The sequence below is a fragment of the Aphis gossypii genome, chromosome 2 (assembly GCF_020184175.1).
Source record: "Aphis gossypii isolate Hap1 chromosome 2, ASM2018417v2, whole genome shotgun sequence".
Classification (NCBI taxonomy): Eukaryota; Metazoa; Arthropoda; class Insecta; order Hemiptera; family Aphididae; genus Aphis; species Aphis gossypii.
The window spans coordinates 28,202,254-28,346,432 of NC_065531.1; the positions used below are offsets into that span (position 1 = coordinate 28,202,254).

Genomic DNA, 144,179 nt, shown 5'->3' on the forward strand with positions numbered 1-144,179 from the left:
AACAAAATACATTCCAAAATTATTTAAAGTTTCTTAAAAATTATAAAACTGATTACAAGTTGCAAGTTACAAATATAACTGATTACCGACCAACTCTGTCTATACACAATGATATTGTACACGACTCATATTCTGGACATAAATAATTAATAATATAATATAGCCATATACCTAGAGGTTTAGTGTTTTATTAACGCGCAGTAAAAATACTCGAGAAAAACACTCATCTCTCATCCGCATTGTCGGCGCTCGCCCTTTCGCTTTCTCCGTTTTCGCCCTTATCACATTATTGCGGAAGACTTTGTGGAGCAATAGTCTCTCTTCCTCTTTCGTTCTGATTGCGGTGAGTTTCCTTGGACTGTGCTGCTGCCGCTGCGGTGTCGGCGGATACTAAGAAATACCGCTGAGATATTTTATTAAAACTTTTTTTCCGTCCACTGCATCGTCATCCTCCAGCCCGCAGTTTTTAATTGCCCTTAAAATTAATTTCAAAACATTCCCCCGGTGTTTTTAAAACTATTTGTAATAATTCATGGTTGTTTGCAAAAAGGCGATCGCGGCGGCAGTTCGTGCCGGGAGGGTGTGCGCGTCACGACGCAAGAAGGGGCTCCCCGAAGTATTAACTCCCGAGTCCGAACGGCTGTCAGTCGGACGCGCGTCTTGGTCCGTGTTTGGCGTTCCCTTTTCTCGTCCGCTACGCGTGGTTCCGTACGATATACTTTTTATTTTTTACTATTACGATCGTAACGGGGAAAATAACGTTTTATTTTTTTTTTTTTATTATTACTTTTGCAATTTTTTTCGACTACTTGTTGCACAAAAGTACGAACAACTGAAACTAAAAGTAAGTAATTTATTTATATAGACGTAGTATTGTTATTGATACATTTTTATTTATTCACATTTACAATAAACAAAACACTTTATTATAATTGTATTTATATTCACTCTTATATTTAAGAGAAAATATTGTATTAAATTGTTAATACTAAAAAATCGTTAAATACAAATTCAAACAATATAATATTATATTCACGCACAGTACACACTTTGACTAGGTTATGCAGTTATTATGTACCTAAGAACTATTATTTAATTTATATAAAAAATTTATAACATTTTACAACACTCGATATAAATTGTAAAATAACTTTAAAAAAATATTTTTTTACGTCAATAAATTCCATATATATAACTCTGTGTATATTGATAATATATTTTAGTGTTTTATTATTATTTAATTATTAAGAGATAATATTAAAAATACATTGAACAATTTTAAAATTATTAATTAGGCTACATTTTTTTCTTTTAAATATAAGTTGTTTACTTTGGAGTCGTATTAATTATAAAATGTATAACGGGGAAAAATTATTATAGGTAGTTAAATCTTTAAACTTATAAATTATAATAAAGATAATACAATTTTGTATTTATAACTTTATTGTTAATTTTAATATGTTGGTAAAAAAATAATAATTAAACAATTAAATAGGTTTAATTTTAAATGGTTTGTGCTGTAACATTTGCTAATAAATACTTGATGCATTTCATTTATAAAAAATATTTATAATTATTAAGCCATTTAAATTTATTATTTTTCTAAGTATTAATTTGAATCATAGACTTCATAATGTTGTTGATTATTAAAATTGAGAAGTATTTTAAAATTATTATGTAGTAAATGTTTAAGTTTTTTTATGTATTTATAACATAACGATTACAAAGCCAAAATCAATAATAAAATGTCAAGAAATTAAAATATGATTAAAACTTTTATTAAAATAAATCGAATCCACTCATCTACTTTGTAGTGTAAAACAACCAAATTTTTTATTAACTCGATTTTAATTTGGTCTGAAAAATTAGATGTATAATATTTATAGATATTATCGTGCATATAATTAACGGGTTTATTATCCAAGGTGGTACCACATTTTTTTTATTATTTTATTATTAGCTACTTGTAACTGGTACCACATTATTAAGTTGGATATTTTTTCTATGTATAAAATATTGCAATTTTTTTAGTACCTACATAGTTTTATCAATTACATAATATTTTTATCTTAATTACTAAACGATCTTTTTGATATCATGTTGAACAATCAAGCATGCAGTTTCCATGTTACAGATGATTAGTCAAGTGAAATAGTACAAATATTTTTACGAAATCTTAGACCTAGACCTAATGAAATTAAAGTCCTTAGCTATTATTTTGACACGCTCCAAAAATTTTACATTAAAAAAAAAAAAAAAAATGTGATTAGTTATATCACAACCGTGTATTGTTCAAATTTATATATTTTCCAATTATTATTGTTTGTAAATGGTCATTTTTCTAAAACAAAAATATGCGAATCATATGTAATCACACATTGATTGTGTTAGCTTAATATTTTACTATATGAATTCGTTCTATTGAAAGTTAATTTATTTATGTCCCTTTCAAAAAGTTCTGACCTCGTAAATTGAATACTTACACGTCGTTTATTTGAAGAGAAATGAAATGAAACCGGATCTATTATCAACATCCAAGAACAACATAATGCTTTTGTTTTTGTAGGTAATCCTTTTTTGTTTAGTAACAAACCGAACTGTCGCGAACTTAAATAGGCCGATAGCGGTATATTGGTAGGAGCGGCTCCCCAACATTCCGGCGTATGTTATACATAGAAGTGAAAAAAACCTTAATACACAGGATGAATCCATTTAAAGTGTCACACAGTCGGTGGTGTTATCACGTTCTAATGCCGCTTCGCAGCGATATAGGTACCACAGACGCGGCCTCTTCAAGTCGAGGACAAGGCCTCAACCTTCAGCCCGAGAAACGTGACCAGAAGCTCCATGTTTTATACATAATAACAATAATAACGATTATTATAATACATTATCATTTATTATAAATAATGCGAACGTTACAAAATATTCGTTGTGATTTGTACGGTATGCATATGCATGCATAAAAAATAAAATAAAAATAAATAGCACGCATAAAAAAGTCTCGTAAAAATTGTACCTACTTGCGTTGTGGATTTTGGACAATAGTGTAATAATTAAGGTGGCTGCGGTACATTTGCATGAGAACGGAATACTGCCGAGGTCAATGTTTTGGATGGATTGCTGAACAACCGGAAAAAAAATGAAAAAGATTACGGAGAGCTGTATACTGTGTAGGTACATGTATGACGACCTACGGACACCTTGCGCATTCCGGTTTTTCGCGCTTCAGGTTATGCACGAATTAATCATAATACGGGACCATTAAACGTTGGATCAATAGCCTTTTCTGTATGTTGGATAAGATCATGATTTTTGTTGAGAATTGGCGAACGCAACTAGTATTTGACTCGTTGTGAGTAGACAAAAAACAGCTTATTTAAAACTTATCAAATATCATTGGAGTTAATAAAACACCAAATTATCTACTCATAAATATTATTATATTTATATAATAAAGTTAGTACCTATATAAACGATTTTTATTTCAATCATAAGAATAGTATGTTAATTAAGTTACGAATACACTTTTTGAAAATTATTTTCTATAACACATCATAATATGAATACAATATGAAAATTACTTATGAACCATGTTTATTAGCATATAATTTGAAATAATGAAATGAAAAAATATATAGGTAATCATTTTTTTTTAAACTTGCATTGCAGAATGATTTTTATTTTTCTTACATTTTTTCAAAAACATTGAATTTTTTCACAAAACTTACAATAAATTTTACATGAAAAAAACTAACAGTTTCAAATTCAATGTTAATATTTTACAATCGTATTTATATTATTAATCTATTTAAAAAAACATCAAATTAGTGATTTTGTTTATTTAAGAGTTTTTTTTTAAATTATGCCCATAACGAAATTTTTAAATTTTACTTAACATCTATATTTTAATATTGAAGAGTTAATTTTTAATATTAGTGAAGAAAAATGCATGATCAGTCGACCAGATGATAATACTTATTTTGATAATATTTTTATATGAGATATCTAAAATATTTATTATTTTCTTTACTAATAATTCTGAATTGATAATTATCGTTTTTAATTATGATAAAAGGAAGTACTGTTAAAAGTGACTATAAGAAAAAGCAGGTTTTATAAATTATACAAACTACACTTAAACACTTGTTAAAGTTATACTTAACCGTTACAATATATTATATAAAATCATTATAAGTTTCTCGTTATAAATGTAATAAATGTAAATTTAATCGTCATATTAGATGTAGTAAATATTATAAATAAAATAACTATAGAACATTTAATTAATATAGGTAATAAATAACCTTTGAACTCCTTGCGATTAAAAAAAAATATTTACTATTACTTAGATTTTTTAATAGTAGCTACTAATTATTGATAAATTCATAGTATTAAAAGATAATAAATATAAAATGTAGTTCAAATATTTTTGTAAGTATTTTTAATGTTTTCATATTATATTTGATTGTTTAGACAGAAACTTAATAAGTATACAACAAATTAACTTAATATACGAAAGGTTAAAGCAATTCAATGTTATTAAAAATTGTAATGTTATATTTTTACAAAGATTGTATGATAATACATAATATATTATTTGAAAATGTATTTATTGAAATAATAAAAAAAGTTTTTCATTAGTATAGTATAACATTAGGATGAAATTTATTTCACATATAAATAAGCAATAATAGATAGTTGATTTATTGATTTATTTTTGATCTCATCAAACTCTAACAATTAATATCAATTTGATTTGAATCGTTAAATTATAGAATATTGAATAAGGAAAAATAGTATTTGTATTGCTATTACAGTTTCTTCACCACTTTCAAGTATTTGTCCTTTTATTCATTACTACGTAGTAGGTATAGATACAATTAATAATCGTCTATTTGTCTATATACTAATAATTAAGAAATAGGTGAACTTCATTCAAGGTTGATGATGTAGTGTACCTAGGTTATTTTGCAATCCATATTTTGTGTAGGTGCCACGGAAATTTGAAAAGTGCATAAACACGATCGTAATTTATTGCCGGTTTATAGAACCAACGCCAATTATGCAAAACAATGTTTTGTGGTTATAAGGGTCATTACACGCTAAATTAACCCTTGGGAACCTTTTCGTGTAACTTTCAAAATGTATCTACAATATTTAGTTGGTGAGCTTCCGACAACACCCTAATGAGAAACATTATTCGAGTATATGCTATTCATTAGACTAAAACTTTCGTTTTAATATTTTTATACACGTTGCACAGAGTTAAGAAATAAAATTGAGATTTATTCGTATTATAAACCACTAAAGTTCGTACGTTATTTATTCTTATCAAAGAAATGTATGCGAAGGTTTGTATAATTCGATTGAGAAGGCATTTGATAATATTTGCAAATAAATATGAATTGTGTTTTTTAGTGTATAGCGATTTAATTTGGTAGTGTGTTCAATTTAAAACATAATCAAAAAATAAAATGTTAACTAATAACTTAATTTTAATTATCAGCTCATATTATTTGACGTTAGATATTGTGTGTTATAAAGTGCCATGATAAAACGTATTAATAGAAGTGAGTTTTATAATAGTAAAAATATCATGAAATTTTATTTAAACTTCCTTTTTATAAAAGTTATAATAGTTATTGACTTATTGACATCTGATGCAGAATATTGAGTTATAATTTAAAATATAAATACTTAAATCCTCTCTAAATATGGATCCAATAATACGAGTATAATGATAAAATTAAATAATATGCATAGGTAAACACAACACATATAAGTTATGAGTGTGCGATACAATGTCTGTTAACATTTATTTTAATCCTTAGAACATTTATGATATTTTTCCCATAGGATTAAGTATATAATATAAACGATATTATTATATTTTTATAACCATTTTAAGTTAAATAGATTTACTAACAATAAAAAAAAATATTACACGTAAAATTTAAAAAGTGGCCAAAACCTGCAAATTTGTTCATTTTAAAATTTAAACTAATAAAATTTACTAAGAGGATATTTAAATATTTAATTTTTCTACCACCATAATAAAATGGAAAAATACAGTAAAAAATAAGTGTTGTCAACTTTATATTAAATCTTGTTGTTTATCGTTATTTTTATGTTTGATTTTATTTTTTTGGCAATACCATAAACTGTTAACTAAAAAATATTATAAAATATTATTTATATTTATTATTATTTATTTAATTTATTTTTACACCTAAATATTTTATAATTTTATCGATAATGTACAGAATTTTAATATTTTTGTATACATCTACAAGAAACTATGCAAATAGAATTATTTCATTTTTCAAAAAAGGGTTCATAAAACCATTAGATATTTCTTACTTACATTTGCTCAGAATTTGAAGTTTGATAGGTACCTAAGTATTAGTGATTAGATTTAGTAAGACAAATTATAATTGACGGTGTGCTCTTTTTATTATTTGTTATTGTTTAATTATTCTTACAATGTGTATTTAAAATCACACCATCAATTATAGGTCAAACTAGAGTGACCAATTTTTCATTACATTTCGAACCCTCCATAATACTAATTGAAAAATTAATCTTTACGAGTGTACTCTTTCCTCTAATTTATGTTGTTCCTATGTAATCACGTTTGCAATCTTTTTTATGTTGTTCAAAATGTATTAAGTAATCGACTGAATCCAATTTATTTTTTAAGTCACCAACAAACATGATAATCTATTAAATTGAGTTTAAAATGAAAGTTATGTAATGTATATATATATATATATTATATCTTTGCATCCGAAATTGATCAATGCTGGGCTTTTAATAAAGATGTGCATTCAATAAAGTTGCAGGGCAGGTTTACTGGTATAATTGTTTTGTCAGAAACGTCTAAGTAAATATTGAACCTTATGCGTTTCCCATCTACTGGTTGTGGGATCTCACACTACGGTATCGAACTTTGCACAAAGTTCTTTTCAATCCGTAAAGTTATATAATTCACGCGTGGCAAACGTTAAAGCTTTTAGTATTTTAACCACATCCGAGTCGACGATAAAAAAATAAAACACAAAGTTTTTGAATTTAATTTTTTTTTTTTTTTACTGCACTTTCCGGACGTATAAAATAACTTGGTCCGGTTTCTTATTTTTTCGTTGAAAACCACACAATTGAACTTTTATTTAAATGTATTGCTCCTCGTGGAGATGAAATAGTGAAAACAAACGAAAAAGTGGTATACTAAATTTATTTATTTAAAAACTTAGTAGAGACAACTTTTCAAAAAACAAAATATGCATTTAAAATATAACTACGTTCACACAATTAATATTTTTACTCTTCTTATAAGATTAATACACCTATTACCTACTTCAAATAATGCATGCTAACTGAACAACGATCTTACATTATTTAACATTTATATAAAATAATAACAACCAACATTACAATTATTTTATTTGAATATCAGTATATAATACAACTAACTAGTTTATTTAGTAATTTCAAATCCGCAAGTAATATTATACACCTTTGGATTTGTATTTCAGTAAATTATGTAAATTATGTAATATTCTAAAATAGTTATCCAATGGGCAATGATTATGTATATAGTTAATAAGTTCTAAAGCCAATGTGTGTGGTATGAAATATACTCGAAAACTTTTATTGTAGGTATATAGATTATATAACACAAAACAAATATAGATACTATAATATATACCGTATATGACGAGCTTATATTATTATTATTATTTTAATATTAAAATATAAAAATGTATTTTATTATTTTGAAATGTTGTTTTGTTGTATAAATATGAAAATTTAAATCAAATAAGTGAAACTTCCGACCCTAGCGCAGCTTGTTATAAAATTTTTACAAAAAATAAATAATGAAACCCGCCTTTAGTTGTACTCGCTAATGAATAACACGCTATTACTTGCATCTCTCGTGGTCCATTAAAATTCGATGGAAACACATTGCATTAATAAGTAGGTAATATTTCGCAATGTACCCAAAGAAAATATTTTTTGAACAATTGTTGAAATATTAGCTTAGAGGATTTGCGGAGAGATTTTATTAAATCATAAATAATGACTAAATAAAAATGAATGTAAATAATATTATGACTTATACGATTATTAATTACTAGTTATGCGATTTCTGTCACTACTATAAAATATGAAATACAAAGTATTTAAAAAGTTGTAATAGCTTAACAATAATTCATTTCCGAACGATAATTTAGTTAAGTGACACTTAATACCTGCACAATAATATATTTATTAGGGGTTTTGAATTTTGATCTACACATGTGTATATGTGTAGATGAACAATAATGTTTTAAATTATCGGTTCACACATTATACAGTATGATTTATAATAGCATATACAATATACATGCACAGGGATGAAACATTTCCTTTTGCATAATATAAGTTCTTCCGACGTATGCTTGTGAAAGACAGGTATCACAAATCGCTATTACGCTGTATAAAAGAAACGCATTGAAACTCCCAACGGTGAATAAGTACGCGCTTTGAAATAATTGACTACCAAGCGGAATGATGTTAAGATATTATATTTGCATTTATACAGTAATATATGTGTATATGATTATGCGTGCGTGTGTGGTGGAGACACAGAGAAGACTGTAATATGTCATCGTCAATTCGTCATGTTACAATATTAGGTATCATATATAGTTGTTAGTTATAAAATATAAATATTATTTATTGTTTTATGACAGCACGGAAAAAACGAAAACAATAATTGTATATTTATGGATACCTTACAAACCTATTATTGTAGCAAGTTGTATTGTATTTCGGAGGAAGTCGTAATTAAAACTTGCATTGGCATTAGGCCATGTGGTTTTATTGATTTCTTCCATGTTTTCACGCATCACCGGTTTCCAGAGAAATAGAACAGTATTAAACCCGTTTTATTGCCAAAAAATAAAATACAAAAGCTCGTGTTCGTGTGGTAGAACACGCGCCAATAAAAGAAATATAGAAGACATTTTTTTGATTGTTCAAGTATATGTGTCCACAGACATAACAAAAACATAATAACGTGTGTAAATCGTATTTTTTCCACTCAGTCACGGTACAGCGAAATATTCGGCTACATATGATATGAAAAAAAAAAACACCGCCAAGGTTGAATAAAATAATAATATGCTATTTTTTCACAATTAAAACATAATCATAATTGGTAATTAGAACCATAATTGGTTTTTTTTTTATATGTATAATTATTATTTAACTATAACGCGCGTTGCAGCTTAAATACAATAATAAACTTAATGGACAGCTCTTCTGCCAGTGCTTAAGGTCAACACAGTGTATGTATCCATCATTTACGGAATTTTATTAAGGCTTCAAATCATAACATTATTCGACTTTTTTTTTTTTTTTTGAACAACAGGTAAATTTAGTTTATATAATTCAATAAAATATAATATCAGGCTATAAAGTATGCTAGCTAAATATATTTTGGCTGGACTATTATGTCAATATTTGAAATTCGTTTAGTTATTATTGGATTATTAGCCCTTTAAACATGAATAAATTTATTTTTATATAAATACTCTATAGTTACTCTAGATACTTATAATTTAAATTAATGGTATACGTTATATTATTATTCATACTAATTTTTAATTAAGGATACATTTTATTCATTGACAAACCTATCACCATTTTCATTTTTTTTTTTATCGATCTTAGTTCGTGACTATTTTATAAAAATTAATATTAATCACTCATGTATCTATTTGTAAATCGTAATCTTAGAAGTTAATTCAACGAGCACGCGCATATAATTACACGTTACACTAACGCGTCAGCGGTTTTGATAATATTGAATAGAGATATACCTATACATATTATATCTATGCAGTATGCATATAAGATTTGAAAAATAGCATATTTTTAATATTATCCTACTTAACAACCTTGAGATAATATCTCCGGGGTCTTGTGTATAACAACGCTCGTTAAAAACCTGAAAAAGTTCATGCATGTTTTGCGCTTTAAAAAAAAAAAAAAAAATTATAATAATAATACAATACAAATATTCATGATAAGTTTTACTCCCCTATTCATATGCCTATATGACGTGAACAGTTTTAAAAATAAGATACTAGCTAAGATAGTTATGCAAATAATAAATATTTTTCTTCATAGTTTTTAAAAAAAAGGTCCAACAAACACAGTTTTATTTATACAATATAGTAATATTATTACATAACCACATTATTGTATTTAAATGCTATAAATTTCTTGTAATATTTAAAATATTTTTAGAAGTAAAATATCAAAAAGTACTACACGGTGCCCTTATAATATCTTGACTTTAAAATTTGATGATAGGTGAATTTACTTTAATGTTAAGTTAATAGAGTAAAATGGACAATTCTAAATGTAAAGTAAAATGTGTCATGTTATGCGTTAGTAAGACAGAAACAACAGGTATAACTTTTCTTCTAGGAAGCAGCCGATAATTAATAAAGTATCTACTAATGTCAAACTCACTGACGTAGGTAGTGATCACATTATATCAAAATCATAGATGCCAATTAATAAAATGATCAGCAATATTATTATATATTAATGCTGTCAAGTTTGATTGTTTTGATATAAAACAAAGAATGATAAAATAAAAAAATTGTCTGTATGATTTGTATAATATATAGTTTAACAACATTGTTTGATTCATATAATGGTATTATTAAAATAAAAAGATTTCTATGGACCTACTGGGAAGAAAAAAAAATGACATTCTTAAATTGAAATATAATCGGTAACATTACGACATTTTAAAACAAAATAGAAATTCTTCATCCGTCTGACAAAATTAGATATAGGTAACCTGGATTATTATAATAATAATAAAATAATAAATAATAAGATTTTATACTACAGTAGGTATTAATGATACAGTGAATATTACTAAAAATGCGATACATCCGTTTTTACGCTTTCATTCAGTTCGTTAAAAAACAGTAATTATTTTATTATATTCTTACCTATACTTGGAGATTATCAACTTCTATAAGAGGATGTCTAAAATATAAACATTATAAACATTAGTCCTTAATCAATATCATGTAGCGTGTCCTCCGGATATCCATATAGTCGTGGCGTCCTTGAATGAATAATTTGTGGGTCAATGGTTGAACTTTTGTTCTTAAGATCGTCAGAATGGCCTTTTGAATATTTCAAGGTGGGCATAGTATAATACGATCACAAATCTCGAGTATACAACACATACGTTTGTGTTTCAACGAACGAAATCTGCTTAGCTAAATGAACCTATTTTTAATTTAGTTGGTAACTATCATTGAACATTGGCTATTATACTCGCATACGCGTAAATATTCGGTTTTAAAAACATTTTCCATTACAAAGAAGAATCAACGTAATGAAAAATAATGGCGTATAAATCAAACAACGTTGTAATGCTCACTACAATGGCTATACTAGCTAATATCTCGACGAAAATTCATGTCACGTTTGTTACAGCTTCGGTAAAACACGCATTGCCGATAAAAAGCTTTCACTGTTATTTCCTTTGCTTCAACTTAAGTCAACGTACGATATATATTTATAGACGGTTTTACATCTCAATTGTTAACGTGATAATATTCGCTCTTATTGTGTTCTATATATTTATTTTTATTCTCTTCAACTCATCACTACATTAATTTCGTGTCATATCTACCGATGTAAATTATGTAGGGAGTACTTTGTAAATGGTAAATATATACATGTATATAAGTATAAGTATATAATATATATATATATATATTAATTATATTAAAACTCAAGTTTTCTGAACGGAGTACCAAAACTTGTATTATAACGATGATTAAACAAGTAGGTATCGATTTTCTTGTACAAACACTGCTAATTTGACTTTAAGTACTATTATACCAGATTGTAATCGTTAAAAATTAAGATTATGGATGATGTTTAACGTTACCATGCAACATCACATTACTATAATGTAGTTAGTACATACATAGTAGTTGTATAGAACCTATATACATGTTTAATAATCAACTAATTAAAATGGAGATGTACATAACATCATAATAATTGGATTTTACTAAAATCTGAAAAGGTGAAGCGTCGCGGCATTGATATGTATATTATTGTAATGCTGTATAAAACAAAAGACAACGGGTTAATTATTTTTTTTTTTTAAAAAAAATGAACTCTCCAATAAACGTAGAAACATAAAACTGCTTTTGATTTTCATTATATGGTATAATATGTGTAATATTTATATACTATATAAAGTATAAACCTTGGATTTGGATTAATGCGTGTTTCCCATGTCTACCGTTTGCACAATGACGTTTTATTGCGCATCTTATTAAAGATATTATATACTTATAATAATACTATAGTGGTTTAAGTTGTTTTTCACTTATGTTGTTGCACACTTAAGTGAATATTTTCTTTACTAATCAAATGAGTAATTTAACTTGAATAATTATAACCTGTCGATTGTTTAACAAATGTCTACCGCCTCTACGTCTACTGAAATTTAAATGGAAATTTACTTTTTTAATTTTTAAGCTATATTATCACTTAAATATTTATATTTAAAACATTTATAACCATGTTTTATTTTTTTTTTATCGTATTGATTGTTGTTAGAAAAGGAATTAATTATATTGTTTAAAAAATGTTTTAAAGAATTATTGAGTTATTTATTATATGATAATTAGTGTCTTAAACGTTTAACAAAATGGAAAGTGGTTGATTATTATATTATACATAATTAGTAAATTTTCCTGGAAATATAGAAAGGAAATAAATAAAACTATTTTGAACGCCAACATCGGTGGATAGGTATTAACTGTTTTTATTGTATTCTATGCTATTGTAAAGCAAGTTTTTTTTAAAATATCATTATTAAACAAATGAGATGGTTTTTATTTTTTATAATTCATCATGAAGATATTGTAATTACGTTATTTCGTAACAAAGAAAAATTACAGTACAACCCATTTCTTTTTTTTTTTTTTTACAATAATATTTGTCGAATCACGACGATCATAAAGTCTTTAGCGGGAACTAGGTACATTATGATAAAATTAGAATCTATTAATTTCCATACTGCAATTTGAACGTTTAATTACTATAATTGAAATATCACGGTAGAAAATAAAACTAAACGCGAATCCTCGCTAGGTCTTCTATAGTTAGACCCAGAGTTGTTTATGTTTATGACAAGTGTTGTACGTGTCGGTGTAACAACATTACGACACTTCGATATTCTACGTAGATGAACCGTTACGAACCGGTTATTAAATGGTGGACAAGGCCACAATTATACAACACTGCATCTACAGGACTAGGGTCATCATAACATACCGCTAAACCGGTTCGGATTAACTTCCTGTGCCAATGAAGCTCTGTTCCAACGAAGTGCCATCAGCATCATTTGCAAAAAAAAAACTTAGCTTTAGACTTCTCAATTCCTCCGCAGCAATATTATTGAGTTGATAAATATTCATAATATTATAATATAATACCTATTGTATTTTATACATAATCACAAATAGTCAAATAGATTTATTAATTTTCTTGTGTACGTTAATTTTATTTATACGCATATCATAATATACAAATACGTATTTTTATTTTAATAAATATTATAAACTCGCTCAACTCGCCTATAAGATCTTGTGCCGTATTTATTTTTCAAATAATTTTCCAAGAAAATGTATTAAAAAAATAATAAAATAAAAAGTTTTAATCTAAAATTAATCTTTTTTTTTTTTTAATCAGAAATTTCAGAAATGTGTAATATTATGATACTATAAATATAATTTTTCATTGAATTTATTATCGTCTAAGGTCATATTTGTACCATTGTTTAATTTAGTGTATTTTATGCCTGCTTACAAAGTTAGGTGTTCATGAAGTCATGATTCAATGATGACAAGTAGGTACAAGTTTGGTTATTATTTTTTTATGCCGAAAACTTTTTAATGAATTCGAAATGTATGTTTAATGTAAATCACGGAATACCTACAAGGTATAAAAAATAATTTTGATTTTCATTAAAAACATATTATCATTTTTAGAATACAAAATACATATTATTTAAATTTTATTATTTTCAATTGTATTGCAAACTATAGTAGTTATAATTATTAACGGTAAATCTAAAATTAGCAAAGAACTGGTTATTTAGGATACTATTTATGGCAACGAGTTATGCAACTAACGAGTCCAAAAAAATTATTTGGAAGTCGTCATACTGTTTGTACGGATACGGATACGTTAATGCCATTCGGGTCAAGGTTAATTAATTGTTTGTAGTGTTTGTACTCTTTTGAGTGACGATCGCCTACAACACGAGCTTATAATAGGTATAATAGATTATTAAAATGTTCAAACACTGTTGAATTTACTTTGAATAATGACATAGGCGTTTGAAAACGTATTTAAATCCTCGAGGTCTTTCTATATTAAATGAAAAATAAAATAATTATTTTGATTATTTAAAAATTTAAATAATAATAATATTATCAAACGTGTGACCTCAGAAAAAGATCGAATTGTTTAGGTTTTGGATTTGGTTTGTAGACCCGTTTACGGTATCTTAGTAATATATTAATATTCATGGCTGAAATGCACAGAAATGACCAGAAGGTTGGATTGTATCCAGAACTGTTGTCATCATAAACATATAACCATAGATAGAAGAAAAGGTTGTCTGTACTGGCTTTGTAATAGCTTAAGCTCGTTTGCTTTATTGTATAAATATTTTAAATTTAATACGTTTTGATTACACACAAATGCGCATTTCATAAAACATTCATTTCATCATTGTCCATACTTACCGTATTATTTATTTTATTTATCATGAGTAGATAATCTATATGTGTAGTGTATAGATAATTGTTTTTGTACTATGACAAAATAAAAAAATACTCGTATAGGTACCTGCATACTATTTTATTTTATTGTTTTCTTTGTTGACATAATATTTATTAATTTTAATTTGATTATTTTAGTGATGTATATGCTAGATACATTTGGAATGAGTATCTAACAATTTTATAATATTACCAAACTAATTGAAGTTTATTTTTCTTATACGTATACCAATCAAAAACAAAGTTTAATTCACTATTTAGTATTCTTATATGATTAGTTTGTTGTATATAGTAAAATACTATGTTACAGTTAGTTTATTAATCAGAAAGAAAATTAAAATATTTTATGCATATTATTTGAAATTTGATAATAAGTATATACTTGACTGATTTTACCTACCAATAATTTATAGGTAATAATTGTTTTCGTATTTTGATGTTTACAAATAATTCATAGTAGGTATATACTGATACATTTCATATTTTTTTACTACAAAATTTGAAAATCAAATAATTTTACCGGAATATACATAATTAAACTAGTTTAAGTTTTAATCGATTTTTTCTTTAAAAAATAAATTGTGTTTTTTTTTAAATAAGACTTTAATACAAATTAAAAATACATTTTAACTTTTAACTTATACAGAAATATATTAAGCAACATAAAACGATCTAAATAGAAATGTTGTTGACATTACAAATTAGAAAAAAAAGTTTGAGCACATATACAATGTTAAAGAAATGTTGTATTCGTTCCAAGATAAAATAAAGGAACAATTTTTGTATGAGGTTGAATCTAACTATACTTTGATTTCCTGTTAAACGTTTTGCTTTATTCATACATGAACTTTTAAAATCGAGCACCGAAGGGGAAGATATGATAATAAAACGTAAAAAGCACAAATTGCTCATGGGTAATTTTAGGTATGTTTGTAGTGAAATGAGAGCTACACAAAACTATCGTGAAATTTGCTTGCGAAATATATATATATATAAATATTACGAACCCTCGTTTTGATTAATCGGTTGAAAACGATAACGTCAGCACGAAGTTTAAACCACTCAAACCGTGTAATGATAAAGAGGGGTGGTTGGATAAAGAGTATTGGACTGGGTAGACAATGTCGGTGGGAGGAGGGGAGGGTCGCTATGTAGGTAGGTATAGGCTTTTACTCCTTTCTCCCTTTATTCATCTTTTAGTATAAATGCCATTTAAGAAATATTCGCCCACCCCGCAAATTATACGTAGATGTTGACCATTAATTATGGTCGCGTATTAATTAATAATAACGCTTTCTGTAATAAATCTGACACTGTCAGTGTCTAGCAGTTTCCTTCCGTCAACAGAGAATATTTAATATTATTCTCTGCTCTACATCTAATTGTTACTATATTACAATACTAACGTTCGGAAAATAGCTATAACAGCTCTTCATTTCGATAAATAATATTATTAATTATGTCTGATTGTATTTCATATCCACCAGTTTCTTTGTTAACATTTGATTCCATCATAGGGTCTAAGTAGTAAGTTGATACAATAATTAAGGAATTAGTACGTCATATATTTATAAAACAGTTCATAGATCATATTATTATTATTATTATTTTTTTTTTTTATATAAAGAAAACTTTATTTTATCATTATAACAATACGCACAATAAAATACTTATGTTTCTATAATATAATAATGTAATAATAATAATAATTATATTATACTAACAAAATAAACTGAAAAAAAACGACTACTTATTATCATATTCAATTAAATAGTACCTGTAATATAGTATTGCATTGATTTTTTTTTTATTATTCATAATTATTTCAATTAAATAAATATTTTTAAAAAAATTGTTGATGATTTGGATACGATAAATGAATACAAAAAAAGAGAATTCATGTAAAAGGTTCAAATTTTAATTTTTCGGATTAAGGGCGAGTGAGTTTATTATTAAATAATAATAATTAATCTATTTTAGTATACCTACTAAAATTATGATATTATGATTTTAACAGCGAGCAATCATTATTTTTGTAAATGTTTGTGTAATAAAAAAACAAATTTCCAATATATATATAATAAACATAATATCCTTATTACTTACTTAAACCCTTAATGTTTGAGAAAATATAATTTTGTGTAACATTTTATGATGTTGTTTTTTCAAAGTTTTTTTTAATGTTTTCAATGACAAATTTAATTTTAATTTCAAATATCTTCAAACAGAAAACATGTTTTTACAGTCATACAGTGAGTACTTTATTTGGGATAGAATGATTAAATACATTTTGATGATAAACTTCTTTTTAAAATATTACATGTAGATTATAGGTATAGTATAGGGATATGTGAGTTACCGATTGAATACGTTTTAGACTTTATTGCAAACTGATATTGACCATATGACGTGACGCATAATGCATATTTTAGAATATAATATCCGCAATGTGTTAGGCACGTTACTGTATAGTGTATACTGTATACTAACTTTTTTCTATCAATTTTGTTTTCCTTTGTTGGATTAGTCATAATGGAAATTTATCTCCTACGAGTACATTTATTAAGTGCTTATTCACAACTTTTTACTACGTTCAAAATATTGTGGAAAGAAAGTAAGTGTAAATAGTAATGCTCAGAGTTTTTGTCAACGTGTTTTGTAATAATCTAAATAGCTTTTTATGGTTAGTTCATCGGTGTGCTTCATTGTTCTGAGAAAATCTAAAATGTTCTTAAAATAAGCTCGATCAATGAAGATAATTTACGAGCCATGAAGTTTGTCAATCAATAATATTTGTAACCGTTTCACTTGTTTAAAATATTTTATTCAGTATACATTTTTAAAAAGTTAAAAAAAAATAAAGGACAGTACCTATAACTAACCTGTGGTGCTCCTCGCTATAGATTTCATGGGTTTCGTCCCATAGGTTATTACTATTTGATATTCAGATTTTACAACCAAAAGTTACAATATTTTATACTTGGGTTTTTACACTAAATACACTACATTCATAATATATTACGGAAATACAACCTTATGGTTTTTATTGCCATTGTATCTATCTGTGCGTAGCGATTTCTGTAACCATGGTTTCCAATATGACTGTTGATTTTATAAAAGTATTATTCAATTATAATGTTTGGCCCACAAGTATAATATTATTATCTTTTTATTTATTTATTTATTTTTTGTACTGATATTAAACTAAATAAATCGTTTATTACATTTGATAGTTAGTATTAATTGTAGTTAGGTAGTAATCATCAATTATTTTTTATAGGCGTGTTTACCATATTTTCCTAGTGTTAGTGTAATTAATTTGATTAGTCAATTTAAAAGATAATATTATAATACCACTTTACTTGAGTCATATTTCATTTTCGACAAATAATTTACATAGTTACATATTTTTATGTTGTAAAACATAAATAGGTATGTAATGTTTATAACATGTGATTTTAATTGTTTGTCTATATTTATTAATCAATATAGAGAAGCTACTAGACAAATTTTAATATTTATTTGAATTTAATGAATTAATTTAAATAGAAACATAAAGTAAATATTGATAGATTTATGCAATCATTTTGAGTTATCGTAGGACTTAGAACTTATCTGAACATCCAATATTATGTTATACAAGTGTAGTATATATATTTTATTATATAACTCATACTGAGTAATAATTATTGACATGTTTAGTATTATTGGGTTACTTTGTACAAATGAATATCCAATAAATTTTGTCATTCATTAGAAATATTCTAGGTTTTCAAAACTACTATTGGGAATTATAATTTCCAACAAATTTTATAAAAACAACGTATCATTAAAAAATTCTAAACTGAACTAACTAATTAAACTAATTCTATACAATATTGAAATAAATAATCGATGAGAATGTCAAGTGTTTAGAATTTTTATTTTCCAAAATAAAATAATCAAATAGATTTATTTTATACCAACGTATTGTATATTTCTGAATTTAATTTTAATTTTTTAGTAGTATTTTTACTTTATGGTTATGTAAAATTGAAAAATATGATTTTTGAAAGATGAAACTTTTTCATTCAAGTTTCTACTTTACAAATTACAAACAATTTATGACCCTTGAATTTGATTGCGAATTGCGTATTTCTCAGAATGTAAAAAAAGACAGATCATATATTACAAGAAAAATAATATATTGCTGAAAAAACCTTTATGATACCTAATTGTTATTAAAATATTCTTCAAAATGATGAAAACTTTACAAAAAGTAAATAATATAAGGTTTTGTAGACTTTTCATTCTATTCGATTTATTTACTATACCAGATTCTATCTATCATCAAATTGACCTGAAAATAAATTATTGCTACGGTAGTATTCATACCCTGAAATATTTGAAAGGTTTAACCAACCTTTAACCTATAATGCAAGGAATGTAATATGATGAGTAGTTTTGTTATTCATTTATTTTCTAGATCGTTGGGTATTCAATTCGTTTTTTGCGTTAGGAATGAATTGAAAATAAATGACGAAAAATATATTTATGTTATTACTACTAGAAACGGCCGGGGTTTCGTCAGTGCGTTTGTTTGATATTGAATAGAGGCGGCGCAAAGCTTCCGTCTTTTATGAGCATTTATCAAAATGGAGAATTAAATTTTATATTATATGTGTGGATTTTCGATTTAATGTAGTTTTGTAAGCATTTAATATCACATTTGAAAATGCACAGAAATAAAAAAAAAATCTAAAAAGAATATGAATTTTTACATAACGTCTATTATAGGCAACTAATTTAATTGAATAACAAAGTATACATTTCATGTGTGAATGAATATTATAATCAGCTGCATATTTCTTTTGGGGCCTAATTTTTTTATCATCATATTTTTGATTCAACTTTATGTAAGTACTACATGAAGATACTCTTGAATAACTAGTCTATTTAGTTTAGTCTTTTATCTTAGGTCAATAGAAAATATTTTTTATTTTTGTGGTAAAATCAATAATTTTACCTTAAGCACAGTGTTAGACTTAAGAAGCTGTCTAAGGGAGCAGTATTTCTCCCCCCCCCCCTTTGGGACTAAGCTTGCTATTTTTCTAAGGAAAATATTATCATCTATCAATAATTATTTTAAAACATCGCCATTGAAGAATATGGTTATTTATGAATATATGAAAATTTAGGCTTCAAGCTATTTTTAAATTGTTTTTTCGTTCGACGACTGACGAGTGTTAACGTTGTGGTTGATAGTAATAAATTATAAAATTATTACAAATTAATATATTATGTTTAAATATAATATAATATTTTAATTTATAATACATTTCGACACCAACTATTATGGACACTATGGACACTGATATAATATATTATCTTCAGTATTATAATTAAATTGAATTGTACACAACAGTAGAATATACTTTATTTCCATGTACCGTGTATGAGTGGTTGGTTTAGCGGTTAAGTGGTTTGTTCGTTTAGTGTTTTACCGATTTCCGATTGTAAACGATGTATGTTCCAACAATAATCATAATGAGCAATGTTAGTGAATATTGTGAAAAACAACTTAAATTTACTCTATAATTTATTATTTTACATGCCATTATTTCACATTTATTTCAGAATACTCACTTTTCAAGTTTTCACTCAAATAATCAAAATTTAATTATTTATGAAAAAAAATAATTGAAATATTTTACGCAAAAACAAAACGACAGTAATTATTTTTGCGAATGTTTGATTAGACGTACCGTTTACCGTATCATGTATCTACAGTTCAAAAGTGATCACATCACAAATGTATAATAAAAATATTTCAACGAATGAAGCCAAATAGCATTAAGTTACCAGATTCGTTGATTTTTAGTCGTTATGAAGTTGTGCCAAGTTGAAAATAGTATGTATTGATTACGATAAAATATAGAGTGAAAACCGTTTTAAGAAAATTATCAACTTTATTTGAAAAACATTTTAAATTTCGAACTGAATTATAAAGCATAATATTTATACTACGAATTTTATAATTTCCAGAAAGGTCTTTACGAAATAATTTAAAACTTAATAAATAGAAAATCGGTAATTCTAATAATAACAGTAATAAATAATAGTTGAAACTCGTAAAATTAAACATTTCTAGTTCCTAAACAGTGAATTCGACGAAAAAGCATGTTTACAAAAAAAAAACCCCGATAACGAACGTGTTTATATAATACATAATATTTTTAGGAATCGGCAAAATAAAAACAACACTAGAAAATATGGGAGTCATTATAGTATATTATTGTAGTGCTATGGTATGGCATATATATCGTTTTAGTTTCTATTCGAACGACGTTTTTCCAACTCGACGAACACGACAACATATTATATAATGTAACGAACGAGTAGGTTATACAGCGAATAAATATATACTGTATAGCAGAATAATATACTATGCCAATACACGGGGGACGTGTTCGATTAGCTTTCATACAACGATTTTAGTACCTATTTTACCGCAAATACCCTCTTTCCCGACGTTCCGTACATTCAGATTTATAGTTTGTGCGGAAACTACCGCCACGTAGGTAACACGGTGATGAGTGATAATCGTCATCATTTGATTAATAATTACTGTGATTGAATACCATGTGCTCATCATCAATACAATATCACCGTGCGTATTATATACCGTTAATGATATTAATGATAAAACAATAGGAAATATAATGCATTTTGTTTGTTCAAATTCGAATGAAAACATTATGCAGATATATCTAAATTTCAATTTAAGTGTGCATTTATCAGTTAGACGGGATTATATTATATTTCAACGAACATAATAATATGGTCATTGGTCAGCCTAAAAGTATCAAAGGGAGTGTGCGACCAGCCTAGTGGCCATTGTACTATTCTTGAAAACAGTTAGAAATTTGTTTTGCGGCTCGTCGCCAATATACGGTACCTATTTCCTGGCAACGTGAATAATAATAATCAACAAGTATTATATTATAACATAACGATATTATTATCGTACGCCGATATTCTGGATTTATGAGCTAAAAGTAATTGACGGTGGATTAAATCAATAATAATCATATTAAATATGAATATGGAGACACACACACTATACAACAACATACCATTATATCAATAAATTAAATTGTTTACTATTTTATTCGATTCCTCGAATAAGCTCTCACGGCGCATACGAATCGACATAGGTTCGGTATCTATCGATTTCGATACTTAACAAGCCCTATATTATCATAATATTACTTTGAATCATGATCTATACGTATTTTCTCACTTTACAATAGTTTCATTAATAATTCAATTTTAAACTGTACGCATAGTTAGGTAGTATGATCTCACGTTTTTCCATAATATTATTATGATACGTGAAATATTAATCGATTATTATTTAATAAAATGAAATCGAAATTGTAGGCATCATCCCAGTCTAATAATGAGCTTATATAATATAAAGATATGTTATTGCAGACGGTGCATACGGTATTAAAACGGAATAACGTGTAGTTTTGTTTTCATCTTGATTTTTATTTTTGGTTCAACACGTTCTGAGGGCTGGTGATAATAAAACGACCCTGTAATACCCTCCGAGTCTCGTACGTTCGCGGGATTATCAACATCGGCCGGGCGTATAGAATACCTATAGGCGTACTAAAATGCGTATTATATTATAATTTATATATAGATATATATTATATATATTACGTATATGTAGGGTCGTCTGACAAGCGAATTCCGACCGTCCTTCTTGGTGGGGTTGAGCTTTATATAAATACATATGTATGTATATACCTATAATATAATAACGAGTCCAAACAACGAAATGCGCTAAATTATTCAAATGGCACGTGCAATTACCGAGGTCACGGGCTTCAGGCAGCCGGTGGTATATACATATATATTTGTATAATAATAATAATAATAATAATATAAATGTAGGTGCGGTTGGAGTGGTATACTAGCTGTACATATAGTATATTATTGTGAATCGCGAATCTCATTCGGACAGAATTCAATACATATTTTTTTTTTTTTTTTGACAGGTTCGAACCCGCGCGGGTGAGAGACGGCTATAAAATAATAAATAATAATATTATATTATATTATATACGCGAATGCCGGTACGGGCTGCCTCCGCACCACTGCTGTTTGAACATATTTCCTTTTGATGCGATAGCGTATTCTCTCCGCGGCCTCTTCTTCACAACAGCTCTGCGGTCTCCTATACCCACTCGTTCAAATGTCTTCTGATTGCGGTGAGCTCCCAAAACCTTTTGCTTTGTGATGCACCTAAATACTTTTATTTTTCCTTCATATATTTTCCACCTTTCCGCATTTCTTTACTCGTATAATATATCTATATGTCGGTATACATATATCAATCACCACGATAGACCAGTCATATCGGTCCTTTTGTGTTTGTGCACGGTGTACAAACAGTCGTTTTACAAAAGTTTCACCGCGAGACTCTTTTTTTTTTATTTATTTTTTACATTTTTTTTTTTAGTCTATATAATAAATATTTTTAATTCAATATTTTGTATTCTGTTTTTGGAATATTTTGTTATTTACTCGAGTGTACGTGTCAGCTATTTTTTTATTCAAAGTTATATTATTTTATCAGGTACACGCGGTGGTGCGCTCATAACAATCCGCGGTTGTCTGTGTCACGACTTTTTCTGCACGTACTTACCTTTCAACCTACTATCTAAATCATATTGTTACTATCAAGTACCAACCGCAGATTCCTGCCGTTTATCAACCGTAATAAACACTCAAATAAAACAATTACATTATTTAAAAATAATATACTTTGTTGTGCTTTAAAAAAGGTTCTGTATTCTCCGGGGCAAAAAATATGAATACTACAACCGTGGGAGTGAGCGAATAGTTCCTGGTGCTCGTCATAAGTACATTTTTATCCATTCGAGTCAGGCTAGGCTCTAAAGTTGGCACTTCATTTTCTCCGCTGACGTACCAAATTATTTTCACTATTACGCTTAGTAACTCATCTCTGTATGGGAAATTATTTTAATCTGACTTTACCAGATGTTATATATTAAACAATAAAATCCTGATTGTTTTGTTAATAGTTATTATTCACCTTTATAATTATATTTTTAATATAAATTATTAATATCTTTAATTGCAATCGTTTAATGAAGTATTTATTAACTGCAGTATTAGCTAACTTTAAAAAATATAATTTTTAACAATATTTTCAACAATGTTATAATTTATATGTCTATATAAAACCTTTATATATTATTAAATTTATGTTACATTACAACAATACCATGATTTCAAATTTTCAAAAATAAAATGTGAAAGTGCTAATTTTGGTTTATGTCTGTAAATTTAATTTTTATCGATTTTTCTGATTTTTCTTTTGCTTGAGACAACTATATGAGGTACACACTCACAAAAACTTATTGGTTTTTGAAGTAATATATACTCAGTATAAGCAAAAATACTTAGTATTTTATAACACAACAAAGAAAAACAATATGGAAGTTTTTTTTAGCGAAAATACAATGCTATTGTTTTTCAGTTTAGTTTATGGTTATATTGGTTACTATTTTTGAAATTAATTGTTTAGGTTGTTTTAATATTTTCCAAGTACATATTTTAATAATTTATTGAATACCTAAATTCCGAACATTGGACTTATCATGTTAACTTAAGGTGAATATATATCTATTTTATATTTTTTACTTTATTTTTATAACACTTTAAAAAAATTACATTATTAAAATGTAAAGCATATATTAATCTGAAACATATATACTTTTATGATATTGTATTTCCTTATTAAAATTAAATATTATGTTAGTACAACACACATCAATATGTATGTGATAATAAAATATTAGCTCGTTAAAACGAACAGTAAAGATTATAATAAATTTGGTTTTGGGTGTATTTGTGTAACTTATGTATACTTGGCAACCGCTTTTTTTAAACACCCAAGGGGTTCATATAGGATTGGATTATTTTCTTGCGACCATGTTTATAAAACTTGAAATCCGATCTACATTTCGCTTTATTTATTCAAATTTGTTACGATTATATAAACTATTTCATTTGTTTTTCAATTCCATTTGCAATATAAATAAAATCTCCACTGTGTTTATAGCCCGAATAAAAATTAAATAGTAAAAAAAAAAAAAATAAAAATAATTGATTTTTAATCTTGAGAAAGCTTGATTAGAAACAAACTTTAATTTGTTTAAAATTAAAAATAATATATTTTAACATATTTTTTTTTTGTCAGATGAAGTTCTTAAAACTTATTTCACTTATATTGACTATAAAAGTAATAGGTACTTAGCATAATATTATATTAATATTAATTTTATAATTAGCCAATTGAGCTATGTACCTATATAATATATACGTATTATATTATATAAATTGTATAAATTGATTAATCTAATAGTAATTAAAAATCCCAAGTATCCAATAATTAATTATAAGTATTATAGTGATTATTTCTACTTAACAGTCTGTATCAATTTTATGATGCTATATAAATATAATATATATCATATGTAATTATTATAATGTACTTGTAGTTTGCACAGTACATATTATTATATTATACTAGGAATTATTTTTTATGGAACATATTTTTCTTGTAAAATAATGTGGATACAATAATTGGAAATGTTGAAATTTATTAGATTTATTTCTATGCAATTTTCACTATACTGTATTATTATCAATGATCCGATATAATGAATAATGCCATAATATTGTGTATAACAAATTCAATTTAAAACTGCAGATTATGTATTTATCATTTTTTGTTTAATTGTGTACATTTTATTATTTAAAACAATATTTAGTGTACAGTATTCAGAATATTTTTAAAATATTGTTTCTTGAAAGTATTTAATGCAGTATTCTGGGTTACTTTTGAAAGTATTTCGAATACTTTTATGATAGATATTAAAAATTAAAATTTTTTATTTTAATATTTAATATAGTTAATTATTTATTATTATACTGTAAATAATAAATGATCACAGTTATAATATACTTATAGGTAGGTACCTACTAAAAAATATATTTTAATATCAACTAAAATCTTAAACTTTCTTAAAGATAATTATTAATATCGTTTTTTTTTAAAAAATATCTAAAATATAAGACATTTTAAAAGTACTTAGAATATTTTTATAGTATTATATTAGTATTACCATTTTACTATTTTATTTTATTACTATATATTCAAAATATTATTTTTATAAATATTTCAGTATTTTTTTCTAACACTTTTTAAAATTATTTTACAAGTCTGTGTAAGTGTTACTGTTTAATAATGATGAATAAGTTAAAACATATAAGTAGGTACCTATTTTTAAATTATTATTTATCAATTTTCTAACTAAAATTTTTTAAAAAGCTGGATAAACCCAAAAAATCTTTATATTTTCAAGCTTATTAGATTTTATTGGGTGGAATTTTTTGAACAATTCTGTACTGAATAGAAAATATTTGAAAAATATAATACAAGAAATAGAGTACTAAGATAAAACTTTGTACTACATATTTTCTTCGCGTACTACTTTTCACAGCCCTAGGGACTGAGAATGCTCGCTTACTTGTTTACTATAAAATATCGGAAATATCTGTTGTCGATTTTTTTTTATAAAATCCTAGGTCGGTTAGTCGGTATTTGATTCTTATAAATACAAGCTCTCAACATTTCGACCGTTTCTACTAATAATAATTTTAATAAGTTATAGCTTATAGAGTATCAACGTTTATTCGAAAATTATTTTACTTCTTTAGAGCTTAGTATTTCATAAAATGTCGATTTTTCAATAGAGAAATCAGCTCATAAAACAAATTATGATTGCCATCGTGACTGTAAAAAATATTGTACGATGCTATTTCCATCGTATTTCTAATATTTTTTTACCCGTGTAAAATTTTAAGAAATAAAATTCAATGTCAACTACAATTTTATCTGTAAAAAAAAAAAAAAAATAATAGTATTTAATGTTACCTGTAATAGTTGTATTGTTATATTTATTATTTATGACGTCCCTTTACGTCACACTACATCAGACTCGCAGCACTACATCTTCCTGCACTTGTTCTACGCAGTACACACTACACGCTGTCTGTTCCTGGCGTCCGATGATGTTTCTATAGGAACGCGTATTTTGAGTTAACGCTATAACACGATACTGTCACGTGCAAGATTGTTATTTAGTATCGACACTGACTGTCCACACAAATCCTGACCACGGTACGTCGGTACTACAATTGATATATTTTCAGTATACACCGTACAATAACTGCATTATATTCCTATTCCTTTAATATAATCTGTACGGCTATACATGTTAATGAAATAATTCAATTGGTCTGAGGAAAAATCCAATCGTTCGTTATAAAGTAACTAAAGATAGGTAGATGTTATAATTTTAACGTTTCAAGTGATAATTTTCTGAGTGACGTACTGACGTCAGTTTGTTTTTAGATTTAGAGCGCAGCAATGAATGTAATATGTATTGTTTTTACAATGACGAATGATGTATTTTTTTTTTTTATACCTGTAGACACTTTTGAATATGAATTATTATAAGAACACAAAAAAAATGTAATTAGCAATTTTGGTTTTACAAAATTTAGCCCAATGATTTCTGATAAATTTAGACCGGAATAACTGAAATGGGAAAGCACTATATTATCACCCGACGAATAAAGTGATAAAAAGTTATGTTAATTTTCAATGATCGTTTCTAGCTATTTTTATAGTTGAATTATGACTGTTAATTTTCGGTTATAATGTGTATAACTTAATGTTAAGTACCTATTTATAATTATTATAGTTCAAATGAATAGTAATTTTTTCTAGTTGTATTTATTTTTTCTTAATTGTAAGTTTACTGTTTTGTACAAAATGCTCGTTGTACACCATCGCATCGTATGAATTATAAAACTAAAAGTTTCTTTTTAAAATTAATTTTTATATTTTACGAGCAGAACGATATTTATAAAGCTTGTTCATATAGTTGATGTTCTTTCAAAATTACTCCAAACGATGTGTTTTTTATTACTTAAATAAACTCTTTTAATTTTCCGTTTTTGTCATAATCAAATTAAACTGTTATTTCGCCTCGTTAAAATTCAGTATACAGGAAAATGTGGTAAACTAGAATTTGATGTCAAGGAATTGAAAACATTACAGCTAGTGTGTTAAATGAATAATATACAGTGTGTTCACGCTAAGAGGTACCTACTATTAAATATTTAAGTTTGATGATCTTGTATTGAAATGAGGTTTTTGCTGAATAGTACTTAAATACACATTTTTAGATAAATTTTAAATTTTTAACACTTTCGAAACGCATATGCGTTATACAACTTTTACTATTTTTTAAATGATAACACCAATTTTTTTACAAATTCGGATAGAAGATTTTTTTCTCAACAAATTTTGCACAAAATGTTTTTTTCTAATTAAAAAATTGGTACATGTAATTTAACGACGAGTGTTAAGCTTAGTATTGACTTGCTTCACATACAAAAAAGTATTAGAGGCACTTTTACTAAAATTAATAGTTAAAAAATATAACAACTAGTATTTAATACTGCAGTATGAAATAATTAAAAATATCAACTATGCTCTGAAGTCCTAACTTATAATATAAGTTTTAGAAAATGTATTTAATATATTATTGAATTATGTGATTTTAAATTTTTTAATGATTCTAATAATGTGAGATTTAAAATATAATGGGAAATGTCGAGGATAATACATTTAAATATGATATGCATAAGTAAAAAAGGAAAATCTTTTTAAAAAGTCGAACCTTCCTATTTATTTTCATCCCTTTTTATTTTTAATGATATATATTCTGTGAGTTTATACTGATAATTAAGTTTACTGAAGTATTACAAAATAAAAACAAAATGTAAAAAAAATATTTTTTAGTTTAAGCCCAAGGTAGGTAGTAGTTTACAAAAAAACATAAAATGTATAATATGTGTTATATTATGACACCTAAATATCCAAAATTCAACTCACGTAACATATTTAAATTTGCTGTCATTATCGACCGAAATGTAAATATATGATGATTTATTTTATATTTAAGTTTAGGTAGAGACGACATTTTTTTTTAAAACTTTATCATACCTATCAGTATGTTTTTCACAATATCGTAAAATGTTATCATTAAGTAAATAATATAGGAAATTATTATATAATGTATTCTTAATCCCTAGTTTAATATAGTAATTATAGTATTATAATATTTGTTATATTTTATTATTTTACATTACATAATGTACCTAATAGATGATATTAAAAGTACTTGTGATGTATTTAACTTTATTTATTTTAATTAATCATAGCTTTTATAAATATGCCAATTATCTATTATACAATGATATAAATAAAATTATAAATGTAGTTACCCAATTATTTTAACAAAACATTTAGATATTAAAATACAAGTATAATACTGACTATAGTATACAATTTTTACTATTTTCAATGCTTAATAAAGTATTCATGAAAAATCTGATAAAATATTTGATTATATAAATTTAGCTTTTTAGATTTCTATACCATCATAGTGTATAATAGTGTATATTATTATGTTATTATCTTCGTTACCGGGGTTACTAAAACCATTGTTGATTTTATAAAAAATATTAGATGATAATATTGGATTTAACCCTCTTGGAAACTATAGATCTTAAAACTTAGCGGTACCATTGTGTTTTTTATTTTCATTATCTTTGAATAATTAGTTCATTTACTGTTTCATAGATTTATTTAATATGTATTTTGATATAGAAACATATTCTAAAACATTTTAATAATTGAGATGTATTTATTTAGTCAATTTAACCATAAAATTGGTTAATAGTATGTTATTGTTATTATTTTATAATTTATTTTAATTACATGACCTAGGTACTTCCTTCAATTGTAAAAAAAAAACTCAACATTTTGTTAATACGTATCTATTTTTCAATAATATTTATTTTGCATTTTATTATTGCATTGTTTGTTCTTAATATTTGTTTCTATTCTGTATGTTTAATTGTTGATAAGTCTTGAGCTTTCACAAATAGCATGTGCATTGTGCAATGTTAAATGCCATGTTATATAACGTTTATGTCCTTAGATATTTTTAACTTTTATTCGTGTGTAACTACTATATTCACAGTTTTATATACGTATAATATGTTATTATTATAATATACTGCAACATTATGTGCGTGTAACGGTACTAAGTCCTAGCAGTTTGATTTTGATTTGTTTGCTATAAACTAAATCATTTGAAACTATATTATATACGTATTTACATGTATTATTGCGGTGTAATAGGTAATATGACATATTGTGATATGCAATAAAATACACAAGGTGATAGTAATAACAATAATAATATTAATTTGGTTGTAGGTATAATATATAATAATATTATTATAAAGGAGATGTTGTACATAATAATATCTATAAAATAAAATATACACATTACACATACATAATATTATACATTAATGCTTACGACAGTTTTATATAGCCGACATGCGTGTAAAATAAAAATCTAGTGCTATGATTTCGGATGTGTAATAAAACACGATATTATAACAATATACTACCAGTTCCTTCCACACATAATAACAACAATGATAATATACTAGGTACCTATACATTATTAACAGTGCCTGTACCGCAACTAAACATGTTTGGGGGCCAGTGTGCAAGAGTACCTATAACAGGAGATATTATTTAACTAACAACCAACAAGTCATTATAATTTATAAACTAACTTCTTATAGTTACTATATAATATATACATCGTGTATAATATTGATGTAAATTAATTTTTTTTTAGTAAAAAGTGATTTTTATTTTTTTTATTTGGGAATAAAGTAATTACACATTTTTAAAGTCATCTTAAATTCATTAAGTGGATTTTTTTTTAAAAATTTTTCTAAAAACTATTAAAAATCAAGAGGTAAATAAAAATAAAATAAAATTTCTTTTTAAAAACGATATTTTAACTTAAAATTGTTTGGCCTAACATAATTCATTACAAATGAAATCTGTTAGATTTCAATTTTATTTTTTTCAGCGATCATATTATAATAATAATATATATATATATTTAATAACAAGGAGTGCTAATAATCGTGGATTGTGGTTAAAAAATGTATAATAATTACGATAATACAGTACTATGATTTGTATACTTTTGCTATTTAGAAAGACTCGGCTGTCGTCTACGACACCTACTGTCGTCTGTCAACGACTATTAACAATATGATGGACGAGGATAATAATATTCCTTTATCCGATTAATAAAATCATAATTAATTGACAATAGGAACCTTAAAGTGAGCTATAATAGTATACGATTTAAAAGACAGTGGCGGACCCCTTTTAGAACTCGGGTGCCCGTTTGCGGTGCACATCTCGCACGGTCGGGTAGTTGAATATTTTATTATTGTTAAACGCGCAGCGGTTTAAACGGTGTATTGCGTGTAATGTACATATTGTACGTATAATTTCTCACGAATCACGGCATCCGATGGTAACTACAACACATATAGTGGCTTCTATTTCCGATATTTGCGAATGACACGAGCACATAATAATTTTGGTTTTTTACTCGACGATAATATTATTATTATGGAGGTACCTACTACGACCGTCGTGTAGTAGGTAATAGGTATATTTTGTTTTTATTCTAACGTAACATTGGGCGCGTGCGCCCGCACCACTCGCCGCCGACGCGGTAGCTGTCGTTGTCGCCGCCGCCGACGTTCTCGCGGTTTACCTTTCGAAAACTCGTTCAAGGTCAATATCGTAGTAGTTCGCACTGTTCGCAGTCGTCGTTGTCGTCGTCGTCGTCGTCGTCCGGCGTGACCGCGCCTAGCCCTAGCGCCCGCACAGGTTGCGACACGCGAAACCGGCAGCGGCTCGGACGGCGGCGGCGGCGACTGCAGTCAGCTGTGCGTTAAATTAGCATAAACGCGCCGTGACGGTTAACCGCATTGTGTTCGCAGCCGCCGTTATTATAGGATTGACCCAAAGACAATATTACGCCGTTCATAATAATAACAATAATATAACATATTCTTTGTGCGTGCAAACACACACATTTTTCCTCCTCGTGATAATATTTCCCTCGTCACTTCACTTCGTCGCGGTCGTCTCGCTTCCACGACGACGCACTAATATTTACACGTTTATGCGAGCGACGTCACCACTGCCGACCATAATAATAATACATAATAAACCCATTACCGCTATATTATAAGTATCTATATGACCGTATACGCCATATACGCGCGTATTATGTAGGTACCTCCTATCTATATAATGCCTATAACGTCGTCGTCGTTGTTTTCCACACGACGTTGTCGTCCTTAAATTGTTCGTATACCTATTATATTATTAACTATTAAGTGCCAATACTTAATATTAAGACGTTATGGTTATGACTTTTTTAATATCGTTTTGTTTTTTATTTTTATTATATTGTTTTTCAAACAATTCCTTGAATGTAAACCCGTACGGCGATTTTTGATAAAAAGATAACGGGTTTGCAGCAAAACACACCACCACCACGCCGCGGCCGCCGGTGTAGGACTAAAATTTTGGTCGAAAATAAAAATGTCTCAAAGTAAATAATATAATAGGTATCTGCAGCTGAAATTTCATAAAATATATAAGAGGTCTACCTATATATTATACACGGCTTAATTAACTTGGCGTACAAAAAAGTTGCTTACAAACGAGATGGTATACTAAGAAATAAAAGGACTCTGATAAAATAATCTTCCTATCCAATTTCTCCTGGATCTCAGTAAAATATTTTTCTCTTAAAAAATTTTAAAACTGCATAGTGAATAGTTTTAAATTTAAGACTTTAATTATATTAAAATGAACGATTAGTTAAAGAGGTATACTAGCAGTATTAAAATATGTCTAAAATGTATTTAACTATGGATTCAAAATTAACTTAATCCGGACCTGAATAGTGAATATTAAATAATAATGCAGTATTGAATATAGATTATAGATATCATATTTTTAATACCTAATGTAAATTAATAAAATATTGTTCATAAATAAAACCTACCGGCTGCTATAATATTATTTATATTACCTATAATAAATGTTTAAATATTATTTATTTATGTTTCTATTATTATAAAAAATAACGTTAAATGAAGATTGTGTTTTTTAATATTCCATTTTTCTCAAAAAAAGTATGGTATTAAACATATTACAATAGGTACGTCATGTAAAATTATACAATACCATTATTATACCTACCAGTTATACCAAAATTCTGCGTTAAAGAGTTCTTTCAAGAAACCTTTAAAGAATAAGAGTGTAATGGAATTTTAGTGCTTTTATAAAAATGTCCCTTCAAAGTAATTTTTGATACAACTAACACTTATTAAAGAAATTATTAATTGCGTTAAAAAGTTATACATTTTGTTAGTCAAGTGCTTGTTTTTGTTTCAGGTATAATATTATTGTGTTTGTAGTAAATATTTATGAAAACATTTTTATTGCTTACTAACCTTTGAAAATGATATACATAATTGAAAATTAAACTTCTTTAATTGTTATACTGAGGTCAAGACTTACCTGCAACAAAAAAAAAGTCAAAACCATATTAGAGTTATTCAATTAGATTGTTTTGTTGTAAACAATATACTTGTATTGAAGAAATAAAGATAAATACATTGAGTCAAACATTCAGCATTATTGAACTTAAACATGGAACATTTTAAGGCTTTTTTTTAACATTGTTAAGTTATAGTGTTCATTAGTTATAAATTCATAATTAATAAATTACATAATGTTTGTTTGATATGAATTAAAACAATTGCAAAATAATCATTGAATTTTACTATCTATATTATAATATATATATTACCTATATTACATTATGTAGGTATTTAATATATTTTTAGTTTAGACATAATAAAGTATATAATATCTTCTAATAAACTAAAATTATAATTATTTTAATATTAGCTGAAAATGTATTAGACTCAACGTTAAATTCATATTATATTGCGCATAAAAGCGTTTTATAAGCCATAATAATTTTGAAAATAAACTATTTTCATTTTAGTTACAAAAAAATAAAAATAAATAAAGACGATAACGTATTTTATTGTGAGTCTATGTTAAATACGTTTTAGAATTTTTTAAAGTATAATGTAGTTATGCATTATTCATTAAGATAAATAAAATAATATTATATTTTAGTTAAAAAAAAACTGATGATTAAAGAAAAGTATTAACGAATATTGAATATTTAGGTAATACGGTAATCGTCTTACTGTATGTATAACTATCGAAAAATTTGATTCGTTATTAATTTATTATAATATAATATGTTACTTACCAATTAATTATTGTAAGGTAATTAAAGTTAAAACATAATTTTTTATTCTTAACTGTATTATATTTATCATTTAAAACTAACATCTAAAATTTAAATTAAATTTAACATAATATTTGTTGCGTCTTTTGTTTTTATTCCATGAATAACGGATATAATATCTTTAAGACTAAACATATTGTGGCGATACGGCCTGTGTGTCCCGCGCTCCCGCCAAAATACTATCAACATTCAACCGCTTGATTAGTCGATTTCGTAGATTTTATTCAGTTATTTATCAGCCATAGCCAGTCTGAGTTATAATATTTTAAGTAAACACAATAAAATACTATACCTAATATAATATTGGTGTAATTAGTAGTTATATTTAGTGTCCTTAAGTGCATGTATGGTTACTTTCTGATGATATTTATGTTACTAGTTGATAATTTATTCTTAAAGTTGAGAAAACAAAAATAGATTTTTGCCTTGTTAGAATTATAATTTATTGGTAGGTGGCATACAAGACGACTACGGTAAGTTTCAAACAATTAATAAATTTGAAATAATGTTAGCTATGATAAAATAAAATAGATTTTTTGAAAATTTTCAATGAAATGTCACGTATGTGGTAGTAGTAAATAAAACAATATTATAATATTTGGTAACTGGGGTGCTGACACTTGGCGACTTCCCCATTCACGTCTTCTGATTATTTCCCTCCATCAATTTACTTACCTATTGTACAAATTGTGACTTGTCGTATTTTAAATAAATAAAAAAAGAAGGTAAAACAAAAAATATTTGTTGCAAATTGATTTTAATAAAACATACATTTTTTACTAATATTAAACTGTATTTAATATTTTAGTATACTTAAAAAAAAAATAAAAGTTAGATGTGTTATTAATCATTTTCAATTATAATATACATTTGATTAATTTAATATCATAATAGAGTTACAAAAATTATAAACTTTTATAACAATAATGAATTATTTTCTTTATATCTACAGATTATAATTATTGTGTTTAAAAATAGTGAATAATATAATGTCTATATGTTTTAATTCATGTGCATTTTTTGCCCATACATCATATTATTTGATCTAACGATTACACTAATGTGGGCAGTTCTTTGTCTTAATAGTATACACGAATGTAGATACTCGTGTAGATAGCTATACAGTATATCATAATAGTATGTTCAATGTTTATGATCATTTATATTATATTATTAAAATTAAAATTTCACATTAACATGTAGGCCATGGATATTGTACATGGGCATTTATTTATTTTTTAAATTAATTTAATTGTTATTTATTTTTACTAGAGACCATAGGTACTTATTTGCAATGTATATCAATTTATTTTATGGTAATTTTTATGTTTCATTGTTGAATACCAGTTTGAAATAAATACAACTAATGATGGTTTAGTTATATAATATAGTGAATAGTTTCAATTGTTTCAATTACCTATTACTAGCTACAACTCAAATACCTATATGTTATTTATTGCCAAAATAATATTTAAGTTTAATATAATACTAACAAATGTTAAAAATAAGTAGGTATTGATTTATATTTAAAAATCAACAATATATGCTAAAAAAAAAACTAAATATAAAGAAAACAATTATTTATTTTTGTGTTAATTTTTTTATAATATATAATATGTTTTACTACAAACATAAGAACTCAATTAAACATTTTTGGCTTATGAAAAATATTTATTATCTGAAACTGCATTAAATATTATGTATATATATATGAACAATACACTATTTAATAATTTTTTATAATTTGAGACTTTTTTTGTGTATTTATAATATTTTTCTTTATAGTAATGATTAGTTATTATCAGTTTTAGTATTGTCAAAAAATAAAAATATAGCTGAAAGAAAAAAATAGTATTATTCTGAATTCTTGTTTCCAATGTTTTTATTTATTACTTACAAAGGATAACAATTATACTTTTGGTCTAATATAGTAATCGTACATTTCTCCCCTTTGCTACGCTTCAATTAACAGCAACAAAGATTAAATTAAGATCCCCAGAGTGATTACTTTTATGCGATTTAGATGTTGGCTATATGTCATATTCTCTGTTCCTTCTGATGGAATTTATTGGCTACATCCGCTATTCTTGTACACAACAGTAGTATATTTACAATAACAAGAAACTAACATTATTTTTACTGACAATATAATATGAACATTATTCGAGTACGTTATGCAATGGGCTTACGTTTGCAAACACATTTAGTTGATCATATTTTTCTAACATAACATTATTATGCTTTTACGTTAGACTACATTTTAAGTTATTCATCCATTTATTCTTACCTATAAAAAAATTATTGTATTTTTAATATTTGCTAATAATCTCTTTACATCATAGTTTTATTAAATTGTATTATGATTATATTATTATACGGAACTAAATAAATTATTATAATAAGCACACAAATCGATCATAAAATATAGCTTTATTTTTCAATAAATTTTTAATTAGGTAGGTACGTTTAATAAATAATATTATACTTACGTAATAATACATATATATATATATATATTATGCAATAGATTTTAACTATATATTATAACGAAAAATTATTGAGAAATTTTAAGTTTACAGATAAACTACATTATTCTGTAACAGGATTGGCTCAAGTGTTTAAACACACCTAGGCAAACTTGAGTTTTGCCGCCCCTTACATACTACATCTAACATTTTTTTTTCTCTATAATGCAAAAAATATTAAATGCCACCCTAGGCGTGGGCCTATGTCGTCTACCCCTTGAGCCCGGCCTGTTCTGTAAAGAATTATGTTATAAGTGAAAATATTATTTACGTTTGAAAAATATATTTTAAAATAGCTTTAGAGATATTTAAAATACTAAAAGTGACTGTTATAAAATAAAATAGTAATTATTTTGATACTTCTACTATATATATAAAGTTATTTTTTTTGCACAGTTTGAATTTTAAAAAAGTAGAGTTTTATGGTTTAGGTATGTGAGTCGCACAATTCTCTGCAGCTTTGGGTAAATGAAACATTATTAAGCACTATATTAGTTATCGTTTAACTGTGTTCGGTATCCACAATAACAATTACACTCTCGTGGTAGTCATTTAGAATAATGTGCGTTTTCAGACAAGGATAATATTAGATATCCCCAAAAATATTAATAATTGACATGCGCGTTTCGTTGTTCCTACCACCGCGGTATAGAAGCATTAGTGAAAAATGATCGGTTGATAAATGACTTTGATTTTTAACCCGTCGACGTCATTACCATTGGCGTGGCGCTGCTGCCGAATACATTTTACTATTGTATTCAAGGTCGTATCCATATCAACTTGTCGAGACAACATATCATACCAGTATACATTATGCAGTTCGTTAACCCGAATGCGAAACTCTTCGAACCACCTCTTCGCTAATTGCATATTATAACATTTTTCCAGTCAAATTGGAGTTATTATCCTCGTGTAACCCACCATCATAATACTATATACGTTATTCGTATTTGCGTTCCCGCCGTACCGCTGTTATATTCGTACTTGCATGCCCACTATATCGCGTTACTCGTATTTGCATGCCCATTATTTTTCATTTTTTTTTTTTTTCTACGGATACATTATTATAGGAATCGAGTTTCATCATAACCGAATCATGTCCGCGGTACCAATTATTGCAGTCTACGAGTATTATAAACACGTGTAGGATTTGCACAATAGTCGACGTACGTAAAAATAATACATAATATATGTGACATGCAGATTTGTATTGTTGTACAATGTCCTACGGCGAATAGTTATATGCTTTTGATTTTCCCGTCAAACCGTATATACGACTAAATGAGTAAAATTATGTCAACAACAATTCCGTTGTGCGCACGTCTCGCATGACATCTTCGCGAAATTGTAACGAATCAAAAATATAAATAATAGCTATAGGTACGATATATTATTATTGAACATATTGTACTTATACCTATTTTGAAATAGACACAATTAAAATGTTATATTATGATGGCCGTGTTAAACTTATAGTCCAGTTGAAATATTATTTAATTATATTCAAGAGGTTTTGATAGGTCGGTGTTTATACTTCCATATTATAATATCTCGTCTTTAAATTGTTTAAGCTCTTTATAAGCCTAGTGATGAATGGTATGCAAGACAAATATCCTTGTATTATATATCCACGTACAGTGAATAATAAAAAACTTGTGAATAAAAAACAGACTACACAATTTATGAAATGAAATGAAATATTTTATTCTATTATTGTATTTTTCAGGAATTTCGTTGTAAGCTGCTGGACCAAGGATCTATGCCATAAATAAATGTAAGTTATGTATATTTTACAAATAATTTAGAATGATTATAAATTAAATCAAAAAATTATCGTTAAGTGAGGCTAAAATGTATTTACACAGTTATGATGGAACAGTTTAAATTGACTAATAGCTAGAATTTTGAGATTTTACAAAGAACTGAAAAAAAAGTTATCATTAAAACTTCTTTAGTGAAAAAATCTCCAGATGAGTTTTTCAAAAGTTTGGTTCATAAATCACAATTTTTTGTGGGGCGAAAAATCTCATAGATTATGTGAACAGTTATAGTATAAACTATAAACTGTAGAGAGGTCTTCTTATCTTCGGAAGTTAATCATGTCTGTATCGAGTTTGACTGTTAGCAGCGTCTGGTCAATAAAACTAATTTTACTATTTTTTTTTTATATATATAAACAAATAATTTATAAAATCAATAAGTAACTATACAAAAATATATAATGATAACGTTTTTATAATTTGAGTATAATTATTAATTTATAGGAAAAACGTTTTTATAGAAAAAATGTAAGGTTATTTTTATTGTAACCTTATTGATTTTCCAAGTTATGAAGTGTACATGATGTCACGGAAATGGTTCATCGAATTCTATTATTTAAGCTCACGGTAGTATTCTGTGGTATATTACTGGTGTCATACTTCGACCTGATCATAAAGTCCAGCAATACTTCTTACTAAGATTAATAATATAATATAACTATAGTCTGTAATACTACTACTTTCGATGATTTTAAAACTAACACCAGGATAATAGATTAATAGAAATCGGTTATAATTTTTATAAAAATATTGGTGTGTGGAAACCAAAAGTACAAGTAAAATCTATTGAGTAGTTATCAGTTTATTAATGTTTAGTATATTAATGTATGATAAATAAAGTTTGATAAAGTTAAAAGTTATTCCTATGTTAGGTATAAATGAATAGGTATAGCGAAATTTATTTTATTTAAAGTGTAGTTCATAGAGATTTAAAGATAGAATAACTTTGATAGTAGTATAAATTAAATTGAATTTTTATTAGAGTACTTAATAAAGTTTTCAAAAAAAAAAAAAAAATCAACCGATTAAAAATTTACTGTAGCTTTTATTTTAAAAAAGAAGTTTGTATCACCACAGGTTACTTCTGAAAATAAAAGTATGATCTTCAAGTATATTCGAAAATAATATAGTGATTAAGAATAATCTGAAGGATAAAAGTGGGATGAGCACGCATGCTTAGTGAATCACTCTGTATATATTATTTCATAATTTTATAATATCTCCATTAATCCTATATTTAAAACTAAACAAATATTAAACTAAATAAAAAACATTCTATTTTAATTTAAAATTTTAATTAAATTTATTTTGGCATCAATCTGACTTATATTTAAGTGTTATTTTACGCGTATAGCTTTAATATTTACAAAATGTATAGTGCTTTTTTAATTATATCATTAAAAATATGAAAAATGTTTACAAAATAGCATATAAGTAATATTTTATATGCATAGAATAATAGTGTTGCTAAAAACTATATATACTTCTTCCACTAGCTTTAAGTTCTTAGTATTATTCACATACAAATAACTAAAGTAGTATATTTATTAATTTTAAAATTTAAAATTTGTGAATTGTTTAACCGATATTGGTTGAAAATTATATTGGCATATAGTTGTATGTGAATATGAATATGTATACATCATCACATCTACATTAAAAGCTAAAAAATACATAATATTGAACATTTAAACAAAATACAATGATAGAAAAAATAGAAATATAGAATAATACTATCCTTTTTTCTTTTAACTTTTATGGTTAATAGAAAAGTATTGAACATTTTTGTATACAATGAGGATCAAAAAGTGATTGTTTAAGTAGATAAATTAGATTCGTTTTATTAGAAAGGAGTAACTTAAAAATTGATAGAAAAAAAAATCAACACAAATCTTAAAAGTATATCTATAGGTATATGAAAATAGTTATCAACAATTAATTTTTTTCAAAGAAAAAATATTATCATTTAGGTTTTTAACACCGAGTAAAAATTTTTGATTTTAATAATTTCATGAATAACTTTTGAACATAGTTTTTCTGAAAAACTTATAATTTATTTATTTATTAATTTTTTTTTTTTAGTATATTTATCACCGTTGGAGTGATAAATATCTTCAACTTTGAGAGTGGTTTTCCGTAGAAAATTAATCTAGTCGGTACACATAAAATTAAAAATTCACCATAATTATCTTAATTTATAGGAAATGATAAAATTTATTTTTAAATTTTTGAAATATTTGAAGATTTTGACCATTTTTAGGTTATTATTTATACATAATATTGTTAATAGATTTTATGTTCTCTTAAAAAGCTCGAAATTAATACAAGACTTCTCATAGAATGTTCTTTTTGAAATTAAAAAAAAAGTAAGCATTAATCCATATCAATTAAAATTTTTGTAAAATTGGTTATTATTTTAATTCAGAAAATTTTATAGAACATAAATTTAATAGATACTCTTCACCATTATGCATATTATTATTTATTATACACATTAACAATGGTATTTTAAAAATATTAGTACAATCCTATCCCGTATAACTAATTTAAATATGTTACAATATAAAAAAGCGGGCAAGTTGGTACCGTTCTGTTGTACATTATGAGGTGCCGTGTGGATCACTATTATATATTATAGTGTTAAATTTGAATTCAATGGTAGGTATCATTGTGTATGAAAAACAATTCTGAACGAAGAGGATTTGTCAGCCTAGGATATAATTTCCAGTGGTTGGTGAAAAAGGTGGTTTATGTTTTAATGGCCTGAATACACCAAAATTTAACTTCTTTTATAATTATTGTCAGCTAAACTTATGGAAAATTTTATGAATGATACCTACAAAATAATTTGCAATTATTTCTGATTTTTATGAATTTTTGTCAATATCTGAATTTAAAATGCTAATGAAATTGTGTCTATGTATTCTTATAACTTTTTAATTACTATAAGAATAACTTATGAGGAACTTTGTGTTAAATTTTTAAGTATTTTGAGTCTGCCAAAAAAACTTTATCGAAACTCAAAAAACAATTCTCAGAAAAATTGAAAATTTCAGTCTGTAAATAGAATCAAAATATTTTGAAAATTAAATCTTGTAAAGAAAATGCCAATCTAAATAATTGGTGAAATTTCAAGTATCTACGACTTCCACTTTTTGAATTGTAACAAATATTTAAGTTCGTTTGAAAATAAATCGTTATCGTTATCATATAGATTGTGTATAGCTGAAATTAATCTGAATTGTGCATTAATATTTGTGTAATAGTTATTTGTATATATTTTTATTTGATGTACTATACAATGAGTAAAGCTAGTACATAATATTTAATAATAATTTCATTTTTAAGGCATAAAATCATTACTATGATTTATTACTATTATATTCCATTAAAAGTAATTAATGCAGATTTTATAATTAATTATTTTTTAATAAAGCAAAATTAAATGATTTAATTATGTAAAGTTGTAGATGTTATACTGTTATATAGTATAATTTCTAAGTCAACAGATTAAAAGAAAAAAAATAAGTATATACAAACACTATGGACAGAATACAGGGAGTGAGTTTTGTGTACTCATCTCGCCTCACTTAGTTTTGTGTTTTGCTATAACAATTATGCATCTTAAAAAAAATAAATTATGATGTTCGTGAAACTAAGAAAGGATTTATACCATTTTTAAATTGAAATTGCTCATAAGAACTCCTGATTTAAGATTTTCGAAACCGATGAAAAATTTATTTAGTTTAATATATTAAAATGTCAAATATATCAAAAATTATAAAATTTACTAAATTAAATTTGTAAATAAATAAGAAGTTATTAATTATTATTATTTGTGAAATAAAAACTATTTTCCATCTTGTTCAAATATTAAAAAATTATTAAAAATAGGCTTTCAAAGTTCAAAGTATGGAAACTAACTTAAGTTAAGAAAACGTTTCAATTAAGTCTATAATTAAATTTCTATAAACAGTTTCAACTTTAACTATGTATAAAATGAATGCAAATACTATATACGATGTGAATTGTATAGGTAATATTATTTTTCGAATAAGAAAGTCAATTCCAATAATAAACTTTCTACTCGGATTACTTGGTCATAACACTCATACTTAACTAATTTAAGTAAAAATTGTATTCAAATGGTTGTACACTTATAAATAATCATCTTCTTTACAATAAAATCTATTCAAATATTCCAAATAAAAACAAATTCTTTAGTCTTATCTTGTCCACAATTTGATATTTGAACTAATTGAAAACTGCAGTTATGAGTTTATGAGATTATTTGAATCTTTTGGGGAGTTTTAAATTTAAAACGGGTTCAGTATGTTCACAAATAAATATAAAAACAAAACACATCTTTATAAAATAAGTTATTATTTCACTTAGTTCTGAATTTAAAACAGGTCCAGTTAGATTTAAAGATTGTTTAATATTATTTTATGTCGTATAATAAAATGTATAAGGTAACTTTTTCATTGTTATATTTATTTAAAGATTTGAATTCGTTAGGAATTATCTAATGGTTACATTAAATCTCAAATGATTAAATAATATATTATTTAAAAAAAATTAAGAGTTGTCTTACTTAAATTTTAAGTAAGACTACTCCTAATTTTTTTTAACTCACGTATTGTAACTTAATATCATTAAAAATTACTTTTATAAATAACTTTTGGTTTCTATAGTTATATCACTGTTGTATGTCTTGTTGGAGTTCGCATGTTGTTTTGTGTGATTAACATTAAAAGTCACGCGTATTCGCTTTTATCCTTTAGTCGGAAGTTTAAAAGCAGAAATGCATCCGGTTAAAATACGTCATATAGGCGTCTTTTGGTTCAACTTTAAATCGTAACACAAGATTCTCTGCCTTTGCTCATTATACTCTAAAAAACTTTCTCGTTTGAGCAACTTTCCAATATTATGAATTTATCCACAAATAATTTTGGGGTTTTAAGAAATTATCGTGATTGCGTACTTATGTTAATTATAAATTTATTTATTTATTTATAATATAATCATTAACTAATCTACATTTTACCTATAGAAAATTGCAAAATAGATTTTGATCAAAACTTTTTACTATTTTTTATCTTATATATTCTTAGATATATACATTTTTTTAAGCAGATGAAGTTAAAATCACCTTATTTGAGCACTTATATGTTGTGTAACTTTTATTTTAACTTATAGGTAGTTAGTACTACAATAATATTTATTAAACATTATTAGTTAAGGATTAAAACATTTTATATACTCACAATTTTTATTTATTCATACAAATTATTTGGTCTTAACTGGATGTTAATAAATAATTAGATCAATCCCATATTATGAGTTTTAGAATAAACATTTTTGACTTAAAGATGGTGTCATTACATTCAAATTAATTAAAAGAGGTTCAATTGAGACATTTTAAAAACAATTAAAAAAAAAAAAAAAAAAATGATTGTTAATTAGTATTTAAAATATACTTAAAGATAGGTATTTACAAAGTTTACTATTAATACAGGTTTGTTTAATAACTACAAAATTATAAATGAAAAAGTTTTAAATGAACCGGAATTTTTTTGAAATTTTATAAAATTTGACAAATACCAACGCATTTTTAAAGCTGTTTAAAATTTATTTGTGATAAAAATTAGGTAATTTTTTCTAAATAATTTTAGTAGTTGGATTCTCATATTAGATTTATATATTTTAAAGGAACTTATAATAGTGATACATTATATGAGATTATTAATAGTATTGTTAGTTAAAACAGTTTCTAAATTTCAAAAAATTAAAAATATAAATAATTTTTTAATAAAATAGATCATCTAGAAGAACAAAATAGACTCAATTGAGAATAATAAATATTTATTATGAAAAAAATGTATCACTATATAAAATAATAATATTATAATATAACTTTTATATTATTAACTATTACTATTATAATACTTCTAAATATTATAAAGAATTTATGGTCATTTAAATAATGACATTTAATAATATTATTTACAGAAATATTTTAAAAGATAAAAATTGATTGTTAAATATTTTTTAATGGACTTAACAATGAGTGATTGAAGGTAATATTATATGATATGTCTTTAAATGAAGGAAAAGATTGCTAGTATTAAATTTATGATATGCTTTTCTTCTTTATATAGAATATAGGTATACGTAAAAATAAGTAATTATTAATTAATAATAATTATTATACACATAAACATTTTTATTTTTAAATACTACTATAATAAGTAATTTAATTTAAAGTTTTTTTATATAACTAAATTAATTATTTTATTTTTGACAATTATGCTACCATTTTTTTTTAAACAATAGTTATTAATATTAATTATGTATTTATACGTTTATAATTTATTTGTAAAATTAAAGTTTTCTAGTCTTCTATGCTAAAAAATAAATATTATATCCACGGTATACTAAATACTTTTGACAGTTATTTTAATAAATACATATTAATTATTTTATTGATGTTGTTATCTTAAATGAAAATTAGAACAATTTATCTAAATAATTATTCGACTAATAAAAGATTTAATTTTTTTAGATAAAATTATAGGTTTTACATTTAATTTTTATTACTTTTTATTAATACTTATGATCTGTTAATGATATTTTAATTAGATAAATTTTTGTTACCGTTACTATAATGTAAATAACCTTAAATATCGAATATTGTATAAAAACTAAGTTCACTGGTCAACAATTGATCAATATTTCTATTATCAAGTACATTATTACTATCAACTATATCTTAATTATATAGAATTCTAGAGATACGTATTTACTGTTTAAATTTTAAATTTAGTTTTCTATTTTTTCTTTTTTAAAAGGTTCATATGACATTTTGTAATTAAAGTTTATGCTGAGATTAAGATAACAAGAGTTGATATATAGCATGTTTATTGTGTTTATAACTCACGGATGATGGTTCGTGTAATATCATATTATTTTTCAATTTAAACTTATTTTAAAAGTATTACAACTTATATATGAAAATGGGTTTATATTTTTATATATAAAGATGTTTTGTTGCATGAGGAAATTATTAATTATAAGATTTAGAATAAATATTATGTTTCGAACAACTCGGATGAATAAACTAATCAAGTTAACTATTATAATTTGATTATTATAGATACTGAATTTGATTTTAATGTTTAGATTTGAACTTTCTTTATTTTAAGTTGCCCATTATTTATTAATTTAATTGTGAGTACTGAACTCAGCTGAATTCGTACTTATCTAAAACGATTGGAAGTACCTATCTTTATATTTAATATACAAATTGTATCGTTGATTTCTTTAAAAATAATTCTTAAGATTAAAGTATTATTGTTCAAGCATGGTATTAAAGTTTATAATTAGCAGGTTAAGATTTAATCAATAACAAACAATTACCTTAAATATGAAGTTATTTGTGAAATGATTATAATTTCATTTGTATTTCAATTTTAGCTTAAACAATGCGCTTTTGATATAATTACACAATTTCTTTTATTTATATGAATTATGCCGAGCAGAGAGTTGGTGTTTATAAAATATGAAATTTCAAGGTACATATAATACGTTAAGGTTTTATATTAAATTATAAATATATGGTGTCTTATGATTATACACGTTGTCAGTAGATTTTAGTTCTGTATGATTTAGTTTAAAATTTAAAAATATTCAAGTTGGTATATCGATGAAATTGAATTATTTGACTTATTTTATATTTATTATATTTATTTAAAAAAAAAAAAAACTATGATCTTTAAATTTGTTAACTTATTTAAATTTTTAGTTTCATGCAGCAATACATTTTCAAAATAATGAAAAAAATAGTTATCGGTTAAGACAATCATTGATACTAACGATGAAACCAAGAGGAACATGAGGAATCCATCTATAGTTGCATTTTTAAGATTTATTATAGCAAGTCATTTTATTTTTTATTTTTATTTAAATTACTATTAAATATAAAATACTCATATTCATGAGTTATAAGTTTTTTGACTTTGCCGTGTGGAGGAGGAAGTAAGTGGGCTAAAGCTATTTATGAAATTACAGGAAAATTAAAAATGCTTTCAGTGTCAAAGTGTGTATAACACGTATCAAATTACACGTATTTATGTATTAAAATTGTAATTTCTATAAAAAATACAGCAAAAATCTAAAATGTTATATATTTATAATTAACGTTCCTGGCCACTATTACTAAAAGAATTGTTTTGTCTATGTCATTGATGTGAAATAAATAATATGCATATTATAGTCAATTAATAAAAGTATCTAAAAGGAAACCGTTATCAAGTCGAGTAACATAGACTATAATACACTAAATGTACACATCAAAATACAATTTCAATCTTATACTCGTTGACTCTTTACAAAATATCTGTTATAAATACGCTTTAATATTAGCTTGGGCTCAAAATTCGCGTCCCTTTGCTATATAAATACGTTTCCTATTAAATCTTTTTTCATATATGTGATTTATTATTATAAGGTTTATTACTATAAGGTGAGTGAAGTGTGGAAAGTGTCAAACACTCGGTATCTTTATAATTTCTAGCTTATTTTATTTATCGGTGGCTAATCGTTTTTAAATAATGAAATAATCTTGACATACAACTCTAGCCAATACAAAAAACAAAGCTATTAATAACACTGAAATTAGTAATCAGTTTAATTTAATACCTACCCGTTTACTAGTAATTTCAAACAATTTTTGTATTTTTGAGTAAAATATTATTGTATTTGTTTTAATAAAAACTTTAGTTTTTTTTTACCTGATAAATATATTAGGTAGAGTAATCTTCCATATTATACTACCCTCTGTGTATCTACTGAATGAACTCAAATACATATAGAAAACATTTTTTTAATGAAAATCCAAAAGTTTGTTTCAAGTATGACAACTGTATATTGAAGTAGTTTTAAACTTGTTTTTATTTATATTTTTAATCATTATCTTTTACACCACTATACCCATTATAGCATATAACATAAATCCACTTAAATGTTTGAGTATCATAACTATATTTAATTTTTGGCCGAATTCTTTACGATTATTTTGTTATTACTCTATAGAGAATTAGTTATTTTGTAAAATAATTTTATATTTTGTTTTCAATATCATTATAACTTGAAAAATAAAATAAAAACTGAATTAGTTAATAGTATTTATAAATTATAATAATATTTAAATATAAAATGAGTATTGCTGTTTTATTTCGTTAATTTAGCTGAAATGTCTATTGAAATATATGCTTAATAGTAAAGTTAATATAACTTAGTTAAACAAAATGCATCATACATGTATTGTACACAAAATATTCTACTAAATTATTTTAATATTTTTACTTAATGTATGTATCATACGTATGTGTATATTGACATTTTACAATGTATTCAAAATTGGACTATTTTAAAGATTTAAAAGTAAGTTTAGAAAGATTTATTTGTTTTTAATCCAATCAATAATACATTTTTTATAGACAGTATTATTTTTAATGTATAGTATAGTATTTTAATTTTTTTAATTTTGGATTACAGTAAACAAATAGTTAAACAAAATCCTGAACAATTTTCGGTCGAAAAAAATATTTAAAATTAATTTTCAAATTATGTAACTATCTTATTTAATATAATTGAAATAATAATATTCATATTAATTTACTGTATCCATATAAAACAAAGTGAGTAAAATACCTACTCTGCAATGTCCCAATATATAAATTGCGCTGACCATTTTTTTTTTAAAAATTTACTTCGTAAGAAAATTAAAGACAAACAAATAATCTTGACATCTTAAGCAAACTTGATATATCTATCATAAACCATAATAATATATCATGTTTGGTTTAAGGTTCAAATAATATTGACAATTGTTGTTGTTATTTACCAATTTGTGTATATATTTTGTTAATAAATGTCTAAACGAATGTCGCAAAAATATTGTTCTGTATAACTCACTCAGTGGTCCTAGGTTATACTGTTTTTCACACTAAATTCCATTATAGTATTTGGTTCATTACACCTGGATGAAAAAAAATATATTGACCAGTAAATATAACAGCTATTCGTGATTGATTAGCATAATTGTATTAAAACCCAAACGCGGCTGAATTGGCAAATTATGACGAATCGATTTGATCTAGCTAACTTAATATTACAATTTCGTAATACTTCTGTATCTAACAATTACGATATATTTTCATTTCTGAGTGCGCGTGTAACGACGAACTAAATATGTATACATTGATTCTTTTTAATGTTTTTTAGATTATAACCCCAAGGACTTACTGCCTGTCGAATCGATTGTTCGGCCCATAAATAATTTACTGCACCCCTCAAAATAAACCACAAGAAATTATTTTATCAAGGATTTCTTTTCCTTATTTTTATTATTCGACATTTTTTCTTGGGCCGTTGGGTTAAAGGAATTTATCGATAAATTTTTTATAACACATCCCCTTTTATTTGTTATTAGTTAGCTGTACGCCCGTCCATGGTCGGGAATGACGAAAACTAATTTTCCCATTAATTTAGTCTTTGAGAGCAGCAAAATATTGGCTATAAATACATATTTGTTTTCCATTTCTAGACACCTGTCAGTGGCGGTGAATAGTGATAATTTATAAATATTTGAGTACTTAATAAATTCATAGCTACTAGCATTATATACTATAGATCCGTCAATGTTTCACAGCCTGTCATCGCTATTCACTTATGACTATTAATTATAATGCGAGAAGAGTCAAGTATACCTATTACAAACAAATTATTGGACATACACAACATTGCACGTTTCAATAATATTCATGAGATCTGCCAACGACCGTTATCACCACTGCGATAGGGTACTAAAATAATAGGTACATGCATAGATTTGACCATAACTCAATCATTTTGGAAGGGAATATCAAAAACCCTTCAACGCTCGACCTCCACCCTGATTGTTCAACAAATTATTACGATTCGTTTAGCCCATTAAGGTGTTACTCAAATAAATTATATCGCCAATAATGACTATACTGGATATATAGCTATAATATTGTTTAATTGTTTTCTCATTTATAAGGTATAAATTGGTAGGATACGTACTACAAACCAATCAAAATTGAAACCATTTTCATACTAATATGCACTTTTATTAAACTACCTTTTAGTTTTGACTATTGCAATTTGTGTCTAGTATATATTACTATTCATTGTATTCAATATTTTATGTGATGCATAAAGATTTTATGTCTTGTGTATTTTAAAAATAGTGTTGTATAAAAATATAAATAATTTTTAACTACTAACAATATATAATATCTCACATATTATTTTGTAAGTAGTTATTATTTTTATCGATAATATATATTATTATTGTTGCTTACATAAAACAGCTATAATAGCAAAATTTATCTTTTTAACATTAATTAAATGATTTGTTTTTTTATTGAAGATATAATATCATTCAATATAATATAATTTACACACATATATATATATAATAAAATTAACAATTCACATACGATTTTGATATTCTATTTTATTATATTATATAATATGGCGTATTCGGATATATTATAATATATAGTAATTATTTGGTATTTACTAGATACCTTTTCAGTTTATTTATGAGTAAATATTATAATTTATAAACTATTTTATTTTTATGAATGCAAAATTATTAATTAATATTAACCTATTAAAAATGAATGTAATTATCATAATATTCAATAGATAAATTCATAATTTTATTTTTATTTAAATTTAAAATACATATTTTTAAGTAGTACCTATCTAACTAGGTCATTTAATATGTATAGTGTATACAATATTTTGTATATTATTTTCTTATTTACGAGTAGAACAAAGAATTGTCAGAATAGAGTTAAAAAGTTATGAACATTAAAATATATAAGGTAAAAGAATATTATTTTATAGCTACAGGCTAAAAAATAATAGAATATTATTGAGTGATTATTCAAAAATATGGAATATATCTATTATTTATTTTTTTTTAAATAAATAAACATTAGCTAGATAATATTTATTGTTTACTATAAAAATATGAAGCTAAAAAAGTCAAGTTTGACTAAGTCGAATTAATATGTAGATATATCTTTGTAATGACATAATTCATCATAGTATACTTATCATATTAGTCAAGTAATTATCCGACCTTCGAAAAACATCAACATAACAGTGTCTGTGTGAAATTTGGTTTTATTATTTTTTTTATCTAATAGTCCATTATTATAGTCTGATTTCTAAACGATTCTAACAAGATATCTATAAAAAAAAAATTTTAAAACCATACATCTTGTTAGTCGTCTCTTAGGTTCTGGTTTCGTCACGTCTCTCACTTACTATTTCCCCACCATTAGTTCCAGTCCAAACTTCCAGTCACGTATCGAACATTAGGTGAGTATATCACAACAAAATCATAAACGCATTCATTGCGACCACTGTAGTAACACACTGATCCATAAACATACATATACGCAAATATATAATCATGTTGTAGTATAATAATACGTTGTTATTTGATGACATTGTTCGTAATGTTTTGTTCTTTTGATTTTTGTTTTTAGCGTTAAACCTAAGTACATAGTCCGGATCAGCTGATTGGGGCCATCATGATTGTCAACATTCACATTGGTCCGGTTGTACTTCTTTTAATTAACGTCATCCATAATGGTAAGTTTATTTTTAATTGTTATTTCTTGTGAAGTTGTTTATTTATTATGTATTATTTATTGGCTATTTTAATTTGGTTTCACAGTCTATAGAGAGTATTATATAAGTTTAATTTAGTATTGTACTCAGGTATTTAAAGTATTTTTGAAACTGTTGAGGTTATTGGAATCAACTGTTTTATTACTTGGGTATGAAACATTATTTTTCCTTAGTATACAAACCATACAGTGTATGTCATTATTATAGATATGCTTTAATATTCATGGCATTAATAAATACTGTATAAAAAGTATTTGTGTTAGGTTTTTTCATTTTTAAATTATTAAATTGTTGACATATTTCTGAAATTTAACATCACTTAGTTATGATGAAAAAAAAATCGAAGACATATACATTTAAATATACGTAGCTACGTAAGTAAATACTAATTATTGTTTTTTAAATATTAATAATTTTAAGTCTGTTTATTTTATTTCATAGTATTATAAATTTATAAACTATGCTCAATTTTTAATCATCATCACTAAAATGGATACAGGATAGTTTTAATAAGTTTGATTTTGTTATCGTTTAGGTTCAGTAAACCAAAATTCTAATTAAATATTTTGTAAAATGTTTTATAAGTTTTTATAATTTTCTATAATTGATTGTAGAACATAATTTTCTTATCCAAAATTTTTTTTTAGTATAACTATTAAATGATTTATTAACTAATTATAAAAATTCAGTTTCTTACTGACACTATTAATAAAGAAATAATGGTTTTTATTTTTATACTTTTTTGTAAATTTTTGTATTAACCGTTAAATAATTGATTTACTTACATACTTGTATATATTATATAAATACATCAAATAATTTATTCTTAAATACAATTCATACTAACCTAACCTAACCTAGCACCCCATTATAGATATTCAAAGAAATGTATAAACAATATATTAAATATTTTCAATTGAAAAATAATTTCTACTTCATTAATATTATTAAAATAGAAGAAATTATTTAATAATCAGTTTGTACAAAATTATTATTATTTTATTTTTAAATTTAAACACACATTTATATTGGTGGTAAAACTATTAATTTATATATTTTAAAATAATACATAAGACAATTATTTTATTGATTGGTTAATAATTAATCGAAAATTGATTTTAGACATCTATTTCAATTACGTTACTCATTTAAGAAATATATGAATAGACATGAACAAATTGAAGAGACACTTTTAAGAAAATTATTTGTGTTTGAATTTGATTCTATTGTTTTATAATAGCTTTCAGCTACGTATATTAATGTGTCAAAATATAAATTTTTAGTGCACATTACACCTTTAATTGTTAAATACTTATAAGTTTTTGTCTTAAAAATTTAACTTATATTATAAATTACATTTTTTTTTTTTTTACATTTTCAGCACTGATTGAAATAATTAACTTGCTAATATTTTCTTCGTTAAGATTAGATTCTGTTGGGATATCTGTTCACAGCAACCTAAAGTCGTAATTCAATTTATTTGATTTATTGCGAGATACGCAAAATATGTTAAGTAATTTTATGAATAATAAACTATATTATCGCTTAACTATTAAAGTATTAATTTATGTATTTATACTATTGTCAGTGTCAGATGAAAATATTTCATTTTAAATGCACATACCAAATTCAATTTGAATTTCAATCATTATTTGTTAGCCTTCAAACATTGTCGACTTGTGAGTGCTCTTGTTTATGTCATTATTTTTGTTTTTATGGTACCATTAAGGAATTTAATACCATGTTTTTCCATTAAATTGTTTTATTATAGTATTTTTATCTCTGAAAAAACATTACTTTTATTTTACTAATTATTATTATTATATGTAAAGGTAATATTCAATAACCACTATGCTAAATCATTGTTGATTTACACATGCCTACTTTAAAACGTATAATTTAAAATGACTCTAATGACATAGGTATTATAATATTTTGCACTTGGGAATATTACTGAATAATTTAAACGAATAATTATTAATTATTCTCGAAACCAACGAAACTTCGATAGAAAACTATATTAATATTGACGCACAATATTAATCCGACAAGTTGAACGATTAAAATACGTATATTAAGGGAATCAATATTTCTTATAGGGAGTCACGTAGTTTAATTAAGCGCCACCAGTTGAATTATTCGAAATGCATTAAAGACATTTATCGTATCTTATTATAAAGTCATATAGTCAAAATCAATAAGTTAATGTATATTGCGTTTATTCTATTCTGCCGAAGATAAGACGTGCGATATTCTATCCGTTTAGTTCTCATTTGATATTTTGTATACTTTACCGTACTTGTCGGCTTTGTCATTTTGACCCGATCGTTGTCTGCATTTGTCGTCTTCGCGTTTCAAATCTGAATCAATAACAAGTAGGAAGTCTAAGTCCGGCGGAACAATAGTCGTCAAAACGGTGATCCGCTTAGTGCGCTGTGTCGCGCTTGTAGGTGGTAAAATGGTTTTTAATTTTAATGTTTAACGGCCGTTAAGGGAGATAGGGTTTAAATTTATGGAGTTTTAACGCGGTCAATGGTGCCTCTTTCGCAGGATCTGGGAGTGGGTCCAAAAACGGTGAACAATTAATACTTGCCATTCCTTTTAAAAGGGCGGGCGCCGCCACTAGATTTTTGCTTTTTTCCTTTGAATTTGGCGTAAAATGTCTGAGCGGGATTCAGTGCGCCTTACCACTGTCCCGCGGGGGTATAACGTTGGAGCCAGATTAATGCGAACTTAATGTCTTGTATAGTAATTAGATGGGACGCACTAATGGCAAATCAAACGTCCGCTGAGTATATATACATATATATAACACGTATAATTCACTGTCCGACTATAGTAGTCCGCACGTCACTATATAGCGTCTAGCATAATTTTTTTCTTTTTAAACATACGTTTTTCGACTTTCCTTGTCATTCACTATACGTTGTTTATAATGTGCAGCCTCAGCGATTGTTAATGTAGTTCACGATTATCGCTGCGATTTACATTTTTTTTTGCTCCAACGTCGTCTATAGACCGAAAATGAACTCTTAATGAGCACGTGTTTTTGTCACAAATTAGCGCAAACATTAATAACAACCGAAAATGTTAATTTCCATAAGCCCATTCTTTTGTATTATATTCTATAGGCAGATACTGAAAATCGAATGATATCATTTTTGCAACCATGTATGATTGTGATATCTGCACACTTTACATAACTTTATTAATTAAAAAAAGTAAAATAAACCATTGTACTTTTGTATTGTTTAATTTAATATAAAGCTGTAATAATAATGAAAATAAATGTAATAATATTTGCTTATCAGCAAACATTGACAGATTAACTATATATACATTTATTGTAAGTATTGATTTCACGTGTACGAATTGTAAGTAATTAAATTTAAAAAACATAACATGAAATTTATTTTATAATGAAGAACGAATTAACTTATGAAAAAAATATAATGATCTATCATCAAAATGTAAATGAGATTTCATTTTATGATTTGATATGCATCTTTAATAATTATTAGGTATTTATACTTATTGCAAATTTTCTTCCAAAACATTAAGTTGTAACACATAAACATTTAAGTTTGAATCTATTTTATGTACCTACGTATAATGTGATGCACGTTGTATAATTTGTATATGATTTTCGTGTAGCTTCGTTGCATATTGAATTATATTGTTAGTATAGGTGGGCATTTTATCTTTAAATAATTTTTCCAAATAAAATTTAATTATGTTCTCAATTTACCTATAAACTTCCCTTTTTAGTTAATTTTTTATAAGATACATATAATATGTATATATTATTCTTAAATACAGTATATCTAATTCCTTAGCTCAAATTTTAAAACAAATGTGCATTGTTCTTGACTTCTTGTATAGTGCATATAATAACAGGAAGAGTACCTATAGTTAAGGAATATCTACGGAGGATATCAACATTAATATTTTGTTTTAATTGTTTTGTAAATGCAATATATTGTCATAAAAAAACATTGAGTTTTTCGTGTGTTATTTTTAAACACATTTTAGAGTAATTATCTAGACTATTTTAAAATACTAATTTATTGTTTATAATGAGTTGTCTAGAACATTTTATTACAAGGTATACAAGTGTTAGGTATCAAAAAAAGTTTTAATCATGTAACAAATTAAAATAGCTTTAATAATTAAAAAAATATATATTTATGAAAAAGTTACAATGCATTTATGCCTCAGTTTTTATTATTATTTTTATATTCTAATCTCTCAAGCGTATCAATTATACTTGGAATATTAGTTAATTAAAACAAAAACATGTTATACCTAAAAAGATGTTTGCTTTGTTTGTTTTAAATTCATTACTAGTATACCCTATGTAATTTATAACGATGTAATATTGACATATACAACTAAATTTATGTTTATAATGTAGTATTTTATGTACCTATGAATTGTTCTTTTTTGATTGATTTGGTAGAAATATTTTTTATTTTTAAATATTATTATTATTTATCATTGATACGAAAATATATTGTTTGAACACAATATCATATATTATGGCAAAAAAATTGAATAAGTGCACTACTTAGGTAAACAAGGCACACATCACAAAATAATAGCTTGTTCACTTCACTCAGAATCTAAAATGTATGCGTTTTACTATTTCAAAGAGTCTAGTAGCACGCGTGCCTCTTCATTCGGTCAATTTACGTCAAAGTGTGTTTCTCTTCAGAGCAACCGCTGTCGGGTTATTTATACGAATAGTTATTTTCATTTTTTTTTATGTTCTTTTACTATTTTTCCAATGACACTAAAATAATATGTACTAGTCCGTTAATTCTGAAGGCCGTTCGTTTTATTACTGTGCCGCAGTGCCGTTCCGGCTGTTGAAGTCCGTAGCCGCTAAATGGAACAACGTCCCATTGATTTTATAGTTGACACGGTTACGGGCAATGAGTTATGCCTATATATATATTTAGCATATTAGAGATAAGTGATAATCAAAGAACAAATCATTCTGATGGCCAATACTTGTGGTTGCACATTTTTTATGCGCACCTGATACCTACTAAGATATAGCCATAATAGGTGTAGCGTAGGTGGATATTTTCACTATTACCACCAACGGTGGTTTTCATTTTAATTTTAATTTTTGTTTTTTTTTTTTTATCTGTGAGGTCACAATATTATTACATTATATTAACATTGTACACCTTTTGACTATTATCTGTATGTAGCCGTGTAATGACAACTAGCGATTAGATAAACTTTATTTCCCATTATTGTTGTTTCGTTTAGTAATCCACATCAATTAAACAAAATGGTGGCTTTAAGCGATGTTGTTAACCTTAATAAATTATAATTTAGAAAAATTAAATATTCCTTTATTCCATAAAATTTTGATGTGGATAATGATTCAGGTAAAGTTTGTAAATTAATTATAGGTAAATAATGATGTTGGAAAATATATCAATTGATTTTTTTTAAGTTCAAAAAGATTGTCCATTATATGTTTTTTTATTTTTTGTGTTTAATCTGTCATTTTTTATTTTCTTCTGTATTCTTTTTATCATCCAGTAATGAGTGATTCTCATCCACCTTGCCGTTCAGTTCTATTATTTCAATGGGATTCTTAGTTTTACTACTTTTAGGTAGAAATTAAGTAAAAACATAAACAGTATTATTTACACAATAAAAAATGTAAAACTTAAAATTTAAAATAGTTCAATAAAAATCTATAGTGCATACAATTTTATTGTATAGTATCGTATGTATTGTAATAACATTTTACTTATAGACTATAAATCATAATATCATACAGGTAATTACCGACTTATACACTACTTTAATCTAAAATTATATATGAAATAAAAACCAACTTGTATTTAAAAACAGTAATAAAAAAATGTACATTTTTCTGATTAGAATTATTATTATATATCAATAGGTAATTAAACAGTAATTTTAACATTAAACTTAGATCATACCTATAATAATGTTTATATTTCTTATATTCAAGTATATTATTATGTAATTTAAACTCGACACTTGTCGTAAGTTATATATTTTTTTCATTATTATTTATAAATATATAAATACGTATCAATAGCCAGATTTTTTTCAGGTTCATAGGTTAATTTATATATAGGAAATACTTATTTAAAATAAATGGTATAAGTATAATTGTGATGGCTTAAACTAAATAGTATAATTTTGATAGATGTACAAATTTTGTAAGCAAAATGGTGGTTTCTAAAATAAATACAAGAAATTCACAGAGGTTGTACGGGATATTGAGCTCATTTCGAAATTATTGGTATATCCAACAATCGCGATTCAGTGAAAATATGCTTCATTGTATCTGGTGTGATGCATAAGTTAGGTTGATCTTGTCCAGCCATCAGGTGCTTGTGTGTTGGTTGGTTTGCCCCGTTGTAAGTCTGTTTATTATTATTTGTAATGTGCGTAGGAGAGATCCGTTGTGTTTCCATGGGAGGTTAGGTTAGGTTATTAATTATAGTTTGTTTATTTAGAATTAGGATCATTTTCAATGTTTTAAAATAAATATTGAATTAAATAATGAATTACTTAAATAGTGAAATATTAATCAATCACGGAAATGTGATTTTTACTTATAAAATATAAATTAAAGAGTATAGTTTGTAAAACTGAAAAACCTTTCAAAAAAAGTAAATAAATAGGTATATTATAATACAAAATCCTACTTATATCTAAGTCTAGAATGTATTATAATAATATTATATGCTTAAAACTTTATGTCTATTCATAATGCATTCTTCAATAAAACATCAGTTTATATTGTTTTATACCTTAATAATAAGGGATAAAATCAATATTTCTTTACTGTATCATGTGGTACAATAATAATATATTATATTAATATTTCTACTTTTTTTTTTATAATATAAACATAAATGGAAAAATTGTTAACGTCAATAAATTATTACCAGCTGTACTTATTTAGTAAATATCGTAGTAAAAGTTAAAAGATTAAAACTTTTTTTGGTAAAGATAAACTATTTTTTGCTTTTACGTTTTATTTTACAATTTGTGCGTAGGTATTTTGAATAATTCATTATTTGTTTATTTGTTAGTAACGATTTCTCTAGAATCTCTCTCCTATTTTTCTTTACGGTGATAAGATTTATATTAATCAAACATATTTACACTCATCAAGAACGCATTGTTCTATTTTCAATAACATAATGTTATGCCTTTAAAACTCAAAACAGACTTTAGGCTCGGAATATCACAATGAGCTACAAACAATTAATGTTCGACTTAATTAATTCTACTCCACTATAATAAGTAATAGCATTTAAATTTAAATATATAAAATAAAGCATTATTTAAATTTAAATTAAATATACACACATAATTTTTCTTTCAAATTTGTTCTCTAATGTTTTATGTTAATTGCACAAATAAATAAATAAACTTCTTATTTTGATTTAAAGAACTATAAAAAATGTATTCATTGGAAACTATTTATCTAGGTATTCAATTAGTATTTTGTTTATAACTCGATGAATAAACATATGATTATTATTTATTGTAATACGCGCATATTAAATGTTTTTTATGGTAATATGATAAAAATCCATACTCACCTTAATTAAGATTAGGGTCTTTCATAGTAACTATAATAACTATATAAGAGGATACATTATATTATATATATATTGGATATATTATTATACAACTATATTTCAATTTTTTCCATCTGACTTATTCAAGCACGTTGTTTGAAAGTGTTTCAGTCATGAAGTGACAGTCACTTAATAAGGAGTATTTGGTTTTTATAATAACGTACAAATTATTTTGTACCCAGTATAATAATTTCACCAACCCAACACTTTTGAACAACGATTTCTGAAGTATACCTCTAGTGGATTACAAGTGGAAGGGATTTCTTCTCCTTTAATAGTGAAAATAATTTTTGAAAGAACCATGTTTCAACTTTCAAGTACTGTTCCGTGAGTTTTTTTAGATTCAAGTAGTTTTTTTTTGATAAAATAATAATATATTCTATCTCATAGTATCTTACAGTTAAAAATAAAGGTCATTGTAATAATTAAAAATGAAACGAAGTTTAGAGTCAGTAAAAAGTGCTTTACTACCATAAAAATGAGTGATTTGATTTTTTAATATAAATATTTTAAATATTTCTTGGTATATCTGTGATAAATAGAATAACAATTTTAGTTATTATAAATTATAGTTATTTCAGTAAGGTTTATGAGTATTGTAACACAATAAACATGCACCTATTACCTTTGTGTACAAATAATATATCACATTTACACGTTTTAATTAAATAGGTAGGTATATTTAGAGTATTAAGCCTCATTTTTACATTTAATTAATTGTGAATTTATCGTTAATTATAAAATATAGTATTTCAAAGAGTGTAAAAGTATAATCATGGTTTGTTTACTATACTAGTTTATCTGTGTACATCGACACCTGCGAATGATGCTATACATTTCGAATATACCTATTCGCTTTATTCCTCCAATGCTTAGTTGTACAATGTTATTTATTGATATAAAAGATACAGCATAGTGTGGCCAAAACATGAAGATTTACGAGTGGTGTGACCCAGGTGCCTTATGGATAGTTCTGTTCACAGTTTCTGTCAGTAGTATTTTATAGAGTAAACACTTGTGTTTTGCTTTAAATATCTAGCAAAATTGTTTATACTTAGTTTAAACATTTTTCCATGCTTATTGTTTAGGTAAATAGATGGAAAAGTTTTACACAATTCGCCGTGTTTTCGGGAATATAAATCTAATTCTATCTAATATATTGTTTTTATTTTTTTTTCTGCAGCGAATGCTTGTAACACCATATTGTTATCCTTTTAAAATTAAAGCAGATTTGTTTGGAAGCAATACAAATCATTAATCTTTCGTAAAATTGTTTTATTTGAACATTTAAGTTTATCAATATTTTCATTATCGTATAGAATTTATGAAAATCGTATTTTTCGAAACCAAAAAGTCACGTCACAAAAATAATTTCATCGTTGTTAATCTTTATGTTTCTATTATAGTAAGATTCATATATTATGTCTTAACTTTCAATTGTATGAGTCTATATACTATACAGTGATAGATGGATTTTGAACCGTACTGGTTGAACGATTTTGTTTTCTATGGACTTGATCATTGTCTAGTGTAAATGGTCTTAAAGATGTATCTTTTCGATAACAAACATGTGAATATTATATTGAAACAACCCATGTATGGGTTGGCTAATACATAGTGATTCCTCTTTTGTTTTCCATTTACCCAATCAATAATACGCGAATTAGGGCGATTGGTATTTTACATGTAGACATATGTCTTGAAGGACGCGTCATGTACCGTCTGTTGTAATATTCTGATGTGTGTGGTGCTTTTGAACTTTGACCTAATTGCACATAGTATTGATGAAATCATAAGCCCCCCGATGATGGTTACAATGGTAAAATAGGAGAATAAGAGTAAATAATTAAATTGAAGGTTGTTTTTAATTTATTATTGACCTACATATTGAAACTTCAAGTTATACTTTTTATTGTTTTTAGTGCAATTGTTGGATACAGCCGAATTGCCGGTCATGCAAGAACCTACTGCAAAACCTATACACTCTAAAGAAGGTGACTCGGCCCTTATGACATGCGTCGTAAGACATTTAGGAGACCACACTGTAATGTGGAAAACTGAAAATAAAGATAGACAAGGATTGAAGGTGTTAACCGCAGCGGAATCTAGAATAACCGCTGACAGAAGGTTCGAGGTCTTACACGATAAAGGTAAGAGGAAATTTTATGTTAAGTAATTTTGAGTTGGTACTTCTTTTTTGGTATTTATTCAAACAATAAAGAAAAGTTATAAACATTTGAATTTTTCTAGAGTTTGTTTGAACCCTTATGGGTCATAATATGTTCAATTCCCTTTAGCCCCAAACATTACCAAAACCTTATTTATAAATCCTTCTGTAACTGTTGACCAAACAAATTTGCACAGACCAACGTAAACTGTACGGTAATACAATATAGGTATACCTAATAATTTGAATAACTAACCTGTACTAGTACCATATTAAACCTATAGATTTGTATCGATTAAAATATATACTTGAAAAGGTCGTGATGGCAATTGCACACTCTCAAGAGATCGATAAATTTGCTTATTTATTCAAAAAACTTTTGTGGATTTTGGAAAAAAATGTACATATACGTATCCCTGAAGGAGTATAGTTAAAAAACACCTTAACTGAATCGATTAGACTCTTTTTCCAAAGAGTTATTTAATCATGTTTTGATAGGGAATTTCTATTCTGAAACGGTAGTAGTAAGATAAAATAAAACGAAGAGAAATAAAGTTCTACCGCAGAAAAATACTTGCGAAAAACTTTTTTTATAACCCTAAAAACTTTACACTGTCCGTGAAGATTTTTGATCGCATCAAGTCTTAAGTTTGCCACCAACAAATAAACCTTTAATATAATAAGTATGCCAGTTGGCAGTTTGGTGAAGTTTTGGTAAATTACTTTCACAATTCATGTTTGGAATCTTAAATAATTATCGAATTAACCTTTGAAAACCAAGAAGAACATACTAATGCATAATATGAATTGCATACATATAATTGCTTCTACTTTAAAATGTAAATTATCTTCCCAGTGAAAAACTTTTGATTTACTTCAGGTCAAATTGTAACACTGTTGAATATTTTATACGGAGAGAATTTGTGAATAGCAGTAATTAGTATTACCAGTCTAATATGTCATATATTTATAAACATTTACCTAGGCTATACTAATTAATATGTAAAATTATTTTTTAAATAAAGTTAGAACCGTTTTAATTTAAATTGAAAAACTAATAAAATTGAATAAATATATTATGTAAATATTTAATAAAAAAAAAGTATTATATTCTTCTTATACTTTTAATGTTAGACGTATTTACACTTATGGTAGGGTTGATTAAGCTTTTATGTGACTGTGAATTAGTGTAGCTACCTTTTACGAACTAATAATATCAGCATTACAACAAAATTAAAATAAAAATATTTATGGCAACAACAAAAAAGGTGATTCTTTTAAACAACTTGTTCGTGTATATATTAGTGTACCATAATATTATACAATTATTAAACATTTCATTGAACCGATATTTATTATTTTTATTTAATAAAACAGTTTATATATGTTGGTATAACTTACTTATAGTATTATTGGTGTTTAATAAATATAAAACTTTGAAATTAATGTATAAGATGTAAAAAATTCGTAGGTATTCAGTATACTGTTACTAGTTTAGAATACAAGGTGAACATAATTTTAATATGGTAAATTTTAACAATTTGCATTTAATACATACTTGAGTTTAAATTTATATTATTTCTGTAAGGTACTTTTCATTGTATATTTTGTAAAATAGCAAAAAACAAGGGCTTAGTACTTAAAAAATAAATATAATTTGAATTAGACTTGTAAATTAAAAAATAATTAGCTGGATTGCGTAATAACTTTAGAAATATTACCGTATAGTTATATAAGTCTTTCTACTAGAATAAAACAACACGTGTTTAATTATTTTTTGGAAATATTTGTTGTTTGTTTTAATTGTTTTGATTCAAAAAGTCAAACAAAAATAAAGAAACGTTTTTATCACAATAAACACTGACTTGACGTTGAGGATTAGCATTGTTCGGCCCTAACGGCTAACGCAATATAAACTCAATAAAGTTTCATTACGTATCCCGTGGTGTTTAAAATGTCTTTGTTGTTAATGGTGCAGTAAATTCAAAATTTACACTGCAGGAAATTCACAGTCCCGTCAATTTCTGTATAAGAACTTTTGGTAATTTGTTAAACGTGGTATACACATTTAGGCAAATCCCTAGATTATGAATAATTAATACGCTCGCCTTTCCGTAGCAGATAAGGGTCCTGGAGAAAACTCACGGGTGTGAACGCAGGGTAGTTGGGAAAAGGGTGGATGATACACATTTATGGATGAGAGCGGGAGGCGATATACAGTTCAGAATATACAAAACTACCACCACAATAATCATTAAGAATTATGTCTCGATCGTTTTAGTAAATTGTTCAATAGGTCTTCAGCAAAACAAATGTAAATTGATCATTAATTCATAAACAATAAACGATTTTAAATTTAAAATACAATCGTGATTTAGCCAGTGTAGTGTGTTTTAATTGTAAAGAAATTTCACTTTGAAGTTTCTTGATAATAACTTAATGTTCTTAACTTGAACTTTTAATATTAACCAATGAATAAATAATTACATTTATGATGACAAATTGTAAAATGTGATAGAAGATTAGACATCCTTATAATACAATTACTTTTGTGTGAATGAATCTTTTATCGTTAATATAGCACACAACTTGTTATGAACGGGTAGTATTAACAGTTATTATTTCAGTCAAATGCGTTTCATTTATAGCATATTTTTTTTATAGATTTATATTCTACTTTTATCTATTGTATTTTATTTTATTTATATTAAAATCGAACTGGGTATTTCAGAAGTAGATTTAATTGTTAACTTATGATGATTTAAGACTTAAAACACATTTATTAAATTGTTTCGATTGTAATTCATTACTATAGAAAAAATATATTTCAATTTTAAATAATTGATAAACATCAATATATAAATAATTGAGAATTAAGTACCATAATATCGTATCGTAAAAAATATTTGATGCCAAAGAATTTCATGTTTAGTGGATTAATTATATTTTCATATTATTATATTTACATAGCTACATTTATTTTAATTATATTTTCGTTATAATTAATATTATATTATGCATTACACATTGAATTTGTACGCTGTAATTTCACGATGTCATGAAATATAACTATCTTGATGATATTTGTTTTTAAATGTAGTACGAATAGAGTTGAATTATAAATTAAAATCGCTTTCTATTTATATACTTATAATATATTTGCCTATTTTATTAAAAATGAGAAAAATAAATCATAAATTTATTTTTGTGGGAATCATAATGTAGGAAGTTTATAAACTTTTTATGCTATTAATCGATGTGTTATACTTTTTCATAGATCGTATTACTTGTATGATTCACTTATATTTGACAGTAAACGACTTTTTGAATTCAATATTTTATCCAATACAATATTTAAAACGATTCTGTCAAAATTATTTGACGTATTCTTGAGTAGATTCCATCATATTTTTGATGTCATTATTCACAAATTCACATCCTATTATGTAAAAAGAGTGAAATACAAAATTATACAATTTTTTTGAATTTCATGTTGTCTGGTCTTGACCTATGTATTTTTCAGAATTATGCTCTTAACCCTCAAAGTATGAATGGATTTATACTTCCGAAAAACCTTCGTCAATACTCTTACATTCACGATATATTTTTATGTATACTTTATAAATGTACAGGTGGTGACGTATGGGTATTGTCAATCAAGAACGTCAGGTTTAACGATTCCGGGTTATACGCATGTGAAGTGAATAGCGACCCCGTAGTTAGGTCGTTCCACTCTCTTTCTGGTAAGCTGAACGATAATAATATTACATTCAATGACAATAACATAAAAAATAAAAATTAATTTAATAGTTCTGTCGGGCAACCTGGAACCACCACCATTTGAGAATGGTACTGCTGCATATTACGGCAAAGAAGATGAATCAGAACCGATTGACATAAAAAACCACAACTACACGGATTGCTGCATTGCGAGAAACGTAAGCTCAAGTTGTCTGGGCTTTTGCAACATACAAAGCATACTCGATGGCACCACTGGACAGGATCCGGAAAACTGCGAGCCAGACTTTAAATCCATTGTGAAGTGCATGGCAGGTTAGCACATCGAATTTCTTTCACTATTTTTATTTTAATATTTGTTATTTTCGTTTTCTCTTTAATTCAGTTTTTCAGAAGCCCTGTAGACAGTTTTTGTTATATTATTATTTTTTTTTTTTTTTTGTAATAGACGGTAGAAATCATGTCCCTTGTTGTGTACAAGAAGGTATTCCAGACATATGCCAAGATGTTTGCCAAGGGGAGTACACCCCAATCACGGATAATATAAAAACTATGGTCTCGTGTTCTCCGTATACTGAACAGACATTGGCATGCATCGTGGAAGGGATAGGTAAACATTATTGATTGACATAAAAGCTACAAACGGATATATTATATATATAACGGACGAAATACTTTACTTGTGTTGTATGTTTGTCGTATTATAATGCACGGCATTCAATGATGCAAAAAGAAAAATATATTGTATTACATAGATGTTACTGTACTGTATATTTTAGAGATCCTGCCGAGTCAACCCGAAGATGTGCAAGTAGAAGTTAATAGCAGCTCTATGGTTTTCGTGACGTGGGACAAACCGACAGCCAATTCAGCATCAGTTAAAGGATACGTGGTCAATGTGACCATGCTCAAGTCATTTGACGGCATGAAAACGTTCCCAGACAACGATGGCAACAGCCAATCAATTGTCACTCCCCACAGCATCCAAGTCAAGGTATAATACACTATAATATGTATATTATTACGGTATAATTACGTGCGCGCATAAAAAAGTTAAATACCGTACAATTTTTGATTATTAATTTACTCATTTCTCTTAGAAAATTGTGTATTACAGCTCACGTATAATAACGGTATATGTTTATGTGTTTTCATAATTCAAAACGTGTACTGTAGTTGTAATACCTTAGGGTTCTCATGTGTATATATAAAGGGTCCAAAGATAAATTATTTTTTGGTTACCCTACTCTTCGTGACTCTCTACTTGTTCTCTCTTACTTTCTAGGAATTTTAGGTAACTTCGTAAGTGCTTCAACCCACGCGACTACCTATAGTTAATGGTGAGCGTGTACAGTTTACCTTTTATGACTATTATATCACCCTAACCTGTTTCTTTCAAATAACATAAAAAAAAAAAAAAAATAATAATAATAATAATATAACTAATAAATAAAACAAGTCTGTAACGTTCGTATGCGTGAACGGTAATGTATTCTCGTAGCCTATGTAGTCTAATGGATCGATATTTTTAAATTATTCTGAACGTACTTTGGGGACGTCAAGGTTTAAGGCGCGATATATACGAAAACGTCACGAATGCCGAAGTCCCTTGCGTGATCTTAACATTATATAGTGGCCACGGTCGTCCCTGTCTTAAAAAAAATTGTCATAATCCTTTTATTTTAATAGCCTATGTTCAATTTATTTCTTGATTAATATTTCTAAAATCAATTTGTATTTTTTTTTAAACCAATCAAGTGTATATCAGTATTAATGATGATAAAAGGTAATGATACGTAAATTATTATGAATTTGTTCAATTTATTTTTCTTACAAATGTTATGTATTTACTTTAAAGCCTATAAAAGTGTAACTAAATTAAGGGTTTAAAAGTATGTTTTCAATAAATAAATTTAAATAGTAGAAATAAAAATACCATAAATATTTTAAACTTGTAAATAATTTTTTGATTCCGTAAGTGCAACTACAGCTTTCAATTTTAGGCGTGGGGCTGGTATTATATAACATACCTTTGGTAGTTTTTTCACTTATTCGCCCACCAACGAAAAATGTGTATTAAACAATATAAAAAGTTCTTTGTTTTGTATAACATATTATATAATATAAACTCAAATGTTGGAAATTTTAATACTTCCAAAATTATTGTTTTTGTTGAAAATGTTTTTTTTTCTGTGATTTTCAAATAGAAAAAAATTCTAAAATGTTTTTTTTATACATTTTAAGGGAACAAGTAGTGCATTGGTTTCACAATATGTTTGATCTTTTTTTATTTATCCCTTTTTGTTTTGTAGTGTAATTAATGTTAAGAAATTTAAACAAGTACACTTTTAAAAGAGTCATACTAAGAATAATTGTTCGCATGTTATGATTTATCATTGGTGAATTGGTGTCAAATATGTATAGTAATAATAATAGAAAAATAAAAAAAATAAACTAGTACCTACTTTGTGTAGATATGTTTTGTAGAGAAAGACCAAGTACCTACACAATTATTAAGTATCTAGCTGTGTATTAAATCAGTTTTGCTTTAATTGTTTTTCTTTCTATTATTACTACAAATAATACTACAAAACCCATTTACAATTTATTTTCGATACCGTTATTATATGTCTCTATGACCCTATTAGTATATAATTTATTTTTTTTTATATATTTATTTTTTTAGTGACTGACACGCGTATTTTTCTTAAGATACGTTTAATTGATTTTTAATATTTTAATTCTTTGATTAGGTACCTGGATCAGAATATGAAGTCAAAATTGATAAGCTTATACCATTTACAATGTATGAAATAACAGTAGTGGCTGTAAATAAGCATGGTTCTAGTCTACCTTCGACAGCTATTCGTTCTCTTACATTGAACAATGATCAAAAAACATCACGTAGACCGAATATAGATAATTCAAAGTTACCACCATTACCCGATATTCGATCTTGTTGCATGAAAAAAGGCATAACACATTCAGCGTAAGTATATTTATTGTAAATAATAGCAATAATATGACGTAATATAACAGTGAATTTTTTTTATAATTATAACGAGAAATATGAATACGTATTTTCAATAACTTATTTAATTTTAAATACATTGAGCTTGGTATAAATAAATTCACTTTAAACTGATGGTACAACATGTACTTTCATTACATATAAAAAGCTTAATATTGCAATAAAAACACCAGAATAAATTTGTTTTCACTTTTATTACATCTTGTAAATCCTAAGGTGTTTTATTTGTTCCTAGGTGTTTAGATAAATTATGCGATCCATCGCGCTCTGACGTAGCTGAGGTTACCGACTTAATGATATGTGCTCCTTGGGCTTCTCAAACATTCAGTTGCCTTACAAATGGTATAGATCACACCCCGTGTTGCCGAGCGAGAGGTTTACCACCGTTATGTCAGAACTTATGCGCTGGAAATCTGACACAAATTGATTTCAGTTATTTCAAGTAAATTACAACTGATAGGATATAAATAAAACTAGATACGATTTTGCATATTATTTTTCAGATGTTTACGGTTTATGGATGACTATACTAGCTGTCTACTTCAAGGATATGGCATAGTCCCTTCAGCTCCTAGACGTCTCCGTGTTTCTAACGTTGACGTTAACTTTGCTTTATTCCATTGGGAACCACCAAAAGACTTGGCAGATACCGTAACACATTATAATGTGTTTTATAGATTGGTTGATGATGAATACGATTCCATAACTAATGTACATTCTCCATTTATTTTGGAACATTTGAATGCTAATACATTATACGAAGTTTACGTGGAAGCTGTTAATGGCCATGGTGCTGGAGAGCCATCGCAAAGGGTTGTTTTCTCAACTAAAAGCCAGGTATATTTTTATTTTTATATTTTATTCATATAAGTAATAGATAAACTAATATTATATTTCAAAATCTGCGGAAGGGAGTATATTATTTATAAACTCAGTGCTATAGTGAAACTTAAATAAAACATAGTGTTATCTTTTATATACTATACAAATATGGTCTTAAGAGAATTATTATAAGCGCCTAGTATATTGGGTACTCCTCTCTAAAGGAATCAAATTCCAAACATATTTAGTGACATCGAGAAAAACTTATTGTTGAAAATTTGCCAGAAATAATTTTCACGTTTTTGAATAAAATAAAATAGTTTACTACCGTGTAATTTATGAATATTTCTATATATTCTCTAGATCAAATATAATGGAAAATATTTGAATTATTTTATGGCCAGGTTTACAAAGAATAAAAATTGAGCGTTTTTAGATAAATAAAAAAAGTAAAATATTCTGTCATTTTATAATATATTTTAGTTATTAACTCTTTCAATTTATATATTTATGAAGATGTTTAAATTTATTTTCATAAGAAAAAAAAATGTTTTAAGTCGATTAGTTTTTTTTATTTAGATTGTAATTATACCTAAAAGTTAAAAATCAAATTATTATACACTCAATGTAGATTTAAACATTATTTATGTTCTAGCAGTCTAGCATAATAATTTTTTTTAATATATTTAAGAGAAAAAATGGTTTTATTTTTTATATAATGTGACATCATATAAATCGAATGTATATATTTATGTAAATTTATGAAAATCAAAAAATAACGATGGTAAAGCAGGAGAAAAATGTTTTTTCTATACCATCGTATACAAATCTATTATCAATGTTGTCTATACAAAAAGCATTTGGAATATTTTCTCAGTAAAGTAGTAAATATTTTGATAAAATACCTCATTTTTCCACAAAGTGCTTGTGAACCGTAATCACTAAAACCTTAAAATAAATTATAAAAATCTTTTGAAAAATTACCATCGATCGCCACATGATATAGGAATGTATAATAATATGCTTGATCAAAAAATATCACGACTAAAATTATATCTGCATTAAAAATAATCGTATCGGGTATATAATCGCATTAAATAAAAGAAAAGATAACACTCAATTATGTTGAGCACTCAAGCATCGAGTTATATTTTCTTTTAGTAACGAATGACAATCCCTTGAAGTCGTATACTTTTGTTGTGCCTGTCGTTTTTGTCACGTAGTATAAACCAGAGCAGCGTGTTTGCATTAAAGTTTGTGTTAAGCCCACGAAATCAGTGACTAAGACTTTTTAAAATTATTAAAAAATCATTCAATAAGATGAATATATGAGCAGGTTTAAAAGATCCGAACGGGACAAATGGTTTATAGTGAAGCAGCTAGCGATTAATCTCGTTGATGATCGATCCTTCTACAAGAAAATATGTTGAATTGGTGTCAAAAGCTTCATAAATTATTTTAATTGGAGATTTTCGCATGCGATGATTCTGTTCAAAAATCATTCCAAAATTATTACTCCAAGACCAAAAAACTAATTGACTTGAAGTTTTGAGTACAAAATTGTGTTCAGAAAACTAAAACTGATCTCAAATTAAAAATATATGACGTAAAAACTTAACTCAAACAACTTAAAATTCAAAACTTCCAGTATTGCTTCAAAAATTATTAAGGGCGTTGAGATATATGTTTAACACCGGGATGTAAATAATTTGATGGGTATTAATATTTAAAACGTATTTGATATTTTAATTATTTTTAGTTTTTTAGATAAAAAAAAATCAAGTACCTATTTTTTGATCACACCTCACACAAATAGCATTTATATAATATTTTAGTTATCCTAAATAAAAAATAAGCAAAAAATAAAAATACAGATGTACCTATTAACATTTATTGTACGTCATCCGCTGTGGAATTGTTACAACGTTTATTCGACGAAATAAGAATTTCTCTCCTCTGTTCGATTATATTAATTTTGTATGTTTTTGAAAACGTTTACCCACTACGCCTGACTCGTCTCGATGCCTGACGACTGCAGGGCCGAACGATACGGTATTTTTTTTGTTCTTTTTGCCAATAATAACTAACCGTGTGGTATCACATCGTTCTTTTATAAAAAAAAAATTGTATAGGTAACATTATACTAACCGCATGATTTTCACAGATCGCCAACGACCGGGAGCTAACCACGTCGCCGTACAATCTGACCGACTGTTGCGTCAACATCAAGCTGCGACAGATGTGCATGCCCCTGTGCTCTTTCGACGCTAACATGACGGACGTGAGAAGCCTCGCCCCGTTCTGCGGCGCTGAGTTGCACAAGCTCATCAAGTGCGGAGCGGGCGGACGCAACCATGGCGCCTGCTGTACCCGGCGCGGCGTGCCCGGCATTTGTACGCCGCTGTGTTCCGGCGTCGTACCCGATTCGCTGTTGAGCGTGGCGGTAAACTGCGCCTCGTTCATCGGCAACGTCGTCCAGTGTTTCGAAGAAGGTTAGTGTTCGTTTTTGATTGACGATTGACTTGGTGATACCGATTGACGTGACGATACCGACTGACGACCACGACCACGAAAATGAAAATTTCGATTGTGAAAAAAAAAAATAATAGTCATCGAGTCGAGTGTGTTACAAAAAATATTTTTGACTTTTCCGAGGCAAATCGTACGCGTATAATATGACGTAGAGTACGCGTATAGTCGCCACGGCTACCGCGTCGGGTGAATTATTATTGTCGTTTGTTCTAGCTGAGTCGTCGAAAATATACAATCGACAACGATAAAGTTCGCTTCTGTACTTAATACATTTTATTTTTAATGATATCATAAATTTAATATCAAAATATCGAGTAGTTTGGTAAACGGGTGTTGTAAAGTTGTTTCGTATATGGTTTTTTTTTTCAATTTATAATTTGGTAATCATTCATTGCATATATTATGTTATATTGTCTCTAAAATTACTCGGAATTTGAATTGCTACATTTTTGTTATTCTTGACAATTTTTAAACAATTTCTAATTAGAGCCCTTTGAATAAATCACTCGTGTAGATAACCTACTTTTTTTACAACTACCCTAGTGTACACATAAAATATATAATATTATGTGTTCGTTGCGTGTGGCAATAACGCTTGAACACGATTACTCAGACTACTGCAATGTTTTTTAAGCTATATTTCATCTAACCTACATAATATTATTATATTCCATAATTCTTCTGTCGTTTTACGCCATTGAATTTTCTTAATGCAATAAATAATTTTTTATTATTCCAATTGTTGTTATTGGTTAATACTCATTAATAATTAATCTTTCCTTTGTGCTACTACATTTTTAGCATTGTTTAGTTATACAAGAATATAAAACGTGAAAATGATATTTAAAATTTAAATTATATTCCTATTTTCCTACTAATAATTTCATATTTACCGCTAAATAGGTATTATTGTGGATTTTTTTGAATGTTTACTATACTAAACCTATTGTAATAATTCATTTTTATTATCATTATAAGCATTTAAATAACATTATTTAATTATATCAAAGTTTTGCACAATATCCATAATCAAATACCCAGATGTTATATAATTTATATAATGAATACAGTATACGCTTTTACCAATGTACTAATGTACAAATTAACTTTTATGACACACCTATTCAACCATTATTGATATGTTTATTTGAGTAATTAAAATATTAATTACTTATTTCTTATTACAATTAATGTCGTATGATACTAAAAATTATAATAATCGACCAAATTCAGAACACGTAACTTTTTCCAACATTGCTATTTATATTATTATTTTTAATAATGATTGTTTAATTTGCATATAATAGAGATTTCTGACATATTATTATATCAAGCATTTAATCAAATACCATTTATAAATACAAAAAAAAAAAAAAAATGAAATCCGTATTTCTAGATTGAGTTAGAAACTTGAACACATAGGTTGCGTGTTTTAATATTATTTAATGGGCTATTTAGATGCAAAAAAAAACATAAACACTGCGTATTTTTATTACAAAAATTACAAAATGAATGCATTTAAAAAAAATAATGAAAATATGAGTTAGACAAGTCACTGGCGTGATTTGATCATAAATTATTATGTACTAGGAAAACGGTTTTGAGCAAATTGTTTATTTATCCAAAAGAGGTCAAAGTATTAATTTTCATTTATATTTAAGCGAGTAATTGGTTAAATTAAAATAATATAATAGTCAACATACTTACTAAATTTCTAGGATTATTATTTTTTGAATTAAAGCAAACAAAATTGTATACTAGTGATATGATTTTGTTGAAAATACATAAATAACATAGTTTTTATAATTTAATTCAATATTGTATGTAACTGTGTGAATTTGAGACTCCGAAAGCAACGACTTTATTGGGCCACTTCCAATGCAAAAATTTCTTTGGGACCTAAACTTTATTTTACATATATTGATATTGTAGCATATAAATTTACTAATGAATTCTAATTGTATAGCCTGTAGTTTCATAGTACCTAAATAATTAGCATTTCTAAATAAAGTAGAGTATAATTCATAACTATATCAATGCTGCTTTAAACTCGATTCAGGTTTTATTTCGTCTATAATTTTTAACGAATTTGGTTGGTACTAATGACCACTAGTTATACTGTATTTACATTTTATTAGTATATATATATTTAGTTATATAGATCATAATACTGGTACTTAATTAAAAAAATGAATAAATAAAGCAAAAGATGGTCGTTAGATTTGAATATTACATTCTTAAATTTTGATAAATAATTTAATTATAAAACCTTAATAATAAGTAATTATATTGTTTATGTAGGTTTATTTCATGGGATGATCCAAAGTTTTTGGATATCACGAGGTTAACTCAGTTCTGTAGGTGAAACCTTCAGCTTATTTAAAAATGTTAAGCCACTTACAACACATAATATTTACTAAAAATATTGAGTTGTAATTTGGGGATTCATTTAACAGACACTTATTTCAAAAATTATTTATGTTTTTGTAAACATATTGTTTACTTAATTTTTAGTTATTTAAAAACAACATTTTTACTATTTTTGTCGTTATTATTTTTTTCATATTTTTTTAATTACAATATACATTTTTTATTTTTTATTCTAAAGTAGAATATTTTATAAATAGATCTAATAGAAGATTTTTATGAGTTATTACTTATTATTATTTAAAGTTTAGAGAAGCGTAGTGAAGTGATATTATAGTCGTACAAAAGAACCCCGTAAAATATTTAAAGAAAAAGTAGGTTTAGAAAAATATATCAAAGTCCAGATTGTATGAATAATCATTATTATCTTTTATTTTAATATTCACCACAGCACGATATATATAAAATTACATTGTTTTTTTTTTACCGCTGTCGTAAGTGTTAAAGTTATGACACGTTGATAGTTTGAAGATATCATCTGATCGTGCAATATATTATTGGCTCATATTATATAGTGTTTGTGTTTTAAGTTGTAAGATGTTAAACCATAATTGTAGGATATAGGTGTTTTCGACTTGTAATCTCTTATAAATACGGCAAACTTCTTAAGTATACAATAATGTTAAAACTATATGAAGAGTATAGTTCTATGTTGTGTTTGACATAGCTTAAAATAAAGAATTTTGTGTATTGTAAATCGTAAATATATGGTACATATTTTATAAAAATTTTGATTTATTTTAAAATATTTTTTACATACCCATAATATATGCGTTTCTCTGTTCAAAATATGTTTTTCAAAAATCTCTTCTTTAAAATGTATTTATATTTAAGCATCAATATTAAATAGTAATATTGATTAAATTTTCAGGTACAGGGAAGTTACCAGGACCAGTAGGAGACATGCATGCGGTGAAATTGACCAACAACAGTGTTTCGTTGGTATGGAGTCCTCCCAATGACAATAGTAACGTTACAAGTTTTGTAGTACACTATCAAAAAGTCAATAACGCCACGGTACATGAAAACACGATTAAACTAGATCAGGTATGAATTTCATGTTTGAATTTGTTAAAAAAAAAAAAAATATTTAATCAAATTATTCGTGGAGATACTGAGAGAGGTGATTGGCTGTGCATTGAATAACGTTGTAATATACAATAAATATTAGTTAGAAAGATATTTTATAAAAATCATATTAAGTTGTTTAAAATAGTTTATATTATTTTAAACACGTTAAAAGTTGAATACAAGATAGAAGAGAGAAAATATATGATGTGAATGTGTATTTTAACAACTATATGGTATCTTATTTGTTCAGCAAATTGAAGTTAATGAAAATTCGGCCGTATTGATAAAACTGGAGACTGGCAAACTCTACAAAGTTTTTGTTGTATCAAAAAATATACACGGTACTTCTTTACCATCATCTATACTCTTGCTCAATATCACAGAAACAGGTACAAAATAATTAAACACAATAATTTCATGTATTTGTGTTTGCTAAAATTGTCGATCCCACTATAGATTTGGATAGTAAAGGTGTTGTGGGCGTTACATCTCCACCACATTCATTGTCCGTTTCAGCTCACAGTGCCAACTACGTTACTATCACTTGGCAGCCACCCGAGTTTAGTCACGTTTCAGAAGAAATAACTTACAAGTAAGAATTTAATACTAGTAGATAGTGGTCATTTTGAGAGGGATATTTTAGCAGGCGCTTAGTCGTTTACTTATTATTTTATTGGTTAATAACCACCAAATTACTGAGATGATAATATAAAGTTGTAAAGTAATTTATGAAAAATTTTCAAAGCAATAAAACAACCCATTCTTAATATCCGTCGTTATTATGTGGGAAAACTGAGCTTAGAGGACTATCTGAATTTCCCATTTATACTATATTTTATCAGGAAACGACCGCTTTCGAATACCCTACTAAATTATCATTTTAAAAGGTATGAGATAGGTGACCTCGATATCAAATTTTAGTGTAATTTTCAAAATTAACTTAATTTCAAGCCATTGCAAAAATTAAAATTAAACATATTTGGACAGTTATTTTTAAAAGTAAGAGGTATGTCAGTAAAATTGAAAACAATTTTATTATTAATTATTAATTACAATGAATTTGTTAGTTACGACTTATTTCTCTTTAATTTAATTTATTGTTATCATTACTACAGTAATGATTGTAGATTTTTTATTTCTAATGTCCGTACCTATATAATTATAGAATTAATTGCACTTGTTTGTATTTTAATAAAGAAGCGATTAATTTTCTTATATCATTGAAATATTTAATGAAAAAAAAAATTACCAAATAACAAACTTAAAATATTGAAAAACATTTTAAAAATATTGTTAAACCAACGACCATAGTTTTAACACGATGATTTGAGACATCATTTTAAGACGGTTTATGTATATTAAATAAATCTGTTAAATTTTTTTGATAACAGAATAATATGGTAGTATAGGTATTTACAGTCTTAGGTAAGTTTAATAAACTTAATATACACAATACAATTCGTGCTCAATGATACTTAAATGATATATAAAACAACTATTTCCTCTAAAAAAGCAATGTTCATTTATACGTCTAGGTTGTATTGGAAATCGGTATCAGAAACGGTATTCCATCAAATAGATGTAGGTGTACCAGCGTACACCGTAGACAATCTATCACCAAACTCACAGTACATCATTTACATAGTGGCCATGTCGAAGAACGGTAAAAGCTTGCCGTCGGAAACATTGATTGCATGGACTGACCCGGCGTATCCAGCTTTTGTCGAGGTTTGTAGGATTACACTACAATATATAGTCGTGTTAAAAAATGACCTATCGAATTCAGTTTTTATTTTAATTTCAATACATATTTTGAGATATAAAAAGTTTTATAATTTTTCTATATATTTGTTTTAAATGTTGTTATTAATTCAAAACTATATTTAATAAAAAAACATGAATATTGAAAAATATATTTAATTAGCTATCTACTCAAAATTTTAATACAGAATGGACCGATGATAATTAGGTACACTTTAACACATTATAAATTTCTTTCCGTATTTCCTGTTTTTTTTTTTTTTTACTGTGTAAAAATAGAAGTATAATTTTATCATTCTTTATTAGATGAACATGGTGAGTATTTAATCTTGTTCGCTTAAAATGTATTTCTGCACAAACCCATTTATGATACAGAGGCGTTATTTGTAGAAAGGTGAATGGTGAGAAATTACCCCTGTCTGATTCTAAAAACAACCTAATGGGTTGATTATATAATATATATACATATGAATATTTTTATAATTTCGAGAAAAGTATATAGGTAATATTGTAGATTGTATGAACTATATTTATTTATCTTTTTCACTTCTTTACTGTTAAATACAGTTATTGAAGGGAATTGAATTGAAATAAAAATCCAAGTGTAAATTAACTTGCTAGCAAAACTAGTATTTTTTTTCCAATTTTATGAGCTATTAAAAACTTTTGCTCCCTAGTCTCTTTCAATAATAACTGAAATAATGCGCTGAGATAGTATTTATTTGTCTGTATTTATATGATCAAAAAAGTATTTTGTTAATAAATAGTTTATATTTATGAAGTTGTAATCGTTTTATGTGATATTTCTTATAACAGCCTCCTACAGTCCACCCAATAAACTTGGTAATGGAAGGCAGCAGCATGACTGTGCTATGCATTGCCATGGGTACACCATCGCCTACCATATCACTGTACATATCTGGAAGATTAGTTAGACAAGAGACATCTAGACACATGGTAACCGTTATTCATAACGTCACACGGGATATGGATGAAATCTCGTGTTATGCAGATAATGGCTACGGTACGCCTATGCAATCATCGAGGAAAATCAGCATTAGCTGTAAGTAAAACTTTTAAAATAATTTTGCACTCCTTTTGTTTTATAGTACCTCTATAGATAACTAAGTCAGAATACCGCCAGTGTATTGATAAATAGATTCTTTGAAGATTAAAAACGTCATGGTACAGAATACAAGTATAATATAGTTTTCATATTTTCTTATAAAATTCTAATACATACTTCTAATAAATTTAATTATTGGTTAGGTTTTTGGTAAAATCAGAGATTTATATCTAAAATATAGATTACTTTGTACCTATATTAATAAATTTACAGTTTTCAAATTAAACCTATTTTATTTTAAAAGATCTAAGCAATACCCTAAAAATATATCAAGAACTTAAATTTAAATGAAAAAAAAAATTATAATATGCCGTTTATACCTAGACATTTTTTTTTCTTTTAATAATATAGAATTGATTTTATTGTACAAACATAGTAATAACAAATAATAAATTATAATAACAAGAAATAAAAATATATTTAACAAAAAAAAACTAATCAATATTTTATACTAAGTAAACTTTTATGACTTTATAATAATTAAGATAAATATGACAACATTTTATGGTGCATAATATTATTACTATGGAAATCTGATAATATACATAATATATTACTAAAAATATGACATTTAATATTATTGAAAATAATACAACGAATAAAATGAATATTAAAATGCAAAATGTACGATTTCAATATAAATATATTATATAATAATTATATATTTATTTTATTTTTAATATTTTATAATTATATAATAACAACTATATAGTCAATCATCAATTTTGAATATAGGTTACATGTATATTTTGGCTTAGTAGTATTGCATTGTATATCTTCACAACAGTAGGTATATTATAAAATATAATAACTTACCCACCCATGTAATGAACTAATATTTATGGAAACGCAAGATTTTATCATTTTTAAAGTATTTTCACACTTTATTCATGTTACTATCTGCTTAATAAATGGTTTTGTGTTTCTATAAAATATAATTAAAAATCTCAATTTTCTCCGGTTTCTTACTCGTATATTATAATGAAATAAACACGCAAAACTTAAGGATATATTATATAACACAAATTACACAATAATTTTATTTTCAATTGTTATTGTTGAAAAAAAAATATTAGGTCATAATTAAAGAGTTAAACATAATTAATATTTAATAATATACGTGTTGAATTATTAAAACTATAAGAGTGCATTAAACAACACTGCGAATTTTGTAAATAAATAATAGAATATATAAAAGCTTTTGGATGGTTTACGGAACCGTGTTTGTCCAGTTATCTTAACCAAAATATTTTTAATAAAGAAAAAGAAATTTAAATTTAAAAATTAGGTTTTAACGCAATAAATATACTCTGATGTTGTAATATTTTCTTTATGGTCTTAACACAAAAATTATATCGTATTTCTCTTTCTATACATGGCCATCAGATAACTATAATGTAGATTTGTATTCCTTTGTTGGATGTTGACAGTTTAGTTTAAAAGAAAGCTTTGAAAAATCAACTCAACAATGTAATGTTCGTAGAACGAGTTTTTTAAAAGAATTCTTTGAAGTTTTGCGGAATGCGAACAGCGTGAATTTTTACATATTATATTTTATTAATTTTTCTTCCATTTTCATTGAAGACTCGTAATATTTCAAAATTCGTAAATTTATAAAAACTTTCGGTTAGATGTATATAATTTGTTAACTTTCCAATTGATAATAAATATATAAACATGTGTATGAATATGAAATAACGAATATATAAAAAGTGTAAAACGTTTATCCTACGTATAAAATAACGTAATATATTATACTATAAAACATAGTACAACAATATATAATATTAAATTACATATTATTAAAATCGAATTTAAGGATAAAAAATGAAATGTAATAACTCAACCCTATTCGAGTGTCATAAAATCATAACAGTAAACTATATTTAGAGATTTAATTACAATCCTCATGGACCGTTTTACAATGTCAAAACACGTATACAAGCAGTTAAATTACTTACGAAGTTGTTGAAACTTGAAAGTTTTGTGAAACATTATTCACAGTGTTTTCTGATTTATCAAAGCTTTGGTTTTTACCTAACATTATAAATACGCACCCAACAAACAACATTTCAAAAAAGAAAGAGAGATTATTTCTTTTTTTGTAGTAGTAACTAGTAGTATTTCCGTGTCACAGCTTTAACACTACCATCTTTTTCCTAGAAGATGGATGCTTTATCGCAATATATTTCAAACATATGGAAAAAAAAATAAGACTAGGTCTAAAGTGAACTTGAATAATGGTTAAATCATTGGTTTTTATAGATGCATTATTCGATTAGATTTGTCATAGATTTAATTGTACTATTATTGTGAGCAATTCATAATAATCGTTTTTAATAGTTCCGTAATCTTAACCATTATATTTATTAATATTTTGTTAGTTTTCTTTTATTGATATATGTATTATTTTCTAGTATGTTTTAACTAAACTAAAAATCATTATTAGTGTAAATTTGTCAGTTGAACACATATGATAATTCGATACAAAGACTGTATATAATACAGGACATTTATTTTTACACTGAAAAATACTGAATATAAATAAAACAAAAAATGAAATAAAAAATATTGTTTTTATTCTATTGACTATTATATGGTATTAAAAAATAAAAATATATATTCTATGTTCACTCGAGTAGGACAAATATTTAAAAAAATATAATATTGATGAACCGTTATCGTTTGATGAAGGATGGAAATTATTAAAGTTCGACATAAATATATTTTTTTTTGTTTTTGTGGAAATAAATAATTACGTAATGAGATAAAACTATTGAAGGTTTTGCTTTTAATCTCAAAGTGATTAAAACACTCAACCGTTTAGCTGTATTGAACTGTATACACATTCAATTTATCCTGTACAGTGAGGCTAGAAAAGTGCTAAATGTTTAATACTTAATAACGACAACTTCAACGGCGGTTGTGATATAAATTGTAGAACGAATCGTATTTTACAATATAAGTTTAGACTTTGAAGTCGTGTTCGTCGAGAGAAAATTGTGATCTGGGGCGTACGAGTCTTATAAAATTGCCTTTGCAACCATTCGATAAACTTAACATTTTCCTGCGTACACATCATCGTTGGTAAACCGAGCACGTGTGTTTCAACCAATTCGATTCCCGTCTTGTAACCAAACATCGTTGTGGCGTTATTTAGACACTGGGTTGGAGGACGAATCCGTATTGTATCGAATCGGGGGGGTAAGTACTGAGATCCCTAAAACCAACAGTTCCGCGTAGAATGTGCCGGCCGGGTCGTTTTTAGGTCGGTGATATTCCGTTCGCATAATAATAATAATATATTATATTATGTGATATTATTATTATTATTATGTACCTTACCCTGTGGCCGTTTATCCCGAGCAATATATCATTTAAAACGGCGTTTCCTCCCTCCGGGCCAATGCTACGTACCCACACTGGTGTGCCGGTGGTTTTTCACTCGGTTTACCGGCAAATCGCCGACGCCACCGCATACCACCCTTTGCTATCATTGTTTTATAGCACATAGTCAGTCCACCGGAGACACGATTTAAGTAAGCTCTAAGAGCGTGACGTGAAATCGATATCGTCATTCCATAACCACCCCCTCACTAACAGCCTGTCAGAAATCGCATCAAAATTCGTCATGGACCGTTTAACTAAATTCGTGCCAAAGCATATAAAATGGACGAAAACGGGTGTCTCTTATAAAAGGGACGTAGTATATATTTGTATATTATTATATAATAGCCGACGAAACGCGGTTAATGCTAACCAAAAATAAAAATTTAACGTAAACATAACCATAATTATTCTGTGCGCTGTTTAAACTCGATTACGGTGGTTTAACTGGGTTATTTTAAGTAAATACATATATACGTATATATCTATCTATCTATATACACATTATATATATATATATTACTGCAGTGTATGTGTGTATATACAATGGTTGGTAGTAGTAAAATAATATCCGCATATTTACTCATAAAAAAAAATGTATACGTTTTAAATATAATGATAATATATTTTAGGAATGGTACAAATAAACTAGTCGTTTACTTTATCAGAATAGATACCTTGAAAAATCACTTGATGTCTATATTATATTTTATATTGATATAAAATCAATACGAATCAGACATAATAAATGTATAAGTACACTAAATGCCATTTTTATATAATAATAATAGACTAAGGGCTTTAAGGACCTACGGTTAAAGCATGTGTAACAAAGTTATATATAAATATCATGTTTTAAATAATAATATTTATACTTACTTTGTCATTAATGATTGTGTAATGAATTGTGAATATGACATTTAAAATCATGATATTAGGTATAACATCGCTTATTATCTGTAGCCGCGGAGTACGAACGATTGCATAACGTTACGATTCTGCGTACTGTATATAGGGTTAAATTATATTGTATTACATTATAATTGAAGTATATTGGCCTCATAACTGGGTTTATAATAATGTTTGTATCGTTGACGTGACTGGATCCGATTAGCGAGCGAAAATGGAATCATTTTACCGTGATACCTAATGCGTTTAACGACGAGGCCGCGTATTAGATTGAATTTTCAGTTTAAATCATTATTGTTATCGTTATTATTTTTGATATTATAACAATATTATATTGTCATATTCTAAAACAACGTCGTCGCGTAAATGCTGTGTTTCAGATGTACCCAAATTAGTGGCGTCGAAAATCACCATGGCCAACCTGGGCGACACCGTGACGCTCGAGTGTATGGTGGACGCTCACCCCGAACCGAAAATGATGTTTTGGCGGGACGCTCAGGGCCGGACGCCGGTGATCCAGAGCGGTAAACACGACGTGAATGTGATCCGATCCAAGGAGGACTATACAAAGTTTGTCATGGAGCTCACGATTAGCAAGCTGACGGAGACAGACGACGGCGATTACTTCTGTCACGCCGAGAACTCGTTTGGCAGCTCCACCAAACCCGTGTCGGTGCGAATTAGGAACTCCGTAAGTACACGATACACGGTCGACCAGTCGGTTGGATTGTGCGCATCCGTTGTAATATATTATAAACATAGCACACTAGTACTCGCGAATACATAAAAATGTAAATACACGTTTACTACGAGACCATAATCAAATAGATATTTCTGGTCATTTGAAACTACCCCCCCCCCCACCCCACACTCAATGTTTTAGAAAACTCAGCCAGGGGTGTTTTAGTCATAGGAAATCGCTAATTTACAATGATACAATACTTAGGTTTATTGATAAGTATAGAAATAAACGTGTCGCACACGTATCTACCCATTATCCAGTGATGTTACTAAACAATATAATAATAAATATACATAATTAAATAATTTACACTATAATGTACCTACTCTCGAGATTTCGTTGAAAAATCATGGATAATACACCGTGTATACTCTCGAGAAATTCGGTAAATCAAAATTGACTAGTATGAAACGGTAATTATAATATAGACGATGAAAATAATATAACGAATCTAATGGCTGCTTTGAGGAGTACATTTGATGCGTCGCCGTCGTTTGTAAAATGATCGAATCAAGTAAAGTAATTTTTTTTTTTATAGATTTCGAAAAAAAAATTAATTTAGATTTTATAAGAGATCTTTGACACTTCTGCGTTTTTTCCATTAAGAACCAGTAAAATACACAATATTTTTAATCAGACGCTCTACGACTTAGTACAAAATTGATGGAAACGTCACCAACACTATTTTTTTTTTTTTTGCTTACTTATTATACATAACCGTAAAAACAAATAACACCATACACGGTAATGAGGGTGATGCAGTGATGGTGTTTCGTAACCCCGAAACACCTACGCCTCAAGCGCAAATCACAGATATACACATTCGCTCGACCTACGAGTATTATTTTACGGGAATATATATATATATATATTGACGAGTAATGGAGGGTTTAGAATACGCACGCAAATGACAAAATACGGCAATAGCTTAGCCGGGTTCAGTCCTGGGGCTTAGGACTATTTTTTTTTTTTTGTCGCTCTCCGTCCTACCGCTGGAATGGCGATGAAAACGCGCTGGTAGTGGTGGGAGGGGGATAAATTATACGATAGGGCTCCACAACGAACCGACATATTGTGTATATAATGGCAATAACGGCTCTGCCGTGGCTGTGACGGCCAGGGCTAGTCACGTTGCAGAGCATTTGTCACGGTATAGGATCAAAGGCCGCTGGGGGATTAAACGCGGCGGGATCGACCGGGACGACGGCACCACTATACCACTCGTGCGCGTATATACACATAAATATATATTATATATATATAATATTTGGTTACGTGGTATAGCTAGGTATAAACAAGACGCGCGTGGTTTGGCAAATCCGTGTGGTACCCGTCATTATTATATACCGACCGATATAGACCGATATAATAACGAGAATTAATGGCATAATCCGAACATATTTTGAACTGACGGACAAAAGGCTGCCACGACTTTTTTTTTAAATCCTTGAAATGCCTTAATACGCATCAAATATCTATGAATATACTCGAGCATGCAAGTATGTATACACATTACACATATGTGTTTATACGCACGAGACATATAGAGAGAGTGAGAGAAACGACCGGTCTCGAATGACATTTGCATACTGTCTGTGTCCATTCCGTTCGATTTAGTTTTACCCATCATATTATTATTACTATTATTATATTGTCGTTCAAAACACTTTTCCTCATTTTTAATGCATAATACACTACAAATATACAGGGTGGAAAACAAGATGGAAATCCATATATGAATATGATATTTTGTACTTCGTTTAATATGAGTATTTCTTATTTTATTTTTTACTCAACGTAGGTATATTATGTATATTGCAAAATATAATATATATATATTTTTTTTATAACTGATAAGTTTAGCTGATAACAAATACTTACAATTAGTATTAAACTGGGTGTAAGATTCACATTTAAACTGATATTGAATACTAGTTTAGTATCATCGTGGTGATAAGTAGTAAATTGTTGATGGATAATTTTTAAAAATTATGATTTCCACACAATTAGTGTAATTTGTTGTTAAATTGTATTTATTTTAGTCTAGTTGCTACTTGAAGTTTTCATTCACATTCTTTCAAGGTTAAATACATTACATGCCTATCCGAATATATTTGATATTCATTTAAATCAAAACAAACAACATATCAATCAAATAATGTTTAACTTAATTAATGTAGGTATTTCAGTGTAATTAATTAATTAATACAGTAAACACTTTTATAAATTCACACATTAATTAAACGATTCTAATTAAATTTGTACAGCACATAAATCTACCTGTTAACAATCATCAAACATAAATATAATAATATTTTATAGTTTTACTATTTACGTAAATAAAATAATTGTCAAATATATATACATTTTAAGTTTAAGTAAAGCAAGTAATATTATTACTTGAATTTAAATTAATTTGTTCAATAATATCCAGTTAAAAAAAAATAACAAATGTCTAGGACACTAATCTTTATAGTTTTCCTATTAAAGTATTATTATATATAAGTAAATATCATAAATCATAATAAATTATTTTTATCTCCTTGAAAATATTTTGGTTTAGATTAAAAAAAATCAATTTTAAGTAAAAAAAAAAAATATTCACCGTGTACCATATGGGTGATCATCGATTTTTTCCCACCCTATACATTATATTTCTATGCACTTGAAAACAACTATAATATGGCTTTTCCATCTCGCCCAACACTCGAATTGACAACCACAATTTCAACAATGTACTTAATATACTACTAAACTATGCTCTATATCCATTAACTGAAACACATTTGATATAGTCCATTTCGCATTATGTTATAAATATATAATGTGTGTGTGTGTGTGTGTGTGTGTGTGTGTGTATTCATAGGTGACAACCAACAACGTGACTCAATGTTGTGTTCAGCAAAATGTGACGGCCGGTTGCTTGGATGCATGCTCTTCATCATACTTGGACATCAACGTGGCCATTGGCAGAGCTGATTGTTTCAACGATTTCGACAAGCTCATGAAATGCGCATCAGGTACCATATTTGAAATATTTGAAATTATATTACATCAGCTTCACGCACTATTTTGTTATATTTAGACGCCATTTTATTAGATAGTTACCGCTCAACTCCTCTAAATATATCGTCGAGACAAATGATTAATTTATTAAAATTTAAAGTCACGATAGATTGATTTTTTTTTATCTGCATACGTTATCATCAATATGGTTTATAAACAAGTAAACATATCGAAGAATTTATTATATTATAATACATACATACATAATATATAATATAGTCAATTATACATTGGAAGTATCATTACATTTCATTTAAGATCACAACTGTTTATCAAATTACTCAAAAGATTTTTTCTTTTCAAGAGAAAATTTCAAATAATAATAACATTGTAATTTAAAGAATTTAATTTTAGCCCAAACTTCATGTTTATAATATATAATATGCTCGTACCTAAGTTGTAAAGCAAATTGGTTATTATACATACACCTCAATGTTGTGGTATTTGTCAACATACGTATACAATACTTCACATTTATGCATAATAAAATATACTATGTACAATACATTATTTTTTTTGTGTTTTAGATGGATCAGATCACAGGGCTTGTTGTTCAGACCGTGGTGTGCCAAGACGCTGTTTAGAATGGTGTCGCGGTGAACCTGTCAACAACAAGATGTGTGTGCTGTCTTATTCCAAGCCTATACTGGCCTGCTTCCATGAGCTCAGAGGTATTGTAACGTTTTTGGGAAAAAATATCATTTGGCCCGTTCAGGGGAAGTGTTAGTGATGGAAATATTATGAAGATTAAATTCGAGTACAAATAATTTCAGAAATAAAAAAAGGAATAATATTTTATTGAAATCTAAACACTGATATATTTTGTCAGGGATAGGCGGCGAGGTTATTAATACACAGCTTTTAAAACCATTAATAACCTCTATTGTAACATCCCGAATGACATTTCTTAGTTCTTGGTCGGTTTTGGATACCATTGAGTTTATCCAGAGTAATTTAGTTTATGTTTTAACTGACACATAAGAAAAAAATATACTTACTTTTACTTAAGTTTATACCTAGTTCATATTAGACGCAAAAGTGTGGAGGTTTATTATTATATCGATGTAAAATTTTTCACTCAATCGATACGTCACTGAGATAATCATAATATTATGTCGCTATAATTATTATACTTTATTACGTCGCTGTATTATTAATTATTGTTCATCTTTTTGCAGACAAATTGCCGGGGCCACCAATAAACGTGCGTTTGGAGAACGTAGACTCACACACTATCACGGTCAAGTGGGATCCACCAGCAAAGAACCCGCAAACCGTTGAAGTATACAGGTAAATAAAATGAAATAATTATTATTCCGCAAGATTAGCAAACAAAAATGTAATGATAATATTTAATACAAAATACAATATATAGCAAATATACTAGTAACGTACCTAAGCCATCACTGATTAGTTCGCAGGTGTTACGACATTAGCGACCACTTTAATTAATATTATAAAATAATATACAATTATTATTTATTAGATCACAAAATAGATATTGAAATAATGTTTAAGATACGTCTATGTTACATAATAATATGTTTGAGGAAGCTTTACTGGTAAATGGTGAAGATATGGGTGGAAGTAATCACGTATAACACAGACAACGACGAGTTTTCCATCCGTATGATTCGAATCAACACCCAATGGTGGTGTATAATATAGTGTAGTAATATAATAGAAATGTTTACCTGATCATACGGTTGCCTAAATCCAACAGTTTTATATTCTGAGTATAGCGATGAATGGTATTGTTTTAACAATTGTGAAAGTTTTTTATATCTGTCATCAATTTTTGGAGTAGCCAAAATGCTTATATCTTCAACATTTAAAGTGGTTTATGGTAAAAAATAACTGTAAATACTTGACATTTAAACCAAATATTGATATAAGAATTTTTTATGCATTATAATAGTTTAGATATTTTTAAAGTTAAGGTTTTTAAAAAATTCTTTCGAAATTCTTTTGAAGTGACTAATACAAACGAGTTACAAATTGTATTGCTAAAGATTAAACATTTAATTTAAAGTTCTTCATAAATTAATTTTATAGCATTTTAAAAATATCAAAGTTAAATATGCCACATTTTTTTATGAACATTTTTAAGCTCTAAAAATTGAATATAAAAAATAATTAAAATAATTAAAAACAATTATCACAAAAAATATTAATTATGGAGTTTTAAAAATGTTTATTATTATTTTCTATACAATATTATTATAAAATGTATATTATTCTGTCTATATTTATGATACGTCGATAATAACTTATACGTTTGTAATAATAATATATGATAATACAATTAAATAAGATTTCGATGCTTTTTTTTACAAAAAATATTTCCACAAACCGTATTAAAATAAGAAAATAAATTAACATTAAAAATGTTCAAACTCTGCTATGCAGCAGAATGACATCCCCGGTTTTTATAAATTATTTTCCAAGTAATTAAATATATTAAAATTTGACTCTTCAATATTATACTTTAACACAAAGTTTGGAAATCTTGACATATAAAATCTAATATATAATGGAATTTATTTTTGAAAACTGAATTTTCAGTAGTAATTTATTAATGGATATCAGATAATTAATTTTGTTTGTACTTCTAAAAACTATAGTAATAGAGAAAAACTAAAAGGAGGACCACTATGTATATATTATATATATATATATATCCATTGCAAAAACCAACCCAAAGTTTTCAAGTATTTTGGTACTCATTTTAAAATTATATTAACTATGTTAACTAATAAACCCAACAAAGTCTAAATTTATAAATATTATATTGAAATAAAAAAAAGTCAAAATTAGCTTAAGTCTTCATTTTATAAATAAATGAAAAGATATAAGGATTCCAGATTTATAACACAAACAATACTAGTGATAATTTTAGAATATAACGATTTAAATTATGCAATATTTCGTTGTTAGGGTATTTTGGAGACGTGTGGGCAACAACATACCACCAGAAAAGAACGACACTAAAGAAACGTCCATGAAAATTAGTGGCCTTAAGGACGATTTGACATACGAGTTGGTACTTAAAGCCGGTAACTCGAGAGGCATGAGTACGCTGACTGAACCCATTAGATTTACTACAATTGAAAAGGACGTCACGTCAGCGGCTAGCATGGGTGAGTTTATTTAGCTTTTGTTTAAAAAAAAAGTTAACAGAACATATAAAAAATTGTATATAGTTGTAAAATGTTTATCATAATGATAAAAACACTGGTTGTTAGGATAAAAAAGTTTTCAAACTGGAACAATGTTTCGTTGGTTTTTACCGAGTGATGGTATATTAACAAATAACAAACTTTACATTTTTTTTTTTTAATATTATTGAAAAAAAACATCGTAAATACTGTAATCAGACTATATAATATTTTGGTTTAATTTTGACAGTTTCTCACAACCATGTTTTATAAATGAAAATAGGTTATATTATTTACAACTTTTATTTCAATTACGAAAACTGTGATATTTTATAAATTATAATAATTTATTCAAATTAAAGTAAATAAAAAAAAGATGAATTTTATTAATATCTAAAAATATTTCTATTTATTAAATTATTTGTATTTAAGTTGATACATTTTGGTGATTATTATTATTACAACACATAATGAACATAAATAATTAATGCAATTATCTTGTTCAAAACAAAATATAAAAATTAGAAATTCTATTTATATAATTGATGTTCTAAAATTTATCAATGTGGAATTAAAAATAGAATGAAATTATGTGTTAGATTAAAGTATACTATATAGATTTATGATGTTGATAATATAACTAAAAGTTGTATTCTATTAAGTTTAGTTTAAATGTTAAAATGGCTTTATCTTTAACTTATTAACTCATTAATTCTCCATCTTGTCAATTTCATAATGTTATAATTATAATTTTAATTAATTTGATTTATAGTTATTATCTTGTAGAGTTTTTATAGTGCGATATTATTTCTTTTATAATCTTAAATCAAATAAGTAAATTACTACAAACTGAGTTTTAAAAGTATTTAACTCTGATAGTTGGAAACTAGTAAATTAGTACTCTATCAGTTTAAAATTAAAATCATTGAAATTTAACACTTACGTTAATAATAAAAAAATACTAATTAAAATTAGCTCTTTTACGTACTCGTATTTTCTATTACTGCCATTATCTAGACGTGGTTAAGTTTTCGTTCTATGAATTTTATGAAGTACTTTTTATTGTTCTTCAAGGTCCGCTTACTTTTGCTATTTTCTTATCGAGTTATTTATATTTTTACTATATTCTGTTAAAATATATTTAAAAAACGTATTTTTATATTATTTATTTTTAGAATTATAAAGAAAATTATAAAAATTAAACGTAATTTTTTTGGTGGATTACGCGGCGTTCTAGGTAGGCTATTTAGCTACACCACTGTCGTCACATTCTTTCTATATTTTTAATATTGTGATATTTTGTTAATGAATTTCAAAAAAAAAATATATATATTATATATGACTCACATACAACCCATATACGTCGTTTGATCATAAATAAAATACAATACTTACATATTTTGATATTCCCCAAGCTAATAATTTAATAATAAATATTGAAGTATGAACCAATTACTTATAAATAATGCCAATAATTGTTTAATTAATATTATTTAATACTTACCTAAATTGTTTTTTAAAAATATAATAATATACTATAGATCATCAAGTGTAAACAAATAGTATTTATGTAAAGATTAGGTTGGATAAGTAACATACGATAATGAAATGGGACATATTATATTAAATATTTAGATGTATACGTATAAAATAAATATTTAAAATAAAAAAGTATAAAATATCTCTCTAAAACTCTTTTAAGTAAAATCAACTTACCTATTAATTTTATCTATATTATGGAAACCTAATAATATATTTATATTAATTGGCATTCAATATAAACTTATCATTGATTTTGAATTCATCACAACTCAATCAAACGAAAATATATGTGAATATATTCAAATTATGTTTGCTTATAAATTTTAGGTGAAAGCCGTGCTGATATTGGAACTATATTTGGTGTATTCGTTGCAATTTTAATTGTTGGAGGCATAGTAGCTGGTGTAGTATATTACATGCACGGTCACGGTAATTTATTACACAAATCATCAAGTGGTGTTTCATTTGAAAATCCAAGTTATCTAAGGGAAGTCAACATGGAAAATATGGTGATTATATTTTTTAATTATAAAATTATTTTTAATATTATTTATACCCAGTTTTTTCTTGTATTCGTAGAAGTAGATAATTTTTTTGTTAGAATAACTGTAACACTATACTAATTTATTATTATACTATAAATTCATAATTCAAGCTAAATATTACTATTTATTATTTAATATCACTTGGTAAGATGTCCACATTTTAAAACATTAAATACTTCATTACTAAACACATTTCATAGGTATTTTCAATGAATAAATATCTAAATCAGAAATAACTATTTGATTGAGTGAAATGTTGTATGACTTTTGTTTTAAAAATCATATATTCTGTTTTGCTTGATTTTAAAACAAATAAAGTATGTTTACGTAAATAAAACTACAAAATTCTGAACAACTTTAATCAGAATAAAATATTCGTAATGATACTTTTGATGTTATATATTGAATTGTTTAATCGACGTATAAATATTTTCATAGTTGACATACAATTGTTTAAATAATTAATATGAAAATAATATACAACTGTAAAGAGTTTATAAATATACATATAATTTGAAATCGAGAATAAATTGAAAACATTTCATTATTGACATTTTAAATAAAATACAAAATTAATTTTGTACATATAAAATATTGTCATTACATTTTTTTTTTAATTTATTGATTTGATATAGATAGTAAATAACTGTCATTATTAGAATACAAACTAAATTTATTTATAATTTTTGACGAAAATACCGATAGGAATAACTACCTATTTAAGTAATATTATTTCTTGGGAAATATAATTTAATTATTTCAATAATTTGTGTGGTATCTTTGTTTTATTCTACATACGTATAGTACTACATATCGTTGATTGAAACAAATACATTTTTTATTTTATTTGTGTGTCGATAATGTCTTAGTATGTTCGTAATTTGTTTCAAGTATTTATATAAAGTGTGTTTTATAATATATATTATATAATTTCTTGAACAACGCATATTATTGATAATTATCCAAGTTATATACCTAATAATTAAAAAATATTAAAAATTAATAATTTTCCATGTGTTACAGAACCATACTGATTTACCTTATACAGCCTCAGCTAACGGTCTGAATACTGCTGAATGGAAACAAGACCACTTGCATACAGCTACTGAAGTGCCACCCACATTATACGAAGAACTTAAACTTGGATCGGACGGAGCTGGGTTTAAAAGATTGAAGCCATAAGATTACAGGTCGGGTAAACTATATCCTATTTTCTCCACTAAAAAAAAAATAAATAAAAAAAAAAATACATACATACTTATGTATATATTTATATAGAAATCAATGAAATAACATTGGTTGTTTATATGATTGTATATGGTATATCGCATTGTATTTTAAGCACTAAAGACGCAAAATCGTATTTTTAATAACACGAAAAAAAAATTAAAATACCATACATAAAGGTATGTCTAGCTTTAGAGGGAAAGAATGGTGGTTAGGGAGAGGACCTATTTGCATCGGGGTGAATAATAATTTCTAATTCATCGCCTTTTTTAATTCGTGACTACACATTACTTTAGTTCTTATAAAATTAAACCCAAATGAACAAAAAAATATGACACGAAGCGACGTATTGTGTATTTGGATGCTTACACTAAAAGGCGTTTCAATTTATATTGTAATAATAACTGGTCATTAGATGAATTTCTTTAGGGTATTATATATAATAATGTATACAGTATTTTTTTTTTTTGTTCGCGTGATATATGTGGTATTTATATATAAGCGCCTGAAAGCATCTTGTTAATAATATTATTAATGTACCATACGTAAATAATTCCAATACTTTAAACACCGCTACTATGTATAGTCATTGTTAGGTATAATATTGTAAGATGTTTTTATTTAAGTTTAATATTATTGTTTTAAAACTTTTTTTTGTAAAGTAAGAAAAAAAATTATCTTTAAGACGTATTAACGTTGGTAACCACTGTGATCTCTATTATAATATCTATATTATATAAAATATAAATATAAAGATACAAAATAACATTCGCACCCGTCATATAATTAAAATCGAATAGAATTACAATTATTGAAATTTTAATGAACTTGTGGTTTTTGTACAGTATATTATATAGGATTACATGCGAAAATATAAGAGTGTTTTGTTTATCCTCTGTTGTTAAATTATTTATTTACTTACCTTTTAATGATTCCTTGTGTACATATTATAAGCATGTTACTAAAATCTTTATCAAATATGTATGTTTGAAAATGGAAAATTATAACAATTTGTGTTTAGTTTATTTATATTTAAAACAAAAAAGTTTTACTCGAGTACATGCCGTTCAGATTTCATATTTCTAAGGAAATGAAAAAATAAGTATAAGTAGACGTTTATTATTCTAATTATTGGGATATTTAATATGGGCAACGATATATTGATATTGCTCAAATAGCATATTATTAGTGTTTAAATAAACGTACAAACTACAATTACAGTGTACATTATCACGGCAATAGCTATAAGCAGAACGATTTAATTGCCGTCATAATATATAACACTGTGGAATCGTTTGAATTTTAGCCGGGAATTTAATTAGATAAATGCCGGGAAGAATGAAGCAATTGAATTAAAATCAAGTTAATGAACTTTGAAAATAAATTATATCATGAAATTTCTAGAGGGGGTAGGTATATATTTCCTCAGTAATGGGCGAAGGCGAGTATTACGTGTAGAGGGAGAACGAGATCCTTACGCGAAGAATGCATACACGGCTGTAGACGGGAGACAATTTGCACGAGGAAATATTATTTCGGAAAGGGTTCTCGAGAGCCGAGATGACTATTATAGTAACGGTATGCTGTGCGCATTTGCCGCGTAACGGCTTACGTATTACAATATAGTACACCGTACACTGTGGATAACGAACACTATAAACGTAGTTATTATAGGTACTATACATGTATACATTATTGATGGAGGATTTTTATTTTTCTCCAAAATTACCATAACATTGTGTTTTCCGACCGCTATTTAAAATTTATACGACGGCAACGAATAAGACAGTACATTCGTTTATCGCAATAATATGTGGCACTCTGTGGAAGTTTGGACCGTTGTCGTAGGCGTATTAATACAGACATAATTTGATGATATATTGGCCGATATTGGCCGTGATCGTGATAATAATTCTATGAAATAGACTATGCCGCTGTCATCGATCTACGTGGTACCACCCACAAAACGATGGAATAATATTAATAGGCAAATACAGATAATATTATAGGTACCTATCGGTTACCGTTGTCAATAACTGGCAAACATTGTTTTGCCGAAAATAATAGCATAGGGTACTTATACCTACTATATCTATACCAAGACAGGGTGATTCATCAATAAATTCTACTCATTTTCCTTCCTTCATTTTTTCATCTAAATAATGAATCTATTCAAATTCTTGTTATTAAAATTTCTGTTTTCAAATAAAAATTCACATTCTTACAGTAAGTTATTTAGTTATATTAGTGAATACATTTTTATTTAGGTACTTTATTCAAATTTTGAATGTTTAGATTCAGCGATTAAAATGTTTATACTAATGATAAAAGCCTCTTATACAGTATATAAAGTTATATATAACTCAACAACCACTGATTCAAATTTTGATTTTGAAAGTCAAAAGATTCAGAAAAATTAGAAATAAAAAATGGGGTTCTCATTTTTCTCTAGTCTGTGTCTCTGCAATGCACCCAGTATAAGTATATAGTATGACAAATCTCAAGAATTACGAAATAATAAAGTGCAAGTCTATTAGAAAACTCCAAAAAATCATATTTTGAATAACTACATTTAATACCGAGAAAATGAGGAGAACATTATATGCTGGGTGAATCGTCCTGTATAATACACTATGATATTTCATCCGTTGCTTGGCTGGTTATTGTTTATTACATTCGGTGTACATTACAGTTATTACGACTATAATAAATCTGGAAAAATATGATTTTGGAAAAAAAATCTCTGCCCGGCCCCACACAGTATCTATAGTTGATAGTGATCTTATGTAAACACACCAACGTAGTTATTTTCGTCTTCTCGTTTTTATTATTCAGTCGCACCGCCTCCAGACTGTGCAGGCTCTGTGCAACTCATTAGGGATTGATACCGCGAGCATATTGTGTCAAGTATTGTCGAGTCTATTGTTATAAAACAATAACAGTTCGACAAGTTTATATTATTTCATCGTGCATTTCCTGGTGACGACCAAACGGTGAAACGATCACTCTCTGTTATGAAGTGTGCGCACCTGATCACCGCCTAAATACCGATTACCTACCTGATAACAACAATACACGACGTACATAATATATTTATATACGGCACACGCGGTAATAAATTATAATAAACGTTTCGCGTGGCGAATTGATACGAAAATAAAATGTTGAATAATAAATAACTCGAAAACGGCGGAAATAAATTACCGCTTCGATCAATCCGCGTACGCGTTGTACAGACATGTTATGTAATAATAAGTTACATAATTTATACGTATCTGCGCGAAGATAATGACTATATATCAATATCATAATCGTTATGTTATGTCATTATATTATCAATTATGCATTCGACGTTATTTTTTTGCGAAGTGAAAAAGTAAATAAATTACAACGATAAAATCAAAGATTTTTATAAAACCGTAAAAGTTTATTGTGATAAGCTAACGATATAATATTCTCGGAGAATCAGACAAGTGCACAATTATACGGAATAATAATTAAAAATGCGGTCATTATAGAATAAGCTGAAACCGGGACAACAATTTAGCAGTGAAATGATTGCCGTTTCTGTTTTAACCCTTCCTTTTAGTATAGTAGAAGTAAAAAAACATTTTGCATTTTAGCCGCTACGCAAAATGATATTATAACTTATAAGCACGAAATTGATACACATTTTAATGTGTTCCGTGAGATACAACGGACAAATACTTAAACAGGAGAAATACTTAAAACCATTATATTGCAGTACGCGCTGCACGAGGAGAGGGAACGAACGGAATAAATTAATTTAAATTTAAAATGAAGTATAATATTATTCCGGAACAGTGTTGCGCGTTATTTTGATATACGTTTTTCGAGACTTGTGCCGTGCGATATTATATTATTGTGACAATAACAACGTATACGATATACACGCGACATGTCGTACAAACGATATCTATATCAAATCGCGTGGGCGTGCGTTTATAGTGGAAACGATAAAAAACAAAAAAAAAAAACAAAAAAAAAAAACAACGACAATTTATGGTTATCGTCCGATATTAATGTGTTCGCTTCGATGTGTATATACGGTTTCCGACGATTCCTATTCGGTTACATTACAAGTTATATATTATAATATCTCGCACGACTATATATATACGTTTATACTTGCACTTTGATTTTGGTCCACACGATTGATGTGATGTATAAATAATAATAATAATAATATAGTAATGTACAATGTTTTTCTCTCTGGTCTCATTATTGTTATTATTATTATTACCATTATTATTATTATTATTATGATTATCATCATCGCAACGTCAAAGCCTCTCTCGGAGAGAAAGTAATTACATTTTAAATGGTTTAACCATCCATTACTCGGCCGCGACGCGCTCACCACCGTCGCGCGTCGTCGCGGTCGCCACCGCACTCGGTCACAGTGTGTTCGTGTGTCGTTATCGCGTCCAACGCGGCGGCGAAGATTAATTACACGCAGCGACAAACTTTATATATATATTATTATATGATATGATATCATATGCTTATATTATGTTATATTATACACGGGCAAGACGTACACGCGACGAGGTACACATTGCTAGGTTTTCCGATGCATTGCAGACGTGCGTTATAATATTATTAAAGGTGCCGTGTTTGCGGAGTGGAAAAACGCACGAAAACACGTCGTCCTCGACATTATAATATAACGTCGGCGTTGCAGTTATTAAATGCACCGCGGTCATTGCGGTTTTGCGCGTCGCATAAATGTCGCGGTGAACACTCCACCCCTATAGTGTTGACAGATAGTACCCATACCTACACATCGTGTGCACGTGGCAACTGTTGAGTTTGAGATTGACGGGGGGAAGGAGAGAGGTTGACACGAGTATAAGTCCGGGATTATAGAAAGATTAAGAAGACACGAAACGTAGTCCGTAGGTATATAGGTACGTAGATATTATTTCTCATTACAGCTTTACTTTTAATATTATACTTATGATATATTAATATAATATTCGAGTAGTCGTGGATTTTCGATGTTAAAATGTGTTTAAGCACAAGGTAAAATATAATATAATACGTTCATTATAGTTTATCGTTGGTAAGTATTTATATTTAATTACGTATAGATACTTTATAATATTATTATACTACATAATAATTTTTTTTTTTTAATCACATCTCTTTCCTTGAACTACGATTCTTACGTCAACGTTGTATATAATACACATAAACCGTTGTATAAATGTACTAGAAATTTATTCTCCATCTTTAGTAAAATGTCAAAAACAAAAAACTACAAAATAAATAACATTTTTATTTTTTATTGGCGCATGTCACTCGTCTCACTTCACTTTACTGGATAGTGTAGTAGCGGCATTATAAATGTCAAATAATGACACATTATTGCATGTGTAGTGCATGGTTTTATAATCCGTATAATATATTATTTCTCAGAATTAGTACAGAAATACAACCGAAAAACTATGAAACATCATACGAAAGTTTCGATTCCAGGCACCACGGCAGCATAGCGTGAGCTCAGATCCAAAAATATAATATGAAATGTCAAGGTATTGTATTGTTCAGGAAATAAATTTTAAACTAACGGTTATATTTTCTTTTGTAATTATACATTTTTACTACCATTTTTTTTTTTTTTTGTTAATTCTTATAATTGAAGTCGGTTATAAGCAAAATTTAATGCAAAAATGGTAAGCAAGTGCGTGCCGTGGTGCCGGGTCACTCTAATAAGTGTGCTAAATCTTATTTCAGTGATATATTGCGTGTAATAAAATTTATAATATACTTACATAAAACTTTTAAGTCTTCGTGGAGACTCCACGAATATTTTTGAATTATGACAAAATAATAAATTAACATTGTTATTTATCGTTAAAATACGTGATTTTGTCCAAGTTAAAATTGAAAATAAATATAAAATAATAAAACAATTGTATTGTATGATTTTTCGATTTTTCAGTTAGGTATAGTATTTTCTACCTATATAAGGGATATTTTATACAATTTTATATCTTGACTATACAAATTGAATATTTTATACATTTTTACTACAAAATACTTGCATTTAGTATATTTTTGAGATTTGTAAAAGTTTAAAAAAAATTGTGCTTATACATATTTTTATAATTTGTTTTATAATTTTGGATACAAAAAAATGTTGCGGGGAACTTAAAAAAATATATTTCTGTGATCAGTTTTACAGTATTTTTATTATATAATATTAATTTGTCTCGGCCGGAATCCAAGTATTTGACGATGACGACACATTTGCACGATTTTATACACGTTTGTACATGTTACTTTACTATAATTATTACAATAACATCGGTGAATATTGTAATACTCGTCGTACCTGTACTTGTATAGGGTTTCATTGCACGCATAAATAAGAAATAGAACATCCGGGAAAATTGTCGGAACTACGGGAGTCGACTGCCGAGTGTTATACTTATATGTGCTGCGTGTGTATAATATAATATAATGCACTTAAATGTATATAACGTGTATATTATTATGGTCGTCGAGCTGTGCGGCTGAAGTATAAACGATTATTATGAAGACGGCGCTCGTAGACGGCGTTCGTCGTGTTTCGTCTATTTCTCATGGAAATCTCTGTGCGGAAAGCGATGCGAGAAAAAAACGAGTAAATTATATTGCGATAACAATGTGTGTGCGTACAGTTGAATAAAAAATGGCATTGCCTTAACAATAGAACCTATATAAAATTATAATAATATATTATACGTACACAGTGTAGATAAATGCTAAATGCACATCGACGACAACGACAACTACGATGACTACGAATTACGATGACGGTGATGAAGACTACTACCTCGATAGTTAAAGGCGCCCGGAAATTGGACGGCGAATACGTTAAATTGATTTAATTAATGTATTATTATTACTACTTTTTTTTTTTTGAAAAACTTCAGTAAATTATTGACCAACTGTTGTTCGAAAAACCATAATAACACTAAAAAAAAAGAGTAATAATATAAACAAATGCTCGGGATAAAATAATGCCATAGTCATCACGCTAACTTATTCGGAATAAGCCCGTGAAAGGGAATGCTGCATTTGTCATTTGTGTGATTAAAAAAGATAAAAAAAAAATTACGACAATGTGTCCAAAATACAAATATATATATATATATATATTTATATTAAATCCACCACTCGTAATATCTAATAATGTGTAAGTGTTAAGTCGGAATGTTTGCGTTGAATTAAGAGATATTTTGTGTCGTTTCTTATACCAAAATACATTTGTTAAATAATCGTAAACGAAATGTATTGCCCTACGCCTATACTTATTTTAATGCTAAGAAAAATACCTAAACCGATCGTCTTTATGGTTTTGAGAGTTTATTGAACAGTTAAGTATTCGTACCACTCAACGTTGGCAGTAGAGAAGAACCAACACGTTAGATAAGTTGCATAAAACATTTCGCGATACAATTCGAGCGTACTTTCGGGAAATTTGAATTTGTTGAGGTTCCCACTATATCGCAGTTTTATGCGCCATTACAGCTGTGGTACTTAGAAACTCTATACCAAAGAACTACGCATTTATTTAAATTATTTTTCGTTACTGAATTTATTATAAATAAATGTTATTAAATACGATTTAATGAAAATTATTTATTTAGATAGAATGCAGCAAATCTGTAGAAAATGAATATTGTTATAAAATTATAAGTTTATAATATGCGTTCTTCTTCGCAAATATTCATCAAGTCTTAGATTAAATTGATATCATGGTAATTTACTTTTATTTTTATGATCTATACACGATAGATTAATTTTATTATTATTATTTGAACTACGAATGTATATACTATGAATTATGATCGAAAATATGATTAAAAATTTTTTTAAGTGATTTAATGCCTTCTTATTTAATAGTTATAATTACAATGGTACAACGCGTTACCAAACATTTTAAACTAATTTAGGTATACATAATATAATATGTATAAAAACATTGAAAAAACAACCATAATAAGCAAATGTTGTGACTCATTAGTCATTATAATATATGTATTATATTTTATGGAAAAAATTATTACATCGTAGGTACATTTTTTTTTGTTAAAACCTATTACCTACTTTAAAAAAATGTATTGTTGGTTTTTTTAACGTTTTTCCTTTGAAATTATTTATTTTTATAATTTATTATATAAAAATATTATTTCGTATTTTTTATCATAAAATGATAATATATAAAGTAGATAGATTTATATTATAAGTGAATAATAATGTATATTAAAAATACATTTCCCACCTTAAAATCACACGCCAAATAAACTCGGAGAATCACTATGCTATATATTAGTTATCGAATATAATTCGTCATTTAGTAGGTATTTATTCACTTCATATATTGTTCAACCTACAAACACTATTTTGAGCGGAGACGTTTTGATAATATATATTTCTAAGGATATATTTTATTATATTATTAATAAATTAATTTTTTATTATTTATATTTAATGCCAATGGTTGAACTTAATTTTCCGAAGAAAAATCGTAAATATAACATACTTTTTATCAGGTTATTATAATAATATTTCATCAAATAATATTACTAGCTATTATTAACTTATAATTCGATACTTGCATAACATTGAACAGTGGGAATACATTTGTGATAAACACAGCTTAAAAAGTATTTAAATATTTTTGTTAGAAAAAATAGTTTTGATTATAAATTCAAGTTAGGAAATTTCCGATTAGAAATGTCAACATTCAGCAGTTTTACAATAATCCTGCCATGCCAAAAACAGTATACCACATGGATAAAATAAAATATATAATAATATAGGTACCTAATATAATAAATACCTTATGATGGATGTCTGCTATGTTGTCATTATAATAACATTTTATGAATACTTTTAGTTATATTATCAAAAATATATTTGTACAGGGGTATAAAGGTAGATATTATTATTATTCGTCACGTCATTACTGGAGTTCGAAAGCTATTTACGTTTATTTATTTTTCAAAATCGTATTTTATGAAGGGAAGAGTTCGGATACTTAGGTTGTTATTAAATACGCATAATATGGTTCTCGTAGTTGTACATCATTATACTTGATTCTAAGCTAACGATAAGTTATTGGTTTTTGTTATGATGTGTATTTTGTCTCCTAGTATGCGTTCTTATAATATATTACATAATATTATACCAATCATTTCAAATGATACAACAAATTGTTTAATCGATCAGCAATTCTATGTAAATATTGTATTTGGTGAGATACTGAGATTGACACTCAAAGTCGTAAAATATATAATTTACTTTTTAGCAAAATTAAAAAATATAACCTCAAAAACAAGGACAATTTAAAATAATATTATGTTAATATTCTAGTACGTGTTATTTATGTATTATTATTTTCTTTTTTTTCATCTGTTGAACAACATTTATTTTATCTCAAATATTTTAAGACCCGGTACTTATACAATTATTGTTGTAGCTTGTTTTTTAACGTTATCTTAAGTTGTTATTAAAAATACAATTAGTATTTTGATAACTATAACGAATCATCCGTATTATGTAAATTTTAAAAACCATTTTTATTCTCTCTTTGTATGCATATTATTTTTGAAACTAAGACTTAACGTTCATGAGTTAACGAGTAGAATATGTTATTTTTATCTCACGGTTTTATCAAGATTTCTATAACTTTAAAAATATCGTACAAATCTTTTAAAAGAAAAAAATTCGGAAGGTTGAGTCTGATGAATTATTATTGCACTAAATCTGATTTTACGACATAATGACAATTTCCTTTTCATCTTTCTTTTTCGTAAGTGTCGTTTTATAACTCGAACATAATACAACGTAATATTGCAGTTGTATATATGTATATATAGTCTAGTTAGCTGTTTAGCACCATTAAAACGTTAGCATGTGGTCTACCCGAATCAGTTGTGTGTTGGATCAATAAATTGCTCATTCATATGATAGCAGTTACATGTCCAACTGTTTTTTGTTTTTTTTTTTTTTAATTATAAAAATATGCATTTAACCAGACTAATATTAATATTAATTATTCGTAGTCGTAACTCGCAGCAATTTTGCAGAGTACATATCAAATGCTCGTAAAATTCATAATACATAGCAGTAAAATACGTTTAAAAGTACGTTTTTTTATTCACATTTTTTCTGATAACTTTTAACTTTAAAACATTTAATAGGTATGATATGGATACGTTTTTTTATTTCGACAACTTTATGGTGCAATCATAAAATCGACTATGTTTGTCATTTACCTTTGTGCTATTTATCAAGAAAAGTAAATACTAAATATCGTCAAATGCAATTTTAAAAATTATTATTCCTATTATTATTATTATTATTGATTTTCAAACGGAATTAAGTTAAATTATTGCTAATAGCGCATTCATATTGCTTTTATGGATTTTTTTTTGTATATATATCTCAGATGTTTCGATCCAATACCACTTTTAAAATTTTATACAGTAGTAAACATAATAAGATACAGATCAAGACCAATTAAATTACTGTTGATCGACAATTTATATATAAGTAACGTATTAAGAGTAGTAGGTACGCTGCTTTGTGTTGTATTCATCATCGTTTAATGGCTTTTGTCGATGCGTGTTTACTGAAGTGCAGCCACAGCGTATCATTTTCACTAAACCTACATCGTTTAAACCATATAATTAACACGCACACATCGCATTAATATTGGCCCTATTTAATGTTATCAAATTCCAAATGCATTAAGGTCGGATATTTTTTGCATACATTTTGTATTTATTTAGTTTTGGATCTGAATGAAGGCAGGCATTTATAATAATGACGATGTGATTAAGCACTTCTCAAACAGTTTTGTAGGTTCACCTAGCTCCGTCAAAAACCACTTATTAAGGGTAAGAGCGTATAGAGACTAAGAGCATGTATTTTGCATCACACGTGGTTTGAAATATATTTAAACTTTAAAAGGCAGAGAAATAGGCGACAAAAAAAGAGGTTTATGTGTTTAATTTTATGCAAATTCGTGACTGCGCGAGTTTATTCGTTATAAAATTATAAATTAAAAAGAAAAAAGATTTTATTTTTAATGACCATCAACATTTTGTCATCGCAAATAACTATATTATTATTTATACTTTTTATGTTCGTTAAACCAGGATTAGACGTATACAAATCGCTTTACATTTACAAAAGCATAATGCTTATATAGATATATTTGTTTATATTAAGTTTATTAAAATAAATAACGTATAATATTATTTATAGGTATAAGTAGGTTCATCATGCATGAATAGGACATTCATCTAAATTTGTTGTATTCTTTTTATTTTTAAAGTATAACTTAGATTTTTTTAGAGTAACCCGTTTTAGATTTAATTATTTGCAAACCTAGTTAATTATTTTTAAATGTCCACACGGACTATTTGATCATTATTTAATCGTTTTTAATCTATTACAAATTAATAGAAATGAATGAGGATCTATATATTATATACTACAATATTTTTGTTCATTATTTCATTAATAAAAAATATAAATGTGTATTTAAAATTAATTATTCTCTATATTAAAACAACGTTTGTGCATCAATAGAAAGTAGTGTGCTCGAATTCATTCCCTTGCCATGTTATGTTGAGTATCTGATTAATTTTTTTATTACGTAGATGGAAAGCACATATTATCTGGGTTTAAGATGAGTTAAGATTGAGATATTTTAATAATCTAGCATAACCTAAAATTAAATTAATCTCAAAGTTATTTCCTTGGATTACTAGAGACGCATCGTCTGCGTATATTATGAAAGATTTTGAACCTTATTATGTTGGTTTTGTGTGTAAATATGCAAATTTGGTTTGCAGGAGTTGTGAATTTAATGCACAAAAAAAGTGTTAAATATGCATACATTTATACACTAAAAACTGAAAAAATATAAAAAAAATAAAATATGTATGGAAAAATTTAAAAATATACACTAAAAATTCGAAAAATGCAAAATTATGTAATTGAAATTCCAAGAAATAGTCTATAAAAACATAATCATTCTTAAAAAATATTAACCAGTTGGACGTCGTTTTCTTTTGTTTTAGCATTTCAAAATTAATTTAGTTAACTAATAGAAAACTAGAAAACTAAAACAGACGAATACAATCAAGAATTGCAAAAAACAATGTATCACGAATAACTTCGTGACAAAGTTGTATAATATGATAAGTACCTGTTTATTTTCTAAATTCATAAAATATTATAGATGTATATTGTATTTACGAGATAACGGATTTATTATAAATTTGTTATTAATAATTAAGTATGACCAGAGCCACAGTTTTTCATGCTATAAATTATTAGATAACAAATTTAGTAAAACATAACAATCTATAAATAGTGAAGTAACAGAGGCAGTAAATTACGTTGATTCTGTTATTTTAGAATTAACCAACTTCAAAAACAACACTGAACAAACTTTTTAAATTACTTTGTAAATAGAGGAAGAGCTACACAAGTTTGTGGATAATTTAGAATGTATAAAAAGAATCAAAAATTGCTATTAAACAATAAAAAAACTCGTAATATAATTATTTGAGAAGAATTCCATGAAAAAGATTGTCAAAATTGTTATACAAATCGCATTTAATGACTACTTCATAGAATTCCTTAGAGTATAATATTAAAAAACTATGAAAAAGAATTATTTCGTTATTTTATAGACTATAGCACTAAAAATATGAATATTGTACTAAATAATTTAAGCGTTTATTTATGATTCATAAACTTAATTAACAAACTTAAATTGTAAAAATGAAAATGATTATAAAAATCAGAAAAAAAAATCATTTAAATAATACTCACTTGTCTTTTAAATTGTTTTATACCTACATCCATTGGCCATAGGAAATCACGGTTGACTCTGAATATCCTTTTCGTACAAATTTAAAATTTAATAATTGATTTTATTTTTAATCCAAATCTATAGCAGTATAGCAAGTAATAATAAATGACAAAAATTACCTAACATTAAACAAAATAAAAATTAATATCAATAAAGTATTAAATTATTCATAATTATTACAACTTATAATTCTAGATAAATGAAATGCAATAAATTTATATTACTAAAACAGTAAATACATTTAATACTTATTATTTATAGTGTTGGGTAAGTTACTTTTAGAAACTAATTTAGGTACTTTATTCGTTACTCAAATAAAATTTTAATGAAATTTCTTTACTTTTCAATCTAAAAAGTAACTACGTTACTTCTTTAAAAAAAAAAAAGAAATAAACAGCCAATAGAAACGACCATCTTGCAGATATCATTTTATAAAAATTAAATAACAAATTAACACTTTTTTAATGCTATTTTATATACTTTCAGGTTATATAAATATATTTTGTTAAAAATATACTTATTTGGTTTTTATATTTATTTTAAAATTCACTGCCCCGCCCTGTATTATAAATTAAAACAGTTTTCGTAATACATTAAAACTTTTTTTTGTTATTTCTATACATTTATATTTATATAAGTTATACATAATAGTTTATAGCGTATATACGTATAAAAACTTAATAATTAAAGTCCACGTGAGCTACTTATAGCCTATATGAAACGTTGTTCTATGTATTTAGAGAAAAGCTAATTAAATAATACATGTAATTAACTTTTATTATAATCAGGGTTGGGATTTTATGTATATTTCTTGTTAGATGCTTAAGAAATAGCAGAGTAAGCTCAAAATGTATTTCACGATATAGAGAATTTAAATTAAAAATTTTGTTTTGCATATTTGTGTTTTTTTTAGATTGTTGTGTTATTTTTGGACATTTTGAGATATTTTGATTTTTTACCTATATTTGAATCAAAATGTAATAAATTTTATGAAATTTTATTTCAGTAAATGTGTTTTCAGAGTTCATACTTATGTTAAAACTATATATTATCTCAAATAAAAACAAAAACGTTTTACAAAACAATAGTGGCTTGTCTAAATTAAAATTTATTTCAAAATCCTGGATTGTGAAAAAAATATAAATATTGGTGAACTACTTAGTAAACTTATATGTAACGATATTGTGTATATCAAATATGTACAAATTATATTGGCAGACATCGAACACTCATTTTAAACTTACAAAACTTTATTGACAGATAACCGCAGAAAGTTAAAATTCGAAAATCTGGTAAAGCATTTAATAATTCAATGTTAAATCGCTTACTTTTTATTTCAAATGTTTGAAGATAAATAATGGGGTAGAGTCATTTTTTTACAACCCTCCAGGATTTTGATAAGACTATAAGAGTGACTAAATGATTTCAAAACTTAAGTGAATACCTTTAATATTTTGTGAGTGATTAATTAATTATAATATTAACTAAAAAAAATTATATTTAGCTGTAACTAAAGTAATATAATAATATAGTGAATATATTCTATTCAATTTTAAGAGGTGTTTAAAAAAAAATATATTTAAAATAGCAATAATATGTTCTATTTGACAATTTCATCGAAAATGTATTGTCAAATTCATTTTTTATACAATATAATGTTAGTATTTGTATATCATTAAAATCAGAAATCTAAGTACCACTTATTAAAGTGATAAATATCGACAGGAAAATTTGTCAAGCTGTTATATATTACACTAGGGGGTCTATTCCTCAGTTGACGTTTTAATGGGCATCTATGGTGCTAGAAGTTTCTTGTTGAGTGTATACGAAGGGAACAAAATAATTTGTGTCAATCAGCAATACTAAAAATAAAAAATAAAATAATATAAATAAATTGTATAGATATTTATTTATTAACGTAAGTTATTCGGACAACTGGGGTAATGTAATTATGTGTTTTTCATAAAATAACGAGACGTTATTTAAATGAGTATGACCCATTATATATATGCGTGAATACAAGTCCATCTTAATACAACTTTAGCACTCATGTGTGATGTGTATAATGGATTTATGCACACATTATAATATAATAGTATTAAAACTAATTATTAAATAATATTATATTGATACCAACCACGGTATTATGCAGGAATAAAAATTAAGTGTAATATTATATATTTAATAAGATTTATTATAAACAAATAATTAATAACTAGGTGTCTTCTGTCTACTGGAGTAATACATGTTTTATTTAAAAATATGTTTGTGTATTATCTTTTTTACGGTATAAGCTATAACTTATAACAAATAACTATAGATACAGCGATTTATCTTTATCAAATGTTAACCCGTGCATTTTCCACTAAACTGCTGTCTACTACTGTTAGATGCTGACAATTATTATTAAACTGACGATAGATGATAATAATTAACATCTGATAGTTCATAATTGGTCGTTTCTAATAATTATAATTTGTATAGGCCGTCCGCAGTGAACTAAGGCTTCTTCAATTAAAAGCTGGCATTGCAGTGTCACAAATCACATTATTTTAATAAATCGTATAGTTTCAATTACTTAAAAACGAATAAAATTCTGTCACGACAGTGCTTATATAGAATATAGATATTGACTGAACAATTAAATTGAGTTATTTTGTATGGACGATAAAATGGAAGTATATTGCAGTTCAACGTTCACTAATTTCCAAAAATTTGATTAGATACAATTTATATCAAATAATGTATACTATCCATAAAATCATACAAGTATAATTTTATTGATGAATTTAAGAAAATTATATTTTTACTGGTATTATTTATAGTTTATTTACTATACTTAGAATACATTATTTAACTAAAATGTATTGTGATGTAACATAATATTTTAATATTATGTACTTTAAATAATTACTATAATTGGTAATAAAATAGAAGTAGGTAGGTATTTTTTTTTATACACATATGTATAAACATGTTATTATTCAATAATTATAACTTTATCTTTTCATAATTAAAAACATAGACGAGTGCCTACACCCAATCTTTTATACTTCTACAAGCCTATCCTGTATTAATAATTTTATTGGTTAATATTTATAGCTTACCTGCCTTCATTATTTAACTTTATATTAATTTCTGTGTTAAACTTTGAGATAAGACTGATCGGGGCTAGAAATAACTCCTAAAGATAAGTTTCGTCTTGATGAGTATGCTATGAGAATAATCAGCAGAATAAAATATAAGAAAACATACTTTATTTATACTTATAATATGATATTCTTATAGTCAATAACTTTTGCTACATAATATACGTACAATATAAATTCAATAGGCTAATAATATTATATGAATAAAAAATAATAATAACTAACCTAAATAATTAATTAAAATGGGTATATTTTGTATTTAATATCATATCTCAATCTTATGATGTACAATGTACATATTAGTACTAAAATCTTGTGTAAATACTATGAAAATTAAATAAATATTTATTTAAATATCACAGCTCTTAACTTGTTTGGATATTCATCGTATGTTAGTACTTAAGGTTACCTTTTATAGAAATTATAAGCTACAGATACATATAAGCTCCTATAGGCATTTAATTAAACATTTCGAGAAATCCTATTAACATTATTTTCTATTATCTACCTATGTTCAAATGCTTATAATTCTATATTATGAAAAAATATAAGATAAAATATTTAATTTCCAATATATTATTTGTCCGTAACACTGTTGAAAATTAAATAAAAAATATATATATATATATGTATATATAAAATGGAAAATTATAAATCTCTATAGATGACAGCTAAAAATAGTCAACAAATTTAAAGTATTTATGGTTATTTGTTTTTGAGTTACACACACAAAAAAAAAACTTAATATATCTTGTTAAAAACTATCCTATTTCCTTAATTTATTGTTTGTTTTTTTCAATTATTTTGAATAATACTGCAAATTTTGACTTGTTTTGAGTACAAAATAAATTTAATTTTCTACCATAAACCACCCTCAAAGTTGAAAATCTAACCATTTTTTCAATTACTTATAGTAATATAGTGTATTCAGACACACACACAAAAAAATAAAATACACATCATTGTAAAATCAATACATTCATCGCTCCGTTCAGAATCTAAAAAAAAAAATAATAATAATGCTCTATAGTTTATATATTATTAATATTTATATAACGACATAAAAAAAAAAATTAATAATAGCAATAATAAAAAACTTTGTAATGTAATAATGGTAGGTACCTATTTAAATAGAATGATATGATATTCAAAATAGTTTTTATAATAATATATGTGTAAATATAATTTAATATTTTTATAAACCGTACTTAAAGAATGTTGATAAAATAAATATTAAAATGTATACATTATTAAAAAATAGTTTTCACATATTTTTATATTAAACTATTTTCCAGTTTAATAGTATTAAACTAAAAAAGGGTGATCAAGTGGATAATGCTTTTCTGTACAGTATATGTATCGACATAGAAAAAGTAACTATAATGGATGTATTAAATTTGAATCCGATGATAGGTACCATTGTATACAAAAAACGATTCTGGACGGAGATGATTTATCAGCCTAAGATATATTTTTCACTGGGTCATGAAAAGGTAGTGTTTGTTTGTTAATGACCTAAATACCGCAAAACTAAATGTACAGAAAATACTTATTTAAAAAACTGATGTATATTTTCAAGTTTCAACGACTAGTACTTTTTAACTATAGCAAAAATCTAAAATTATTTGATAATAAATCGTTATTTTACTTGTGAATTTTTGATTTCGTAAAAAATTAAACTTAAGATAAAACATTTTTAATTTACCAACGCTCAATTTATTTATATAATTATTAATGCAAGCCAAACTTATGGAAAACCTTGTATTAAATTTTCAATTATTAATTTTATGATATTAAGTTATGTTGTACACAGATACAAAAAAAAAACTCACATCATAGTGAAATCAAAGCATTCATCACTTTATTTAGAATGTAAAAGTAATTTTTCTCTCGAAATATACCTTTGTAAAAATCAATTTTGAACATTAGAATTAAAAACGTCGTCTGTACGTTGTATTAAATAATAAGCCGATGTACCTAAGTGTACGTTCAAAATAGTTAAGATTATTAATAATAATAATAACTATTTAATAAAAAAAAATAAATATTTATTTATTGTTATATTATTATTATTTATTTATTCATTTCAAATTTTAAACACTAGTCAGGTCCATGCATTCATATTCTATCGCTTTCGAATTTCTATCATTATTGTTTGCAGAGTACATTTTTCCACGAGTGCAGATGTTCTGGAACGATTTTCACCATAACCACCATTGCCTATTATTTTAGTTTTCCTTAGAACTACTAATCGATTTTGAACTCTACCTGTTGATTTTATATCGTTATGATAGGACTACCTGTACAATTATAACTGTATTGTTTGACGGTCCGATTTGTTAGATAGAATTTGTTCAGCACGTTTTGAGTAAAAATTATACCTTGCATTGTGTAGTATACCTATCATCGCGTTAAGTTACGAAATTGGTGGTAAGATAACTGACCAAGTATTTCGGTAACTTCCGGATTTAAACATAAGCCTTTAGGATGTATGCGTCTCGTCACACCACGGTGAATGCCAATCCGAACGTAATGACCTGAAAAATCGGTGACTCGTAAACTTCGCTTAAAGGACAAGAACTCCTGTAGGGATGACCCAAAGATGACTGTTACAGAACCATCAAACTGTTAAAGTCCATATAGTATATATGGATAGTGCTGACGGATTATACGACTTTATGCGGAAGAGTCGAGTTCCCAGAAGGTAATAATATTACGATCGATTAGCCGGCTCTGGGACCGGGAAATATGATGAGTTACTGCAACCACCGACTGCATATGGCCGTCAAAAATGTCTACAAATCTTAATTTTTTTATATAATTTGATCGATTTGGCACAAGATGCAATTTTTTATGACTTAAAAATTTATAAAATTGAAAAAATTCTGTTTTATGTTTTCCGCTTTGATTATACGTATATATAATACAATTACCGAAGTATTTATGTATTTTTTTACCTTAATATTATGAATATATGAAAAAATTCACGATTATTTCAAAAATCTAAACATCAAGTCTTTAAACATACCTACACGTAAAACAAAATCAAAAATTAAAAAGGGGGCACTTGATAGCATAAAATCGAATGACTTTATTTTAACATCTTAATATGTTTAAGTACCTATCTATCTAGAATACAATATTTTATAGACACGACTAATTGAACTATAGACTATAGAGAATATCTGAACCACGGTGTGATATACGAGACTTGACGTTAATTCTTTTAAACAAAAATGTATAGGAATTATTATAAAAACAATTGGAAAATCAAACATCCTAACCTTTAATTAATGTTTAAGTTAAGACACTGCATAAAATACAATATATCTAAAACTTAATAATATTATATGCATGCTTTTTAATTTATTTACTATTTTAACTAATTTTAATTTATCTAAAGTTTTATTTATTATTTGTATGGGTATAAATTTCGTCTTTCTTATATTTTTATATTGTACTACTATGATACGATATACTAGTATCGTATGTTGTGAGTGAACACATAATAAATCAAAACAATCAACTCACTACAGTAATGTAAATAAATAGACTAACTATAATGCCGTGTGTACATAACTTTAGATTTCAGTTTTTCATTAATTTATCAAAAACACAAACATTACAATTTTTAAAGTATTTTATACTTAAAAATTAATAAAATGGTAATTATTATAAATTTAATTCAAAATTTTTAATAATAAACAGTTATTATTATTAAAAAAAAAAAAGTTTAGCTTATAAAGCCATATTAATTTTATATAAAAATTATTTAAGTTAACACTTTTATGAAATTCGATATTATTACAATGAAACTTAAAATAATAATTTTAACTTAAAACAATTTAAATTTTGATACTAAAGAATTCCAAAATTGTCAGTTCTTAGTTTCAATTTAAGATCTTTATAGGTATTGAGCTCGAAAATTTGATACATGATCCAACATAAATTGTAGGTGTCTTTAGTAACTTAAAAATATTTATAAAATATATATACACATTTTTCAAAAACACTTGACGTTTAAAATCTTGATAAACTAGGTCAAAATTACAAAACTCTGTAATTTATTTTTATTTATTTTTTAACTTAATTAATTTAAAAACAAACAATGTGTAATATTCGATTTATAATAAGCATATGTGCGTATATATTATATATATTTACAGGCTACAAGGTGATTTTTTTATCGAACAACACTCATTATTTCAAAAAGTATAGTTTTTTTTCCTATTTTTTTTTTTAAATTTCTAGATACATGTTTTTATACAGCTGTATAAAATTAAAATTGTTTTCACTTTTATATTTAATAGTTAAAAACTATCAACTTTTAATTTTTAAATGGCAACCTATATAAATAATTTCGTAAATTAATAAAGCCATTTTTTCATGAATTTTCATGTTAAAATTGTTAAATTACGTTGATCCGTCGGCGAGTTATAGCTGCTCAAAGTTGGTTGGTTGTAGAAGGTTTTAGGTGTTATAAATCAATACTAATTAACACCGTCATATCTGGGATTTTTATTTGTAAAATCCAATAGCTATAATAGTACCTAATAAATTTGATATCGTCGATCCTATGGTGTAACGGGGAGTGGTGATAATATTTGTACCTGTTACTACCGGCCCCATACATCAATTGTCATATAATTATTATTAATTGGATTAATATTATTAATTATTACTAATTATCCACTGACGATTTATACCACATTTACACTCAATAAACACTTCCCAAAACTACCCAACTTTGAAAAGCTATACCTCATCAACGGATTGACGAAAAATGAAAATTTGAATGTGATAATTCATAAAAAAAAATAACCATATTAATGTGTGCAATTTTAAGTATAAGTTTTCATTCGAAAATCAAAAGTTGATAATGGTTTACCTAATAAATATAAGGGTGAAAATAGGGAAGAGTTCTACAATTCTAAAACAGTATGCATCTTAAATTTTAAAAAAAAGTTAATACTTTTTGAAATAATGAGTGTTATCTGATAAAAAAATCTTCCTGTATATATATTTAATTTTTGATATGAGATGCATTAAAAAAAGAAACCATTGTGTCTTAGATCACAACATCATCTTCTCTTTAACTAGCGAGGAAGATATCCAAGGATGGTATCAGAATTTAGCGCTGATTTTAGGGAATTTAGTTGGTTAATTAGTCATGAACGGAATCGTTTATAAAATATTTTTGCAGTTTGGTCTACTGTTTTGATCCTTAAATCGATATGCAGAGCGTGATTTCAAACATGGAATTTGTTATTAATTATTTTTGTTATGGATTATAAATTTTGAATTTTATATTTATTTAATTTTTGGCTACCTTTCATAGTTGGATGCCGTATGTCCAGATGGTAGATACGCATCAATAGAGTATTATGAAGGAGGTTAGCCTTAAGATAAAGTTAAATATGTAGGTAAGGTGTGTAATTGCGTTTTTTTGTAGCTGTCAAGCTATTTCGGTCGTGATTAGATCTTGTCTACTGTATAATATCTTGGAAAAAAAGCTAATTTTCAACTAGTGAACAAAGTCGCTCCATAATTAGGCTTTACCGTAAGGGGAAATGGATTTTCAAATATTTTACACTAGTTTCTCAAAATTATAACTGTAGCACTATATTTGACTCCATAACAAATATCCTCACTATTATTCACACTTAATTACAACCACATAAATATTAATTACTCTATATTGGTATTTTGTTCTCATCTAAAAATTAAAACATACAGTATATATATATATTATCATCATATTCTTTTTAACTCGTTCTATAAGTACTGCAGAACAACAATATTTTGATGCAAATTGTTTATAATCTCAATCATAAATAAAAATTTGAATACACTGGCAGAATCATATAAACATTACACACTCATATTTGATATTTGCTTAACGACTCAAAGACAATATACTCAAACACCTGGAGTCTATGCTATGTTGCTATATATCTCTGCTAATGTCCCTGTTCATTAAAATCCACAAATAGTATCCGATTTCCATCTAAAACATGATATCTAATCACGCGTATCATTATAACTATAAAACTAAAAAACAGAATTAAATTATATGTTGTATCACATAGGTACATACTCGATCATGACTTAATTTTATACGTACTTAAGTTTAAATAATGTTTTAATCAAGACATTTTCATTTAAAAAGTACCTTGGATACATTTTGAAAAATAAGCTGACATAACTCACGATATTAAATTTATTTTTCTAAACTTAATATTATTATTTTTTGAACTTTTTTATTTTACTTAATGTACTACTGAGATTTAAACGTATTTACATAGTGGCGTAATTATGGGGGGATATGCAGGGGATATATCCTTCTACAGACGCTTTTTTTTTAGTAAAAAAAAAAAGAAAAAATTGCCTTGATAATATAATTTATGAAAAATATATTTCATTTTATTTGATTGTTTACTTTATTGTATTTGAAAACCATTATTATACCATTTAATTTATAATAATAAATTAATATAATATTGTGATCTATGAGATTTAATGGTGAAGGGAGGTGTGGAGATATAGCCCCACTAGAACGATACTATAAACTTATATTCCAATCCCACCTCACAACCATTTCCAAATTACGCCACTGTACTTACACAATTTTCTATTTTAAATAACCAAACTTTTGCTACCTATCAATCATTCACTATTAACACTATACAAAATAAATGTGTATGAACTAGTAACAAAAGCTGATTTTGAGATTTTTAAATGAAAAATGCAGTATAAACCACATCATAATTAATTATAAATTATTAGTAGTTGTTGTTGAAGTCCATCGATTAACCGAACATGCACACAAAAATATTTACTATCACCATTGATGTTTTAAATCGCTCACAACAGACTTAAAAATAACTTATAGAAGTAATTTGAAATATTCAGAACCCTTACGTATCAAGTAACCATGTAGGTGGTAAAATAAAAACTTTATTAATAGTATCTTCAGTGGGGGTTAGCTTTTACCAATCAATACAACTATAATTCATTGTGTTGTTTAAATAAAACATGTTTAGTATAGGTACTAAAATTTAAAAAGAAATTATGTGCATTTTAAAATTTAAAAATAAAACCAAGTTGTTCGTTAAATAAATTTTAAGGATAGGTACTATAAATATCAATTGGGCTATAGTTTATAGTTGTATAGGTTTTCTTACTAATTAAAAACAATGGTAACATTGGTAACCAACAACGATAAAATACAATTTACGCATTTAACTAATGGCATTAGTAATAGTGATTTACTAATTTTAAAATGTTTTCAAGTTTACTGGAAAGTCTTCTTTTGCACATTAGATATAATTATAACTTTTAATAAGTATCCTATAATATAATCGTTCAAAAGATGAAAGAATTATACCACTTAATCGATTTGTGTTAGTAGCTATACTATAATTAATTAATTAATTAATTATTTATTTTTCAAATAATCTTAACCTAACAACAAATACTCGTATTTTAAAAGAATATGATAATTTATATAATCTTTATAAATTTCTGTGGAGAATAATATGCTGCTTATTTATTGTAATTCGTATAATTTTTATTTTTTCAATGATATTAGACGACAACGTGGACATTTTTTAATTGTTAAATAAATTAACAGACCGTATATTTATATTGTTTAAGGCGGGCACATTTTGATCTCAGTACTCTTCATCATACAATTTTTCATTTTTAATATTAATTTATAATTCCCGTCAGAACAATTATTATTATTATTATTATTAAGCAAATATACGCGCTTAAATAACTTCGTGTAGACTGTTGAACTTCTGTTGAACTTCATTGATCTTAATCCTATTTTCAATTAACAACAAATTCCAGAGAACGTGCGTACATTCCAAAACTAAAATATAATACAATGCAATACCTACAACAATAATATTATATGCATCGTGTTTGTCAATTATATATCGGCCGAAAATAAACAAATTTAATTTATATATACGAATTAATATCTTGCCCATGACCTAAATTCTATAGCTCTCTTCTTTTATTCTACATAATAATATAAATATAGTTGACAATAATTATATATTATTATGTGTTACGTGAACTTAATAATCATCGAATCCACTGCTCAGCGTGACAATAAAATAACATAATAAGGCAACGATATTAGTCAATATTTTTAACTCGCCCATAGGCACCTGTGGATAAAACAGAATTATTACTCAGTTCTGGGTTAGTCTGCGTGTATAGGAATGTGTGCCCAGTAGTATAGCGATTTGGAGGCGTATGTACCTACAACTCGCGTTTTAAGTTAGGTATAGTTTTGCTACTATCCTTTTGCAACGCAAAACTTACGGAGCGTATTCGCCATCGTAAATAAATGATTACTAATAATGTGTCGTGTGTGTGAGCACTATAAAAGTTTTCCTTATCGTTCGACGGGATTGGTACACCGTCGTACTGTATAATTCGAGAGCTCAATAAACGTAACCATTTGTCGTCGACGAAAATCCGAATAATCTTCACGGTGACCCATATACCTATAGGTACTGTATAATTTATTGTATCGCATAACAATTATCACATTTAAGTGACATTATATACCTACAGTTGTATACAGAAATATATAATGAAACCATCACGACACAGCGCAATATTATATTTTATTTTACAACGGCGTACGCAACACAACGATACGGCAAATACGAATAGGTATATATTTTATACAGCACGTCACTGTAATGCTTCACTATACATAATTTACTACACATTATAACCATACAGTTTACTAAAATGTTGTTGTAGGAACAATAGCTGTTGTTTTATTTGGTACGTAGATTTTTTGATGTTAGGTTTAAGCGTATACACTGTGCAATATAATAAACACATAACTACTGTTTTCGTGTTTTTTTCTTTCTATTGATATCAAACCTCATGAATTTCTTACACATGTTTCAGCGCTTACAATTTGTGTAATATGAACACCGACAGAGTGTATTATTATACTGTTATATATTTTATATTTTTTACTATGAACCGCCTTTTTAGCTTCTGAACAATGGTTCTTAAAAAAAAAAACAACCAACTCTGACTATAATATGTATAATATATACCTATAAACTGTATACGGGAACGTTTTAATTTGTTTGTATTGAACATTATTTGAAGGAGTGTTGTTAAATAATCGATTTTACCACTCGTACATTATACAGCGCAATAGTAATATGTTTATATTATAACAATCAAATATCGTTTTACAAAATACTAGAAAACCGCCTATAGTAGGTATTTATTTATAAAATTTACTATTATACATGTTACACTTTTTTTGTTCATTCTGCTTTGTTTTAATCGTGAAATTATATTAATATATGAAATGTACTCTCAGAATCTTAAGAAATCATGGATTATGCAATCTTACATCTTATCATAGTCGGTGACTGTGCATAATATATTATCATACTGTGCAAGTATAAAATAACATACAAAATGTGGAAATCGTTTGTATATAGTACGACTTAAAATGTATGTACTGAATTAAACATTAGATTATAAAAATTTGAACTACATAAATCTTAAATGATATCTTTTATAATTGATGGTGAATACTTTGATTTAAATTATATTTAATCTATTATTTTGATTTAATATTTTTCAATATGATGTGAAATTGTATTTTTAATTTGTTATTATTTTTTTCATGTTTTTAAATATTTATATTTGTTATCATGTTAAATACATGTTAAATTCATTTTAATCACCAAAATAATCATGTTTATATCTATAAATGTATAATTGTTTATGTTTCTATTGATCGTAAAAGTAAACAAATAATTTACTATACTCATACCTATTCACCGAATGTAAAATACATTCTATTTTTTTTGACGGCCTAATGGTATTTATAATACATGATTAACATAAAAGTAAACATTTTAATACACTTGTATAATATAAAGTTATACAGAATAAATAATGTCAACCTATATTGTTTGATGAACATACACGTCTTGATCAAAATAATCATTTTTGCATAGTTAACAAAATTATTTATACATTTACAGGTTGTATTACAAAATATAATATATCATCATAAATGCTAAGTAATAATAATCCATTATTAAGAAACATATTAAGTTGATATAAGTTTTTAAAGAAAAAGTTGTTGAAAAAAATATAACAATTAATTTTGATATATAGGTTGTAGGCACGTATGAAAAAAATTGAAAAAAATCTATTAAAATTGCATTAAAACAATTACGAAGAAAGGCAATACATTAATTACAAATTGTTAGGTACACCTAGGTATATGTTATTTTTTTAAACAAATATAATCATGTTTTTTCAGTGTTTAATTTTTATTTTAAATTCATAATTCGATTTTATTGATGTAACGCACCAATAATGTTTTATTTTTTTTTTTTTTTATATTTACTCAGACACTCTTGTTATGGAAATGATTTAATTCATTTAATTGAAATATATCATACTATAAATAAAATCCTTAAAAGCAACTTCCATTAAATTGAATATAAAATAATGCAGGTAAATCAAAAATTATAATATAAAAAATAGTTATATTTATAATTATATACCTATTTAAAGTTAACCTTCAATTATAACATCATAATTTAGTTAATATATTTTTACTAAATTTATAAGATAATTACGATTGTATCATATTTGATGTGATATTTTTAAGTATATTACCTATGCGAAAAGATAATCAATATTAATATTTATGTAAATTACTAAGTATTGGTAAGCTGATCGTAGTATACATTGACAGTTAATTATGAAATTGATTTCAAAGAATAAACTTTTCCTCGCTTCGATTAATTATAAATAGGTACAGAGAACCAAAGTTTTTACATTTTGAATAAAATACTGGAAATCCATATTTCAGATTAATTAGTTTAAGTATATACTCTTATGAATTATAATCCCTGGAGAAGGAATATATTATTCAAAATGTATGTAAAATAAAATTTTAATCGTCCGTTTTTCGATTACCTATCAAATAATTTCTAAATTATTATTTTTATCTTTTTTTACTGGATTCTAAGACTTGATTGTGTAGTATTTCTGGTTGTTTTTATATCTAAAAGAAAAAAATTGAAACTAACTAATTAATAATTACAGCTAAAACTGTTTCAATATAAATACTAAAATACCTACCTTTAAAAATTAATTAAAAATTCTTGTAAGTGTTTACTATATACCTATTTATGGATAATGTTTTATTTTTATAATAACTTTAAAATTTTAAATATAAAATAATATACTTGTTAAAATAATTTTTTCACGTGAGTTTTGAAAAAGTTATTATTTTTAAAATTAATAAAGACTATTTTTTATAAATTTGTATAATATATATATAAGTTTTTAATAATAACGCATTATAAATAATCCTTTAAAAAAAAATAAAAATAGTTATTAGGCACTATAAAATAATTGTAGTTCTTAAAAAACCTAACTAACTTTAGTCTGTAATCTGTATACAATGATCCCGAAAAACAGCAGGCTGTTTAAAAAAATAATAAGTAGTTCGCATACGGACTACTCCATTGTAAAAAGCCTAGTTTTTTTGCAAAAAAACTAATTTACCATATGATCTACGACATATCTATATGATTTCCAACACGCTATGAAGTAAAAAATAACTTTCAATCGATTTAAAAATAAATACATCGAATTGAATATTATTATTTTTTAATTAAAAGGTTTTATATTGTTTGTGTAGTTAATTTGACAAAAGTTAATAGGAAATACACATTTTAATTAATTTTTGATATTGCATATTTTAGCATATTTATACAAAATTATATGAGTTTTCTATTATTTTTATAACAACCTTCTACAATATTTATCCCTATAATGATTGGTGTTTCCTATGAGTTATGAATACCAAAAATTGTAAAAAATAATGATAGAGCACCGAGTTTTCAACATGATTGAAAAAAACATATACACAAATATTGAATTCTTCGTTTTGAGTTTTTTACAACACATTTTTTTTAGATTAATTGATTTTTTCACGTTAATTATAAAATATATTAATACTCAATGTCAAGTTAATTATATGCAAATAATTTAAATAATATAATGGCCATTATAATACCATAGTAAGATTTAGCTCTGCAATTTTTTTATATTAATCAATAAATTCTAAATTGTTGTAAATTATTTTATTTTATAAATAATTACCTACTTGCATTTAAATTAAAGTTTTTTCTCTTCTATAGAGTTACCTTTTTAATATTAAAACATATAACAAAACTTGAACAAACTCATTTAGAACCATACTTATTATATATTAAATAGCTATATCTTCAATCGCTGTTATAAGTGTTAAAATTTTACCATCGTGCCAATGATTCGGTTTAATGATATTTAAAAAAAATAATTTACAAATCAAAACATCGCATAATATTATTATTATTATCATTAATTTATATTTTTATAAGTATTATACCAAAACTATTGCTGTAAACTGTAATGCGAATAGTTTAAAAACAATTTATTATAAAATTCCAATATAATGTATATTATATTATATTCTAGCTGTGTTTATTTTTCCGTAGTCTAACATTTTATACTCGCATAAAAATATATAATAATATGCTTCCTGTTAACTTAGCTAATATGTTCATTTAGCTAACTGTCGTTACGAATTCAAATTAAATAACATAGGAGGAAGAAACCATATTACTATTATAGTAAAATAATATAAGTGTATAAGAACTCGAAATATTAACAAGATTGTAATAGTTATTATTGGTATCAGCTTATTACTGGTAGTTATGGATAATGAATAAATAATAAAAAACACAAATATAATACCTAATTGAATTCGATAACTTTTGTGTAAAATACATATTATATATTTATATAAGGGTTTTTTTTTTTTTTTATTGATAAAATTAACCATTTAACCATAATTGGCAACATTTACGGTGCAATTATAGTTTTATTATGAGAAGATAAATTTTGTGAAATGAGTATGGCCACCACAGTACGAATAATTATCAGGCAAATTTTCCGTGATTTAGCCATATAAAAGAGAACCACTTTTTATATGTGTCTTATTATGACTCATAAATACCTCCACGTCAGTCAAGTTCACAGTTTTGTATCTACGACTAAGTCATTACATTTATTTTTCAACTCTTTTTTTATTTCAATCTATTAATTTACATTTACAATATAGAAATATTTAAACATTTACTATTGCCTACTTAAACATCTCGTCATTCTACCACTGTATGTCAGCTGTTGTTAACTAATCGGTTACACAATAATATAATTTTAAAGTAAGTATTATTTTAATTATAAATGTAATTATTGATAAATTCATCACTGTTTTGAACTACATTTTTCAGTTAAAATTAAATAATTGACAGTTTTTTTAGTAAAAAAGGTTGATCATGATGTCACCTCTTAACACGCCATACACTATGATATAATAATTTAGGTTACATAGGTATCCTAATAGTTTATGCTTATTTTACATAATAAAAAAGGGAAATTAAACATTAAGCTTTGATCTGCACAATTGTGCTTTTAACAGTGATGTTTTACTTTATTTAAAGTATAACATATTTATAAAACTTATTATTAAGAGAATGGAGGAATACAAGAGTACAAGTCTGAAGTCAAATATTACTGGAAAAAAAATCATTGTTGGTTTTAATAATAGAATATTGAACAAAGTATATCCGCCCAGTTTTACTTGGCACACGCCAATAGGTTGTGATTTAAAATAAAACAGTGGTTCGAAAACTATATTTTATTCGTAAGATTGTGATATTTTTTTTTTCAATATTTCAATATAATTTAGTTTTCAAACAACTGTATTTTTTTTTAATCGTAACAACTAACAGTTGCCGGGTGCCAAGATAAACTAGATCGGTTGTACAGACGTTAATGATCTTTTTCTTTATTATTATTATTATTAACCAACATTTTTTTGCGCAAACTGTTGCATAGTAATTGAACAATAATCAACATTGATAAAATGAAATGATACAAAATGACAAATGAAAGTTGATTTTTAATAATATTATTTTATGGTCCGTGTAAAATTAACATGAGGTAAATTTATAGTTTTATCGTGTCGGATACTCGGATCATTATTTCTTTAAACAATGTGACTCAACGACTTTATAATAAGAGACTACACTAGCGTGTTTATTTCCGGTGTCACTTAAATAAAATAATATAACCTTATAATATAATATGTTTTTTTCTATTTATCAACAAAAGCATTTCAAAAACTACCAAGGTTAGGTTAGGTTATGTTTAGAATTATAACGTAAGTGTACTATCAATATTTAAAACTTATGTATAATAATATAGCCCATACCTACCTCTCGGTTCTTAGTATCTTATATCGTTATATATGTAGGCAACTATTTAATTAAATATAAGTTATCTGTTGAAACATATTATGCTCTTAACAGAGTAAATAATATAATCTGAAATTGTAATGCTCAAATTATAGTTATAGATACATCGAAACAGAATGATTCAACCACAACCTTGTCAATAGATTTTCAAATGGAAATTGAAGCGATGGAATCTCTTACAGGCTTAACTGCTTATACTGTTTATTATAGGTAATTTATAATCGTTTTGTAGAATATGTAATTTTTACTAGAAACGTGTGAAATATTGTGTAAATTATATTTTAGAATTAATTTATATTTCATAATATTATATCTAAAATATATATGTATATATGTATAGGTATATTATAAAAAAATAATAGATATCTATCTTTTATCTGTAAAGATATTAAAATTATGCGATTAATTGTGTTCTTAGATTACTTGAAAAAATTATTTCAGTTTTTATGAAAAGGTTTGGAAAAATCATAAGTTTACATTAGAACAATATATTTTTTGTAGAAAATATGAGTAATACGGTAATTTAATGTAACATAGTAAATATTTTTATGTGTGAAACAAATTGACGGTCAATGATTGTGTATACAGGGACGTAGGTTTTTTATGTATTCTATACGATATAACAAAGTTTTTGTGCGAGATATTTTATTGCTTATTAAATATAAATTTTAACAAACTTAATGTATACCTACATTTTTCATATCAATTATTTTAATTTTATATTTTACTTAAATAAATTGTGATTGATAATAAAAATTTATACATTACGTTTATTAAAATATAATTGTTGTACAACTAAAATGTCAATAATAAATAAAAGATTTAAAGCTAAAATTTTAAGGGCACTAAAACTTCTGCATAAAATGAATACGAGTACATCACTGACTGGACACAATAAGAATTTTTAAGGTGATTGTTGTACGAGTCATAGACATATAAATTAATAGACAGCTTTAGGAGATAAGTTAGAGGATGAAATGGAATGAAAGAAAAAATAAAGATAAGCAGAGTAGTAAGATAAAGTGTTTATGGCCAAATAAAATAATGTGCTATAATAAAATTAAGAAGGATAGGATGAAGTGAAAAGCGCTATCCATTAGTTTATAGGTCTATGAGTTTGAGTACTACAACTATATTGTTTATTATTATCGTAGGTAATTGATATATATAAAAAAAAAATGTATTTTTTTATTGTAACAAATAAACCGATTTCAGAGTAGAAAATCAAAAAAAATACTACCAATCGTTGCTATATAGAAATAATCATACTAAATGTACAACATATAGATCAATAAAAATATTAAAAATTGTAATTAATTGAAATTTGATACGTTCCAGGAGATATCCATAGACGATTCCCTTTGGTGTGCCACTCACAAGCATAACTCACAAGTATAATATATACTATGTTATACTATAAAATTATAAAATAGACCAGACAGTATTTAAATTATATAATTCACTTATAAAAATAAGATATACAGTATAACAAATAACTTACTGTTCATGTTATTAAAATATGACAAAATTGGATTCATTCATCTCATAAAGTTGTTGTATTTTAAATTTATTTTGTGGTAAAGTTTAAAAATTGAACATTTTTGTTTGATATGTCTAATCTATTCCCGGAAACGAAAAATTAGTATTAGCACTCATACATATAGCTTTCTCGTAACATATTTTTCAATTTAAAATTCTTTTGATGGCTTAAATAGACATTGTTTAATATATTAATAATTTTTATTTAGACCACAAATTACTATATCCTATTAAGTATTTATTTTCTTCTCTTTTTTTCATTCACTAGTTATATTTTATGAAGTAAAATTGACAATAAACTAATATATATTTTCATCATGTAACCAATGTCTAGTAAAAATAAAAATAAAAATAAAAATACATATGCCATTTAATAGTTGCTATTATAGTCGTTATATAATATAATTCGAGGCACAACATTAGGATGCAATTTATAAAATTGTTCATTGAAGTATAAGAGTTAAAGGATTTGTAGTTATTGGGAGTTTTAGTTAAATTTGAATTATAACTAGGTATTAAAATATTATTACTATCGTATAAAATCACTGTACAGCGTGGTTAAGTTTGTCACAAATGGCGGTCCGAAAAATCATAACCTTTTATTTTTAGTGCATTTGAACAATGTCTAATAGCCATATGATGTGTATGATAATGTAATACAAGGTATTTTATAAAACATTAATAATTAAGTACTGGATTCTGTTATAATAGTTATTATTTTACCTAGTAATAGTTATATTGTATATTATATATGCACATAATGTATATAATGACCATAAATAATATTATAAACACAAAAAAGCACAAATGCGGTAAACTATAAAGTAAATTAAATTCATTTTTTAATAGCATCATGCATACTTATTTATGAAAAGGTTAAAGCACCCTTTTAATATGTTAATAATTTTAGTTTTTGAATAAAGGACGCAATAACAGTAGTTACTAGATATGTTTATTTTAGGTGTATAATATTTTATATATAGGTACCTATATTATGCTGTATGATAATATTTTATACATTTATTATTTAATCATATAATGGAATTTTAATTTTAAATTATAACTGAAAATTAGATACAAATTAATTGAATAAGCCGATAATATATTAAAAACAAGGTTAGAATTATTTTACCTTTAAACTTTGCCAATGGAAAAGCCCTAAAATCGTGTGTAATGTGACACTAATAGTGTAGAGCAAAATTTAATTAGAGCATACCTACCTATTCAATAAATGTAAATGTGTAATTTTATTGGAATGGATTATAATTGTATTTTAAGAATTATTCTCATTTTAATTGCATTATATTACATTTGATTCTGTGAAGAATTTTCAAATAATATTATCGTAATAATAGACACACACTTAATAATGTTACTAATAGTTCTCACTTATTAGTAACCAAAAAATTGAAATTAAAGGTACCTAATCAATAGTCATACCCCATAGGTCTTATCACTAATAATTATTTAAAATATAACTATAAATATATAATATATTTACGAATGTCAATTATATTTTAGTTCCCTATATTAACTTTTATTTTTATATTTGTCTTGAATATCTCAATGTATTATGGTTTTTTTTTAATATAAGTGAGATTTTTTAATCATTAACTAGGTAATATAATATGAACAATAAGTCTTATTAAAAAGTATATAAAAATATTTGAGAAATAAATCCTTTGAGTAAATCTATATTATATTATAATATAATATATATATATATAAGTCTATATGTATGTTTTTTATAGGAATGTGAAATACTGCAGCACAAATATTTCAATAAAAATTATACCGATAAATTCATTGGAACATATGAGAAGTGTTATAGGTCACCTTTTGTTCAGGAATTCAACCTTTTTAGGGTAGCTTATCACACATACATTTTTTTCCTTAAGATATAAAAATTGGATTTTTTTTCTTGTTGTCATTGGTTACACAAAAAAAAACTACTTAATATTATTATTTGATTTGATTTGGTTGTGTCTACAATAATTTCTTATAAATGGTAGACTGATCAAACACTAAATCTAACAGTTTTTTCACTGGTTGATGACTACAGAGATTTATATACATAATACATTGTACCTACAATTACATGTATGTATGATTAAGAAAAAAATCATTGCTATTTAAGGTTAAGTAAAAACAAAACAAAAAAAAAGGACAGTATGATTTTTTAAACAAATTGGTAAAATAGGAATTGTTTTTAAATCAATCTTTATCTCTATTTGGTAGGATTGTCTATAAAGCTAGTTCGATACGAACTTTGTTTGTGATAACTAAAATACAACTAGTGCCATACTTTACTTTTTGTTTATCTTATCTAGGAAAGAGTCAGATAACTTAGTATTAGTATAAAATAGGTAATTTATATTACTGTAGTTGCTTGTAAACCAACTAATGGTAATTTTTTGTATTTTATTACAAAATAGTATGCAATGTTTGGTCCAACTCAATGATGCTGAAATTGAAAATCTCAAGCTCTATCAACTCATAGTTAACCAGGTGGTAGATAGACATTGGCTATTTTGATTTTGTGTTTTACCCCTTCTAATCGAATTTTCCAATTTAACCTGTTCCGGAAATACTCACTACCCAAAGGTAGCGCATCTATTATTGTGATGACTTTTCAATTGTCTATCTAGTCATATCAAAAGAAACAATTGCGACGTGGTACAATACTAACAGGTACTGTATGCAAAATTAAGTTCAGAAGTAGTGTTTGTATATTCTAAGTCTTCGTATAACGTGTAATGATATTTACACTATCATTGAAATAATGAGAATAGCAAATTACACAGTTCAAGAATATATTGGAATGTGCGCACATAGGTATAAAAATTCATAATTTAATGCACTAAAATAATAAGTCTTTTACAACAATTAGACGAATTAAATTCTTAATTTAGACATTAAAACAATCTGACCAATAATTTCAAAATTCGCTACTCCAGCATTTGCGATGTTTGATTTTTTTCCAATTAAGTTCTAGTGAAAAATGAAGACCCCCATAAATTAATCGTTATTATATCTATAATGGCCTCGTGACATTCACAAGATTGCCATATGAATTCCAATGAAGATTAAATTAAGCCATTTTTGAGTTATTAACTATTATACAAATTATTTACAATAATATATGTAACGATTTATTTTAACATCTTACAATAACAATTTTAACAAATCATTATTAAACTATAATAATTCAAGCTCAATAGTTGATAAAATTAATTTCAACATAAAATAAAAGAGGTGCAGATTATTTTTTATTGAAAAAATAAATAATAAATAAGAGATGACATAAAACCGTTAAAACACTATAGCCATTGCCGATTTTAAACAATTAAAACCCAAAAACATTTCAGATAATTTACAAATATGTGTTCTTATTAGTAATGATGTACTTATTTTAAATTTAAAAAAGCACATAAAATATTTCGCTAAATTATCAATCCCACTCTCTGAACTATAGAAAGTGACAATAAAAAAATAATATGGCAAGAGAACATTAACAACAATTCTTTAATGCATTAAAAAAGCACCTAACTTCCAAACCACTACTTAGACTTTTTAATGGTGTTAAACAAGTATAATAGCTTACTCAGTGACGTAAATTGAGTGGTGCAATTTAATATTAATATTTATAATGTATATCATCAGCTTTAGTAAATGATGATTTTCATTTTTAACATTAGGTATATATGCTTCTTAAACTCTTTAAGTTCGTTTATATTATTCGGAAAAACTAATTTTTAAAAATATATATTGGGTTTAATTTCTTATTATATAATATAGTAAAAATATTATATTAGTCATTGATTTTATAAAAAAATAAAATAACTGTCAGCTAGAATAATAAAATTAACATTTAACTAATTGCCTTTAATTTTGAAATATAAAGGCAATAATAAACGAATTTAAGATAGGTATTATGAAACAAATATAATGAATTGAGACAATGATAATTTTAAAACATAACTAAATTATTACAGTATAAAATCTTCACAATGAAAATTATTTTTTGTATAGACATAATTACTGATTAAATCAAATTAACATTAAATAAAAAATATATAGAATAAATTATTGATGTCGAAAGATTAAAACTTCTCATTATTTCAGATTAAAAACTATATTGGAAATTGGAATACATCAAAAATAGCACATAACAATCAAAAATACGAAAAAACTATATAAGTATTATGATTCTGCCCCAAGGCCCAAGGAGGAACAAAAAAAAAATTCTAGGAAAAGAGGAAAATAAAAACATTAGAAATAGAAGTATATTCAAAAGTCTAAATAAATATAAAACATATTATACATAAAAAAAAATGTAAATCATTTAATGGAAAATGTAATAATATTACTAACATTCAATTACCCAGTTAAATAATAATATTTAAATTATATATATACATATACCTCAAATTGAAAAACAACACTATTAATTCATTATTACTATTCCGATTTTAAATGCTAACGGTAAAATGTGTATCTACCTTATAAAAAAATAAAAGAACGTAAAATGATAAAATGTGTAAAAATAACTTATAATACTTAAAAACAATGCTTATTAAATTATATAATGTAGGTGTAAGTTTACATGATTTTAATATAAATTTTATTTAGCTATAGGTATTATATGTTATTAATTATTTAATATTATATTGTTTACGTAATCAAAAATGGTAAAACTTATAAATTGGAATAGTATTAGTTGTATTATTTACTGTAATGTATCGATTATTATTATTTATTAATTAAATTATTATCATCATAAATATAAAAAAAATTGAACACGAATATTATCAACATCATTACTCATCACTAATGAGTAACAACTATAACAATATACATCATTCCTCCAACTACAATTATCAATTTAAACATTTTTTGTATGAAATATTACTGACAAAACCACTGACACAGAAAAAGATAAGTAAAAAATATTTGACTTATTATGTAAAAGGAACATAAAGACATTTATTAAATTATACAGAAGCAATTCTAAATTCAATGAGGAAAATTGAAAGGTGTTACTAACAAAAATTTCCAATGACCCGCTAATTTTAAAGAATTGAAAAACAGTGAATATAATATTTATTCAAACACTATAATAATAAAAATTACGAATACAAGATAGGTATAGTGCAATCAATAATACTATCAGTATCATCAATAAAACATCTACAATATTATATATATGATCATCATTTTATTATAATAGCCAATAGGCCTGTAATTATAATCTAACCTTTGTCCTGCTGTGACAGATTTGTTGTAGAATTCTAATGGAATCCAAACAACAATGTCAATCAAACTATATTTCATATAATATTATAATATACACTTATTCAATATAAATAAAACATATATATTAATTGGACATCTCACTCACTTTATTCAAAGTTGTTTTCAAAAATGTAAATAGCTATTGTACATAAATATATCTTAAATACCTACGTCCTACCTATATATTTAGTTATTAATAACAATTAATATGCTTTGTGATTGCCATTTTAATCATTTGCTTAAGAATTTTTTATGTTTTTTTTTTCATTACTCATTATTATTTTGCTATTTTATGTATTTCTTGTTACGAGGGCACGCAACACGAATAACAAAGATATAGGGGTGTACTTATTCACATTATTTTATAACGTAGCAACTATCAAATATGTATTGGATTATAAAATCTATTAAAAATAAAATTCAAACATTTTAGTACCTATAGTATAATTAATTAAAATCATCAAAATATATAGTATTAATTTGAGAATAAAAGCTATATTTTAAATAGTCGCTCAACGAACATCGTTCACTTGACACGCAAAAAGCGCATTGTAAATCGTGTTCTTATGTTTTATATTTTACTACTTCTAATGAAGTTAAAAATGTTTTATTTTTACATCGTCAAATGCAAAAAAAAAACTGGGGAAGTCGCTCTGTTATATTATAGCAGGTGTACCTCGTCATGGAGTAGGTCACTGTAATGGATGTGTTAAATTTGAACTGAATGATAAATCATTGCATACAAAAAAACATTCCGAGCAGTAACGGTCTGTCAGCCTAAATTACTGAGTACACTTTATAATATATATTTTATATTATTATTTGGTAATTTATTTAACCATTAGTAATACAGAAGAATAGTAAATTGGATTCATTTTTGCCGAAAACATCTTATTTTAATAAATAATTAATTATTATTTATTATAATAATATAGTATATACCTACTCATAATATTGATATCACATATTATTATTACCTTTTAAATTTTTAGTTAATATACCCACTTATTGTAGAATGGTATGAATAATCAGTTTGTGGTAAACGAGGTACCTAATAGCTTAAAATTAATTTAAATATTATGAAAATTGCATTGTGTATAGTAAAATATAATAATATGTTATATATAAAAGTACCTACATTATTATATGTATTATATTATTATTACACGTTTGAACATCCAATTATGTAAACATTTTAACTTCGATCAAAATTATAAAAATGTAGGTACCTATAATATTTATAAAAATATTAAATTTGATAAATTAACTTCAATGTGTTGACAAATAGGTAATTATGTCCTTGTATTGGCTAGGTACTTTAAAAATTGCATTGATATTTAGGTAACACAGCAAATGAAAAATATACATTTTTAATCTGATAGAAAGTTTTTACAATATACACACAAATAACAGGCTGTAATGTTTTTTAAAATATACATCAATCACCATTCGATTATACCTATATAATACATCTATGGTTGAAACTCGTAAAGCATTAAAAATATTATCATCACTAAAAAACTTTGGTCAGTTTTTAATAGTAAGTTATTCATTATACTTTTTAATTTGGATAATTTTACTTAGAATAGTCTAAAAACTCGAGTACCTTAACTTATAATAATAATGAATAAATCAAATTTAACAAGTGAAAATTAAAATGTTAATGAATTTAAAACTTTTGTCTAGCATAATTACTGGCTACTTGCATAGTTGAGTTAGGTTAGGTTAAGTTAGGTTAGTATTCAAAAAGATATTATAATAATATACTATTATTTATCAGCGGTGCCTAACCTTTTTAGTTCTGCGGACCACTAATTGTGCAGAAAAAATCTTTAATATATTATTATAATCACAGTATCATACAAAAAATTAAAATATGATTAATTTGTATTATGTATATATCTTTTATTGATAATCATTTTATTATTTTATTAATCAATTTTAAACATTTTTTTCATGAAGACAAGATTCTCCTTCTAACACATTTCAAAAAGTTCATTAGAACTGTAAACAACAGTTCACATAGATTTTAATGTTTGTAAGTTAATAGTAATAAGTCGATTTCATATACTTAAATAATACGACTAATAACTTATAGTCTATGACTTTTGTAGATTATGGATTTGTGATTTAAAAATATATTATACTATGTATATAAAGATTAAAGACGCCAATGGCGACGGGCCAATGGAAACTATTAATAGTATTTTTACTTGTACCTAAACTTGTAAATGTTAACCACCTGAATAAACTTGAACTTGATAATAACTATGGATTTCGGTAGTATTCGTGATTTTTTTTTTTTATCACAAAAGTATCATTTAGTGTGCAAGAATCGACTGTTCTATAAAAATAAAAATAAATATAGGATTGAAATACAAACAATAAAGAGGTTTATGTAATTGATACTCAAATTGTAAATAATATCGTTTATGTAAGCACTTATTGTCTTACTTTAGGTGATGTTATATGTTTACATCAGATAGTACATACTTACAGAGATAGGCAACTGGGTTTCTATAATTTCGTGATTCGTTATCTTTCAATTTTAACTTTGAAAGTTAGTAAAAGTACTTTTCTTGTAGTAAGTATTATTTACCATACAGTTAAGTATAGTTCAGTTAGAGGTCTTCAATATTGTATGGCTCGCAGCGATACGTGACCCTCCATCATGGGATTAATATGATTCTCAGACATTTTTTCAATAACGATATAAAAAAAAGTTTATACCTAATCCTGGTTCATGAATAGTATAATAACAATAATATAGATGCATTGGTATAGTAGAGTTAAAAGTGCTCTACTATATTATATATGACATTAATACATTATGGTGTTCTGTTACCAGACAACAAAAAATAAATAATTCGTATAAAAATTAATTAAATATTCCTATTACTGGACTCAAATCTAAATATCAAATTTTATGACGTATAGAATAGGTAAAAGCGCGTATTAATGGTAAATTAATGTGTAAATGGCAAATTGATGTTTGCTGAATTGGTATATACTATTGGTTTATACTAAGTACTAAGTATTATTAATGATTATCGGAACTGATGTAATTTAATTTCGATTACATTATGTCGTTTGCGCAAATGTCGATATACCTACTGGCACGATACCAGTAACCACATAGGTACATATTATAACATATATTTTGTTCAATGATTTGAATACATTTTACTCCTATAATGTTGCCGACGGTCGATGATGATTTTGAACAAATTATTGTAATTTGTAAGTAGGTGCACAAGATTAATAATCTTGTTTTTATTGATACGCTTAACAAAATCAGTGCTGGGCGCTGACATATTTTATCAAAACTCAAAAACGATATTGCATTATAACACTTTACAAAGTGTAATAGGTACCTAAAATATATAGATAATCCAAATAATTATTTTTATTACAATACATAGGTAATATCTGTAATCTAGATTATTGAAAACATTAAATATATTTAATAACTACTATAACAACTACCTATGTTAAGTATAACCTTTATTTTATTCGATAATCTTACTACAATTGGCATCATTTGAAAACTTTAGTATTTGATATATTGATGCATTTAAAAAAATGCTAACATTTAATTTAAAACCTATAATTATAGCACCACTATAAAATAATGTGTTGATTTTACAAAGATTGAACAAGTTTATAGTTTTAACTTTTAATTTTATATTGTTGGCTTTGGTTGCAGTATAGTGTACATAAAGATAATTAATTATGTTTTGAGCTTAACAAAAAAAAAAAAAATGTTAAAACATTTTTATTCTTATTTATTTGTTTATCAATACATCAATGCTCTGACATAAACTTTTGATGACAGCGGAATTATTTAAAATGTATTTGTATACTATATACATATCTGTAACTATATGATACAGTTACAATAATAACTAGGGCTAGGTTTTATATACATTGATGCATTGACAAATTTTTTTTGCAAATTCTAATTACTTACTGCTTTAGTTAAACAATTTCTTGAATTTTGTCATCATGAAAAAAATGGTGGTTATTATATTTTAAATATTTTGAATACAATGCATTTTATTACATATTTTAACAATAAATACATAAAATGCATATTTTAACCGTTGGAAAAAAAAGAAAACAGAATATTATTAATATAAAAACAAATTACTGTTAAGTATTTATATAGGTATAGTAAATATTAAGATAAAGTTATTTCATTTATATCTTAATAATTTTTATAAAATTGTATAACTACAAAAGATTATTTTACAACTACAACCTTTAAGTTTTGACATAGTCGTTATGTTTTATTGTGAGTGCATAAGATATTTGTTATTTGTGAATTTACAAAATTTTTACTTTCATTATTTAAAATACCAAAAATACTAAGAGCCTAGGTACCGGTGAAAACTTCAATGGTATGTTGATAAAATGCATATTTTCAATTCTTTTTGTAGCATATTTTTAAATTTCTTAATAAATCAAATACATACTTTCCCGTTCTTTATTGCATATAAATCCTAGCCAAAATCATAATTTATAATATTATAAAAAAGTTATGAATTATGATTTATTATAATATAATATACAATCGGTTATTAAAACGACAATACCTAACAAAAAAATTTTGTACGTACCTACCTACTGCATTATATAGAACAAAACTAACTTTAATAATAGATCAATTTTAACTATCCCCCCTCCCCTTTTGAATAATTTCTGGATCAACTTCTAACTGTACTACATGCAGCGTTAATTATAATGTAAAGGGGAGTTATGTATATATGTCCAAATTATCCGGTTAATGTACGATAGAGTAGATTAAACTATCTTAACTATTCGTTTTCAGACATATTACCCGTTTTAAGTACAAATTGTTATGAATTCTTATTCATAACCTAATATCTAATTTTCGACCAAATTTAAACTAAAAATATTTAAAAAAATTATCCTTTCATATTTTTTTGGATTTTTTAGTTTTAGCATGAACTATACTTATGAAAAATTGTGTATTGGATACATGTAATAAAAAATTCAATTATAATTTGAAAATGAATTTTTAAACTTTAGCTTTATAATTTATTACTACAAATGTATATAAAAGAAATTTCGCTTAATATATTATATTATGTGAGATGTTGCATTATACGTTACTTGTTGCTTCAATTCAAGAATATTTTCCCAGACAATTATTGTTAATCGTCATTAATAGAAACAGAAACAGAAAAAAATTGAAAAATGCAAATGTCTGTAATAACTCAAAGAGAAAATAAATATTTTGAAAATTATAAAACGTACCTACCTAGGTACATAAATTGATGTGAAAATTTTAAGTATCTGTTAATATTTGTGTTTGTTACACCAAAAAAAAAAAATAATAATAATAAAATAAATTTGTCAAAAACAAAAATTCTTTTTTTCCCTTATTTTTTTTTTTATAGTTTTCTTTACTATTGAGAAACATACTTGGAATTGTTGACTCGTAAAAACTAGATCCAATTTTCTATCAGAAACTACCCTTAAAGTTCAAGATCAAAGCATTTTATTGATTACTCATAATGTACACAGACACAAAAAAAACAAACATATATCATTGTAAAATCAATACATTCATTCTAAAAATCTTAAATGTTAAAAAATAGATACTGCAGTTATACTGCCCTGTTCTAGACTCTTGAGAAACCAGTTTAAATGTCAATTGGACATTTGTACCTCTTCATTAAGTAGGTTACTGCGTATGGATCATGATTCATGAATATGTTAAATAATGTAATAAATCATAGCATTTTTTCTGTTTCAGATTAAAACACTCATCAGCATATAATATTATAATCAATAAAATAAATGTATTTCTCTGCAGCTCTACTTAGAATTTAAAAGTATTGAAGTAGGTATGAATATAGGTACTATAATTTCCACTATATATGTGTTATTATACCTAAGTACGTATATAATAATCATTAATCATACTATCAATATAGATAAATTGTGTAGTGTACATTTTTATTAATACTTCTATACATATATTGTATATTTTTCCTAAAAATTCATTCTTCCTGAAATATTTTATTTTAAAAAATTGTGGTTTTCAGTTGAACTACGTACATATGCGACTATATCTACATAAATAGGTAATAATATAAATGAGGCGACCTCTGCGGTCGTTTAGTGCTTACATAAAAATTCAAATTACTAGTTAGCAAGAAATCATGATATTTTATTTTGGTATTTTTTTGATAATTTATTAAATTAAGTATAAAAAATGTGGAAAGTTGAGTAGGTATGTATAATTAGATAATCATTTTTAAATTACAATAAGTTAACTTATCGTGTCTTATATTTATTTGATAAAAATTGTATATTTAACATTTAATTTTCAAGTGTTAGTAACATAATAACATGTGGATTTACTTTTAACTTACTACCTACCTAATCAAATTGTAAATTATATGAATTTTAAACACCTACTTACAAATTAATTTGCCAATTTTAATGTTTTTTTTTATATTTATTGCAATTATTGGAAATTATTGGATTTAAAAAAAAATAGAACATGGATTTTATTGCCCTAAAAATTGAAAAATATCCTTAGGAAATACTCTAAAAACACTAAAAAATGTGTTTGAAAATTATCAAAAACCAAAGTTATCAGTTATGCAATCATATACTTAATAGGTATTGTTTAAAATTTTATTGTACAAATTTAACAGCATTGGGGATATTATCAAATAACTTTTGAAAATTCCAAACGTAGATAGGTACCTACGAGTAAGTATAACCAACAAGTCGAAATAAAAATGTCAAAAATGATCTACTTATGAAACAAATAAATATAATATAAACTATATCGCACTTAATTAACAAGATTTGTTTTTAAGTGAAAGAATGGCCTTAAAATATTACACATGCTCTAAAAACCAAAACAGTTCAAAAAACGAAATTTTAATGTTTTTTTTAAGTTTTATTAAAGTTTTGATGTCTGATTAACTAACTCATACACCGCATGAATTAACCACGGTCCACGATCTGGATAAATTTATCTACCTGACTACCTTTCCTGACTAGTGACTACCTACCTCACTACCTACATCATGCAATTATTTACTAACACAAATAAAATGCAATATTTTTTATTCTAAAATCGAATACTATTTTTTACCGTCGAATAGGTACGTTCGTGCCAAGATCTATAAAAAAATAAAATAAATAAAATAAATATCTTCTTTATAGATCTTGCGTTCGTGCACCTGCATCACTAGATAGTGCTATCAGTCGATCGTCGTGGTATCTCAAGGTGAACACTTTGCGGTATCTCTTACTAATCTGTCATTCTTATCGCATTTATAGTTATCACTATTAATGAATCATGATAGTCGTTTTCACTTTCAGTCTTGGCTGTTCGGCGGTCGCTATTTGGTCTTCACGCAGTAGTCAGTCATTCTTCAGTTAGTGAAATGTTGTCGTATGCTTCGCACTCGTGCCATTCGTCATTTGTGTCGCATCGTAAACGTTGAATCTGAAGTAATAATGTTTTTATTGTACCGGAAGAGTAACCGTAGTTTTAGTTAAAACCACAGTCCATAATTTACTCGTATACGTCGGTTGTACGTTATAATATTTCGTTAGTCGACCACAAGACGTGCCTCTTGCGAAACGGTTCGATACGCCGTGTCGTCCTACACAGTATACGGTTCGCCGTCGTCGAGTCGTGTATCGATTGTTTCTGCCCCCGCGCGACACTCGTAGATACGACAATATAATTATTATAATAGTACCTAACGACCATCCCGTCTTGTTGCTAAGTTATTCGCTGTTTTCAAACCTAACATTCTCTCCGCCGTCGGTGATTCGGTCGAGTGTAACAATAACTGACGTTATATTGTAGGTACACGATACAGCCATACCGACAACTGTTACCTGCCTTCCCAGGTGTGTGCTTGTATATGTGTGTGTGTGTGTGCTGCCTACGTATTGTTATAGACAAGAGTTCATTATTTCGTAGTTGCCATCCTTCGCGAAATCCACTTTCCAAAAATGGACCAAGCGTACTATGACGAAGGTACCTAATGCACATTTTTATTTTATAATTTTAATATCAACCGATTTTGATATTTTTATCTTTTGTAAAATTATAATAGATACATATAACATATTATGTAGTATTATCTAGTGCTACCTAACGGTTATACAGTGTTAGGTGGTTGCGTATAATTTGTTATTATTATGATTTTTTTCTAGACAGTTATTGATTAATCGTACTGAGATGAAAAAAATCCAAGGTCGATTTCGGGCAGTAACTAGATCTACACTATCTACTGCTCATCTATTCTGTTTGTATTCGACACGTAGGTTTTTATTACCTATATTGTGTTTGCTTGAAATCCCTGTGGTCTACCTATAGATACTACTACTGTACATACTCCTAGTATCTAATATTTTTTTTTTCTGTCTTGTTTTTTTCTAATCATTGTTTTGCTTTTTAACTTTTATGTTTGTAGTTTGTGTGTGTAACAAAATTTGATAAGTACCTACCTAGCTAAATAAAGAAGTTATATCTACAAAGCTGTAGAAACTATATTGCATGTTACCATTTTATTACAATGTTTATTTATATATTACTATGTTGAAATTCAATTATATTAATTTAATATACCTAATTTAGATAGGTATAACTTTAAAATATAAATAGTACCATTTATTATAGAATAGTCTATTTTATATTCAGTTTCCTATACTGAATTAAAAAATATTATAATCTCATCATTGATTACAATTATTTAGATACCTTTAGGTACTTGTTTTACTACTTAATAATGAATTCCCTCTGAAATCTTTTAATGTGTATTTTCTTTTTACATATTTCCTATTGATAATTCTATTTTTTAATGCAATTTTTAGTCAAATGGCTTTATGCTTACGAGGTTGCATTACCCACATGTGTTGTCTCAGTCTTATAAATATACATAATGAAAACCGTTTAACGCTGACAAAGACAATTCAGATTGTAGTCAAAGTTAAGTTAAACAACCAAATTTTCACACTAAAAAGAAGAGATTTTGGACTGAGTAACATTGTTTTTATTTTTTCATTATTAGAACTAAAAAAAAAGTTTTTATTGTTTCAAGATCCATTGTTTTTGTGTTTTTCAAACTTGAATAACTTAGTTGTAGTTCTAATAACGAAAAAATTTAAACAATATTTCAAATAGTTCAAAAACTTTTACTATGTTGTATGTTTATAAGACAGACTCAACACATATGGGTAAAGCATCATGTTATGTATACTTTCTAGAATAAAAATCTATATATTTCAAATGGAAATGACTTACCTACCATTGAATTTTTTTTCTAAAAACAACTTGCATAATTATTCTATTTCTTACTGAGTTTTTAATTTTGTAGAACAAGAAAAAAGTTTTGTTTCTCTATATTACTTGTCTCTTAAGGTTACCTATAATAGTTCATTTCTCCATTTTTTTTTTTTTTTTTTTTTGTTAATGAAAAATATTTCATATTTTCTTAAGTGATCACCTTTTTTACCACAAACATGGTATTTTTATATCTAGGTATATAGCTAGGACTTTTTTTTAAATTTAATATTTAAATAAGTATAACTTATGAAGGGTTTTACCCCAGGTTTTACACACTTCATTGTATCCATCGACTCCCATATTAATAATTTAAAATATAAAAAAAAACCATATGACAATATATTTTGTAAAAATCTAAAGCATTTAATACCTATGATTGAAGGGGAGGGAATGTTTTAACATCCAAAATACCTCCTTGGGGTTCGTTCGACAACTCAAATAAAGTTAACTCGAGTAACCCAATGTCGTTCAGCGTAAAAGAGTTAACTCTGCGCTACCGTTCGGTAACACATAGTTGTTAACACCAGATTAACCCGACAACCCTAAATAAATAGGTAGGTTATTTTAACTCCACTGATAACAATAGAGTTAACTCTAGTCCGACTAATCATATTTGAACGCACCCTTGGTTACACATTACTCAAATTATTTGAACACTTCATTTTAGGAATTTTTTGTGCAATTAATTTTTTTTGTACCTTCTATCACATAAAGAATTATATAGGTATTTAATATTAGTGGATCTTAAGAGTTAAGATTTTCTATTAATTTTGGTACCTCCAGTGCAACAGTAAGAAGAAAAATAGAGACTAAATTATGTTAACATTTATTACCATAGGTACTAGTATGATAGAGGTTAAGAATATTGAGATTTGAAAAAATATAAAAAAAAATTGCTGGTTTCTTTATAAGGTAGTAGGTACAATAACTACAATATAATATTAAGTACATTCTAATGCTTTCTCATATTTTTTATAAATTGTATTTTGACTTATCTAAATATTGTTTATACATTTAATCATCAAGTTTCTAACTATTATTCCCCTTTGTTTAATTTCATAATTGTAATTTTATTCCTAAATTATATGCGATATCGAACTCTAGAAATCTTATTGATTAATGTATATACCTGAATACATAGTAACAACCAAAATAGATTATATTTTTTTACAACAGATGTCTGTATAAATTATATAACAGGGGTGACCAGCAGAAGAGACTTGCAAGCCACTAAATATATTAATAAACATGGAAGATCCAAGATATAGAAAAAAAAAGGTCATATTATTATATAATATTTTGTAAAAATGTTATGATGAGATGTGAGCCGCAAAAGTCTATAATGCTAACCGCATGCGGTTTGACCACCCCTGTTATATAATATAAAAATAAATAAATGTATATGTTTATATTGATATTTGTTGGTTTTGTTATTATTATAGAATTTCCAAAAGAAAATGAGATTATTGAATTACTACCATGCATAATATGCAATCGTTCATTCCGTCCAAATTTATTACAACGCCACTCAACTATATGCCAAAAAAACGCTAAAAAAAAGAAGGTACCATTTGATTCATCTAAACAGCGCAGAGAAGGTACTGAGATGGCAGCATATTTACCACATATGAAAAAGACTCAAGATGCTTATATTGCTGTAGAAAAATCTAAAAAGAACTGGAAAGCTAAGCATGAAGAGCTTGTTAGAGCTGTTAAAGCAGCACGAGGGGAAAAAGTTGATGATAAGCTTATACCATCTAAACCTATTGATTCTGAAGAATGTCCACATTGTGCACGGAATTTTGGACCTAAATCATACGATCGACATGTAGAGTTTTGCAGAGAAAAAGCTCAGAGAATATCTACTGCACCAGTGATTAGTCAAGTAGCTAAAGAACGACTTGAAGCAAGAATAAAAGTTAGTATATTTAATTAAACATATTATAAGTGCCCTATATTTAGTTTCTACCAAAGTTTCTACTAAATTAAAAAAATTAAAATGTTTCATTGCTTTTGATTTGTTTATGATTTTAAATGAATATCTATTTTTAGTACCGTGCTCCTCCACTCAAGTCACAGCGCACAGTTACTAAAGAGAAATATTCTCCAAAAACAAAAATCCTTACTCGAGATGTTTCAAGTGTACCAATAAAAGTTATACAACCATTAAAAACTATTAAAAAAAGAACTCCACCAATTAGAAATGTATGTAAGTATATTTATTTTTGTAACTCACACTTTATATTTTTTAAGTAATATTCATCAAAAACTGTCAAAGTCAAAGTACTATATCCTTGAATTTATTTATCTATACTCAACGGTCAGTATACCTATAATTTATATTTTATAACTATCTATGCTAATATAATATTATAGCATTAAAAAAAATATCTTATTTTTAAATAAATATTTCCAGAAGATATAGTTTATTTCAGTTAATTAAATAAAAGTATTCTCCTTAATATTCTAGTTGGAACATTTAATATTAATATTGTTTAATGTAAATGAAACAGAATAAGAAATGGATTACTGTTTGGAAGTTTTTCAAAAAATTAAAATTATAATATTGCTATATTAGTATACTGTATAAGACTAGGTATCTAAATAATTTGTTTCCTTAAGTTAGTGTAGGAAATATCATTGTATTATTTATATTTAGACATCTTTATTTATAATTTCTCCCTTTATCTGGCTGTAAGTTAACTCTTCTAGGACACATATGTTTTATAAAAGATGCACAGTGTTTAATAATAGAACTCAATATATAATTAAGAATAAAAAAAATTCATTTCATTTAAAAATTTTTGTATTTTAAATGTAAATGTAATTATACCGAAAATATGACATAATAATAATATTAAATTGATTTGTATAGCTAATATCCCACGTCAAATGTCAACAGTAGTGAAAAAGAAAGACCCAATATCAAAAAGTCTCTATGGGTAAGAGTGATTTTTATGTAAAATGTGTTTGTATTTATAAATTAATTGAATGTTAATTTTTCAGGGATAGGAATGCAATATACTTGCCCCAAAAGCCAGATCTAAAAAATGAATCAGTTATGAAGAAATCTGAATCAGCCTATATCCTTGGCTCTAAAAATCACATAAAACAAGAAGTTAATAAGGTGGTCAATAAATTTGACAAAAAAAATATATCAAAATCGTGAGTGGAAAGTATAATGTATCTCAATGTTGAAATAAGCTATAAATTGGTTGTTAATTAAATCATTTGTCGTTTAAATTTATAAATATTTAAAATATTTTGCATTCCAATTTATTAAAAAAAAAAAAATATTTTCAAAGATATTATTGAAGTAAATAATTTTAATACAACTGTGAGTTATAATAGATGTAGATTTATTTAATATATTTTTATAAACATATTGATAGTTAAAATGTCATTTTACATATTTAATAGAAATTTAATTTTAAAATACTTGCTCATTCAATGTGAAAATTGTTGTATTCGTTGACAGTAGTAAAATAATAAATAATATTAAAACACAGTCCAATTATATTAAAATAATACTAGTTTTTTTAGCTATAAATACTCAAAAATAACATATATTCAGGTTTTTATATTTTTAACTAATTGTTTTCTAAAGTAAAAATTAAATATACAATTCAAAATATTTAGTCAATTAAAGTGAATGCCACTGAAGATAAAAATATGGTAAGTATAATAAATTAATAATATCTATAATAAATCTATAAATTTTTAAGTTTTATAAAATTTTCATCTTGAGAAAACTTATCAATTTTTTTTTTTATTGATTCAAAATTTGATATATTTACAATCTGTATTTACAAATTATACAACAAGTAATGGCAGCACTCTGTTATCAAAAGTTATAAACATTTAACATAGAAAAATGGATTTTATTTCTGAAGAAAAAATATTAGAAGTTTAAATAACAAGATAAAATTTATATTATAGTGTGTTTTGAATTCAATTTAATATTCAGAAACTACTATTAACTTGTTAATAATTATTAATTATTATATACAAATTGTAAAAGATAATAATGATGCAGAACTTAATATATTCTACTTTATATATTATTTATTTAAAAATAATTATATTTTGTATCTTAAGAATCCAATCAAAATCTTAGACCATTGTCTGGTATTATGAAGTATCATAAGCCAGATGCTAATATTCTGTTAGAAAAATAAATTAGATGGTATGTGTAATTTTCTAAACAATTTTTATTATAACCCAAAAATGTATTAAAATATCTTGAAAACTTTTTAATGTACTAAAAAAAGATTTTTTGAATTCAAAAAGAAATTTTAATTTTAATGTTCCTATGAAAAAGAATTTATTTATAATTTATCAATAATTAATTTACTGAAGTAAATTGATTATTTTTTTATATTTTCTAATAAATCTATAGGTAACATTTATAAGTTAAAATGTATGTAAATTTAAATTGAATATTCAATGTAAATTTCATAAATACCATACTGTATTACAGTGTGATTATAATGTAAAGGACACAAACTATTTTAGCCAGATTACCTTGAATTTTATTCAGATTATTTTTATTGATTAGAGGAGTTAATATTACACTTATTTTTGAGAAGTTAAAATTTTTAAAAATATTCCAGTATAAATACATAGAAAAGCGATTCATTTTTATTGGATCCAAACCAAAAAATTGAACCAAGGACTTTTTTGAATTTAAGTTACTTTATTTTTTCTTTAAGCCACTAACATGGTTTTTCTCTATCATAGAATATAAAGATAATTTGATACCATATAATTATTACAATAATTATCATGTTTTCTTGCTAACTCATTCTAAAAATGATTGATTTAGTGAGCTGAGTAGGCACCATCTCTTCCTATTTTGTTTTATTTAATTGTATGTATTTTATGTTGTATTCAATAGCATTTATTCATTTAAATAATGTCATGTACATATAGTTAATAAGTATGATAAAAAAAATATTGCTTTAACTTGACATTTTAAATATAACTTCAATAAATTAAATATATTCAGAAGTTGAATTAAAATATTTGAACACAAAAGTGTATTAAAGTTAATGTAAAATGTCAATAAATAATTAAGACTTGAAATTAAACAAATTGTATATTCATTTCCAAGGTTATTAATAAAATTTAAGGAGTTCGTAGTTTATAGTAGGCTAACATGCAATAAATGTAAATTACAATGTTACATTTTTAAATTTTATAACTTG

General features: G+C 25.9%; 2 protein-coding genes across 7 annotated transcripts in view; both read left to right on the plus strand.

Moving 5' to 3' along the window:
• The first annotated feature begins 620 nt into the window (after nucleotides 1-620).
• Nucleotides 621-93,230, plus strand: LOC114130773 (Ig-like and fibronectin type-III domain-containing protein 1). Of its 2 annotated transcripts, none has more exons than XM_050200686.1 (24): nucleotides 621-844; nucleotides 38,603-38,650; nucleotides 51,290-51,395; nucleotides 61,009-61,236; nucleotides 64,886-64,996; nucleotides 65,064-65,306; nucleotides 65,440-65,601; nucleotides 65,771-65,985; nucleotides 67,745-67,980; nucleotides 68,258-68,464; nucleotides 68,526-68,859; nucleotides 71,009-71,336; nucleotides 74,675-74,850; nucleotides 75,125-75,263; nucleotides 75,331-75,466; nucleotides 76,410-76,602; nucleotides 77,452-77,698; nucleotides 82,438-82,748; nucleotides 85,666-85,819; nucleotides 86,393-86,536; nucleotides 87,044-87,155; nucleotides 88,803-89,005; nucleotides 90,893-91,074; nucleotides 92,134-93,230. In XM_050200686.1, the coding sequence occupies exons 3-24, from the start codon at nucleotides 51,335-51,337 to the stop codon at nucleotides 92,290-92,292; spliced, it is 4,281 nt and encodes a 1,426-aa protein (XP_050056643.1). In that variant the 5' UTR covers nucleotides 621-844; nucleotides 38,603-38,650; nucleotides 51,290-51,334; the 3' UTR covers nucleotides 92,293-93,230. The 2 variants fall into 2 exon arrangements, with proteins under 2 accessions (XP_050056643.1, XP_050056644.1); XM_050200687.1 differs by lacking the exon at nucleotides 621-844 and adding an exon at nucleotides 23,137-23,155.
• A 43,593-nt stretch (nucleotides 93,231-136,823) lies between these two features.
• Nucleotides 136,824-144,179, plus strand: part of LOC114129103 (uncharacterized) — an 11,703-nt gene continuing 4,347 nt past the window's right edge. Inside the window, exons 1-6 of one of the 5 annotated variants that reach the window (XM_050200774.1) lie at nucleotides 136,824-137,661; nucleotides 137,841-137,947; nucleotides 140,415-140,890; nucleotides 141,025-141,181; nucleotides 141,848-141,914; nucleotides 141,979-142,137. In XM_050200774.1, coding sequence (XP_050056731.1) covers nucleotides 137,866-137,947; nucleotides 140,415-140,890; nucleotides 141,025-141,181; nucleotides 141,848-141,914; nucleotides 141,979-142,137 — 941 coding nt within the window. In that variant the 5' untranslated portion in view covers nucleotides 136,824-137,661; nucleotides 137,841-137,865. The remainder of the gene's footprint in view (nucleotides 137,662-137,840; nucleotides 137,948-140,414; nucleotides 140,891-141,024; nucleotides 141,182-141,847; nucleotides 141,915-141,978; nucleotides 142,138-144,179) is intronic. The other 4 variants (XR_007604042.1, XM_050200775.1, XM_050200776.1 and 1 more) reach the window with 4 other exon arrangements.

What these genes read in the sequence shown, in the direction of transcription:
- LOC114130773 (XM_050200686.1), top strand. Translation starts at nt 51,335, where the DNA reads ATGATTGTCAACATTCACATTGGTCCGGTTGTACTTCTTTTAATTAAC. An exon ending in ATGCATCGTGGAAGGGATAG is followed by an intron (nt 65,602 to 65,770) that starts GTAAACATTATT and finishes TGTATATTTTAG; the next exon opens with AGATCCTGCCGAGTCAACCC. An exon ending in AAAGGCATAACACATTCAGC is followed by an intron (nt 67,981 to 68,257) that starts GTAAGTATATTT and finishes ATTTGTTCCTAG; the next exon opens with GTGTTTAGATAAATTATGCG.